Below are 144,179 nucleotides of genomic sequence, written 5' to 3'. Positions count from 1 at the left end.
CTTATCACATCAACTTGATCATTCAAAACCTTCTGATAGTTCCCAATTTATAGACTCAATGCCCCTCAACACCAGTTCTTATCAGCTCTATTAATACATTTGCTAATGGGAACGATCCCTGTCCTTCCTGGCATCAACCCTACTGCATATAGGGAATAATGCTGCATCCTATTTGCTGGTGTTTTGTATAGAATCTTCATAATATATGAAGTGGAAATTGGCCTTTGGCTTTCTGTGTGGTCTTATTTTGGTTTTGCTTTGTAGACTAGATTGGGCACTTAGCATCTTTTGTCACTCAGAGAACCTTGATAACATGGCTATCATCTGTACCTTAAATGTTTGAAAGAAATCTCTGCCTTTTAAATGTTTTTAACTTAACCTGAGTCTTAGGTTGATAAAGCAAAACAAACATAAGGTAGGGAAGGTAAGGAAGTCACAGGGTAAGTTTTTTACAAATACATGTAATTTTTTGTCATTCTCTAGAATCTTTTCCATTCTGTTTATTCACGTATTCTAGCCAACATTGAATACAAAAACAATTTGATTAATTTGCTCCTTTCCAACCCGTGTCCAGTCTTCCCTTAGCATCTAATTCCCAAGGTGCTCACAATTTAGTTTATAAGTCCCCTGCCTTGTTAACCAGAAGCTGGTCCTGTGCCTGGGAGGCTTAGACTGAGTGAGCAAGCTAAAGAGAAGGCCTACAATCTCCTTCTAGGATTCTGGATTGGCTGGGAGATATGTCACCAGTCCTTTCCATCCTAGGATTCCCTTATGTATACCTCTTACTGGGTCAGAATGAAAATGAAAATGGAATCAGCCACAATCCTCCCTAAACATGTTAGGACTAGTACTGTTGAGCCAGAAAGAAGTCATTTCCATGTTAGTCTAAGAGAAGAATCAAATTTTGCCCCTATGCACACTCTCTTTTTAATTTTAATTAAAATCTATTAACTTGAAACTTGCATAATGTTATTCTCTCCAATTTTTATCAAGTACCTCTAAAGTCCTTCAGAAACTACTCCCATGAAGAACCTGAATCCATTATAAGGTGAGTCTCATGTCAAATATATAAACATGATTTCAGAGTTAGACTGGAAACTCACTCTATATCTTAGAATAAGAGATTTTGCAACCTTAAGGATTAATAGAAGTGATTCTGGAACGCTTTAATGCCAAATAATCCTAGAGTCTTTGCTGACCAGCTAATCTACACAATTCTCTCAATGTGGGCTTTCTCTGTGTTTCAGTTGTTGCAGGATTTGAGATGTGGGTCTGATGAGTCCCCACACTCCCCCAGTATGTGCTGCAGAGCATAGCACATTCCTACGGAGGTATGAAGGAAGTATTCTGGTCCACCCTGTACTCAGCATGACAGCCTCACAGCAGATCAACTATACCAGGAAAGAAGATCAGCAGATGTCCCTAGCTGGTCACAATCGCATGGACATTCACTGCAATGACAAGTTGCACATGACTGCCCAGTTGCATAGCTCAATATTTTCCCGCTCTCTTTTAACTTCTCAAATCATTCAGAGAAGTACTACATATTATAAAGTGATAAGGCTGATTGAAAGCCACACGAGACCATTAGCTCCATTAGATTACAGTAGCAACCTGTGTAGGATATAATATGCAGCCTCAGGCGACTTACAGTGGAGTCAGACAAACAAGATGATCCACGGGAGTATTTAGCATACCACATGCCTGGCAAGAGTGTGGAATCAAAGAGCATTAGCTCCCAGTGTTATGATGGTTGCTATTGCTAATATAAGGTTATGATTAGAAACCTGAAAACGATGTTGGGAGACATCAACACCCTTACTGCTTACATCGTCGCCATCCACCTTCCTCTCAGCCCTCAGAGAAGCCCAGGAGGCCTGACAACCAAGCCTATGCTGTAAGGTAGTCTCAAGGTCTGAAGCCTGGGATAGGAATCCACTCCTATCTCCTCTGTCCAAGAGCAAAAAGTCAGAAAAGGGAAGTCATGCCAAGACCTAAAGGAGTGCCCAAAGTCAAAGCCAGACAAGTCAGATCCAAATGCTGGTGGTGAATGAAAAAGAAAGCCATAGTTAGGAGTCAGGTAGAACCCAGAAAAAAACAAAGCCAATATGGAGCACATCGAGGAGGATCCTGGGAGCTTCTCCAAACAATGCTGGAACTGTAGCCACAGTTCACCTTTACAAGTCCCTGGGCATGGCCATATTTAACAATCAGGAAGTGGAAGGGTCAGGGCTCATAAACAATGCTATAGGACAGTATAAAGACAGCAGATAAAACGCCAGCCTACATTAGCACCAAGAAACACCAAGTACTTAATTCAGCATCCACGCCAACTAACATACACAATTGCTTTTTTCATTGAGAAAAAAATGTATGTAACATAAAATTCACCATGTAAACCATTTTAAATTGTAACGATTCAGTGGTTTTAGTATCTTAAAGTTGGGTCCCTAGCTCTAGCATTATCAGTGACACCTGGAACATGTTAGAAATGCAGATAGATTGTCCTAGACCTACTGAAAATGAAACTTTAAGAATGAGCCCAGCATCTAGTGTTAAGAAATGTAGAAGGCAAACTCTATAAATCAGCATCTCTCCACGTTAGCCACATAATAAAAATCACCTAGGAAAATATAAAAATATTCATGGCTAAGACCCACCCTAGATCAATTAATCAAAACCTTTGTGGGAGAGGGTCATGCAGCATTTAGTGTATTTTAAATTCCCTAGGTGATTCTAATGGAAAACTACACCTTCTTAAGGATAAACTCCTCAATCAATTAAGGGTGTTAATATCATCTCACAGGCTGGAAACAGGGGAGAGACTATATGTTTCAATTATATTGCCTTTTCCTTTGGGTTCCATGGAGCCTTAAATGAGATGGCTTATTAGAAGGACCTTCAACAACATTATCTTACAGTAGTCAGCAAGGCTTTCTCCTTGTCCTGCTGAACAGATCATTCATTCCATACTAATCCTTTGAAGTGAGTTGGGACACACTTTCCAGAAACCTGTCAACACAACACAACCAAAGGCAACTACGTGCATCATCTCAGAATAACCTGGTAAAAATCCTGATGCTTTTTTTCAACTGAGATGAAAATTAATTCCGAAGCCAATAGAGGTTCATTGCATTCACCACTGATGGAAGATCTGTTTACTAATTTCATTAAGGGATTAAATCTTTATTGTCTGCTCAGCATTTCAATCTGGTTTTGGTTTTCTACACTGCTTTCCTGAATTCCAATCAGTAGAGGAAAGAAGGTTGTTATGCCCTTTTTCTTCCTTTTCTTCTTGATCAGTTCTTCCTGCTGTTTTCCTCCTCCTTCGCTCCCCATAAATCTGAAACATGCCATGTGCATTTGATGTGAATTACACACCCTTGGGACTGTGACTTGCTTGTGTCAAGACCACTTACAGCTACCTCCAGCCATAACTGCCATTATCATTGATGCAATTATCTACTAAGAGTGCTTACAAATTCACCAGAGTCTAGGTTAATTGCCATTCATAATATCTTAAAGCCTCCCATATGTGAATGAAGGGTCCACTCAATTCTTTCCTTCTTCTAAAATAATTAATCCAAAAGTAATATGGGCTTAATAGTCTCCAAGTAATTACAAGCTGGTCTTTGCTAAGTTTAACCCAAATGGAGCAGTCATGCAGCATCCCTAGGGTGGCAGCAGGTCCTCAGATCCCTGCATGTGGCACCACCTCTCTTGAAGTGTTCCTCTGGCCGCCTCCTTGTCTGCAGGTGAAACAAGCACCCCTGCCCACAGTAATTTTTCTGGAAGTTTATTTGCTCTTTTTGAGTGCTAAGAGATGTGGAAGCAGAAATAAACTTCTCGTTCCTCCAGTGCCACTCTTTTTGTGCAATTAGAAAAGCAGTTTCTGGGAAGACGCCTGCTGCTTCTTTCCCAGGTGATTAATCTGCACCTGCAGGTCCCCTCCTACCAGAATCCTCTCCCCTTTCCCAGGTCTTACATTTCACAGTCATTGTCCGCATCCCCCATGCATGTAAGGAAAGCACGAATTATTTGGTTCACGAAGCACCTTTTCAACTCATTTTTACTTGGGAATGAATCAGTGACTTGACTTAAGAGATAGCCTCTACATTCTACAAATAGCAGAAATGAGGCTTGGAGAATTTTAGCAACTTGCCCAAGGCAGAACTCAGACTAAAGCTTCTGACTGCATACACACAACAACTTGGGGGAAGTAAGGCCCCTCTGGAGCATTTTAAAGGTGTCTGGAATAATATTCTCCTGAGATGTGGTGCACCCTGACTCACCAGCCTCAATGATGAAAACTCCAAATTAGACACACTACATTTGTTTGGGGCTCTGGGTTGAAATGTACAGCCCTTGGGAAGGGTAGGACTTTAAGCTTCCAAAGAACATGATAATACCTTTTTAGCCTTCAAGTTCAGAATGCTGCTTACAAAGTAGAGACAGAGACTCTAAAAAAAAGAAGAGGTCAGTTTTGTTGAGGAATGGGGAGGTGGGATGAAGCAGGAAGTCTCCAGAACAGGGGCACTGGGGATACTCTGAGATCTAGGATAGGGGACAAGAAAGTAGACATAGATCAGGAAAAAAAAAGAGTTAAGCAATATGAATTCCATACCTCACAATTTAGCTTCAAGGATACCCCATCCTCTAGAACCAACAGTTGCCTCTTGACTTGAAATATTTGCTCAGATCTGAAAGGCCAAGACAAAACCCACCTTCAAAAGTGGATAGGTTAGACAAACAACCAGGACCTCCAGAGTTGTCCCACCCTCAAATTCTGCCTTCCCTTTTGTCCAACAATGACTGCAAAGTGGGGAATCTGACACCTTCTCCCCCCAACACACACCCATGCATGGCTCTAGCAACCCTGAATCTGTTAGGTGGAGGTAAGGAGTTCAGTCACAGTCATTGTTTTCAGGAAAAAATTTGGAACCCTAGAAGATTGGAATCTGACAGGCTTAGTCCATTTTCTGCCACTCTAACAGAATGCCATGGACTGGGTAATTTATAAAGAAAAAAGTTTGATTCTCACAGTTCTGGATGCTGGGAAGTCCAGTATCAAGGTATCAGCATCTGGCAAGGTCCTTCCTGCTGCATTATAACTAGCAGAACATGTCACATGGCAAGAGAGCAAGAAGATGGAAACAAGAAAAAGTGGGGGAAGCCAAACTCACCTCTATAGTAATCCATGCCCATGATAATTAAACCCATTAAACCCATTTCCATGATAACAGCCTTAACCCCATCCAGGGTGGAACCTTCAAGACCTAACTTCCTTAAAGGTTCCACTTCCCAGTACCATCACAGTGGGAATTAAATGTCAACAAACACCAATCTTAATTCTGTGGTCATGTTGTGTCTTGGCACTTTTATTCAAGAATGAATGAACTTGGAGAAACCTCAATTTCCCTTTCCCTCCTTACCACCTCCTTACCCAGCACAGATTTCCAGATTTCCACGGAAGGCTAATAAAGTCTGCCTTATGTACTTGAAAAAGAAAAAGAAAGACACTTTGTTAAATAGATGTAAGAAATGAATATGTTCCAGCTCCCTTCCCTAAGACTTTGGCCATATCTGAAGGAGATTGGGATCCTGATGCCTGATGCATAAGTCAATATTGATAGGCTATCTGGCTGGATGTTGCTGAGGCACAGTTTCTAATTGGGCATTGGTGGTTTCTCAGACTCTCTGCGGATGGTTTGTATTCTTGTGGTCACTTGTTTTGGGTCTGGAGATTCATGCTTTTCACCAGGAGCCAGCTAATATCCCCTGTGCTGCTCTATACCACTGTAACTGGATGCTCCTCTCTTTCCACTTCTTCTCATATCATGTTATTTACAGATCCCTGTTGGGAGTGGTGAATGAATGACAGTCTTTGCCTAGAGACAGAGGTGACACCCCTCTGGAGAGCTCTCAGTGCCAAGGCACCAGTAGAGATTCCCCATTTAATATGGTGATGCCTTGTTCAAAGGGAAATTCCTTGATAGCCAAGGAATTTTATCAGTTCGTAATCTTGGGTTCAAATGCCAGCTGCCCAGAGGTACAGAATTATGGGCACAAGCTGATAAGTTCTAATTGGGTTGCTTTTACCCTCAGCTTTGGTTCTATTTATCTTGAAGAAACTTTCTCACAACAAGTCCTTTCGATGTTTAAATCTATATAATACACATGCTGAACTTGCTCATCAGTCTTCTTCCATCAGAGGTTGGCTGAACAACCGGGTTCTGGCTTTTTCTCTATTTGTGTGTGTGTTTGTCTTTTCTCATCTAGTTCAGATACCCCTGAATAAACCACTGGACAGGATGTGGCAGATCCCAATGACTAAACTCCTTCCCTTAGATCCTTAGTTGCTAGATAGCAACTCATCCTCCTACCTCCACCCCTCCATGCTATCTCCTCTTCACTGCCCCCACTTGCCTAAAGCACTAAAAAAATAACAAGATCATGGCATTTGCAGGGAAATGGATGGCATTAGAGCAGATTATGCTAAGTGAAGTTAGCCAATCCCTAAAAAACAAATGCCGAATGTCTTCTCTGATATAAGGGGGGTGACTCAAAATGGGGTAGGGAGGAAGAGCATGAGAAGAAGATCACTACTAAATAGGGAAGAGAGGTGGCAAGGAAAGGGAAGGAGAAGGAGAATTGCATGGAAGATGGAAGGAGACCTTCATCGTTATACAGAATACATATATGACGATGTGAGGGGGAAAAAAAAGAAGTGTGTCACATTAGATTGGGTAGAGAGAAGTGATGGGAAAGGAGGGGAAGGGGGGATAGGAAGGGCAGCAGAAAAAAAGACATTATTATTGCTGTGTATATATACATGACTGCATGACCAATGTGATTCTGCAACCTGTACACTCAGAAAAATGAGAAATTATATCCCATCTGATTCAAATGTATATATGTCAAGATCATGGTCCTGTCATGTGTAACTAATTAAAACAAATTTAAAAATTATAATAAATAAATAAATAAATGCTTTACTAACCATTAAGGGACAGATAATGTGGGGGGGTGCCATTATCCAAATTCTTATTGTTTCTACAGCCTGAGCCATTTGGTTTAGCCCTTGAGTTGATGATCTGCTATATTACCTTTGGTTACTTATGTTTCACAGAAGCAAAGTGAATTTGTTTATCTCACACAGTGCTCCCTCAACCCATCTGCCTTCCCTGCAGTGGTGGGAACAGAAAAGATGCTCCATTAATGGTTAGCATTCATTTATTTTTGTGCACTGGGCTTACAAATAAGAAGGAAGTACAGCATCATCAAATATTCCTCAAAGGCTGGTATTCAAGTCGCCCAAATCATGTTCTCCTGGCAGGCAGTAGAAGCTCAGATTCCTGAACCTTGCCTCAAGCCCAGCAGAGACTGGGGGAGGCTCCAGGATCTGAGATTTAACAGACAACCTGGCAATTCTTAGGCACATCATTTCATGAGCTACTGGAATAATGGTTTCAAGTCTGGGTCTTGGAGACTGCTATAGTTTGGAACTCGAATGTCCCCTGAAGGTCCATATGTTAAAGGCCTTGGTTCCCACCGTGGCAGTATTGGGAGGAAGTGGAGCTGTTTTAGTCAGCTTTTCCACCACTGTGACTAAAAGGCCCAACCAGAACAACTGTAGAGGAGGAAAAGTTTATTTGAGGGCTCACGGTTTCAGATGTCTCAGTCCCTAGACAGCAGGCTCCATTCCTCAGGGCTCGAGGAGAGGCAGAACATCATGGTGAGAGAGTGTGGTGAAGGAAAGCAGCTCATATGATGATCAGAAAGCACAGAGAGACTCTGTATCAGAGAGAAACTCCACTCACCAGATACAAATATGTACCCCAAAGCCATGTCCCAATGTCCTGCCCCCTCCAACCACATCCCATCTGCCTTCAGTTACCACTCAATTAGTCCCATTAGGTGATTAAATCACTGATTGGGTTAAGACTCTCACAACCCAGTCACTTCTCTGAACCTTCTTGCACTGTCTCACATGTAAGGTTTTGTGGGACACCTCACATTCCAAACCATAATAAGAACCTTCAGGAAGTGGGTCCTAGTGGGAGGTCCTTAGGTCATGGGGTGTGTGCCTTTGAAGGGGATTGTGGGACTCTGGCCCCTTCTCCCTCCATGGCTCCGCCAGGCTGTGCTGACTTACCACAGGTTGAAAGCAATGGAGTCCAAAGAGCATAGACTGAAACCTCCAAAACTATGAGCGAAAATAAACCTTCTCTCTCCTGTAAGTTAATTAACTCAGGTGTTTTCATATAGATATAAAGCTGACTAATACAGGAACTGACTGTGTTGGAGTCATGGTTTTTGGTTTTTGGTTTTTTTACTTCTCTGTACTTCACCTTATCATCAATAAATGAAAGAGAAAACTAGCCTCCACTTCAAAGGACTGTTGTGAGGATAAGTGAAGAAAATTACCAACTGTGGGTGTTGGCATAGAGTAAGAGCTTAATAAACAACAGCTTTTGAAGAGGCAAGTGCAGCCTGGAAACCTCTGATGTTTTCTTCCCCGCAGAGGGGACTCCAGCAGCCACCATCTCTCCACCACATCACTCTGCCACAGGGAAGGTAGAAGGACAGCTCATGGATCAATTTAGGAAGAGCAAACTGGGCATGCTTGGCTCAGTGGCTTCCTTTTCCTCTTGGGAACGAAACTAACCCAGAAGAATACACATCCTCAGTGTTCCTCCAGGGCCTGAATCTGTAGGAGAATGTGAGAGTGGGGATCAGAGGAGGAAGAAGACCATCAACTCTGATCCACCCTGAATCACCCTTCCCAGGCACCTAACTCTGAATATCAGGAGTGGGAAGGTGTGGTGGCATGACCCCATTGACTGACACTCTTCAATTCTAGGCTTTTTAGTAATAAAGGTTCAGGTTCTAGGGGAGTGGAAATTCCCACCAGAGGATGTAGTAAAAAGATAAATTCTTTGAACTATAAATTATAGATGTTGCCATGGAACTTTGGCAAGAAATGGAGGCACCGTCTTGGTAGGAAAAATGGAACTGACCAACAAGTGGAGGGAGGACTGCCAACGCAATGGGGCGATGGAGAAATCTGCACCTGTTGTCACCCCACTGACTAGTTTTGATAGTAAATGGACAAGTTCAGCAACCAAGGCCTAAGTCCTGAGGAAGGCATGGGGAACCAGGGAAAGACTTATCAAGGGTGCGTGTCTGAGTTACACCAACTGACAAGTACCCTAGACCAGCAGAGGTGTTTTCTGATGAGACAGTGAGTATCAGTTGTGTCCCAAGACCAGCCACTGTGATGGGGGCTAGAGTTTAACAGGCCCTTTAACAGAGGCCTGTGAAAATGCTAGAGAAACTGCTTCCAGAAATCACACGGAGATGTAGATCCATGCAGCAGACGCTCTTGTGAACGACCAGGATCCACCCTGATGACTTCAGGATTTATTCCCCTTCTACTAGGACCACTGCTAACTGACAGCCCTCAGCCTATAGCCCTCTCTGGGAATTGCCTTTGACAGAAGATCGCTACCCACCAAGGTCACACCCGCTTTTTAGAAGCAGCCTGAACCAATGACCTGCCCCTATAGGAGTGTAGCATGCCCCTTGGAATTGGCTGAAACCCCTCCCCCTTTTATTTTTGTACCAGGGATTGAACTCAGGGGCAATCAGCCACTGAACCATATCCCCATCCCTTTTTTGTAGTTTATTTAAAGACAGTGTATCACTGAACTGCTTAGGGCCTCACTAAGTTGCTGAGGCTAGCTTTGAACTCACGATCCTCCTGCCTCAGCCTCCTAAACCCCTGCCATGACAGGTGTGTGCCATCATACCCAGCATTGACTGAAACCTTTGATAAGACTATACCACTGCTAAGCCTGCTTCCATTCCATTCCTCCTATGGTATAGAACCCAGAAGAACTCCCTCATAAACTTGTGCAAACTAATCTCCATCCCAGATTTTGCTTCCCACAAAACTGCAAGAGAACCCCACCATGCTTTCACACTAAGCAATGTTCCCCAACCTGGGTACCTAATCTGTAACTAAGATGATACTCAGCTACATCTTCCTTACTCTTTCTTTTATTTCTTGATTCAAAATCTGGACAGGGAATGGGAAAACTATTTATTGGACTGCTTCAAAAACCCACTGGCCATTACTAATTAGAAAATCCAGGGAAGGCCTGCACACAGAGACAGGCAGGCACAAGCAGGGTCACTACCGTGTGGATCATCACTGACAGTATAGGAACCCTGCCATGAGCTGGGTCTGGGGAAGCCAGGGGTAGACTCAACCACTGGAAGAGGGAATCTAATTTCAGGCATTAAGCCTCCCTAAATAGCCTCCCTGCAGAGCACCATTTAGCTGAGAATCAGACAGCAGAATCACTTGACAATAATAAAGGACAAGGTCTTAAAATGCACCTGATAACCTCTTTCTCCTGGCCACTCCTTAGCAGTAGGGTCCAGTGAAAAGAATGGGAGCTTTGGGACAAGAGTATCCAATGTTTAATCCCTAATTTCTCTATCACTGTCTGTATGACCCTGAGCAACCCACTTAACTTTGCTGAGCCTACTTTCCTCATCTGTAAAACAGAATGAGAACCTTGCAGAGTTGGCGGGAGGCTTAAATAAGATAATGTATGTAAAGCCCCTAGCACAGAACCTGGCTTTCAACAACCCATAGGCATTAGTATTTTTTACATAAAGAATTTTTAAGCTTCTCTATGTGATGAGTTATGACTGGTCTCTTCTAGCCAATTCATTTACCTCCCACTGTGCCATTTCTAAATAGGGAGACTATTTACACTTGGGCAGAACAAGATGTAGGCTTTTGGGCAGCTATATAGGGCAGGGAGCCATCTAATGAGCATGGCTTATTTTTATCCACACCTTTTGCATTGCAGACGTTGCTATTTTGATACAGGTCAGCCCTTCTGGTCTAGTGTTGTTCCTGCTCACCTGCAATGGGTGAGTTACATAATTCCACCTGATCTCACAGGGCAGAAAGCAATCAGCTCCAAATGAAGGGGGACGGCTAAGGCACAATGTAAGGCCATGTGAGAATGGGAGACCAGAAGGCCTGGGACTAGGAACTGGCAAAGATGGTGATATGCCTGGTCTGGGATCTTGGCTGGGACTTTGCAATGAGGTCTCGTTGGTTCACCTGCAATTCTTGAATCACCTGGCATTTCCTCAGAGCTCACTGCAGGAAAACAAAGTCAATAATTCAGGAAAAATGCTTCACCCCAAGAAGAGAAAATTCAAGAAAAGAGCAAGGGCATTAGATAAATAAATGGTCAAGTCTTCCATCAGGGAAAAGCCACACTCCTGCCCAGCCCTTTGGCATCATATCCTTCAGGCTTCTGCCGGGAATGGAATCTTTGGCTGAAGAATCACTGTGACCTGACATCCCTAAGGTCCAGCTTTGGAAAAACTAGGAAATGGGCCTGGCCAATGGGTGGAGCAAGACAAGAAGGGGGGCATCCCAAGGAGCCTGGACTTCCAACCCCACTGAGCTGGCTGCTTACTGCATCTTAAGGGTCTTAAGATGAGACCTGAGTGGTATCTTGGAGGACAAGCCCCCACTAAGGCACCCAGCAAGAGGCCCTGCCAGCTACTATGGCCTGTTCTCTTCCTAAACCCTCACTTGGATAAAAGGAAGCAGAAAATTTTTATTCTCTGTCCCCCAATGGCCTTTCTTCTCACTATTTTATGTTTTTTTTTTTTCAACTTTTACTACAGAAACTGCTCTGAGAAAAGAAGCCTGGAGTGGATTTTTTATTCTCTGCAAAGACATCCCTCCTGGATGTCTTAGTAGTTAATGCTCATCTGATGGAAGGCTCTGTCCTGTGTAGATAGTATTCCAACATCAAGAAGGTAGAGGAGAGGCCCTGCTGCTTCAGAGGGCTCTGGTGACCCTGACCTTCCTGAAATCACAATCTGGCCACCTATGCAGTTGAATGACCTCTGTAGCAGCCCTTGCCTTTCTAGTCACATCAGCATACACATAAGATGGGACCCTTGGGCAAAAGTATCACAACAGTAATAATACCATCAAAAGAGCACTATCAAATTAAAAGCTTCACATGCATTATTTTGTCTAATTCTCAGAACATCCCTGCAAAAGTTGGTATTATTGTTTTCCCATTTTACAGAGAAGGAAACTGTGTTAGACAGTTTCATGTTACTATAACAAAATGCCAGAGGCAGTTAACTTATAAAGAGAAAAGCTTATTTTGGCTCACAGTTCTGGAGGGTCCAGTCCAAGATCACATGGCCCTATTACTCTATGGGCCTCTGGTAAGGGAGGTACATCATGGTGGGAGCTTGTGGTAGAGCAAAACATCTTATATCACGAAACAAGAAGCAAAGAAGAAGAGACAAGAGTCCCACAATCCCCTTCAAGGTCACACTCCAAATGACCTAAAGACCTTACATAAGGCCCCACCCACTAAAGATTCCACCACCTCCCAGTAGTACCACCTGGGGAACCAAGCCTTCAACATATGGGTGATCGGGGGACATGCCCATACTAAAACCATAGTGCAAATCAAGACCTGGAGAGGACAAGCAGCTCATCTAAGTTACATGGCTAATAAGTGGCAGAGCCAAGATTCAACCTCAGTTCCTAAACTCAATTCTACTCTGGATAGACTCAGATGGCTTGGGAGTCCTCCCGTCTGTGTCCCTGATCACAGCCCAAATCTTGGTCACAGCTGTCCTGTTTCTTCTGTTTTTGGGTGTGCTTTCCTCAGAAGAACAAGAAGAGTCTCAGACTCTCTAGATCAGGAACTTCGTCATTTATTTTATGTCCTTGTTCCCCCATATAGAACCTGGCACATAGTGGTGCTGAATCTTAAGCCTTTTAGGCTCTCTCAGAGGTTGGGGCCACCACATATAGCCAGCCTTGTGTACAGTGAAAGAGGCAGGTGGCAGCTGAAATGTCACCTTTACTCAGCTGGCCTGAAGTCATATGCACCTAGGGGGCACCTTCTTCTGATGCCGTGGAATCACCCAGCCATTCTGAACTGGGAGTTAGCTATTTGAGAGCTGGAGTCTGCAAGGCACAGCACGGATTCTTCCAGTCTAGTCTACTTTAGGCAGTCTAGTTAAGTTTCATCAACTGGGATATAAACTGGGGTGCTAGTTCAGCTCAAGCCACTTAAAATGTTTTAAAGATAAATCCCTGAGCAGGCCAAACTCATTCTCCCCATCCTGTCTGGGAACTTGAAGACTCAGTATGGAAGATGTGGCTGTGAGTTTCTGAAAGCAAGCAGCTTAGGTCACAAATTGTTCTCATTCATCTGACAGCCTAAGCTTGGTTCCTTTCAATTATATGCATGAAAAATAGCACTTAAACTAATAAATGCTCATCCCCAGCAAAGTCTTAAATTATTCAAAACCAGAGTAATGATACTTTAAATAGAATCATAGAGCTGCCTTTCTTTGCCATAATAAGCTTACCTTTAAAAAATGACAATCAACATCACCACCAAGAGAGATTACTTAGGAATTTCAATAGTTTTCGATGAAATTAGCTAAATGTAAGTATTATTGGTAATTAACCAGATTGCCTATGCCAATTAGGAGAAGAGAGCATCCTTGGACACCAAGATAAAAATCTAATCCCTAACATTCATTTCTGCTGACAGTTTAACCCAGGCCCAGGGTAGCTCAGATATAGACTCAAGCTAGACTCACTCCTGGGTCCCCAGCTTATCAGAAATGTGACCTCACTTCCCTGACCTCAGTTTCCTTACCTGCAAATATAGGTAATACAGTAGTATTTGCCTATGGGATAATCATGAGGGTTTACTGAAATAATCCAGTGAAGATCTCAGCATGGTGCCAAGCAGGCAGAAACATTTAAGTGTAATTAAAACCATTTAATTAAAAGAATCGCTCCTGTTTGAGATAAAATTATTCCAAAGAGATTTGCCGCTTAAAAAGTTAGCTCTGTCAGCAGAAAGTCAGTCTTATTAACTGTCAGAAATGTGTCTGACAAGTCTTGCAGATTTGTAAATACAGTAGTCTCTTGGTACTCGAGGGAGAATTGGTTCCAGGAATCCCCCAAGCAGATAGCATAATCTTTGGATGCTCAAGTCCCTTATATAAAATGACATAGGATCCCCAGCAAAAATTAGATGGCACAGAATTTGCATATAATTTGCCTGTACACATCCTCCCATATACTTTAAATCACATTTAGATTACTTGTAATAACTAATACAATATAAATGCTATGTAAATAGATGTCACACTGTATTGTTTAGGAAATAACAATAAGGAAAAAAATTGTATGTTTTCAGTACAGATGCAATTTTTTTTTCAAATATTTTCAATCCACAGTTGGTTGAATCCACAAATGCAGAGTTCACAGATCCGAAAGGTCAACTGTAAGTTTGTGTGAAGGTGAAAAAGAGTCTGTGGACTCACCTGTCTTGCAAGGGGTGGTCTTCCCTCCCTGGGATACTGGGATTAAGAAATGACTCTTTTCCATCTTCCTGTGTCCACACCCCAGAGTTCAGACCTCTGCCCATCTCCTGCCTTTTGTTCCCATGGCACCCTCCAGGCCAGGTGCATGGCACAGTGGTTCTGGCCGTGACCAGGATTCTCTCCCAATGAACCAAGTCGCATGGTCTTGGATGGACTTTCTCCTAGCTCAACATGTCTGCCCATCTGGGGGCCATAATTCCTTTATCTGAGCCTGTTGAACCCAGGCACAGTAGGGCCAAGATGGTAAGTCCCCAGCAGTGCCATCTTGTCCCTGGTTTTCCAGGACCATCTCAGACTTGGTAATGAAAGTCTTAGGACAACCAGGAGTTGGTCATCCTCTGGAGGTCTCCTCAGATTTGGTGTCTATGCAGAAGTGGTGTGGGGTCATGCCAGGGGTGAGGAGGTGCCCACAAAGCTCACCCCAAACCTCTGTGTTGTACTGGCCCTTTTGATTTATTCAAATGCCTTCAGTGAACACAGCGCTAGTACCAGCCCCTCACCTGTAAGAGCTTTGATGTATTAAATCGTTTTTATTTCTCCAGATTGAACAATGACAGTCCTTTCAGTTTTGCTTTCACACCAAAATCCCTTTGTCTCTCTCCTCAGAGTCCTTCCCATGAGGGCCCCCGGCTCTTCAGTTTAGACTCTAAGAAAGACCAAAGACTCCAGAGCTTTGGCCCCTCCTTGGGGTCAAATTCTCATCTTTAGAATCCACAAGAGAGCCAGGATTGGTGGCACACACCTGTAATCCCAGCAGCTAGGGAGGCTGAGGCAGGAGGATCACGAGTTCAAAGCCAGCCTCAGCAACTTAGCAAAGCCCTAAACAACTTAAAGAGACCCTGACTATAAATAAATTATAAAAAAGGGCTGGGGATGTAGCTCAGTGGTTAAGTGCCTCTGGGTTCAATCCCTGGTACCAAAAACAATGGACTTCAAGACACCTGAGTAATATCCAATCTAAAAAAGCTTCTGGCCAGGAATAGTGGTGCATGCTTGTAATCCCAGTGGCTAGGGAGACTGAGAAAGGAGAATTGCGAGTTCAAAGACAGCCTCGGCAACAGCAAAGTGCTAAGCAACTCAGTGAGACCCTGTCTCTAAATAAAATACAAAATAGGGCTGGGGGTGTGGCTCAGTGGTTGACAGCCCCTGAATTCAATCCCTGGTACCAAAAAGAAAAAATCCACAAGGGAGTGCAGGCTTCAGGACTAGGGCCCATGAAGCTCTAACCAGGCCTACTCTGAGGGCTCATTTCATGCATCCAATTTATCTCTGGCCTTTCTGAAGGGATGGGAAGGTGAGACCCACAACAGGACAATGTCTGGCTCAGGATAAAACCAAGTTAGACTGATGGGGCTTTCTCCAGAGCACTCCTCTTGCTACTTACTACCCATCTCACTCTCCAGAGCCCACTGAAGCAGCCCTCCACCCCCCACAGCAGCACATAGGCATTACCAGAGCCCTGCTCCAATGACACCTTCCCTGAAAAGCCTCCCAGCTCTCCCCCACTCCTCCTCAGCCCCTTCTAAAAATCCCTGCTGCTCGCAGTGACTGTACTATAAAACTCTGCACTTATTGGCTCTCTGTTTTACTCCCTTTTCCATGTAAATTCTCTTTTCCAATGATACTTCAAGATCTTTTGGGACTGAGAAGTTTGTCATACTTATCTTAATCTGTTACTTTTGTTTTATAAGCTTTGCAACCTCCTTCGAGGTATCATGGAACTAAAAGCACTTGCTAAATACAATCAGAGGGTGGTGAATGGATTCGGAACACACCATCACCCAGCATGACATCTTGTGCACCAAAGCTCAACACGTACCTGTTGAATGAAAGAACGCTCCTGTCCTCTCCTTATCCACATTCATCTTATTCACCAGCCTGGTTTTCTGAGAAACAATAAAAATCTAAAAGCATGGTGTGAGACAAAAATATAATAGAGTGGGATGAAGCACTTGGTATTTAAATGGTATCTCTACTTTTTTATGGGGATTCCTGGCTTCTTATCCTCACATTTATTGGCAGAGGGAGCTGGATGCATATTTGAAAAACATCCACCACAGGCCCATCCTCCAAAATTTTTACTTGTATCACTTTTCAAAAGCCCCCCTGCTTCCTTGGTAGTTGTAAAGCAAGCCATGGGATGGCAAGATTTAATATGAAAAGACAGTAGCATACATTTAAACTGCTGATATTCTGAGATAAAATCTTGCATAGTTCTTTTAATGTTGTTAGCTGCTATCTGCACAACTAGGTTTCTATTTACTAATGGTGGTAATTAAGGCGAAGTCTTAGGCTTCACAAAGCAACTGCTTACTCAAGCAGATATGCTAATCAATTTGCCTGCCATGCTGAATTTTTAAATCTAGCTTTGTATGTTGTACCCAGAGTCTCAGAATGAGCATCCCCTGTTCTGTCATATTTATCTTCCTGGCCACCAGTGAAATTATGCTTCAAGAAATTTTTAATGAATAGCACAGAAACTCTAGCCAAGTAACCTTCCTGGTTTCCTCATTTATAAACTAGGCCTACGATTTTACAATTAAATGTAATCACTTGTATAATGCACTTAGCATACTACATAGACTAATAACTGTCCAACAAATGTTAGCCATTGCAAAAATGATCATTGTAAACTATATTATTGTCTAATATATACATGGTGTTGTTTGTTAATGCTAAACTAATAGTATGTGAAGTTGGAGCCTGAAGTGGCCGGGTGAGGCTGTGAACACCTGTGGAAGAAGAGAAAGGACAAGGAAATACATGAAAGAGACTAGAAGCTCTTATTTTCCCAACCTCTGGTTCCACTGATGTTTTGCTCTCAGATGTTTGGAAAACTGACTCTGGTGCCCATATGCGGATGCCCTTGGTAGTCAGCCTCAAAGATGCCCCTCTGTGTTTTCACATCCTAGTAATCATACCATGTGCAGATCCTTACACCTCTGAGGCTGGATCATAAAATGCTTTGTGATTTCTCCCTCTCCAGTCATTCTGGTGGAAGCCATGTACCATGTTGTAAAGAAACCGACATGAAAAATTGCAGCCTCCAGCTAACACGCTGTGTGGGAGCCATCTTGGAAGCAGATTCTCCAGCCCAGGCAAACACTTCAGATAGCTGCAATCCCCAGATAACATCTGGACCACAACCTCAAGAAAGAACCTGAGCCAGAACCACCCAGCTAAGCCACTCCCAGATTCTTGGTCCTCAGAAACTGTGAGATAATGAGAGTTCATTGTTTCACACAATTAAATTTTAGAATAAATTATTACACAATAGATAACTAACACATGACCTTTTGCTTAACCTTGGTTGAATACATTTCTGTACCTTGCAGTCCATGATCTCAGACCACAATGCTTTTTCTAACAACATTAGCTTAAGAAATAGAAATGCAAAAGGGCTGTCTGGCTGGGGATGTAGCTCAGTGGCTAAGCACTCCCGGCACCAAGGAAAAATAAAAGAAAGAGAAATGCAAATAGAACTATAGTTGTTAAAGTTTTCATTCCCCCCCCCGCCCCGCCCCTTAGGTATGTGAAAGTTGATTCCAGTATGCTACTTGTTTATCTACCTGTCGATCATCTATCCATGCCATGCCATAAGACTAGGGTGATAAATAATACACTACAGAAGAAGAGAAATCCTTTTCCTTTCTAAAACTCCTTTATAGGAAAGCTTTTTCAGAAAACTATTGTTTTGACAAATGACTTGGGGTAAAAATTGAGCCTCCTGGGCACAATTTATTTAGTGTGAGAAGGGAGAGGATGAGTGTATGAAGAGAGAAGTGTTGGAAGCCATGTTTGTGTATCTGGAAAAGAAACATCCAAGAAGGGCAGAGGAAAGAGGCAAAGATTGAGAGCTTCATGATATGACCCTTCCCTTTGTTCCTCCTAAACTCATAAAATAGTTGAGATACATGATTTGGAAAAGTAGGAACCACTGAAGGGATAAGCCTTTGCATCTCTACTGACATATTTGAAAAAGGACTCTCCAGGCAGTTCCAAAGAAAGGAGGCAAAGAACAGGGGGAAAAGAAATCAGAAAACACAGAGAGGACTCTGGAGTTTCACAGAGCTACAGGGGCCTCCAAGGTCCAAATTTCTGAGGGCCTCCAAGGTTCTAGTGGGTATCTTGAATGGATGGATGGATGGATGAATGGATGGATGGAGACAGAAACAGAGAAGTTGAGGGTTGAGAGCAATAGCCTCCTCTTATTGATCTGTGTACATTCAATCTTGTATGTGTCAGAGGTTTTATTTATTTTCATGGAATAAATGAATGAGCAAATAAATAATAAATGAATGAATGAATAGATGAAATAACTTGCAAACAATAATCTAATATAAGCACTCTATCTACCTATTCACTGTTATGGTCAACATAAAACGTAAGAGTTTATTTCATGAGCTTATACATATTTTATGATCACAGAAGATATTCTCTCAGCTTATGTATTCTTTCCATAAAGCAGGACTTTAATGCTTACAAAAGGCATAATCTTGCCTTCTGGCCCACCAGACAAACATTTGTGTTCTGTCTTCATGTTTCTGCCACCCATCTGGGGGCGGTGACAGGGAAGTGGATTGTGGAATGGATATAACCAGAAAATTAACCACTATGTCTCCACCTGAGCAAAGTGGCCACTACTACAAATGAGCTGGCTTGTGCATTGAGAGTTCCAAATCCCTTCAAAGGCTGCTCCAGGATTCTGGAACTGAACATGCCATTCCTCTCCGCATATCTGAACTGCTCTTGTCATTGATGAGATGTGAGAATTCCTCCACCTCTGAAGTTCTAAATCGGCCACAAAGAGTCTGCCATCTCCACACACATCAGTGCCACTGGTCTACAATGGGGCAATGTGGATCTGCTGGCTGCTGCAGATTAACTTGATTTGACTGTCTTTTTCCCTAATCACATAGAGAATTTCAATAAAAAAGGGATCATTCCAACGCCAGCTGTCAGCTCTGGTGCGGACCTGGTAATTATCACCTTGTCAGACCTTGAAATCCTCCTACATTCTATGTCATAGCTCTGAGTCCCTCTGAATTTATGAATTATTTGCAGAGATAATGAAAATTTATCAGATTACCTTTCATCTTCATTTGAGATGAAATTAACTGGCAAGGAGACCACAATGGCTTATGGGACGACTTTCTTATCCTTAAAATAGCAGACCGATTACCTCTCTCCCTCTCTCAGTCTGCCATTCCTTTACTATTCTCCCCAATTAACCTGCTACTTCCTTCTTCTTCTCCTTGGAGGCTCAGAAGGACAAGAAACTGGAAGGACCAGATCATTTTTAAAAAAATGTGTGTGTGTGTACACAAGCTGCTTATTCTAATTCAGAGGGAATGATACTCCACATCTTCCTGCTAGATTTCTCCACCTCCCAACACCCACTCCTGCTCTCAATATTCCAGAAAGCAATACTTGAATGTGAAAATTAAACAAAAGGACATTAGGGATAGGATTAGTCCCTGTCATTTTTCTTTTCTTTACTTTTTTCCTTTCATCACCTAGAAAGCCATTTATAAATGCACAGATGTAGTCCAGAACTCTCTCCTCAGACCCCTTGATCCTACTACTTCTAAGCACTTTATCTTCATTACCAAATGATATTGAAACTCAACATATCCATGGTAAGGACTGCTACACACTCACCAAAACCCACATAGATTATATTTCCAACCTGCCACGTGAGTGGGCGTAGTCATACAACTGAGTTCTAAGCAAAAGAATGAGCAGAAGTGAGATGTGCCATTTCCAAGCCTGGACCATTCAAAAACCTTTCCCATGAGAGAATTCTGAAGATCTTGAGGAGGTGGAGCTATGAGATGGAAGGAGCCTGGGTCTCTGAATGAGCTGATGGAATACTGCCTGACTGGAAACTCCTGCTCTGGTCTGTGATGTGAACCAAAAAAGAACTTTGACTGTGTTCAAGGTTTACCTGTTACCATGTTTGGTCTCCCTGGGAATTTTGAGATTGATGTTGCATCAAAGGGTACATCATCAGGTGAGGTTTTCAGGGATAATACGGTGGGTTCCCACGCAGGTCCAAAAATGGCTTGAGAGAACAAGGAATGGTAACTAACTTCTTTTATCATAGTCAGAGGTTGGGGCCAAGGTATGGGTTCCCACATTCAGGCCAGGATTTTATGTGGTTTTAATATCCAGCTAGTGTCAAGGGAGGGAGCATGCAAACTGTCTTATTGGCTTTCCTAGATGTGGGGCAAGAAGAATACGGAGACTAATAAAACTCAAAAGCCATACATAGTCAAGCACCAGGTTTGGTGGCCATACCTATAACCCCAGCCACTCAGGAGGCTGAGGCAGGAAGATCACAAATTCAAAACCAGCCTCAGCAACTTAGCCAGGCCCTAAGCAACTTAGCAAGACCCTGTCTCAAAATTTTAAATTTAAATTTAAAAATTTAAATTTAAAGGTGTGGCTTCGTGGTTAAGCACCCCTGGTTCAATCTTCGGGACGAAAGAAAAAAAAAAAGAAGTCAACCTTTTTGTTATTCCATAACTAAAATTATCCCAACTCACATAGATTATATTTCCAATCTGCCACAAGGGTGGGCATGGTCATGCAACTGAGTTCTAAGCAAGAGTGCGCAGAAGTGAGATGTGCCATTCAACATCAAAACCGAATTCATTATTTTTCTCTAAACAACTTCCCTTTCTCAAAAAATAGCCTCGTCACCTACCAGACATAAAAGCAAGAAACACATATTTTTTACCAAACCCCACAATTTCTATCTTTGCATAGTACTTCTCAAAAGCCCTCCTCTTTCCATGATCTTCTTCCTTGGATCAGAAAACTATAGAGAAGTCAAGGGTTTAGTCTTGAAACCTCTCTCCCTGGGTTTGAATCCTGAATCCAAATCCATCCCTTGTAGTTTGTAATCTTAGACAATGCATTACATCTCTATGTATTTCAGTGCCCTCATTTGTAAATTGGGAACAATATTATCTACCCCACAGAGTTATGGTGAGGATAAAATGGGGTGAAGTTTATAAAATGTTTAGAGTAATGCTTGTCACATAGTATAAGTGCATTGATAACAGCGGAAAGTGCAGAATTTGAGATGGAAAATAAAATAGAAAACATTCATCACCAAATAAAAGTTCTATTGGTAAAAGTTCTTCTTAATAACATTTGCTAATGACTACACATTAATATGAGATTTTGGGGTTGCAAAGTCTGATTTAGGAACTTTTTGACTTGGTACAATGAGTGGTTCCATATGAAATTCACAATGTCAGAAGATGTAATTTTAGAAAACTGGCTAATAAATTTAATCTTGTTCATAAATTTTGCACAGAAGATAATTGATCTCATCAAAAATAATTTTAGGAAAATGAAATGGAAAAATTTGGGACTAGTTCAGTGATGCTATATTAAAAATTGTCTGGGGAATTAAACTAGCCTAATGTGGTTCACTCTGAAAATATCTTTCTTGGTGAAAAGTTATCAACAGTGATAAAAGTTCTCGTTCAAGTATTTGTATTTTTAGGTATGGAGTAAGAAGTTGATCTAGTGGGTCAAAACTGAGATGTCAGAAATATCCTGTACTCCCTTTTTGAGGATGAGACAGTATACAAGCCAAGAACAGCCTTTTAAAGGGAAAAGCAGAATTGGGCAACAATTTATCTTCCTCTGGTCCTAAAGGCTAATTCTTTTAGCCCTTCCATCTAATAGTCCCAGATACAGTTATATTTTAAATATACCCTTAAAACAGAAGAAAAGTCAACTCCTTCTGTGATGATAGTAGTAATAATCCCTCACATCTGCATTGTATTTTTCCATATTGGAAATGGATTTCATGTAAATAATCTTACTTAATATTCACATCATCCCTGCAAAATTACGCTTTAGTGCTCCCATCTTACAGTTGAGTAAATTAAGATTCAGAAAGGTTAAGAAATTTGACCAACATCACACAACTGACAAGAGACAGGGTCAGAATTCCAGTTTAGGTCCTTCTAACTCCAAGACCAGGACTCATTCAATTAGGTAAGAGTTCATGGATCACCAGATTAGCATCACAACCCCACCTAAAAACTGAACTTGAACAAGACAGCTGATTATGAAGCCCAGGGTTCCCAATCACTCCTGAAATGGCACAGACCACAGAGTCAGCTCTGAACATGTCAGATCACCCTCCATTTTGCCTGAACCCCAACACCTCACCTCCAGCCTCTGCAGAGGACCCCCTCAAAAAATTTGAGCATGAACAAAGGGAATCCTTGGAGATAATCAGGGTTAGAGTCATCTCCCTGTCCACCAACTACCCTCACTTACTCCTACCCCCTCTGTGTCCCTATCTTGGAGAATTTCCAAGGTTTTGTGGGCAGAGTGGGAGTCACTGAGCCTGTTTCTGCCAGAAGCACAAGAGCAGAACTACCACTAACTTCAGACCCCCCAAGGCACTGGAGGAACAATTTTTAATACAGCATTATTGAACAAGTCCTGTGTCACTCTCCAGAGGATCCTGCCCCAGCCAGCAGCAAGATGCTCTTAAGCCAGTAAACAAACATCAAAAGACCTGTCCTCTCCCCTGCCCATCAAGGTTTTCTCAACTGTTCCTTGCACAAATGGTGATAATGGAGCTCAGTATTAGCTACTCTGTGTCTCTGGAGAGCCAGTCGCCTTTTCTCCTTGGGTCTTAGGCATTAGTGATCCAGAGAATAAGAAGCCCAGGGTGATTTTCACAGTAGTAAACAACCATCTTCTACATGCCTTTGCCAGTTTTCTGCTACTGAACCCAAACACATGTTTCTGCAGGAGGCTTCCATATTGCTGGAACATTCTTCCTTCCATATTTCTCCCTGGGACACTGATTTCTACTGATGACTGGAGGGTTTACTTCTGCTTTCTGCAGATTCCAAAAGCTATCCCAAACTCATTTTTATTCAACATATATTTATTGTGGGCCTAATAAAGACAAAACCCTACTCTTGAGCTACCTAAATACATACCTGTCCTCAAAGAGCTTCTAATCCATAGCATCCTGACTTCAGTCCTTTTTGTTTTCCTGCCTTTGGATTATTTAATTATAATTAGCTACTGTTCAATTTGCACCAATTGATACTTCTTCACAATGTTTCTGACGATTGGTTCCATAAGTGGAACCCATGCCATCTCATAGTGCACACTCTTCCCTCAGTCTACCTGCCACCCCAGAAAGCTCTGCCACACCCCTCTCTGCTGAGCCTCCACTGCAACCTTCTGCAGAAAGTGCCCTGCAAACAATCCCTCTCAATGCTTGTGACTAAAGGTTCCTCCTGAGACACTTTGGGAAAGCCCTAGGTGCTTAGGCCAGCGGTTCCACATGCATTCAACCGCAGACCTCTGCTTATGCTAACACCTCTTCCACTGGAAAACGAATGCTCCAAGATCCTATGAAGAGGAAGGGGAGGAGGAAGCTATCTTCACACAGTTTCTGTCCTCTGGCCTCTTGGAGCCTTGATTCTTTAAATATAGTCTTCTGGAAATTTCTCTCTCCAATCCCATGAAATGAACTCTAGGCACCCTGCTCTGGGAGGGTTCAAACTTCTCAATGTCCCTGTTAGGGCCTGTGCCTGCAAACTAAACAGTGCTCCTTATGTGAGCTGGTAAGGATCAAGGACACCAGGTCCCAGTATCACTTGATTCTAGACTTTCTATAATGGGGCTTGACTCTGCCATAGCTTTGGAGAAGGCAGATAACACTATCAACTACACGAGTCTGGAGTCTGTTAAAAACCCATCCACCACTACTTGTCACCAATTGGATCTTCTTTTACCCCCACCCCTTCTGTATTTTGCTGCTCATTTTTTCTGAGTCCAACCTTAAGACCTTCCATTTAAGTCTATTTTATCTCCTATAGTGAGGCTGGGTTTGTGGTATTTTTTCGAAACCTCCTCCCCTTAGCCTGATTTAACCCTTTTCAGCTTTGTGTCCTCCCAGAATGGACCGGTCATCTTCACGTGCAAGTTCACAGGTAATAAACAGTAAATGGGACATGGCAGTGATTCCAGATGACCATCCACTTTCCAAGCTGATGTTCATCCATGAACCTGCACCCCTGGGTTACCTCTAGAGAGCTCTCTAGGAAGTATCAGCATCAAAATGGTGCTGACATCTGCATCTGGCAGCAGCCGGGCTTCCTCAGACTGTGAGGTTGAAAACTTATGTTGGGTTTCCCAGTGACCCCAAGCCAGGAGCCATGTGTCTCAAAGGAAGAACGCCACCTGCATGCACTCTCTTCCTTTAACCCAGACATGATTATTGCCAGAACTGGTGCTGAGTCCTTATGACCCATTTTTTCCACTGCACCCATAACACAGCTGGGTAAGTGCTAGATCTTGTTTTAATACAACCATGAAACTCTACTTAACAACAAAGACCAGGGGCTGGGGTTATAGCTCAGATGTAGAGCGCTTGCCTCGCACATGTGAGGCTCAGCACCATGTAAAAATAAATAAAAATATTGTGTCCATCTTTAAAAAACAACAACAACAAAGACCAGACACCTAGGGCACAGGATTCCATGCCCTCCTCTGGACATCTCCATCTTACTGAGATGGCTCTCTGGATCTTGTACCGTCTAGAAATTCACCTTAGCATCAAGTGGCTTCTCCATTTAGCTCTGGGAAAATAAGAACAGCACCCCAAGACCTGCCTTATGGTGCCACTAATGGGCAAAAATCCCTCACAGCCTCTGGTTGCTGCCGGCTGTTTTCACTGCTGCAGGCCAGACTGGCCAGGCCTAGGGGCCCGGTTGATGTGGTTCATTATAATTTAATGCAGGGGCTGATATTTAACTGGCTTCTCATTTTCTCTACTTCCCTGGCTCAAGAATATCAGACACATACTCCTGCCAGAAATGTGGTGATGTGTTTTGGATATGTCAAGCTTTTGTGGAAAGGACAGGGTTTGTTGCTCAGACCCCGGATGGTGTTTGAAGAGAGACCCTGCAGCGGCATGTAAGTCTCTCTCCACTGGCTGTCGGGCAAACACCAGGAAACAGGGCAAGCTCCGGGAACTCTTGTGCCTCTAAACCAAAAAGCATGTGTCTGTCCCCTGTGGTACCTGGGGGTCCAGTGGGGAGACTGCCCTGCCTGGAGGACACAGTGCCCGGAGGGGAAGAGGATCCGCAAGACCAGGGAGAGAGAGGGATGCCCACATGTGGGAACAATCTGAAAAGCCAATCTGAGAAAGAGAAAAGAACAATTAGGGCAGCTTACGTGATGTGCCAAGCCTGGGACTAGGCACTTCACAAATGTGATCACCCTGTTCATTAGAACCACCTCATGAGGTAGGTGATGTAGCAGTCTGTGTCCACCGCAGCATTCAGACAAGAGACCTGGATCCCATTGTATGAGGAGCCTCCTGGGAAGGGACCCATCCTGAAGGAAGAATGAGGACCTCCAAGTCAGTTCAAGAACAGTGGGACTTGCCTGGCACCGTGGTGCACGCCGATAATCCCAGCAGCTGCGGAGGCTGAAGCAGGAGGATCGTGAGTTCAAAGCCAGCCTCAGCAAAAATGAGTGAGACTCTGTCTCTAAATAAAATACAAACTAGGACTAGGGATGTGGCACAGTGGTCAAGTGCCCCTGAGTTCAATCCCTGGTACCCCTGCCCCCCAAAAAAGAACAGTGGGACTAGGGCCAAGTATCAAAGTATTTTCATGCTTAGCAGAGTATGTTGCACTGATCCTACCTGCAACCCTAAACCCTCACATCCCACCGTCCAGAAAAATTAAAGGGTCTTTCTCTGCTATGGTTTGGATCTCCAGTGTCCTCCAAAGGTCCACATGTCAGCAGCTTCATCCTTATGGTGGCACTGTTGGGAAGAGGTTGGAACATTAGGAGGTGAGGCTTAGTGAGGTTGTGCCCATGAAGGGAACTGTGGGACCCCAGTCTCTTCTTCTCTCTCTTTTTTACTTCCTAGCTATGAGATGAGCAGTTTCACTCCATGTGCTCCCACAGTGATGTGCTCCCACAGGCCCAAAGTAATGGCGTTAACTGATCATGGACTGAAAACTTTAAAACTATGAACCAAAATAAACCTTTTCTCTTTATAAGTTGATTATGTCAAGTATTTATTACAGTACTAGGCAGCTGACTGAACCTATCATCTCTATGGAACAAAAGTGGCAAACCACTGGTTTTACTGCTAGGGTGGGTGTCAGGTCTGGTCATGAAGGCAGCAGCTTTTGATGTCCATGTTCTCAGACTCAGCAGCCACTGCTGTGGGATCAGGGGTAGGGATGCTGCCCTTGGTGGTCCTGGCTGTCCAGTGCCACTCTGGTCACTGGATCCTCTGAGGCAGTCATACTATGTGCCAGAGCTAGCGACAGTGTATATTAGTTAATGTTTGGCACATAGGGAAGGGAAGGGAGGGAGAGAGGAAGAACATGGGGCCTAACCTGGAGCATTTATCAATTTCTATGGTATAAACACTACCATCATGGCCAAGTTCAAACTACTATTGGAACATCACTGAACTTGAAGGTGAGAAGAGATGCACAGTAGCACATCATTACAGAGTGTTAATGTTTCCATCACAGATACAACAGCATTAAGAGCATAGCTAATATCAAACTATATTAAAATGATTAGAAAATAATGGTTTTGACTGTGTTTCCCCTCTTCTTCTCATACAATGTATTCGGATTTTACATAATTTTGTTTTTGTTTTTGTTTTGGTCATTTGATGGTGCTGCTGAGGATTGGACCCTGGCCCTCATGCATGCTAGGCAAGCACTCTAACACTGAGCCACATCACCAGCCTTTCATTTTTATTTCAATAATGGCTGTATTTAACTAGTGTTGAACAAAATCCCTAAAAAATTGAACAGTCAGATCTCTTAAGACTGTACAAACCAGTTCTAGCACATACCTAACTGAAAAGGAAGAAAATGTGGGCCCAGGTAGTAGCCAAGAGTCCAAGTTCACAGTACAGGAAGGTACTCCTGGGGCCACTGGAGATGTCTGGCAGAATTGAATGAGGGAAGAAAATACCAGAGAGCCGGAGGGTCCAAGCCCAGAAGATGTTATTTTGTTGTGGCTGTTTTGACCTGTTTCTATTTCTGGATTATGGGTAGCAATTGAAATCTAACCCGAGGGGTCAACACCGAGATCTTCTCCCTCTTCAAACACACCTATGCAAAATATTTCCAAGGTGCAGAAAAGGAAAGAGTGCCCCCTGGCCTTACCCTGTGACCAAACTAATCCTTGGCCCCACCTTTCTCTAGCAATGCCCGTCATGTCCTGCAGAATCAGTCCCTGGTTTGCTCCTTTCTCCTCTGCCCCGGATGAACCAGGTCATGGGGCATGTTCCGGGATGCCACCTTCCTCAAACAGCCGCAGTGACTACAGCCTTCTGCCCAAGCCTGGGAGGAGAAGCAGCCCTGAGGCGTCCAGCGTGGACCAGCAGCTCTGAGGGCTGGAGGAGGTTCTGCCCAAAGAGTCATTTACCAGAGCACAGTGAAAGCAGCAGCCCAAGTCCAAAAAAAGAAAGGGTTATGAACTAGATCTGTGTAATGACACAGCATGTGTGCGATTAATTGTTGTCAAAGCATTTTGCTTTTGCATTCATTTCTTCTGTAGGAGAACAAAACTGTCATAACGATGACAACTTTATTCAACATTTGTGCAATTACCAAGCCTAAAAATAAGAAGCTAAGGGGAGACTTTTCTTAAGAAGGGGGAGCTGAGCTCTGTTCCCCATGTCGCAAACCGAGGACAGTATGCCCCCAGGACAGAGGGAGGAAAGGAAGAAAGCTGGATTCATTGAGGGTTGCTATGTGTTACTATGAGAAGCATCTTACCCACTTCATCTGCATAATCCTCCAATGCTGTGAAGAGAGGGGCAGCAGAATAGGGCACTGAAGAGCAGAATTTGTTGGTTCAAGATTTGTGGAGACAGGTTCTCTGCTCCAAGCCCTCTGTGCACGCATGATTCATTTCATTATCACAACGTTCAAGGGAGGTACTATTACCCCATTTTACAGATGAGAAAGTTGAGTCTCAAAAAGGTTAAGAAGCTGGTACAAGAGCCAGCAACCCAAATGCTTATGATTATAATGTCGTTCATGCTGACTTGCTTGCTGTGAAACACAGGAGGTGAGCAGAGCCACAGTCTTGCAATGGCCCTCCTCCTGTTTCATCTCTATTTCCCTTCTCTTGTCTTTATCACCTCCCATCCTCCATCTCTGGGGATGTGCATCACCCTTTCAGGAATACAAGTATTTTCAAGGTCCTAAAGTCAAAAAGACCCGGATTGGAATCTGCACTACTTATTAGCAATTGTGAACTTAGCTCACGTGCTTGACCCCCATAAACCTTAGGAATTCCAAGCACACGCTGAAGACAGTCCTACTTTGAATTAGTACCATGAAGATTTAATCAAATGCTTTGCAGAGAGCCCAGTGCATGGTCAGCTGCAGTTGCTATCATTACTGGCTAGAGGACATGGCATTGAAACAGGGAGTTAGGTCCTAGCCTGACCCCTCGACTTGGGATACTATCAGGGGTCAGGAGAGCAGCCAGGTCCAGGGATCTTCCCTCCATTCCCATATGGCCAGTGGTCTCCATGATCCCCCAAAGGGTAGAATTTGCCTGGGCATGGGCATAGGGCAGAGTGTGGATGGCAGGGAAGGCTTGCCCTCTGTGGAGTTAGGGAGCAATTACCATGTGCCAGGCCCTGTTCTAAGTATTTGCAGATATCAATTCATGTACTCTTTATAACAAACCAGAATGGTGGGTGCTATTGTTTTCCTACCTAGCAAAGTGAACGTGAGCTTAAATGACTCCCCTCCCCAGGGCCTCTGGACCCAGCCATACAATGTCTATGGCTCTGCCTGTCTATAGGAACAGAATCAATTCACCAGCCGTGTCCCCTTGAGAAGCTCTCTCCTGAACTCATTCTTGGGAATGGTGAGCTCTCCCTTGCTCAAGGAAAATATTCACTTTCTGATTATTAAGATTCTGGAAAACTCTAAGGAGTTTCTCTTGGTGCCCATGTCCTCAGACCCAGCAACCAGTGCTATGGCATCAGGGATAGGGATGCTGCCCTTGGTGGTCCTGGCTGTCCAGTGCCACTCTGGTCACTGGATCCTCTGAGGCAGTCATGCAATGTGCCAGAGCTAGGGACAGTGTATACTAGTTAATGTTTGGCATGTGGGGAAGGGAAGAGGGTGGGGAGTGAGGAAGAACATGGGGCCTAATCTGGAGCATTTACCAATTTCTATGGTATAAACACTACCATCATGGCCAAGTTCAAGCTACTATTGGAACATCACTGAACTTGAAGGTGAGAAGAGATGCACAGTAGCACACCATTACATAGTGTTAATGTTTCCTAAGTTGCTGAGGCTGACTTTGAACTAGTGATCCTCCTGCCTCCCAAATTGCAGGGATCACAGGTGTGTGTCACCACACCCAGCTGAGGCTTGTTTCTCTGGATGAGGATAATTCATCTTCTCAGGAACACAGCCACGCTGAGACCAAGCAGTCCTGAAGGTAATTGCTCCCGCCAATGGTTACCCAGCCAGGAGGAAGAGTATTGGCCAAGGGAAGTCTTCTTCAAAACTCCACCTCCGATTCTCCAGTTTTTAGCCATTAGCCTCCCAGCAGAAGCCTGAATTTTGTTTTCTGTAGAATTTTTAGAAGCACAATGTCTTTTTGAAAATGTGCTTTTTCTACCTACCACTTTGCCAACCATATGGAGACGAGCCCCGCCCATGATGGGGTTGAAATGAACGAGTCAGTGAGGTGAGACACCCAAGTTGTCGCTGCATTTTAAACATAGCACACAACGCATTACACAAACACCATTCATAAACCTGACTCACAGGTTTCAGACGGGAGCTGGGTACAAGTATAAATAGCCTGTGTATGTTAAACAGTAGAAAAGCAAGGAAATTTGGGGAAGAGGGTCAAAATCATTGTGCCCAATTTAAACATCATAAAAATCTCAGCCTTGTCATTATTTACAACCCCCGCATACCTCCCACCAGGAAAAAAAAATGGAGAGAAAGCCAAGTGGAAAATTCTAAATAAGCTGATGTCCTCACGTTGAACTAAACAGTACAAATGATGCAGCATCATAAAATTAAGTTATAATTATGTTGTCTCACTTCCTGGCTGCCGGATGCCCACGGTACAGAGCAGCCACTTGACAGAATTTTCTGGGCTTGGAATTGCTTTGGGATTTTTTTTTTTTTTTTTTTTACAAAAAGGTAGCTTTAACTAGTGTTGACCAATTGATTCGCATTAAATGATTCCAATGGTTTTTGGTGGCAGCGGAAGAATCCACCTTGGGATGGTGAAGGACTAACACCTTGAACGTGTGACAAATGTTTTAAAAATCCACTTCTCCCGTATTCCCCCTCCATAGCTCAACCTGTGACCCTGGACATAACTTATTGCCAATAGACTGCCCCAAGCCCCATTCATAAAGTTACTGCTCAGACTCTCACTAAGCGTGGTATGAAAATGGCATGTCGGCAGGCTCATGGCTGGTTACTGGCCAAGGCCAACCCTGCAGACTTCCAGCCCCTGCCATTGAGGTGTGGCAACAATTGAGAAGATGTACAACAAGAGTCTTGGGCATGGCCAGGACATCCTGGAGACTTCCGATCGTTCCCCTGTCCTCGTAGACTCAGCCTTGACTCTGGGTCACTTTGTTCCTTAGCAGGCAGCCTGCAGCCTTCTGGCCTCATTCCCACCATCCGGGAACTCCATGTGAACTTGCAAGCTGCCATTCGATGAAGTAGATTCAGGAAGCAGCCACCATCTCTCAGGAGAAGTTTAGTTTTTCATCACCTATTTCCAGGTGCCCTGCTGCTCAACCTGGGCCGGGGATTTGAACGCCAAAGACGGAGACACCCAGGACAATGACAGACACGCACAGTTAGCTCAGGCCCCCACCGCTGTGTGGTTTCAGTTCCTTCCTGTTCAATCACTGCCTGCTGGGTCTCTTTCTCACGTGTCCCCACTCTGGTTTCTCCTCCAGTCACCAGCAGAAGTGGACTTCTCAGCCTTGACCTCTCCCATCTCAGTCTCTGATGATGTGCGTGGCCTTTAGGTTAAGAGCTCACTAAAGTGTAGATCATGCTGGATGCAAAAAGAAAAGGGCAAGCAGGTGTTAGCAGGAGCTTCCAAAAGACTGGTCCCCTCGGCTTCTCCATCCTTCCCGTCACTAGAGCATCTGGTCTACCCCCTACTGTGCCCCTTGGACTTCCCATAATGCTGAAATGAGCATTTGTTAGGACAACATACTGTGTCCCTTGGATAAAAGATGTGATTGCAATAAGTACCTATTATTATTCTCATCGGGAGGACTATTATGGTTCTTATTTCTTTTCCTGCAATTGCAGGGCAGGTCGCTGGGGGAGGCAGGGGGTATAGCAGATACTTTATGCCACCAGCTGCTGTCACATGTTTACATGATGGCTGTGTCCAGGGGCTCCCAGATGGTGATGCAAAATATGTTAGCACCACAGATCTCAAGTAAAGATCACCATCGCTACTGTCAGCACCAGTGTGTGAACACAGCTCCCAGCCACCGCCACCGGGCATATGAACTATATGAATTCAACACTGGGTAACTCCCCATCCCTCCTGTGTTAATGAACTCCAAACGTTATGAGCATGGTTCCTAAGGTGGTGCTCCAACAGTACCAAGAGTGGAGGGGCATGCATCTTGTGCTCTTAGAAGAAACTTCAAGTTAATTCTGCAAGGCTACTGAATGATCCACACCAAAATAAAACACTTTTTGAATATTTGGCAAAAAAGAAAATCACCTTTTCACATTACAGAAAGCAAACAGGATAGTCTAAGAAGCAAAACCCAGGCAAAGAAATGAAAATGTTCCTTTCTAAACCTTTGCAGCTGTGAGGACAAACGAGCTCTTCTGAGCAGCCCACACTCCATTTTCCACAATATGATGGGCCTGATGTTCACAAAGCACCGCTGGCCAGGGCTAGAGCTAGAGGGACTCACTCAAACCATATGGCTAGTGACACTAACTCCAAGTCTAGTCCTTTTTCCCTTATGACACTGAGCCTCCTTGTGGATGTCTTTAATTCACTTCCACTCATCCTTTTATTCAATAGTGATTGAGCGCCTACTGTATGCCAGGCCCCATTCTCAGTGCAGGGAAACAATGGTGAATGTGCAACCCTCGTCCCTGCCTCAAATAAACATGTACCCAAGTTGCAATAACAAACAACAAGGTTTTAATGAGCACCAACTATGTGCTAGACACTGATCAGGGCACTGCAGATACAGAGGTGAACGAAACAGAAAAGTTCACTGCTATCAAGGGACAAGTAAGCCATAAATAATGTAATTAGAGAGTGAGAGAAATAAACCTGAAAAGAGGCAGCCACCATCCAGAATAACTGGGCAGGAGGATGTTGCAGCTTAGGAAGATAATATGGCCCTATTATACTCTGGGTTTCAAAAGCTCTTTCTATTGAGTGTGTTGACTATTTCTATGGAGTGACACTGAACTCACCAGCCACTATTAGCATTAGCTCGTCTCCATCTCGCACAGCCACAAACATCTCCTGGCCCACAAGATAAACCGAGAAGGGATTGCCATATAGCTATATGCCATATAGCCATATTGTTAGCACCATGGAGTGGAACAAGCTTGGGCCCTGGAGCCAGATGAACTGGTAATTATGAGCAGCCTCTTTGGACATGTTTCTTCTCTGGGGGCGCTCAGGAATCTCAAACTGTAAAATGCCAACCCCACCTTCACATGGTCCTCAGGGGCACTCACATGAGATTCTAGCCCAGTGCTGAGCTCAGAGGCAGCTCTGCACACATGTGCCCTTTCGTCCCTCTGACAGCATCCCAGGCTGACAGTTCTGTGTCTTCTACCAGCTCTGGATCTGGGTTGGGAGCTCCTGAAGTGGGAGAAACAGGGTCTTCCAAGAGGCCTGAAGAGCTCCAAGAGGTCAGATTTCACAAAAAAAACATGGGCACACTCAGCCCACCACCCAGGGACCTGGTGGGGCAGGGTGGCATTATTTATAAGTTTATTTTGGAAACCAAGTAGTTAACATGAAGGAGCTGGAGTGATGGACTCAAAGACAGATCGTTAAGCAGAATGTCAGGAACATACTCAGTTACAGAATGATCACGTCTACTGAAAGGCCCGGAAGCCACCAACAGCATCCTGCGCCACCCGCTCCCGCCCCCACAGCCCAGCAGACACAGAGCAGCATTGCTTTCTGTCTGGGGATTTAGATGCTTCAGACTCCAGCCTTTACTGCGACAAAACAGAAATGAGGGCACTTGGCTTGCCTCAGTCTCGGGGACTAGGGTGGATCCCAGCTCAGGGGCAGGAGGCAGGGGAAGTAGTAGCTTTGTTCTGCTGATTTAAAAGAGGGACAAAGCTGTCTCTGGGGTCAGGCCACTCAGCCTATGACTCTGCAGAAGAGTGGTCTGCAGCCCCATGAATAAAGTAAGGTTGGGTACATTCCAGAGAAAAGACCTAAGAAGGAGGTCACCTAAGAAACCACCAAGGTATGGAGTCGCTCAGGCCATGAGAGCTTTTTCCCCATGACAGGAACCAGCCTGAGTTGCTAAAAAGCTCAAACTTGAAGCCAAAAAGACTTGGGTGAATTGCTGAGCATCTCAGAAATCACCAGAGGCATTAAAACCCCTTAGGTTCCCTTCAAGTTGAAGCAGGAAACTCCATTGGAGTGAAACCTTGAGCCTGAAGCAACTCTTAACTTCAAGAAGAAAATTCTAGAGGAACCCTGAATCCTGGAAGAAGCTGAGCCTGCAGGCAGGGGGGGTAGAGAGGGGGGAGAAGGCCAACAAAGCAGACACTCCAGGGGCAGTGCTCACCCTGAGGTGTGCATTTGACCCCCCCACACCAGGGGCACATTTAAAGTGCAGACATCTAGGCCTCTGAAAGTCTGACTTGTAAAACTAGGTCCAGAAATTTGCATTTTTAAGAAGGATGCTCTCTGCACTTCCCATCCATCATTGATAAAGACTTGTCTAGTGTTTCTCTAAAACAGGCGGTAAGTTAAGAGTTCAGGTTTGGCATCAGCCTGGGAATAGACTTCCCACTGTGACGCTATTAGCTGTAACCTTGGAGAATTATCTACCTTCTCAGAGCCATCTCCTCGTTTTTTAATACGAGGATAGTATTTATCTCATACAAAGCTCTTAGCTCAGAGCCTGGTTCATTTTTAAATGCTGGACAACACAGTCGCTTCCCAGCCTACCACAGCCCAATCCAAACCCAGAGGTGTCTATAGAGTCTAACATCCCCACTTTTCCTCTATACAACTATCACCCTGTCTGGAAACAGCACTGGGATGTCTGGGGTCCACAAGAGGTGGCAAGGTAACAGGAGAGAGGCCCCAAGATAATCACAAAGAGAAACAGGAAGGAGATGTTTCCAAAAAAGATACTCTGGGGTATCAAACCATAAGATGGTCTGTTTATAGCTACCTGCTTAGCTAGGACATTCTGAGTGAAGAGGTGAGAAGGTGAGATTCCCAACAGGGAGTTGCAAAGTCAGCAGAGTGGTGTTATATAATGTGGGAAAATTGTGAGCGTAAGCATTTAATGACCCAATGTGCCACATTGCAGAGCATGACTGCCACTGGGGGTTGCTCTTATGGTGCCCAAGAATCTTTAGACACAGGCTGGGGGAAAAGGGTCTTGGGATGAGGCTGTGCTCCTAGGGCCACAGGTAACTTGATGGGTGGAGTGACAGTGTTCTGGAAAGGCGTGGCCAATGGCAATTCACCAACTATCTCCTGAAAGATGGTGGTAAAATGTGTTTAACTGTGGCCATAGGGATGTGTACAGGACCTTCCGCCTCTTACTCCTTTATACAGAAGTCCTCGATCCTGAACTAGAGTCAGACACAACTGACCGTTACTCCCACCCTCATCAGCCAAGCCCCTGGAGGCAGCCTCCCCAAAGGAGGTAGAAATTCCCTTGGGAAAATCCCCTTCCATTTTTTGCAAGAGTCAAATCCACCTGGAGGGGCAGAAACTCACCAGTAAAGGTAGTAGAAGAACGAGAGGAGGTAGAAGGCCAGCTTACACCAGGCCTCCTTCTGACAGTAGCTCAAGGTGTCTGCATTCATGACCACTGGCGGGTCGTAGGCCAGCTCTGAACTATCTGCCGGACAGTGGAAATACCTGCAGGGAAAGAGGACATGGCATCACTGTCTCTGAGGCTCTGGGACTTCCAACATCACCTGGGTCAAGCCCTCCTGATCCAGGACTTCCCTCCTGTCATCCCTGCCAGTCTTCTTCCTTCTGCCGGGCACCACTCAAATGTGGCTCTGCCACCATCTTCTAATAGGATCAGAGTGACTTTCCCATGTACAATGATGCTCTGATGGAAAGAAAAAAAATGTGTCTCCTGGTGTCCTCTGGGAGTACTAGGAAGAGCTTCCTTTCAGAACAGACGCAACTGTGGTGAAGGTAGGCCTCTGTGCCACTGTACCTACATTCTGCCTTAAAGTTCATTACTTTGGAACTGAGGATGTAGCTCTGTGGCAGAGAGCTTGCCTGGCGTGAACAAGGTCCTGAATTTGATCCTCAGCACAGCAAATAATAGTAACTATTTTGAATTAAGTATTTCCCTCTATGCAAACCCTCAGAGGTAGAACTCTAAGAGGGACATCATATTCCCATTTAGATATAGAGTAATTTTTAGGTACTTCTTTTCTTGATAGAAAGACCCAGAAGAGCAGAAAGAACATTCTCCATCCATGGGGAAGCTGGAAGAGTAAAAGAGCTATGGGTGGAAGAGAAAGACCACAGCAGGCTGTCTGCTTCATAAGCCCCAAATCCACACAAGTGTCACATCAGTGGCCACTGCCAGGGAGGAGAGCACCCCCTGGATTGCTGCCCTCAGGACCTGACCTTTAGCCCCTACCAGGACACTGGCTGCACCTCTTCAGCCCAAGAACACAGGGCAGCTGAATTCACCCAGCAGGCTGCTTTTCATCCCTCTGGAAAAGGAATCCTGGGAGGAGGCAGGAGTGAGAATTCATGGCTCCTTCAAGGTTCTGGGACAGGCAGTGGTTCTCGATCCTGAGGAAGGACCAGGTGACCCATCCTAGTGGTTCTGAAGACCATCCCTATAACACAGCAACCTGCAGACCTGGCATCTCAGTTCCCTTTTCCTTCCCCTTCAAAGAATTGCATTGACGGGATCTGTCACCGACATTATGCAGAGAGGACATCACAAGCCAGATTCAATGATACCTGCCAGATCATAGCCCTCTGGGCCACTCACCTCTCCTCTTTCCGGGAGGAGATTTCAAAACCTATTTGCTTTCACTGTGGCTTTGTTCCCAGGTGACCTTGTTAAGTGGAGGCAGAGGGACAGGGTGACCAAATGTTTTGGTGGAAAGAACCAGGGTCTGTTTCCTGGTCACCAGAATGATCTTCCTTAGGTCAGACATTAACCTGTCTTGGCCTTAACTTCTCATCTATAAAACAGGGATGAAATTGCCCACCTCAAAGGACAGTTGTGATGATTGTGTGAAGTGATGTATGCAAATAACCTGCAAAAAGAATGGGCACCGAATCAGTGGCAGACAGCTCTACTTGTACTGAAGCAAATTGAGAGTGAGAGCAGAGGGACTTTAATGGCCTGAGAAACATCCCTGACCTGGGTCTGTTGGAAAAGGAAAACCAGGTGTTCAAAGACTCTGATGTTTTGCTCGTTTGTTTTGGTACTGAGGATTGAACCCAGGGGTGCTTTACCCCTGAGCCACATCCCTAGCCCATTTCATTTTTTATTTTGAGACAGGGTCTCACTAAGTCACTTAGGGCCTCACTAATTCCTGAGGCTGTCCTCAAACTTGCAATTCTCCTGCTTCAGCCTCCCAAGTCCCTGGGATTACAAGTATGCACCACCACATACGGCAAAGACTCTGGTTTTTAAGGAATTCTTTATTCTCATTCTTTTTTTATTTTTTTTTCTTTCATGTTTGGGCACTTACTAATTGTGTTAGTAACAGTGTATAGTATATAGGATCTCATTGCTAGATCCTATCAGGGATCCAAAAAAATAAGTCAAGGTCCCTACTGGCAAGACTACAGTTACTCTTCCTCTTTGGATGCACAGATTCTGAGCCTAGGGGCACTGGTACTTTCCATTTTCTTCCATTTAGACCAGTCCCAGCCCTAAGAATAGTACAACAATCAAAGTCTCATACATTGATCACATTTTTTTTCTCTTTGGTGGTGCTGGGGATCAAACCCAGGGCCTCAAGCATGGTAAGCACGTGATGTATGAGCTACATCCTCACCCCATGACCACACTTTTGATACCCTCCATTGACAGCTCCCAACTTAAAGGACCTCAGGATAAACTTCCTTTAGGGGGAGAAGAGACAGCCCCTTGGGCCACATGTGAGGTAGCAAGGATGAGGACTGAGATTCACACCATGGAGAGATGGAACCATGGTCCTGCCAGGCACAGGGTAAGTGACCCTGGGCAGCTGACCCACCCTGTTGAGTCTCTGTGTTCCCTTATGTGATGCAGGGAAAACTAAACCCACCTCAGTCAGCTGTTGCAGATATTGATCCAGGTAAAAGGTAGTAAAAGGTGTAATTACATTACAACACTGTAATTATTCTATTTGGCTACTCTCTGTGTTCTGTGTTCTCTCTTTAACAAATTGCTTTTACTTAACCCCAAAGAGCCATGTATTGAAGGCTTGGCCCCCAACTTGGTATTATTGGAGGTGATAGAACCATTAAGAGGTTGGGGCTGAGTGGGAGATCTTAGGTCACTGGGGTTGTGCTCTCAAAGAGAATTATGGGATACCAGTCTTCTCTCTCTCTCTCTCTCTCTCTCTCTCTCTCTCTCTCTCTCTCTCTCTCTCCCTCCCCCTCCTCTCTCTTTCTCTCTTTTCCCAGTTGCCAAAAGGTGAGCAGCTTCCCCTACTAAGTGTTCCTGCCCTGATGTATTGTCTCACCACAACCCAAAGGCAATGGGACCAATCAAGTACAAACTGAAACCCCCAAAACTATGAGACAAAATAAATCTTTTTTTCTTTCTAAGGTGATAAATACAGGTATTTTGTTACAGTAACAGAAAGCTGACCGACACAATGTACAACTTCTCTATGTAACCAAGTCACTTTCCTTTCCTCCCTAAACCTTTGATTTGTTATTCTTTGTGTTTGATCAATGGCACCATCATCCTCCCAGCCTCCCAGCCTCCCAGCTTAGAAGGTCCCTCTCACCCCACTCTTTTATTCAATTTTCGGCCAAGTTCTGCCCAGTTTACCCACAGGTGTTCTCCTGTTGTCTCATGATTTCAACTTCTACTTCCAGGGTCAGATCTTCTTCATCTGGATTTTCACTATGACCCTGAAATTAGTTTTCATCCTCAATATTTCACCTTTTAGCTCATTACTTCTTTACACTTCTTACCAGGGCTACCCTCCTAAAACTCAGATCAGGAAATACCATTTTCCTCCACCAAAGCCTCTTTTAACTTTCCCTTTCTTAGAAAATAAATTAACTCCAACTTTTCAACAAATCTTCTCAGGTACCCCACATAAGCTTCCCAGCCTGTTTGTCAATTGCATCTCTTCTTACCCCCTCGAAGAACCCTACATCCAACCACACCAAGCAAATGCTGCTCCCCAAACACACAAGTGCTCTCTTACTTCTGGACCTTTGCAAACGCTTTCCAGATTTTCCAGTGTCACTCTTCAGTCTAATTTAAGTGTTTCTTTCTCTACGCTCCTATAGATACTCATCATATGTCTGTTAAGAGTATATTTTCAGGCTAGGGATGTAGCTCAGTGGTAGAGTGCTTGCCTAGCAAACAAGAAGCATTGGGTTCTATCCTCAGCATCAAAATAAATACAAATACAAATAAATAAATTAAATAAATCATGTCCATCTACATCTTAAAAAGAAAGAAAGTCAGAAAGAGAAAGAATGTATTTTCTTCTACCCTAGGATATATAACTTGAGAGTAGGGGTTATATTTTAAACTCATCTTGGAATCCTCCACAATGCCTAACAGGTAGTATGTGTTCTGGACATTTACTAAATGAAAGAGTGAAATGCTCCTGATGTGACTAAATAAAAACTAAATGAAGATTAAGTATTTCATGGTCAAATAATGATGGTTTGGGCATCCAGAGCTCTGGGAGCAAGAGGTCCAGAGGGCAATTTATCTGCACAATTACATTCTCTTCCATCTTTTTAATTCTCTCATCCATGCTTCCTATATCCATATGGTAGCTATATTTTACAAAAAAGCCCAAATCACATGATTTGACACATGGCTTTAGCAGGGAAAAGAATATGTGAGATCAGAACTGTCCCAGAAAATTCAGCCCATCTGGTAGGTGCTTTTTGTATTAAGATATGACTTACATACCATAAAATTCACCCTTTTAAAGTGCACAAGTCAGTGGGTTACAGTGTGTTAGAGAGTTGTGTACCATTACCACTAATTTCAGAGCATTTTCATCATCCTAAAAAGAAAATTCTAAACCCATTAGTGATCACTCCCCATTCCTGCTCCCATCCAGCCCTGGGAAGCCACTAATTTGCTTTCTGTCTCCATAGATTTGAGTATTCTGGACCTTTCATATAAATGGAATCATAATATGTGCCCATTTGTACCTGGCTTTTTTCCATTTATATTTTCTTTAAGGTTCATCCATGTTGTAGCATTTATCAATACTTCATTTCTTTCTATTGTCAAATTATATTCCATTGCATGGATATATCACAGTTTGTTTATCCATTTACCAGCCAACGAGCACGTGGGTTGTTTCCTTTTTTTTTTTTTTTTTTTTTTTACTATTGTGAAGAACACTGAAGCCATTTTTAATACTGACCTATAAGAGCTTGGGTTGTGATCAATGGAGCCAATATAAAGGACCTTCCCTTATATGGTCTTGCTGCCTAAGAGCAGTTTGGGAAAGGGGATTTGGAGAGAAAGTCCCCCAAAGGAAGGGATGAAGGGATGGCACTAAGTGGCTGATCCATTCGTGGGACACTGTCATTTTGAGAGCAGGCTATTTGGGCAGAAAAGAGGAGGATGGGCCAGCCTCTGACAGACTTACCTCCAGAAGTGATAGAACAGTAGAGGGACATTCAGCCCCAGGGTAAGCCACTCCTGGGCACACAGGAACATGATGCAGAAGAGGCTGTGGATGGAGTACTCTGGCAGCACCAGCTGAAGAGGAAGCAGAGACACAGGCCTGGGTCAGAGAGAGGAAAAGCTGATCCAATTCCTCCAGCAAGTGATTCTGCCTCGACACTGCCCCCTAAGCTCTGGTAACACCAGACCCTTCCTGTAGCAGCCTGGAGTCAGGGCCCCAGGATGGTCACCATTTTTATGGGAAGTCTCCATGTTTTACATTCAATTGCAAATGGACTCAGGCCCTCTACACTTGCTCCTGTGAGTCGCTGACCCCTTTGCAGAATGGCGCTGGCGATCCAGCACTGTGATATCTGAAGCAAGGCAGGACCACAAGGACAAAAGTCCTAGGGCTCCTACTGATCCTCTAACTGCCTTGTTCTTGTTTTTCTAGTCTCTGTGCATCCTTTTCTAGTATCTCTTTCAAATACAGGAGGGCCCAGAAAAAAGAATTGAAAAATAGCATTTGGCTTGATGATAAATAAGAACCCAAGAGAAAAATCAAGGAACAGTGATAAACAGGTATAGTGCAACCTTGGGGACAAGGGAAGAGAAACCAGCCCAGACCAAGAAGGGCCAGATGGAGGGAGCCACCAGCAGGAAGATGAAGCTCCCCCACTCCCAATCCAGCCACACAGGGTAAAAAGAGCTTAAAATAATTATGAACCCTCTGAAGAGTGTTCACATTTTAGCAGAAATGAAAGCTATAAGCTAAAGGGTGATTGCAAGGGAGAAATTTGGTGTCTAGGACAGTATTAAGGGGAAGTCTACAGCTATGCAAAATACATCATCTTACCCAGACATGTGGGGAGAATTTATATATATGTATGTGTGTGTGTGTGTGTGTATATATATATATATATTCACATTTAATATAAACATACATTTTATATAAATAAATATATACATTTTATATAAATAATTTTTATATTTTATAAAATATAAAATGTTATATTTATAAAATTTTTTATAAAAATTTTTATTAAAAATTTATATATTACAATTTGTTTTGTTTACATATGTAATTTATTTATATAATACAAATCATAATATAAATTATGTTTATGTTATATAATACAGAGACTATAAATTACATGATATTATATCTAATATATAAATTGTTATTTATATTATATATTACACAGTTGGTCCTCCATATCCATGGATTCAGCCAACCAAGACTGAAAATATTTGAAAAAAAATGTTGCCTCCGTATTAAACACGTAAATTTTTCTTGTCACTATTCCCTAATAACTATTTACTTAGCATTTACATTATATTCAATATTACAAATATCTAATACAGACAAATCTAGAGATGATTTAAAGTCTATGGGAGGATGTCATAGGTTATGTACAAATACTATGCCATTTTCTATAAGGGACTTGAGCATCTGTGGATTTTGGTCTTCACAGGGGATCGTATATCCAACCCCCCACAGATATCAAGGAAAAACTGTACCATATTATGTGTGTTGGGGGGTCCTCAGCATCTTATATTTAGTCCATTATGAATGTTTTGGTCTTCCTATCAATATCTTTCTGTCCTTCAAGGCCCAACTCAAATTCCACTTTCAAAACAAAGTTCTGCTCACCCTATCCTGTACCTCTAAGCCCCTCCACATGCTTTCTGACCCTCTCTTAGGGGAACCTTCCACAGTCTATCCATATAGAGCCATTATCCTCCTCTTTCTAATGCGCATGGATATACTACAGTTCTCTGTAAGCTGACTGGGTCAAAGTCTATACTTTTCTTATCTCCTTTTGCAAAGTGCTTTGCACAATGCCTGACACTTAGAGACTTTACAAATATTTGATAAAATGAACTGAACTAACTAAATGTGTGCATTTGCCAAAGGTTAGCTGGCAGTGGAAATGCAGCTTGTGTTCACAAACCAAGACTTCTGGGGCCAGGGGACTGTCCATTGTAGGTACAGAACATGGCTTTGGCCTCTCATTTTAGGCAGATGAGCTAACTGCCCCATATGGCAGATACAGAGGGAGAAACACATATGCACACATTAAAAATAAACACATGCACGGGCACACGTGTAAGAAATGCATTTTGTAACTAAAGGCATCTTCTTTATTTTCAAAGTCTGATATAGAATGAATTGCATTTGCTTAGATTTGCATCTTCCTTAGATTTGCCAGACAGTAATCTTGGAATCAAAGCATAAGAGCCATCATTCCAGAGGTTGGTTACCCTTGGTGGGTAAACCAGGCATAGTCTGCCCCTATGAGTCTCAGCCACCTAGAGGGAGGTCTCTGTCATTTCTCCTGGAGGACCTCAAAGCTGGGCTTACCAACTCCATCTGCACTGGGCCAGGGCACCACCCTGCCGCTGGATTTCTCCTTTGAATGTATCAGCACAGGGCAGAAGGGGTGGATAGTGGCCGTGAGTTCTGCTATGCCTACCTCTACATTTTTTAATCATCACTTTCAACCACTTATACCAAGGTAATTAACACATTTAGAGACAGCCACCCTGGGTCCAAATCATCCATTATAGCTCCATCTCCAACTCAATGCCAATGACAAATCTCTGACTGATTACAGTTTGGATTTCAGGCTCCACTATTAATCACCGCCGTTGCTTCTCTCTCCAGGGCTTGATTTATAGTGCAAGTAGCAACCTTCAAAGCAGGGAGGATTCGTCACTGTCCCTATGGAGAGGAAAACTACTTAATAGAGGCCAGCTGGTCTCAGAGTTCTCCAGTCTTTTGAGGGCTGGGGAGGGGGGGGGAAATGCGTAAAAATTATCCTATTCTGCATGGCCTCTCCCAATTGCCTTCCACCATCTGGAACTCTGTACAGGATCCTCACAAGTGGGACAGGTACCTCTCATTAATCTAGGGACACTTCTAGGAGTGACTATGTCCTTAACATACACATACTTTGTCTTTCCTATGTCCCTAGGCATTCCTTGTCATAATCAAGTGAACAATGTAGGGAACTTATTCCTTCTAGACCAAATGGAAATCAGCCAGGCCACTCGCACAAGACTTGAATCATGGCTGTCGCTGTACCTGCCACTCACTCCCAGCATTCAGAGCATAGAAAGAAGGCAATTCCTGCAATCTGTATTTGGGGTAAAATTGGGAGTTCAAAACCCACTTGAATCAAATGTATGAAATATGATATGTCAAGAGCTTTGTAATGTTTTGAACAACCAATAAAAAAAAAGAATGAGAATTGTACTGCTTTGAGGTGAAGGAAGGCTTCACAGAAGATAATACATTCCTTTATTTTGAAACTGTGTCCTTATATAAATGATTTTGTCAAATGAGTGGTGGGGAAATGGTGAGTTTGTGTCATAAATTAGTGTCACAAGTACATAAATTAATGTTTTATTAGCCATAAAAATAAAGCTAGAAAATTAAAAAAAAACTGTTAGCTAGATCAATGGAATCCACATTGATTGTCTTCAAAATTAATATTTCATTTTAAAAGTTAAAATTGAGTTTGTCAAGTTTTAAGGAGAAAAAAATTGCTTCTTTGATAAATCAATAGCTTGTAAATGCCACAATAGTTATTAGATTTAAGAATTAAATGCTGCTTGAATAAAACAGTACATGTTTCTGTAAAAAAAAAAAAAAAAAAAAGAAGGCAATTCCCAGCCCCTGGTTGTTAGGTGGGGCCTCTGGACTTTGAGCAGAAGTGATGAGAAGGCTAGAGGATTTAATGACCCCTACAAAATGCTCCAGAGCCTCTTTCTTTCCACTCTGACATAGTCAAAAGCATTTAGCATGGTGGACACTTCATCATCTTGAAACCATTAAGTAGGAGAAAGGCCCCCAGGCAACTTGTGATAGACTTGGAACATGAGAGAGAAACTTGTTGTTTTAAGCTATTGAGTTGAGTATTGTTTCTTACCATGGCATAATTGAGTCTATCTTGTCTGATACACTCAGTAAGCTCCAGAAGGAGGAATCAATGGGGAAAGCAGTTGTGTTCTTCTTTCTTTGTCCTCCTCCTGACCGTCCATCCAGCCTTTTCTTTAACAAGCATCAAGGCTGGTGTGACACACTTCCCTGTCACTGCCACCAGGCAGACACAATGCTTATTCATTTGTGTGGGCAGTTAGACTGGGCAGCCCCTCTCAAGTCTAAGAGTTGCCTACCTAAATCTACCAGGCAACAGAGAGAGGTTGATTGAATCACTGACCACAGCCCCATGACCCTGCATCATTCCTCAGCACTGGAATACATTGTTTTTTTCATAAGAGAAATGGTTGAATGGTGCCAATCTCTCTCTTTCATTTACCAAATGGTAAAGGAGAAAACGTTTCATGCAGGCCATGGAATCCCTGTGTCATGCTATGCCCTGCTTTCTGTAGTCAAAAATACTAAATAAGTGGCCTCCATATAGGTATTGTGGGATTGCTGAAAAGACTGCGATTCATTCCAAGGGGATCATGGAAGATGTTTTATAATCAAGGCAGAATCAAGGGACGTTGGAAAGGATGAGTAGAACCTAATTGTGTGTGAAAACTGGAGGTCAGCTGTCTAGAAGAGAAACAATGGGAATGAGAAACAGACAGAAGTCACTGGCCTGAGGAGCTCCTTCAGATGCCACCTAAAGGGCCACTTATTTTACGGCTTGTGGGCCAGGCCTGATACCAGGTAAGAATTGGATCAATGCAAATTCTGTTCCACTGTTCCAGGCCACCCGCCCAGATTCTAGTAGTCAATTTCCATTTGCCAGCCAACATTTCCACAGGGAAACTCCCCACCAGCTTTGTGCTGGATTCTCGCACTCCTCCCAGGAGCTGCAAACGTCATGGCCTAAATTTCCAATTTCATTAAAAACCATCTTTCCTATTAGTCTCCACCTGAGTCCATTTTCAAATCTGGTCATTGCTTCTTCACAGCCACTGGCATTGTTCCTCCCTTTTTCTTTCTTCCTTTTTTTTTAAATATATGACAGCAGAATGTGTTACAATTCTTATTACACTTTTTCATATCTCTGGTTGTATACAAAGTATATTCACACCAGTTTGTGTCTTCATACATGTACTTTGGATAGTAATGATCATCACATTCCACCATCATTAATCACCCCATGCTCCCTCCTTTCCCCTCTAACCCCTCTGCCCTATCTAGAGTTCATCTATTCCTCCCATGCTCCTGCTCCCTATCCCACTATGAATCAGCCTCCTTATATCAAAGAAAATATTCAACATTTGGTTATTTGGGATGGCTAACTTCATTTAGCATTATCTTCTCTAACTCCATCCATTTACCTAAAAATGCCATGATTTTAATTCTCTTTTATTGCTGAAAAATATTCCATTGTGTATATATGCCACATTTTTTTAATCTGTTCATCTATTGAAGGGCATCTAGATTGGTTCCACAGTTTAGTTATTGTGAATTGCACTGCTATAAACATTGATGTGGCTGTGTCTCTGTAGCATGCTGTTTTTAATCTGGTGAGGTGAATAGAGAGCCTATGTCTTGGGAGCAAATTTTTACCCCTCACACATCAGATAGAGCACTAATCTCTAGGGTATATCAAGAACTCAAAAAGTTAAACATCAAAAAAAATAAAAAACAAATAACCCAATCAATAAATGGGCCAAGGACCTGAACAGACACTTCTCAGCTGATAATATACAATCAATCAACAAATATATGAAAAAATGTTCATCATCTCTAGCAATTAGAGAAATGCAGATCAAAATCACTCTAAGATTTCATCTCACTCCAGTCAGAATGGCAGCTATTATGAAGAAAAACAACGATAAGTGTTGGTGAGGATGTGGGGGAAAAGGTACACTCATACACTGCTGGTGGGACTGCAAATTGGTGCAGCCAATATGGAGAAGCAGTATGGAGATTTCTTGGAAAATTAGGAATGGAACCACCATTTGACCCAACTATCCCTCTCCTCGGTCTATACTCCCTTTTGTTTTTTCTATTGCCCCCTGCTGCCCACTTCTAGCAGGTGCCTATCCCTATACCCCTGCTACCTCTGTTCAACTTAGCAGCCACCTCCTTTCCCTTGTATCTGCCATGCTAGCTCAGCTCTGAGCCTTCATCCACAACCTTGATTTTCCAAGAACTTTTAAAATTCATTTTTAACAAGGAATTCAAACTGATTTTATTTATGTTCAAAATATTTTTATTTCTGGTTATGAACTTCTCATTCATTCATGTATCTGTTACCAAGGAAAAACCTAAATAAACACTCTAGCTTAGCTGGCTCTTAATTGACTTTTTCATAAGACTTTTTCATAATTAGAGATTTTTCAAAATCACTAATTTTGGAGGTCACACAGCTGAATGATACATTATTAGTTTCTCACTAGCGTTGCTGTAGATAAGACCTCTGATGTGTAGGATATGATGATAACGGTTGCCTAGGTTACTCTTCAGGGACCTGAAGGCTGCTTCTGCTGAAATACTGACTCTTCTCTTGGGCCTATAGATGTCCAATGGGTACAGATGAAAATACTTAGCATCTCTGTCTTCATCTTGTGTCTGTCCCCTATGTTGCCTTGACCTTAGGGTCATATTCTACTAAGTTCTGCTTATAGACCTGTCCAACACTTGAGAAATGTTTTGTCTAAAACTATAATATAAGGTTAACTTGCCCTAGACTTCCCTAATCTCTTTCTCCCTTTGCCCTTTCAAAACTAACAACACCCATCAGCTTCCAGGACCAGAAACACTAGACCACAAAAGGAGTGAAAAGAGATGGCACCCAAGTTCCTGGAAGATACACACCTATTTCTAAAATAGACACAAATATTCCTCACATTTATTAAGCTGCTTCTCTCCCTCATTATTCCCATCCTATACCGGAGTTAAGAAGTTGATTGTGAGTGAAGCTAATTCTCCTCCATTCTTTGGCCACAGAATAAGGCCTTTCTTTCTCCCCAGCACTTGTCTCTGGGACATTGTTTTTCCAATGGAATGAAGCCCCAAACCTGGGTCTGGTAACCTATCCAATCATTTACTCCCCACCCCACTTTTGGTACTGGGGATAGAACCCAGGGTTGCTTAACCACTGCTTCACACCCTGAGCCCTTTTTAAAATATTTTATTTAGAGATGGGGTCTCCATAAGTTGCTTAGGGCCTTGCTAAGTTGCTGAGGCTGGCTTTGAACTTGTGACCCTTCCTGCCTCAGCCTCCTGAGCTGCTGGGATTACAGGCATGCACCACTGCGCCCGGCTCCTCCTTTATCCCATGAATAATTTGCAACTGATGGGCAACCTTTATATACTGTGGGAGAATAATATAATGATATGATAACTTCAGTCTTATTTTCAGTGCTATGGGATAGAGGGGCATCAATAATAGGAAGAGATTCTTCTTAGTGAAATTGAAGCAAAGGAATGATGCATCCTGGGAGAGAAAGGGGACTCCTTCGGGAGGAGGCCAGCATCCCTAGGAAGACAGGATTTCTGAGGACCTAAGCATATCTCGTACCAAATACAATAAACACCACAGCCACAGGCTGCACAGGGAAGATCCTGGGGCTGAGGTTAGCTTGGAGAGAGTGGAAGCTCTGAGGCTGGGTCTCCGCCCATCTCTGAATGGACCCTTTCAACTCAGACAACAAGCTTTTCAGCTGTAATCACACTGGGCTGAAATGATGAGCACAATTTCTCAAAGCATTATGTAAATCCCTGCCAGTTACATAAGGAGGGACTGTGTGATATTGAGATCAGTTACCCACGCTGAGCCATATTGTCCTCATCTGTAAAATGCCACACCTACCAGTGAGGGACACAGGCTCTACTATGAATGACGTTGTTCTCAAAGGTGAGAGCATGGAGCACAGAAGAAACCACTCCTGTGACAAGTGTTACTATTGTGAATAATCATATGCCAGTGAATTGTCATTCCCAGGGAGATAGACAGCTCGTCCTTCTTACCCTGAAAGTCAGTGGAATGGCCCTGAGCCAAACTTGCCTGCCCAGTTCTTTTTTTTTTTCTTCCAATATCTTTATTTTTTTTTCTTTTTTTTTAAATTTTTTATTGTTGGCTGTTCAAAACATTACATAGTTCTTGATATATCATATTTCACACTTTGATCCAATATCTTTATTTTATTTTTATGTGGTGCTGAGGATCAAACCCAGTGCCTCACGCATGGTAGGCGAGCGCTCTACCTCTGAGCCACAGCCCCAGCCCCTGGCTTCCTAGTTCTTGATCTAGTCTCCTCTGTTCCTCTTGGACTGACACAACTTTCAGCATCCCCACTGGAAAGAGAAACCAGGGCTGCTCAGCAGACTTCCTGCCAGCCCACAACACCCCAATCCTTGCCTACTTTCAACAACAGTAATCCAGTCCCCTGTGTGTCACCAGCGAGCATGAAGAAAAAGGGAAGGATAATGTTTCTTTTATTGGACTCCCAAGCCCACACACTAAGCTGACCTTAAAACAGAGGCTCCCTCCTGGGACCAGCAAGATGAAGGGGATGAAGACAATTTTCTCATAAATGTGCAGCCAGCAGATGTAGTCTCTGTTTGTTCTCCAATGCACAGTAATGTCCACCGGCATACAGTCAGCCCCTGGTCAATTTGCCTCAGAGTGAGGGGACAGCAGGAAGAAGGGTGCTGTAGTTTGGATCTTGAATGTCCCCTAGAGGCCCATGTCTTAAAAGGCTTGGTCCCCAGGTGCTATACTGGGAGGGGGTGGGACCTTTAAGAGGTGGGGCCTAGTGGGAGGTCTTTAGGTCACTGAGGGTGAGCCCTTGAAGGGAATTGTGGGACTTCCAGCCACTTCTTCAATCTTGTTTTTGCTTCCTGGAGATGAGGTGAGCCATTTTTCTCTGTCACGTACTCCTTCCATGATGTCCTGTCTTGTCACAGGTACAAAGCAATAGGGCCAATCAAGCATGGACTGGAACCTCCAAAACTGTGGGCCAAAATAAACCTTTCCTCTCTATCAGCTGATTATCTCAGGTGTTGTAGTATAGTGACAGAAAGCTGACTAACACAGAGAGGAAAAGGAAGGCCTGGGAAACTATGATTTTACTAAACAATAAGACTACAAAAAAGTATATCTGAACATGTCAGGAAACCTCAGTCTGAGGCCTTCTGAGTTACTCCAAGGAGGCTACTTTCTGTTGAATTACTCCAGGTGAAGACTGCCACAGGATGCTTTACTATGGGCTTCTGGCCCTTCAGGAAGGACAGCCCAGCCCCTTTGGCCCTACCACATAAGAGACCAGCATGCCAATCTCATGGGACACAAAGGGCACAAAGCAGGAAAACCTCAGCCAGAACCCAGGCTTGGGGTGACTTGAATGTTCCCTATTTCAACGTGCTGGCATGCTAAATTTTTTGACCTCCTGGAATTTTGCACCAACATTTATCAAATATTGTAAGTGGTAAGCCAATGACTCTGATACATAAGCAATTTAGCACAGAATCACTCAATCTAGAATTATCATTTTTAAAGTCTCCATAAAACTAATATGACACCTGCCAATTTTATGTACAACCAAAACTTAGATGTGGCTCAGAGTCAGCAGCTCTCTTAAATGTCTGAACCAAATATTGCTTTGACCTTGACCATCCATGGTTATAAGGACACCAACGTAGCTGATTCTAGGGGATCAGGCCAGTCTTCAAGAGAAGCCAATAATCTTCCAGGTGATTTGGTTAAAAAAAAAATTGAAACAGAGATTATAGACCAAAGGTTTGAGAAATAAACCAATCAAACACGTCCTTTTTGAAGACGTTGGGTCCCAGGTCTCATCCCCAACTCTCCAGCAGGGTTATGTGCCAACTCCTGCATTGTGACAGACCTGTGCACTTGGAGCCCTGCATATCACTGCTTGGGGGGACTTGAGTCTAGGTGGAGAGCATTTACAATCAATGGTCATTGAAGCCGTTTCCATATTCTCCCCACCATCATTATGTGGGAGGACACCCAGGAGGCTCCTTGGGGCCAGGGGTCTTTAGTCTTGGAAGGTTAGCTTTGGCGTCTTCCAGGGTTAAAGGTAAAGCTCTGTGGCATCTTCTACCTCCAGAATTCCCCCCCCCTTCAGTTTATTCTGCCAATTCTCCACAGGCCACCTCTCCCTTCACCCTCCTCAAGCTCCCTCCACTGACTTTGGTCTTCCTGGTGTCTCAATGAACACTGTCTAGATCTGACAGGTGACTGGTTCCTTTTAGGACCAAACCTTTGGGTGCTGGCCTCACCCTGCCTACTCCTCTCAGCCTGCCTTTTATAATTATTTTCATGCACCAACAAAAGTCACTTGAATTTCAAAAGCCTCTCTGCCAGTTTCCTCACACACTTGTTAAATCACTGAACTACCTAAAAGCCCACTCAGGGAGGAGAAGAGAATTAAAGCACTCTCTCAAATAATGCCACATTTTTAAAGGGACAAAATTCTCCTACAACTTGCTGGCAATTGAGAGACAGCTGAAGTTAACACTTGTAGCTACCCACTCCTTTTCTTCTTTTCTTTAAGCCAGGGATAATGGGAGTAGGAATCATGTTCAGAATAGAGGGGTTGATGAGGCAAGGGTTCAGACTATTGGAGAGACCTAACCAGAGAGGAAATGTTCCAGAACGCAGAGGGCAACGGGGTTAAGGGCTTAACAAGCCTCGTTCCAGTGGTAAAGAGCCCCACTTATGAACCCATTCAGGAAATATTTATGATAAGCACTTACCAGGTAGTGAATTCAAAGGAGTCCAGCTAGGGAGGATTGCAGTGTGGATAAAGCATGTGCCAACAGGGTCTATAAACAACAACAGAGAGCCAAGGACAAACAGGTGGCCCTTCAGCAACACTGTGCAAGAGGAAAGGAGAGTAGAAACCTCTGACCGGGACTGAGGCAAGGGAGGAGGGCTCCTTGGAGGAGCAGGCCTCTCTGAGTGAGGCTCTCAGGACGAGTTGTCTTACGGAAGGCAAGATGTGTACACAAAGGGGCACTCCCAATGGCCACTCCGTGTCGTCCTTTCATTGAGGGTATGAGACAGTCACTTTTTTCTTAATGTCCTGAAGAAACTCGTCTTTCCATCCCTTGGTCTGTCCCTTACTAATCTTCCACAGAAATGACATGGAGACTGGAAACCTCTCAACACCAGGCTCTTTTAAAACCAGGGTGACTTCCAGAGAACATCCTGATGATGTCACCTAACCAGGATGACCCTGGTGACAGGAAGGAAGCCAAGGGCAGAAACAAGTCCTCCTCTGCCTTTGGTTACTTAGCACGGAGTCGAGGACAATGTCTAGATATTGGGCTCCCCCCACCCACAGATCACTAGGGAATTGAAGAACAGCTGCTAGTGCTACCCTCCCCCAACTATCCCACCCATGGTGGCCCGAGGCCACACCTTCTTAATTTGTTGCCCTCCTAGTCTTGTGTTTTCCATGTGAGCCTTCTGTTGCCAGCCTCTTATGTAAGAAGAACCTGCTGTTTACCCCTTCCTTCCTTCCTTCCTTCTTTCCTTCCTTCCTTCCTTCCTTCCTTCCTTCCTTTTATTGGTACTGGAGATGGAACCCAGGGGCACTTTACCACTGAACCATGTGAGAACTAGAAAGTTCAGTGGTCCATTTTCAGAATATAGTATTTAGCCTTAATTGGGACGTTAGATCCAATTGTAGCCATTTTAACTAAAATTAGCTAATTGCATAGATTGTAAGCCTGAGCTCCTCCTATCAGGGCCAGGGGAGCACTGCATTCAGGATAAAAGTAGGACAACTGCCCACCCAGGCACCCTTGCTGGGCAGGTTCTAGAGCACGCCCTTCTAGCAGAAATCAAGTCTGCCTTGCCCACCCACTTCTGAGCACATTGTTCAATTTCTTGCAGCACCCCGGGATTTCCAACAACTACATCCTCAGCATTTTTTATTTTTTATTTTGAGGCAGGGTCTCCCTAGGTTGCTGAGGGTCTCACTAAATTGCTGAGGTTGACCTTGAACTTGGGATCCTACTGCTTCAGCCTCCAGAGTGCTGCTGGGATTATAGGCCTGCACCACCACCTTTACTGAACTGCTGTTTTCTGAGAACCGGTTTTATCTCACTGCTCCACACAATACTCCTTAATAGAGGGATCCAAGTATCAGCCTGGGTCTTCAGCAGCACCATTAGCTTCCAAAGGAGAGCCTTTTCCAGGATAAAAACAGATGATCATCCCACTTAACAGCTATTAAGTGGTGTTAATTACCTGTTACATTCAGCAGGTTGGGAAAAAAATTTTTGCTCAAAACAAATAAGAGGATGAACTGAATGAGCCAAGAAGTGCAAACTGTCACCATCATCATCAATTAGTACCTATTGTGTACTCACTGGTACATAGACAGGGAAGTGGACGATTTGTTGACCTCCCTGATCCACAGCCCTAAATGCAGAGACAAGACAGATAAGTATGGCCCTCTCCTATGACCCAGGTAGAGCAAGTTCTCTGAATCTGAGCATACTCGAATGTGTTTGTCCAAGTCCATCTAAAGGTTTGTATTAGCTGGTGCGCCCCAAGCTTTACCAGGAGTTGAATGAGCAAATTAACATTTTGAGGAAACCACAAAATAGTATTATATTTTTTTCTGCTGCCAGCAAGGGCTTGAGTGGCAGTATCTTAGTGAAGAAAGTAGTTAAGGAACAAGAGATTTGGGCTCTATCCCTGGCTCCTAAGATACAGAACCCTGAGTAAATTATTTAATGTCAGTGGGCTCAGTTTCTCCAACTATAAAATGGGAACAATAGTATCTATTTCATAGGAGTGTTAGGAGTATTGGATCCCTTAGCCTGTGTGAAGCACTTAAAATAGTATCTGACACATAGCAATACTTCATGAATAATGACTGTTATCTGTAAGAAGAGGTATTTAACCCACACAATCTCCACAACGTTTTTTAGCTCAAAGATTCCACACACTATGCAAAATGTAGCAATTGAGCTCCTTGAAAATCAACCAATGTATCTTCCCTTTCCTTCTCCAATCTCTTTCCAGTTCTTGCAAATTTTTAAAATCCTCTTTCCCTCCCACTCCAGACTAAATTCTATTCCCAGAAATGCCAGATGTTTAGGGGAACTTGGTCATTTTGAGTATCAGCAATAACTACCCCTGTTATGGTTTGAAGATGATTTGTCCTCCTGAGCTCATGCAAGAGTTTAGTCCCCCAAAATCTTATGCTCATGGTATTAAGAGGGTAGAAACTTAATCCGACTATGGTGGTTAGAGATGGAATCTTTGGAAGTGATTAGATTAGATCATTATGTGGCTTTCCCATGTTTGAACCCTGGTGGCTTTAGAAGGAGAGAGACCACACTGACAGAGACACTTGCTCCCTTCCACCATTATGTAACTTAGATGAGGGGCGCTCACCAGAACCTTGCATCATGCTATTTAGAACTTGTGCCTCCAGAAACAATCTGTAGCAAAAATAAACCTGTTTTCTTTATAAAGTAGCTTGCCTCGGATATTTTGTTAAAGTAATGAAAAGTGAACTAATACAACTCCTAACTTAAAAAGCTCTTGGATCACTACTATGTACCAGTGTGTGCCTGCTCCATTTGTCTATTGTGTCTTTATGGGTGGGCCTCTTCCATAAAATTGTCCTATCTACATAGGGACTGACATCATGTTCATTTATTCATTCAACAAAATGTGTTAAATGCCTTCAATGAAGTGTGAAACACTATGGCAGGCACTAGAGGTGCCAGGGTGAATTAGGTGATCACCTTGATGTGTTCCAGGCATTCCCAGGCTGGTGGGGGGACTGACCACTGAACAACGGAACATGCTGCAGGCTACACTCACATAATGACAAGCAAAGGGTCAAAAGCAATAGCTAAACTGTGGGTAGGAAAAAACCAGAGGCAAGCGCACAGCTGGTAGGCAGCCATGGGAAAATTTATCTCCCCCAGCAGAATCACAGAAGTCTCTGAGTCTGGAGAATCACTATGGCAAATCACTAGAGGCTTAACAAAAACCCTCTGCCCCCAAATTTAAGAACAGGTTTTCCATGTGAGGAGGGAACTGTCACTTTGTCATAAAGTGTCACCTCTTTCTCCTTCTCCTGTACCCAGTTCCAGATTCTATCACTTCGCGGTGGAACCAGCACAATCTCCTTCTATTGCTGTATCCACCCCTGATCTATTTTCACCCAGTAACCAAAGTGATCTTTTTGAAAGATAAATGGATCATGTCACTTTTCTGTTCAACCCTGCAATATCTTCCCATTGCTCCTAGAATAAAAGCCAACTCCTTTTAATGCCCTTTAAGGATATTCATGATCTGGCCTCTGGGCCATTCTGACCCCACACCTCACTCCACTCCAGACACACATTCGCTCCTCAGATCGAGTAGGTTTGTTCCCACCTCAGGACCTTAGCTCATGCTATTGCCTCTGACTAAGAACCCATCTCCATACATTTACATGGCCAGTACCTTAACATTCAAAAATCCACTCAAGGTCACCTCCAAAGATGAGCCTTCTCTGTCCATCTAATAGTGTCTCCCTCCTTACTTGCTTTAATTTTCACACAGTACTTGTCATTATCTGAAGTATACTAAGCATGTATTTGTTTACTTATTTATTGCCTATTTTCCACACCAGAATGTTCCACAAGGGCAGCTTTTCTGTTCATGACTTTACCCTCAATGCCTAGAACAGCAGCTGACATATAGTGCAAGTTTTTTGTTGAGTCATCAAATAAACGGGTCATTCCCCACACAAAAATAGCTACCAATATCTCAAGAATCATTCTATGAAAAACCATAATAGTCATCTCAGTAGACTGAAAAATGGCACTAATTCAACATGAAGTTAGCAAGGTTTGGGTTCAGTTAGAATCAATATGTCCCATATACACAAACAGTAGCCCCAGCCCTGGTTGATCCCTTAGAGGTATGTACTATTGGTCATGAAGGGCTTGGGCAAAGAGCAATCAGTGCAAATTCAGTTGAATTTGACTCAATTTTCCAAGCTCTGAGCACTCAACACGCTGGTTTAAATATGGCAGGAGGCCCAGCATGACCTAAAGACCTTACAACAGATCAGGGGAGGTAGGTTGAACATCCAAGTGGCTATATACCAAGGCAAAATGCGGGCAGACGTGAAATAAAAGTATATGCATAGTAGGTTCAAAGGAGGTAGATTTGCCAGTCCAGACCCTTACAAGGATACAGAGTACAGTGGAATAAATGTCTCCCTTAAAATTCACATGTTAACTTCCTAATTCCAAGGTGAGGGTGTTAGGAAGTGGGGCCTACCAGAGGTGACTAGATCCTGAGAGTGGAATCCTCGTGAATGGGATTAGTGCCATAGAAGTCTCCCATCACGTGGTAAATGAAAACCCTGGGCTTTACTCAGATTTCCTGGTAGGAGAGTGAAGAGTGAGACAAGATGAAGAACAAGTCCAGGGTTGAGCCTTTGGTTTCACCAACAGCCAAGCAATAAGTAGAGAAAGAAATGCAGACTGTGAAGGCTAAAAAGACCATCTAAGCACATAAAAGGAAAACCAGAGGGCACAGCATCAAGAAAGCCAGGGGGACCTGTGTTTAAGTCAAAAGAGATGCAGAGGGCTGGGATTGTGGCTCAGCAGTAGAGCGCTCGCCTAGCATGTGTGAGGCCCTGGGTTTGATCCTCAGCACCACGTAAAAATAAAAGATATTGTGTCTAACTACAATTAAAAATAATAAATATTTTTTTTTTAAAAAAGAGAGAGACGCAGACATCTAGACACTGCTGAGGGAGATGAATGTCATGTGGAATGAAAAACGCCCACAGATTCAGTGACACTGATGTCACTACCTTTTCACATACTGTATTGAGAAATACAACAGAGAAAAGGAGGGGTGCACAGGGAGCTCCTGGGAAATAAGGGGCTTTGTTCTTGTTGGTTACTTGTTTTCAAGAAAGTATATGGGATGAGCACACCTGTGGAGGTGTGCGGGTGGACAGTCCTGCAGGAATCTTGATCCCATCCATCACTACAGAAGGTGGTACCAACTCCAGGTTGACCTGAAGACTGAAGATAAGGTTTTCATTTCAAAAAACAGTCAACTTACAGGAGATATTGTACAAGGCAAACAAGCTGTTTGTAAATTGGAGACAGTCCATGAATCTCCTATAGCCCCGCAGCTCTCGGAGATAATATTGCCATGTCTTAGAGTAGGCGTCCAATAATAACTCAACCAACAAGTGGATGAGTGGAACATCCTAGGGTCTGATTAATCACTTCTCCCTGGAATTTCAATCATGGCCATCTCATACACTCCACACAAAGAAGTTCTCAGGGCCCCACAGATACCTGGATACTGTCAACAGTATTCAGGGCTGAATGAGTACCAGAGGCCTGAACTGGGCAGAATTTATACCACCTCAAACTACAGCCCAGCAGACGTGTGCAAAGACACAGAAAAGTCCTTTAGAACATATCCTATGTGCACCCCGGGATGTGCAGAGGAGGCGGAGGCAGCTCCCCACGTTCCCTGCAAAGTGAGGTTCCATGCATATTAACTCCCTTGAAAAGAAAAAGGGAAAGGAGTCCACACACATTTCCTCTCTTTTCTTGCCACTGGCTATTGATTCTCCATTCTCTCTCACTTCTGAAATAATTCAGTAGAAGTGTGATAAATGGATTAGCCAAAGTTGGCATCTGGTTTGAGAGAAACCAATAAGGAAACCTCTGGATCTTAAAGAGTACAAAGATTAAAAAACTTATGCGGGCTGTAGCAGGGATGAAAAAGGAAGAGATGAAGAAACATTATTTAAAATTTTCAAATACTGCTGTGTTTCAGAATGGATTGTAGGTGGCTCACCTAATAAGCTGATTCTCAGTGAGTTTAAGGGGTGTGTATGGTAGAGCGGGGATGTACAAAAGTACATGTTTTTGTGACACCATTCTGATAGAAAATTCCAGAAACATTAGAATCAAAGATAGGAACTACTAGTACCATCTTGTATGTGACTTCCAAGTTTCTAAAGACTGCTTTAATTTCAGATTAATTTCAGAGAGGCCAGACCTTATGAAGACTTCTTAGAAGATATATAACATATTCTATGTATTATAGGTCAATTAAAAATTGCATTTATACTAGAAGAACAAAACTCAGTGAGGCCAAAGTACTAAAATATATTTCATTCTGGTTAAAAAATAGCTCATGTTTTTTTCCTCATTTCTTCCAATAAAACTGGACTATGTGCATATAAGCTGGTTGATAATAAAAAATAATGGCTAATGTTTATTCAGCCCTAACCATGGCTTTAAGTGCTTTACTGCCTTATCTCATTTATTTCTTGAAACAGTATAGGAAGTACATGCTTTTATGATCCCCACTTTATGATGTATGAAACTGAAGCTCAGAAAAGTCAAAGTAAGTTTCCCAAGGTCCATTAGTGACTAACCAGGACTGAAGCTCTGACCACTCTGACCACTGGTACCCATGCCTGGACCGGCACATACCACACACACACGGGAGAAACTCACGGAGCAAATCAAGAGATGTGGGGTCAGCAATAATCCTAGCAACTGTGCACCTGTGGCTGTGACAATCAAAACACACTTCTCAGCAGATAAATGTTGTTTTCCCTGTTTGGCTTTCCAATAAAACCAGAGATACTTCCTGGAAGTTGAAGGAGCAGTGATTATGGTTTAAACGATTTGCAGTGGGGAGGTCTCCCAGGCAGTGTGTCATTTGATAACATGCTGCAGAAGATCATATTTCCCTGAATCTAGAGTGTAAAACCAGTACAGTCAAGAAAGACATATGCACCAGGGTACTAAACATGCTGGGATTTTTAAAAAATAGTTTTAGATGATTTGGCTAACTAATTAAGATTATTTAATGGCAACCTTTCAATCAAGGCACTGTAGAAAATGCTGTGCCAGCCAGAAGACCTGAGAAGTTTGGAAACTTAGGATAAAGCTCTTCAGAGTTTTCAAGGTGGTTGCCAGAGCAACCTCAGGGACCAGTTTCTGCAAGAGCTGAAATGTTCTATTTTAAAAACACCCAGTTGATCATCAGAGAGCCAGAATGAAACAACCAAATAATCAGGTACATATTGAAAATTCTTATAAAGATGAGCATTTTCCCAAACTGGAAATAATTCAATCTGGGAGGAATATTTTGACCCTGAAAGTAAAAACTCTCAAAGTGACTCCCCAGAGGTCTGATTATCACCTGCATTTTGCACAAAATATTGAAATTAAAAGCTTCGCTTCCTATGTGCATTTACTCTCAACTCCTGGCTTCATTATAAGTCCCTTCTACATTCATTCATTCATTCATTCATTCTATAAACACCTACTCACTAACTTATCATATTACCACGAGTGAGATATCCTGCCAGGTAATCCAAAAGAGAGATGAGTTAATGACACAGTCCCGCTTTTAGGAAGAATACAGCCCAGAAGGAGAGATGGGGAAGATCCACACACAGCAGCAGCATGAGATCACATCTTGTGATTATAGGGTCCCAAGATTCACTGGTTCCCCAAACTCTTTCACATCAGAATTCTTTGGTAGATCATCATAAAATGCAGACTTCCAAGTTTCACTAGATCTCAAGAGGGTGGTGTGTGAGGATCTGTATTTTATTTATTTTTTATTTTTTTGATACTGGGATTGAACCCAGGAGTGCTTCATCACTGAGCTATATCTCCAGCCCATTTTATTTTTATTTTGAGACAGGGTCTCACTCCTTTGCTTAAGGTCTTATTGCCAAGACTGGCCTCGAACTTATGATCCTCCTGCTTTTGCCTCCCAAGTCGCTGGGATTACAGGTGTGCACCACCACAGATAGCAAGGATCTGTATTTTAAATGTTGTACACATGCATCCAGGTTTTTTAAATGAAGGACTTACTCCTCCCTGAAATGGTCACTGAAGATGTTGTGCAAGTTGGAGCGAAGCTTTAGCAAGACTTTATCATATAGAGAAAGTAGAGCCCCCAAATGGAGGGGCTGTTGCCTGGCTGGCCCAGTTTCTAGCAGGGGAGGAGCAGGACTACAACCTGGGAGAGGTCCCAGGGGAGGGTCATGAAGATCAACTGGGAGAATTGAGGCAGTGAGGAGTCATCACAGGCCTCTACGCATGGGAGAAACACACACACCGCAGTCTTAGCAGAAATAATTCAGTAGAAGTGTGATAAATGGATTAACCAAAGTTGGCATCTGGTTTTAGAGAAACCAATGAGGAAACCTCTGGATCTTAAGAGTACAAAGATTAAAAAACTTATGCGGGCTATAGCAGGGATGAAAAAGGAAGAGATGAAGAAACATTATTTAAAATTTTCAAATACTGCTGTGTTTCAGAATGGATTGTAGGTGGCTCACAAATGTGTTGCTAATTAATCATGACATATTTGTCTCTGTACAGCTATATTTAGTAATACCTAGGATCGTGCTTAATTTATTTGTGTTCTAAAGCATTTTTTCCCTGGGTTGGTTCCATTTTCTACTTCAGAGAAGATGCAGATTCATAGACACTCACCTCTAGAGTGCCTCGTGCGTGCAAGGTTTGCACAAGCACTCAAGGGTGAAGGAGACGTAGCCAGATAAGGCAGCTCAGATGGGAAAAACAAGGCATTGTCACACAAGGAGGTGGAAGGGAAAGGGAAGGCAGAGGTTATTTCTTGTTTAGTGGAATAGAGAAGGTTTTGTGAAGAGGAGGCAATTGAGTTAAACTGAAAGATAGCATTTTAGCCAAGAGAACACATTCCAGGTGATAAAATAGAACAAGAAATCACAAAGCAGAGTCTGTGTCTTATGTATCTCTATGGTGCTCTTGGCATAATCTGTGACATAGTAGGTACTCAGTAAACGTTGGGTAAGCAAATGAGTGTTCAAAAGGAAGCAGATGTCAGTAAGGCTAAAAGATAGATTCAGAGGACACCACAGAAGGCTTTAGAAGCAATGCTTTAGCCTTTATTGGTCATTCATTCTCTAAAACTGGGATCCAGAGACTTCAGGGTAAGGAAATCATAATTCCAACAGCAATGGGCAGGGTGAATGGGAAAGAGGACTAAGGAATGGACCCAAGACCCCACCCCAAAAAAAAAAAAAACAAGCCAATAAACACAAAGAGACAAAGAAAGAGAGGGAAAGAGAAACTAGGAATCCATTGTGATAGTCCCAGCAAAAGAAATGAGAGTCAGAGCTATTCCACCAGTGGCCTCAAGAGAAGGATTGATTCATGGAGAACTAGGGGGAGATGGAATCCACCGAGCAGCAACACATGTGGTGTTGGGAAGGTGGTGTCGCAATTCACCACACTGCGTGAAAAAGCAGCTTTAAAGCAATGATGAGTTTATGGAAGGTTGAATTCAGGGAGAACCCAGGACCCTCTTTTCCTCTCTCATTATCCCTACTTCAACCCACAATACAGGAATATCCACTGACGTGTTGGGGGAGTAATAGGGAGGAACCCTGTTGCCTGGGACCTGAATGCTCATGGCCACATGGATTCTCTTTCTGATTCCTACAAGCAGGCAACAGGCTCCTGTGCCCAGGGTCCAGAACCTGCCTCCTCGGTAAAACCAGCTTGGAGCCCACACCTTTCTGATATTCACTCTTTCTCTCTCCTGTACCTGAAGGTGCAGGGTGCCACCATCCCTTTCACGTAGCAGGCTGGATGTGACATTGTATTTTAAACCTCATCTGGACTCTACTGTCTATCCTAGATTGGTTTAAAACTCAGACTGATGGAGAAGTGTAATTCATTAGCCCTCCTTACCCCCAAAAGTGAGTTTGAGGCGTAAGGAGTAGACAGAGGAAGATTCCCAATCAATGGTTAAAAACCTTCTCTCTCTTTATGATTCCAAAGTCATTTTAAAATGACATTGAACTTTTTGAGGAGTCCCTGACTGTGGATAGATTTCAAAAGTTCCCCCCAATATTTCCAGTGTGCAATAGGGTTGATTCTGTTGCCTGGAATCATAAAGAGATCGAAAGATATGAAGAAGGGTCTGGGGGCTACAGAAAGGGAATGATGACTCAGTCTCCTGTGTTAGAGGAGACACACTCTGGAGAGAGCAGAGTCTTACTTACAAACCCACATGGCGCTAGACAGACCAAGAGTGGAAGGAGAGGAGGTGATCTGAGGGACAAACGTCCCATCCAATGGGTCATCAACTACCCAGCTTCAGCTAATTGCTGTCTTGAAGAATATGAATTCACTATTGCCAGATCCTGTGCATTTTTTTCTCAAAAGAATCTTGAAATCCAGATTTTGTGTGTGTGTGTGTGTGTGTGTGTGTGTGTAGGTTTTTCAGATTCTTAAAATACTAAATAGGTCAAACAAAACAAATTTGAAGAGTGTATCTGACCCACAGGCCATCACTTGAAACTCTTCGTATAAAAAAAGAAGAAAACAAGGTCAAGGGTAAAACTGACTCCTACACCTACCTGCATTTGGGGTGTAAAGGAAGAGAAGGAGATGAAAAAGTGACAGAGATGAATGTGCACAAATCACAGGAAAACTATGATACTGTCACACCCAGGAAACCAAAAAGAAGTAGGTGCTAGTGTCATATTACAGAGAGGTCAGAGAGGAATCCAACAAAGAAGTGGGTCTATTGGATATGGTAATTGGGATGTCATTGGTGACCTTCAAAATATCAGTTTCAACAGAATGAAAGGAACATCTGCTAGATTGCAAGAGATTCTGAGATGAGTAGGAGTGAGGAAGAGCAGGCAAGAAGTGCAAATGACTCTTTCCAGAATTTGGCAATCTATGAAAGGAGTGTGTGGGTTGGTAGCGTGAAGGGTTACCAAGGTCAATGAAATGTTTTTAGAACAAGGAAAATAAGATGTATTTGAAGATAGGAGAAAAAGAGCTGAGAGAGAAAAGGTCCTGGAAGAGAGGGCGTGGGTTTAGATATGCTCCAGTGTAAGTTAGGACACTGAATCACGGATTAGCATAAGAATGGGCTCAGAAGTGCCCTGAGAAAGGAAAGAAGATTTAGAGAGATGCGGGTGTAAAAAGTTTAAGTGGATGAGAAAGAAGGGATTGGAGGGAAATAGAATTGTTGGGAAATTTAAGGAAGGTAAAGGAAGTCAGGGGTAGCTCATGGAGGCAGGATGATCCGGAATAGGTGAGTCAGGGGACAGTTGAATGGGGAAGGATCCTGTAGTTAGAGGATGGGAATTCTTGAGGACAGGGATGGTCTCTGGCAGTGCCTGGGGTTCCACAATAGAGAGGAAAAACAGGTCAATAAAGACAGGATAACAATAAGGGCAGGACATTCCCTTCTGTGCCTTCCTACACTACTGTATACAATAGGTGGTCCTGAGGAGCAGGTACAGTTCACCGGCTCTGTATTTGGCAGCCAGGGTTCTTGCTGGCCATGATGCTCAAAATAATGGGCATATAAAGATCTTGTTAAAATGCAGATATATGATCCCATAGATTTGGGTGGGACAGGAGATTCTGCATTTATAAAAGCTCTCAGGTGATGCCAAAGTTGCTGGTCCATGGATCACTGGAACAGCAATATTCTAGGTGATGTCCAGAACCCCCATTGCTCATTGGCCATGATGTTCAAAATAATGTGCATCTGAAGATCTTGTTAAAATGCAGACGATGTTATGGGAACTGCCATGGTTTGAATATGGATAGTGTCCCCAAAGGTCCATGTGGTAAAGGCTAACTTGTCAGGTTTTTGCTTCTGGGAGGTGGGGGAACCTTTAGGAGGTGGAGCTTAATGGGAGGTACTTAGGCTATTGGGGGAAGGCCCTCAAAGGGGATTTTGGAGCCCTGGTCTCTTCCTCTTCCTCTTTCTCTTTTTGCTTCCTGGGTCATGAGGCAAATGGTTTGCTCTACCATGTGCTGCCTTGTCAGAGACCTAAGGGAATGGAGTCTCCAGGAAAAGTAGGGATCAGAGTGGCTTGTGACTCTGGATAATTAATAACAAATATAATGGGGGGCCAGGGCCATGCATGGAAGTCACATGCAAAGTGGGGCTCTTCCAAAGAGTGGAAGCATCAGGGAAGCTGGGAGAGGCAGCCCCCAGGCCAGCATCCTGTATGCTCATTTTCACATATAAATATTTATATGGGGTAAACAAAATACACAGTCCTCTATTGAAATGCTTCTCAACCCTACTGCACCCTGGAAATATCTGGGGAACTTTTGAAATCTATCCACATTCAGGGACTCTTCAAAAAGGTCAATGTCATTTTAAAATATTGGACAGACTGTTCTAGATTAAAGGAGACTCTGGGAAACATGACATCTACATGCAATGTATGATCCTTGATTAGGCCCTGAATTTTAAAAAAAAAAAAAAACTATAAGAAATATTATTGGAAAAAATAAGAAAAATGTGAATATGAAGTACAATTAGTTATCATCATTATAACCAGTTCTTGGGTGTAATAATGGTATTGTGGTTGAGTGAGTATGTATTTAAGGATGAAGATCCATGACGTGTACAATTATATATGGTCCAACATATATTGGGCTGGGAAGCTGATAAAGCAAACATCGTGCTGATAAAAGTGATGAATTTTAGTAAAGCTCTATCGGTGTTCATTATTCTATTCTTTCAACATTCCCTTGCACTTGATATTTTTCAAAAGAAAAAGTTGAGAGAGACTCTGTGGGGGTGGGACCTTGCATCTGGATCCCTGAGTTATAAAGCATCCCCAGGGGATACAAATGTGAATAATCCTGCATCATATTATCTACTGCTGACTTTAACCCTTGCAGAAAGTCCCCTGCTGGCTGTGAGAGCCTTTAGGATCCTGCAGAGCCACACACCCTTGATAAACACCTTCTGACTCAGCTGCTGCTTTCAAGAGAGAAGGGACTAGGTATGCATTCTTCTTTGAAGACCAGGACTCACTTGCGAGTCTCAGCAGTGTCCTGCTGTGTAGGGGATACCAGTTTCCTCACCGCATAAGGACACACACCAGCCACTCTTTCACCTGCCACCCTGCCCCTTGGCACCCACAGTGGGCACTGTAGGTGTAATCCATGTGGCTGCCTTCTGAGTAGCCATCTAAGCCCTCATTTTACTTCAGGTTCACCCTGAGAAGCACACAGACCGTGGACACAGTGCAGCTCATTAAGCTGGCCTCATCGATGGCCTGGGCAGCACTGCTTTCACTGCCATCCTTCACTCACCCTGACTTAGAATGCACCAGAGACCAATGAGGAAAGCCTACTGGGCAGCAGCGACTTGGTGCACTATGGGGAAGGGCATGCAGGGGCTTCCCTTGTTCTGCCTAAATATCCACTCTGTGCTGATCCAGCTGGTGGCTGGTGATAGGTATACTAGACCCCTACAGAACCCGGAAATAGTCCCTCTGCTTAAAAATACTAGGAATATTTTTGCCTTGTGAAAAAGGATGAACTTCCATCTTTCAAGAAACAAATTGTTTCAGAAACTCTTAGTTCAAGAACCAGGTGGGGATACTTAAAAGAGTCAACCATGGGGGCTGGGGATGTGGCTCAAGCGGTAGCGCGCTCGCCTGGCGTGCGTGCGGCCCAGGTTCGATCCTCAGCACCACATGCAAGAATGGAGGTGTTGTGTCTGCCGATAACTAGAAAATAAATATTTAAAAAAGTTCTCTCTCTTTCTCTCTCTCTCTCTCTCTTTAAAAAAAAAAAAAAGAGTCAACCATGCAGGTCAAGGAACTTGTGCTAATAGGAAATCAGTAACTGGCCATTGTCATTGCCAGGTCCACAGAACTATTAAGTGCAGTTCTAACTAACATTTGTAAAGTGCTCTTTGGGGCACTGTCTTTCTAATTTGGCTGCACACTGTGATCGCTTGGGAAGTTTTAAAAAATACTAATGCTGGGTCCCATGCCCAGATATTCTGACTTAATCTGTTAGGGATAAATTCTAGGCATCAGGATTTTTAAAACTTCCTCTAGGTGAGTCTATAAAAGGCTTGAGGCCGTCTGCGAAGCTGGCTTCATCATTCGAATTCGTTAGCACATGCAAGCTGCCCTTGGTGGCTTGGTGGCTGATCTGGAGGCTGGCTTTCACCTCTCCTCTTCAGTGCACAAAGCCATATGGATCATTGGCTCCTCAAAAGTCTCAAAAGTCTCCTGACCCTCCCACAGTGGAAACAAGGCTTTGACCAGTTGTAATCAGGGGGCCTTAGGAAGTCAGAGGTGTCTCCAGCTGTGGAAAGAAACAGGGCAGTGCTCTGCCCCTGCCTGTTCTTGGTGCCATGCATAAAATGCTGAGGCCCAGGCCTCATCTCCTGAGTTTCCAATTAGGTAATGAGATTTAAGCATGGAAATTAAAAGTAAATCCTTGCAACCGGTGTGTTTCTGTAAGCCCAGAAGGAGAAGGAGAGGCTGTTGGCTGACGGAGAATTCCTGAAGCTTCCAACTCAGGAAAGTTTCCACTGACCCATAGGAGATGCTCAAGGATGGAGGGGGCAGGACAATGAGGGAAGAGAAAGGAGTGGGAAGTCAGGCCCTGGTGTCTGCATGGGCTCCAACAGCAGTCTCCACCTCACGGGGCCATTCAAAATCCACCCCTAGGGAGCTTTTGAAAACACATGCTTCTTTGACTAACTAGGTGAGACTGGGGATGGGATCCCTGGGTTTTAGAAGCCACCCTCCCTAGCCCCCAAAGATTTGAATGTGGTGCTGAGATTTGAAGAATGCAATCTGTGAGAACAAATTTCTGACAGCTCAATTCTGTGTCTAGCTGGGGAGCCTAGGATGTCCCCCTCTGCAACAAACCAGGCTGCAGGGGCCCCCAAGACCATCTAGTCATTGATGATGCTGGATAGGGAAACAGACACCATTTTACAGTGCTGATTGGAATACAAATTGCTTCAAACTTATTGGGAAAGTAATTGGCAATTTTTTAAAAAGTACAAATTCTAGCCTTACAATCTTACTTCTTGGGAAGGAGAACACACACACACAAAAAAGTGGTTTTGCAAGTTTGCTGGTAGGGGCCAACTAAACAAAACTGAAAACACATAATGTCTATAAATATGGAAATTACTGAAAATTTTGTGTGTACTATGGAATACTATGTAAGTTTGTGCAATCATTTTTAGGAGATATCTATAGTTTTTGACCTATTGGAGTATCCATGATGTAATGGCACAGGGAGAAAGAAACCAGTTACAGCATTCCCCGACCCTTATCCTCAGGAGGTATGTTCCAAGACCCTCTATGGATGCCTGAAACCTCACATGGTACCCAGCCCTATTATTCAGTGCCTTTTCCATCTTAACTAAGCACTGATTATGCACTGTGGCTATAACTTTTATAGCTTGCAGTACATCCGTAAAACTAGCAGGAGTTTATTTTCCTTCCTTCACAATTTCACTCAACTACCTTTATAAATTTTAAAAATTAATAAAGGAAAGCCAAAGAGAAAGCTCTGGAATAAGACCTGGATTCAAATTCTGGCTTTGAGTGTACTCACTTATATTACTTAATCTCTCTGCCACTCCTTTTCCTCGTACTCTGCACCTAGCAAGGCCAAAGTCAAAGGACTGCCCAATCCCTTTAGAGAACTCATCTCACCTCTGTGTATTCTAGATGTTATAGATGGATTTATGGTGCTTGTTTGCCCAGTGAGGTTTTGATCTTGTTTTGTTTCCATCCCTTCTTTCTATGACCCTATTTCTCCCTTTTGAAAGGGAGTGCTTGCTCTGCAACATTGTATATTGTACATATGTATCTAGTTTTCGATTTTTGCAGGATCATAGTTAAGAGTTGGCTGTGAGTCTCAGATGAGACTTAGGTCTTGATTTTGAGGCCATGCTGGACTGTTATGACTGTAAATGCTCTTGACTATAAACTAAATGCATTTTACATTGTGAGATGCTTTGGGGGGTCAAGGATGAAATGCCATGGCTTGAATATGAGATGTCCCCCAAAAGTTTCTATGCTAATGTGGATAAGTTAAGAGGTGAACTAATAGATTATGAGACTGTAACCTAATCAGTGCATCCTAGTTTGAATGGACTGAGTGATAATCATAGAAAGGTGGGATGGCTAAAGGGGGTCGGTTGCTGGGACATGCTCTTGGGGATTGTGTCTTGTCCCCTTGCTCCTCTCTCCCTGTATTTCTGTTTCCCGGCCACCATGAAGTATGCTGCCTTCCTTCACCCTATCCTTTAGCTATGACGTTCTGTCTCACCTCAGGCTCAGAGCAATGGAGTTGGCTGACCATAGACTCTTTGGGTATTTTAATCACAGTGATGAAAAACTGATATATATGTATATATACATATATATACACATATGTGTATCACATATGTTATATGAAAGTATATGTATATATGCATACACACATCACATATACTTTCATGCTGAAAGCTAAATGGGACCCTAATGATAATTTTCCCATCTATCAATATGTATAAGAGTATGGAAAAGGTATTCCTTATTTCCTACATTTACTCAGATTATATAAAAAAGATACAGAGTAAATTTCCATATTAAAAACTATCTGTAAGTACCATGTATTCTGAGAATTATGGAATTCTTGGCTAGACTGTCTCACTTAATAGAGGTCCTTCTGGTGTCCTGTTCTCAGACTTCCACCTTCAGAACGGTGAGAACTAAATGTTTGTTATTTAAGCCATCCAGTGTTTTGTTACAGCAGCACAGATGGATTAAGACTGCATTGAAGACCTATCTTCCAGGTCTAGGTAACTGCTTCCTCCGGCAAAGGAAAAGAATCTAAGTCCCCTTTTCACCTTCTACATACAATAGTGACCCCCTCACTGGCCTCCCAGAAGCTTCTGCAGGAATGACTTATTTGGCTTATCCTACAGAATACTCTGGGTGGTCAGTATTCTTTACGATTTCCTTCAGCTCCAGAATGGCTCATGCTGTCCTGCTACCAAGTGACAACTTCTGGGCAGCATCATGCCTGGGATCTCCTGGGAAGGGATGCCCTATAAACAAAAATAGTTACATAATTATATAACTTCAGCCCCTCTCAGCAATTGGCACTTCTGTGGAAGCTCATATCTGTGTACATGGGTTTGGTCCTGACCCTGTGCCTCCTGGGGAGACAGGAACTGGAGCTAATTAAGATGATGAATGACCCATGCTTTGTCCAATGTGCTAAGTTAACCATCTAGGCATGGGTGACTGGCTCTGCGTGCTGCTCCCTGAAAGCGGTGCGATTGCAAGAAGCAGAGCCCAGTTCCTTTTGTTTGTGCTGCCTCCCCTAGATAATGATGGGGGAAATTCTTCACAGACTTTGCTCACAATAAGCTTGCTTTTTATTCTGACAAACGGCTCCCTCTTCTCTGAATGACACCTGTGATGATGGGGAAATGCAAGATAAATCCAAACCCAAGAGCTCACTATTCACCCTATTTGCCAAGGAGCAGAATTAGCATTCAAGGATAGACCAATGTGTCTCCTTTCATCCGAGAATTGCCTTTTTATTTTTTTCCTTTAGTACCAGGGGTTGAACCCAGGGCCTCACACATGCTAGGCAACACTACATCCCCAGTCCTTTTTAGTGATCCTCCTGCCTCAGCCTCCCCAGTAGCTGGGATTACAGGCATGCACCACTGAGTCCACCTCCCTTTAGCCAAGGGGATGTTGTTTCCAAGAAAAGTCCTCTCTGGAGCATGCATCCTCCTATGGGTTGTCCCATGCCCCCTCCCCCCAAATTCATCTTGAGGTGTTTGGAGTCAATGTCTTTCATTCATGTATTTAACAGAAGAAGGAAAATCTTCTGATTAAACATACTTTTATTTTTTCCATTATTTGCAATTTCTTCCTGATATCCAAATGAGATAGGAATTTGAGATACTAGGCTCAAAGGATGTGCCCAGGAACCATTGAAATACAGAAAACATCAATGAACAATTGCAACTCCTCAGCGACCGGCCCTTGGCTGGTGCCCTTGACTTATGCCTTTGTAACATGCAGGCAATGTGCAGAGGCAGGAAAAACCAGTACAAAACTGTGAGGTTCCACACTGACTCCACCTCTAGTCCAGACCCCAGTAGCTGGCCCTCTATAAATACATCCCACACCAATGGGTGGCTCTCTCTCCTTATGGAGATAGCCTGCATTCTCCCTAAATATGTATCTACAAAATAAACTTCTGTCTATACCTTTGGAGCATGCTGAAATTCTTTTCCATCATGTAAGCCAAGAACTCTGCTGATGCTGAGTCAAATTTCCCCTTGTCCCCAAGAGCTCCTTCTCCAGAGACATGTCTTCCTCCATGACACTAATATCCCATCTTTTGTCATTTACCTCCTGTTTTGAGGACCTCCTTTTGAGAATTTCCTTTGCTAATCATGGATTCTCTTGGCTTTCCTTCATCTGGGAATAACTTTGAGCCAAGTATTAATAGGTAATTAAGGTTAAGTGAAGTCATTATGGAGGATCTTAATCCAATATGACTGGTGTCCTTATAAGAAGAGGAAATAATGACACAAAAGAAAGACAAGACAAGTCATGACAAGCTACAATGAAAAGACACCATCAGAAATCCAATGAGGGGAGCCTCAGAAGAGACCAACTCTGCAGATACCTGGGTCTGGTACTTCCAGCCTTCCAAACTGAGAGACAATAAATGTCTGATGTCTAAGAGTCCTCCCCGCCCTGCAGTCTAGGGAATGGAATCAGGGTGGCCATGTGTGACTAAAACAGCTCCTCAGAGGGGCAGCCTAAGGGGCATCGTGTCCTCACAAGGCTCTTTCTCCCAAGACAGTTTCCCCAGTCTCTTAAAATTGAGAAGATGCTTTTGTTCAAAACCTTTTATCTCGTTTCTGACTTGGAGGGTGAAACTCAGTTAACTAAGGGATGGTAGGTAGTCTGATTAGAGAAGGGACTTCTCTGTGTGTACCTGGCAGAGGACTGTGGGACTGGATAAAAACTGCTATGTCCAGGGTGGCACTGAGTGTCTTCTGAAAACCCTGAAGGTGTTGAAATGTCTGGAGAAAGTAGGAGAATATGTCTTTACCCCTTGCATGGAGGCTCAGAGACTACTAGAAAGGGCAGGCATTTGGGTGGCAGAAGCAAATTTGAATCCAGAATTAGTAAACTGTAATGAATAACTATTGTTGGGGACCAAGGCAAGAGTGTACCCCTCAGAGCCCCAGCTTCCCCATCTCAAAGGGCATTGTAAGAATATTTGGGAAAAGTGCCCGGTGCAGCCACTATGGAGTTTGTTCTACTCACTCACTCCCTCGTTCACTCTCTCTGTCCATAAAGCCTTAACCAGCTGTGTGCTGCTTTCTCGGCAAAGCACTGAGCAGTGAACAAGACCCACAGTCAATGCCCCCACTGACTCTGCAGTCTGCTGAGGAAAGCAAACATTTCACAAAGTAGTCTACCTTCTGACTTTTCCCTTCCACACCTGACTTCCTTTTAGAGTTGGGAATATTTGTGCATTGAATTACTTTATCAGTAACCAAAACAACCCAACATCCACCATTCTTAGTTTCTATCACCAGGTGACATCATCCCTATCAAAAACACTGGAAGTGGTACCTATTCAAGTCTAGTACATGCAGAGGATTTTACTGGCCCTCTCAGAAGATGTATCATTGATCACATCCTTAACACCTCCTGCTCATGTAATCTGGACCACATCTTCCCCCCTCCAACAAATTCCTATGTTGAAGTCCTAAGCCCCAGAGTGTGATGGTATGCAGAGACAGAGTCTTTAAAAAAGTAATTGAGGTTAAATGAGGTCAGGAACTTGCCCAAGTGGCTTCTTGATTTGGTTCCCACCAGGACACCAGCAACATTGGCACTACCTTTTGCTGATGTGCTGAGTGGTAATGGTAACAGCGGTGATGTCACCACCGAAGGGCCACAATGGCAGAGCTGTTCTGGTGAGGCGTGTTCCCCGCCCACCTCCCTGTGCTATAACCGATGATCATTGTCCAGGATTTCATCACTGCTCTGACCATTTGGCAGACACAGAAAGGGAACAGTATGGTTTTTCTGTCCCCTTATAATAATGGCACTTTGCATTTGTATAGCACATTTAAGTTATTCAGTGCGTTTTCTTGTCTATTGCTGGGTCTTACCCTAATGAAACAAAACTCCATGTGTTGTATAATTGTCTGTGCCACAGAGACAGTTTAGGAATCGGAGCCAATGGAAGCTGGTGCTGGAAGAGGACCAATGCCCTAAATTGCTTAAAGAATAACAAGTCCCATACAAGTTGCAAATAGAGCCAGCATGATAACTTGGAGATGCAGCTTTTCCTTGGGGAGAAGATACATCTAGAGCAAGCAAATCAATTTAGCACAAGTTGGGGCCCAAAGGAATTCTCATCCACGTTCCAGGGCTCTCTCTGCAGCCTCTTTCTCACTACAGGCTGGTGCCTGGTTTTAGCTTTAGGGAGGGGCAGAGGAGTTGGAGATGGTGAGAGGCAAAGACTGAGTAAAGCAGTCAAGAATAAGAGGTTATTAGGATTTGGTAAGATGGGCTCATTTTGTGGCCCAGAAACATACCTTACAAATGTTTCCTGCTTCTTCAGCAATTTGAAAAAAGGGCAAGAATGAGGATCTGGAAAGGTAAACATCTGGGGGCTTGATAAACAGAATTTGGGGGCTCATCTAGAAGCAAAGTTTGCTCCAAGAAAAACAAGTTGTCCCTGTGTTGTCTGAGATGAGTCATCCTGCTGGGCCGACCATCCCCCTGGAAGTGAGGCTCTGACTTCTGCAGTCCACTCTGGCCCCTGTTGGCAAATTATTGCTTTTACTCCAGTTCCATTTAGAAAATGATGGCTCTCTAAATCATACCCTGGGGACAGACAAAGTGAAAATGCCTCCCCACCTGCGTGGCTGAAGCCTGCCTACCCTTCAACTCTGTGATTCGCAGTCTGGCTGCACATTAGAATCACCCAGGGAGTTGTTAAAATCCCAGGACTCGGGCTGGGCTCCAGACCAATTAAATCAGAAACCACAGGGGTGGGACCCAGGCAACCATATTTTTTAAGCTCTCCGGGTATTTTTAATGTACAGCCAAGGATGGAAACCAGAACTCTAACTACATCCATTACAATGCTCACCCACAGGGATTGAGGGATGCTCTGTGTGACAAAGTATATCACACCTGCCACTGACCTTTCTTCGGTCTCTTCCATGTGTCCTAATTGCATGCTCAGCAGTGAAAATTCTGCCTCGTGCATTATGGAAATGATAGTCAGTGGGATTATGTGGTTGCTGGTCTCATGTTCATTAATCCATTTATTGAATTAACATACATCAGAATCTGCTAGGCAATGCAGCAGGTACAGAAACAAAGAGGACATTATCCCTGCCTTTGAGATTACAAGTGTGTGATGCATGGGTACAGGCAATCACAATGTACGGCTTCATGTGATCAGGGCTTTGAGGGACTCTCAGGCATGCTGAGAAAAAGCAAACTCTCTTTTAACTGGCCTGAGCATGCCTTCACAACCAACCTATCACACACACACACACACACACCCTCAGCACATAATACAGGACTGTATAGATGGTAGGTGCTAAATGGATTCCAGTTGAATGAATGAAAGGATTCAGAAGGGTACTCAAGGCCAACTCCAGGACTTCTTATCTCCCTCCTACCCTCACCATGTCTAGCTTCCTCTAGGTTTCATCTAATAGAACTCAAAACTTGTGTTTTTTCCCTCTAACTGCCCTTGAAGTTCCAGGGAACACGTCAGTACCTGTGTGCCCTGCACTGGCTGCTCTGCTGGCTGAATTCTTCCCTAAGACAGAAAGACACAGAGAGAGGTTGATTGTAAGGAATTGGATCACATGATTGTAAAGACTTGGGAAGTCCAGAATCTGCATGGTGGACAGGCTGGAAACCTCAGCAAGAACTGGTGTTACAGTTGATATCTGCTGCAGAATTCCCTCTTGCTCAGGAGAAGTCAGTGTTTTTGTTCTACTAAGGCCTTCAACAGATTGGATGAGGCCCACCCACACTACAGAGGGTGTTGTCAATCAGATATAATCATCCCTGCCAAAACAAGCTGAAATTTAATTGCCCAAAGTAATGGTATTAAGAGGTGGTGGGGCCTTTCAGAGGTGTTTAGGTCAAGAAGGAATTATTGTAGTTTACCCAGAAGGACAAGAATCATGACTGCACCAGTGGGCTATTATATGGCAGAGTTACCCTTTATGTTTTCTGTATTCTGCCAAATACTCATCTGCCCTTCTTCTTTCTACCTTGAATTGAAACAGCATGAGACCCTTACCAGAAAGCTGAATGTATGCCAATGCATGCTTTTGGTATTTCTAGCCTCCAAAACCATGAGCCAAAAGAAACCTATTTTCTTTACCAATTATCCAGCCTCAAGTGTTCTGTTATAGCAGAAGAAAATGAACTGAACAGGATGATCTGTTTTATTCAAAATCCACCAATTTAATTGTCAATCTCATCCAAATACCACCACAAAAACATCCAGAATAATGTTTGACCACATATCTGGGCTCCATGGCCTGGCCAAGTTGATACATAAAATTAACCATCATGAGTGGGGAGGAATCTATATTTCAGGAATCTGTACATTTAATAGTCTACCCAAATGTGTAGAGACCACTCTCAATACTCCATCCTACATTCATGGATAGTTTCAGGGTTTCTCCTCCCACTGCCTCCAGGGCTGATGGACTTCTTCCCTTTCTGAGGCTGGGGGGTCCCAGTTGCACGTTGATCTCAAAGCCAACTTTCTATCAAGCTTGGGGTGGGAAGTTGTTCTCTCCACCCAGGGCCACAGCACAGCAGGATGTGAAGATGTCCCTGGAGCCCAGGGCTCTGCTTCTCCTGGGCTGCCTCCAAAGGAGTTGGCAGCTGGCCACAGTGCCTACTTCCTGTCAGCTTCTCTTGGTTGAAGCTCTTCTTTTCCTTTCTCCCTCAACAGATCTAACTCTCCAGGCCACAGGGAGCTTTTCTGGGAGCTGCTTATGAATCACCAGAACATCCACCAGACATTCCAATCATCCATCATGGTCTCCCTACCCTGGCTACCCATGGGACTTTTTCAAAATACCGATACCTAGATCCTTCCAAGACTTCCTGGAACAGAACTTGCTGGATGTGGGTCTTCAGCAGATGTGTGTTGAAAATGCTCCACAAGGGACTCTAATGTACAAAAGACTAGACACTACCAGGTCCACTAAGGACACATAGAAAAGAATGGCAGGCTCTGTTGGTTGCCTCCTGGTGCTATGCTAGAAGGTGAATTTCCACAATAAGGACACCAATGTTTCCCTCAAGACTCTTTATATGATTTGCCCTGTAACTGTGTAGCCCCTCCCACTCAGACCCTGGGCACGGTCACATGACTTGCTTCAGCCAACAGAACACTAGTAGATTTGATGCAGACTGAAGCTTGAAAAAAAAATCTCTTGTGCTTTTCCACTTCTCCTCTATGAAGTAGAAACAAGCCTGGGGTGGCCACAGGAGGTTGAGATGTGTAGCAGAGGCCAATATCCCAGCAGAGGCCAAACTAGATTAGCTAATTTATATATCTGACCACCAGATATACAAATGAGCCCCAGCAGAGACCCGAAGAATGCTCCTCTACCCCTGGCCCAAGCCAAGGCCCACAGAACCAACCAGATGACCCTGGACTCATGAGAAACACAACATGGCATTTGTGGTGAGCTGATTTGATGCCTTACAGTGGTGGCAACAGAAGGAGAGGACCCAGCAGCTATCTAGATAGCCGTGAAAAGCCAGTGCCCTCTTACTTGTTAGGGACTTGTTCGACAAGCCCTTCATGTCCCCTGCTGCAGCCCTGGGAGAGAAGTGAAGTGAGGACAGGCCCAGTCTCTGGCCCCCGCCAGCTTCCGGTTCAGCAACCCCATGACAGCACTGCTATTTACTCAGAGAGGAAAATGTTCCACCTTTCCCTCTGACTAACAAGGAGTCTGCCTCAGAAAGCATCTGAAAATAAATTATACATGAGACATGGTGTCTGAACCAGTTGCAAGTTTTGTTCCAGGATATTTTTACTTTTCTTAAACATTCCCTTCAGGGGTGAACTATCCTACCAAGAAGTTAAAGAGAATTAGAAAGGAGGCTTAAAGGAATCCACTTGGTCCCATCAGTGGTGAGTAAAGAATAAGATATGGTCCCTGAGGCCATAGGTGGCTTTCAGGATTTGTATCTTCCCTTTAAAATAGCTGAGCCGTATTCCTGTAGTGGTGGTCCCTAGGGAGTGTGTTTCAAAGAGAACCAATAATTTCCTCCATAATGTGGAGATTTAAAATGTGGGCTGTTGGGCTGGGGTTGTAGCTCGGTGGTACAGCCCTTGTCTAGAACATGTAAGGCACTGGTTCAATCCTCAGCACCACATAAAAATAAATAAAATAAAAAAATGTGGAGTCTTATCAGATCATCTCTCCTTCAGATCCCAGATCTACCACTTTGAACTGTGAGACCCTGGGACACATACTAACCTCTATACCTCAATTTCCTTAACTGTTCAGTGGGGCCATTAATAGAGACTACTTTTAGGATATTTCTGGGGATTAAAAGAGTTACTACTTTTTTTTTATAAGATTAGCTCTTTTTATTTTTTTAAAGAGAGAGAGAGAGAATTTTAATATTTATTTTTTAGTTATCGGCAGACACAACATCTTTGTTTGTATGTGGTGCTGAGGATCGAACCTGGGCCACACTCATGCCAGGTGAGAGCGCTACCGCTTGAGCCACATCTTGTATTTGGGGCAAAAATGGGAGTTCATAACCCACTTGAATCAAATGTATGAAAGATGATATGTCATGAGCTTTGTAATGTTTTGAACAACCAATAAAAAAAAAACATGACAAAGCCAAAAGTGTTAAATCTCACTACTAATAAAAAACTGCATGTTTTTATTTAAAAAAAAAAAGAGTTACTACTTTTAAAGATTACAGTAGTCACTCAAGAAATGTAAACAGCTATTATTATTGTCACGGTGTAGAAATACCCCAAGGAAAGAGAATTCTAATCTGGAAGACTTCTCTGCATCAGGGATGGTCTCTCTAGGCATTCCACACAACTGCCTCTGAATTTATGTGTCCCTTTTTACTGAATTATGTCTTGCCTTTAAAATACTCCCTTCCCTCCAGAGCCCTGCAGGAAGACTGTACCAACAGCTTTGAAACCAAGACAATCGCAATAACTTTTGTGGCAAGGAATGCTGTAGCTAGAGAGAAGGTGCCATCTTCCCCATTCTTACATAGTTAATGCATGACAAATATTATGCACCAAAGCAACATGGTTCGTTTGTTCTTTCTTTTGTTCTTTCTTTATTTTTCTCAATGAATGCCTACTATCATGCAAGCAGTCTGTTAACTAGGCATTAATTAATTGCATGCTCAAAATGTTACTTTGATTGAAGCAAAATTCACATAATATAAAACTATCCATTTTTTGCTTATAGATTTTTTACTTTATAGCACTTTCTTTTTTTATTTGTTCTAATTAATTATACATGACAGTAGAATGCACTTTGACACATCATACCTAAATGGAGTATAGTTTCTCATTCTTCTGCCTTGAAATTATGGCATTTGCCAGTAAATGGATGGAGCTGGAGAATATACCGTGCTAAGTGAAATAAGCCAATCCCAAAAAACCAAAGTCCAGATATTTTCTCTGTTATGAAGATACTAATTCACAATAAGGGGGGATAGGGCTAGGGAAGAATACAGTTACTTTGCACTAGGTAGAGAGAAGTAAAGGCAGGGGAGGGTATGGAAATAGGAAGGGCAGTAGAATGAATCAGACATTATTACCCCATGTACATATATGACTACACAACTGGTGTGATTTTACATCATGTACAACCAGAAGAACATGGATCTTTCTTGAGGTTCTGGTTCTGGTATAGAAATGCATTTAGTAGCTCCTACTTAGGTCAAAGAAATTGGGATGGAATTTAAACCCATCTATTTATAAATTTATAGAATCAACAAATGACTGAACTTTGTCATAACATAACATAACATTGCTTTAAAAATAAAGATGTTCCCCCTTATAAAAGTGGCACATGCTAATGATACCAAGTTTACCATTGCTATAGTTTGGACCTTGACAGTTCCCCGAAGGCCCAAGTGTTAAAGGTTTGGTCCCAGGGTGGTGCTATTCAGAGGTGGTGGAACATTTAGAAGATGGGGCCTAACGGGAAGTCCTCAGGTCATGGGGGTGTGCCCTTGAAGGGGATTTCAGGACCCTGTCTCTTCTCTGTCTCTTGTTTCCTGGCTCATGAGATGAGTGGTTCACCCCTCCACGTGATCCTGCCAGGACATGCTGCCCTTGCTGGAAGCCCAAAGATATGGAGCCACTCAATCTTGAACTCCAGAACCATGAGTCAAAATAACCCTTTTCTCTTTAGATGTTAACTACCTCAGGTCTTCTCCAGTGACAGAAAGCTGACTAATATAGCTATTGCCACAATAATGTTATATAATAACTCACTACAAAATCCAGTGCCTTAAAACACCAGTCCCTTATACTTGCGCACGTCTAAAGGATCCATGGGCTCACCAGAGCTAGTGGGCATGGCTCTGAGCCCTGGATCTGCTCAGGGGAGCTCCCCATGCCTCTTATCCTCCTCACATCAATGGGTTAGCCATGCGATCATCTCACTGAACAGAACTGACTTTTCACTGTGAAAGTGTCAACATCTCTTTCCCGTCGTCCCCTCTGACGGCTGCTTTTAGAACCACACTATGGAATTTTTGCAGTGGATGCAGGCAGCTCCTCACAGCTTCACTATATGACCCCTTTCTACCACAGGGGCATGGCTCAAAAGGGCGACAGGCATAGGTGGCCATTAGTGGGAGCACCTGAGGACTTATCACCACTGTGTCCTTTCCAGCATCAAACCTGGAGCACCTGCCCCCTGCTTCTATCCTTCCCAGTGATCTCAACTCCTGATTCTCACTGGCTCCTCCTCCTCTTCCCCCTCCACGTCTCCATAAGAACGTTTAATGGGAGAATGAAAAATATCCTCCACGAGACCTTCTTCTACCCATGAATGCCAGAAAAATCTGCAGTGAGACCAGATACATTCTTGGAGAAATTGGGACACGTTGTAGAGAACCCCAGAATTGTCAAGCAAAAAGGGACATCCCCAACTAGACAATAAGGCTGTCCCCCACTTGGGCATGCTCAGTCTAGCTCAAATCATCTCAGAGCCATGAGCTCATCTGACTTGGTCTAAGGAGTGTGCGCATTTCCTAGCCACCCCCCTTCCCTCAGGGCAACCAATGCCAAGGTTTGATCATCACAGCTTAAAGCAAGTTTCTCCTGCCCCTCATTTGGACTTGCACTTCAGCTCCTTCCCTGGAACCATTCCCTCAACTTGCAAATGCAACAGGAGGCCCCTTGGCAGTCTCGCCCCGCAAGAACCCCTTATGTGCCTAAAAACATCCATCAAACCTTCCACGATGCGTCCCGCTCCCAAACCCGTACTTTATAGCAGCCCACAGACCTTACGACAGGCCCTGGTGGGGACAGCTTTGCACGAAGCAAGTGGCTGTTGCTACAGAAAAAATGAATCATAAGCACAAGTCGACACCAGCATCCTGCAGTTCAGACAATTACCCAAGGAACACATTTTCTGATAATTATAGAGCTAAAAATGGATCCACTTTGAAAATCCCTTCCTTTCTCCAGAGAAAGCTGAGGAGGTGGTTTAACAACAATCAGCTGCTGAGATGCATCACATTCTGGGGTGTTTGGGAGACTAGTTCCAAGAAATTTCTTGGAAGGTACAGTTCCCAGAAGGTGGTGATGCTAACTAGACCCATGAAACCTCCCCACCATCCCCAATTCGTGCCCATAGCTTGGGGTTCTCAACTCAGGAGAGACAGGAGGAGACATTTAAAACAAGAGAGACAGAAGGAGGAGGCCCAGGCCATCCCACCTTTGGGATGCTGCTGGAACATCACATGACACTCATCTATGGAAATGAGTGGCGCTGCGGGGAACACCACCAGCCACAGATAATCTCAACCCCCTTCAGCAACAAATGTGGGCATGGGAATATTAAAAAGTGTTTCAGGCAGGAATAAAGGATCAGGACATTAACATTAACATTTAGTATGTATTGAGCACCTATGTGCTGTGCATATATTTTATCTTATTTAGTTTTCCCAACAACTCCTTAAGGGGGTACTGGGATTGCTATCCCCACTGAGAGTCACACTGAGGCACACACCATACATTGCACAGATAATAAGGGCACAGACAGGATGTGTGAGCAGCCAAAGTTTGCAGGCTTTACCCCCACCCTTTGGGTCTGAAGGCTGAGAGAAGATATTAGGAAGATTAAACACAGACTAAAGAAAGGGTTCAGGGCATACACATCGAGGAAAGGAAAGGGCCAGGAGGATCTGTAGGTTGGAGCTCTTCCATGTCAAAACTGAACACAATCTTGAGTTAAATTTGATTTTAAAATTCAGACTGTATGCAGCTAGTAAACATAGTAAAATACGTAAATTTTACTATGTCATGGACACCCCAGAAATGAAGAAATGAAAAGACTACTGACTATCCCAGTGTTCCCAAGAAGAAGGATTTATTTAGATTGCACAAGTGCTTGAAGCAGCACTGATTTGATTCACTTAATAAATATTTATTGGGCATCTTCAATAGGCTACATACTGTTCTACATTCTATGTCACTAGATGTGACAGTGAGCTAAACAAAATCACTGACCTTCCAGAATTGGCATTCTGGTGGAAGGAGACAGAGGACAGGCCCTGTACCTAAATGCATTTGTGAGAACACAGTACAAGAAGTTACCAAATTAAGCTAAAGAGCATGTGAGCTATAGCAAGATGCCAATGGCCAGACGATCAGTAGCACCAACAAGTTGAAATTACATTTAGAGGGGCTGGGGATGTGGCTCAAGCGGTAGCACACTCGCCTGGCATGCGTGCGGCCTGGGTTCGATCCTCAGCACCACATACAAAGATGTTGTGTCCGCCAAAAACTAAAAAATAAACATTAAAATTCTCTCTCTCTCTCTCTCTCTCTCTCTCTCTCTCTCTCTATCTATCTATCTTTTAAAAAAAAGAAAGAAAGAAATTACATTTAGAAAGGAAAATGGTCAGTGAAAATGGTCTCAGGTATCCAGGGCACAGAGACACAGAGGTGAAGAACTAACAATCGAACTGTAAGAAAACAGACATGCTTCTGACAAGAAAATAAGTAGGAGAAAGATTCCTTGAAGGAATAAAGCTGTAGGCATGTGGCTTGTTTCTGCTTCAAGTTAGAAAACCATGAAGCACTAGAAGGAGTGATTATCACCTGCATTCCTGAAGTCAGGGCTTCATGCCCTCTGATGTCTACCCTGAACTACTCTCTCTGGTATTCTCCACTATGATGAGCAGCGATTGTGTTAAATCTCACAGAACCAGTGGTAGTAGCATAGGAGAGGAAGGGCAAAAAAAAAAAAAAAAAAATGGGAAAAGGTTCTTGGAGTACCATGTTTCCTGGAGTAAAATGCCTAGAAACTTATGCAAACTGTATGCAAACGAGCAAAAGGCAATGCTAATTCTTGCATAATTTGCTTGCTCTTGTATCCTTGGCACTGACCTTAGAGAAGTCCAGGACTCTAAGGCTGTGGACAACAGAACCTTGGCAAAGACAGCCACAGGCCACTGTCTGCTGTCTGGCCAGAGCCCAAGACCAGCAATATAGAAGTATGAACAAGGCTACTTAGCATGGATACAGATTGTCACTCTGCCAGAAAATACAGGGAGGAAACAAAAGGAAGCATGGGAGTCTGAGAAACAAACCTTTGATTTTATCTTGATCCAGTCCATGCCACTTACAGGTCAGTCTTAAAGAGCAAACTAGAGACGATGGAAGTGATGGCTGGAACAGGTTATAAGTTGACTACAGCATTATCTAGGAAAGTGATTTACATATTCATGATTCAAATTATATGTTATTTTCTTAATCATTCTTTTTTCCTTGGATCACTAATATTTTCAAATGCATGTCTTATCTGAGCACACTTTCCCACTGTGACATACAAGATATGGAATTCTAACATGCTGAGCTTCTTAGAAAACATTAAAGGACAAGTAATTAGCTAGAAAAATAATCGGCTTCTTGATTATGTTCTCTCTCCCAATGAAAGGTATCATTACTGAAATCCAAAAAAAAAAAAAAAAAACCCTTCAATACCTTGCAAAAAAAATTTTCCCTTCTGTCAGTGTTGGCCTAGCACTTGGTTTTTTTCTTCTATCCACATAAGTCTCAAAAAACTCCATTTGGGTAGACAGGTGGTTTCCTAGGGCCTATGGTTGTCCACTCAGTACAGAGGTCAGGGAGGTTCTTTGGCTCAAGGACATGGACACTGCTTATTTCACCTGCAAGTTCCTGTTCTCTAAATTTTGCTGACACACTTCCCTAACTAGAGAATGACAGGGTCTGCAGATGGAGTGTGCTAAACACCCAGCTTGAGCTGTGCATACACACGCACACTTGCAGAATGAGTTTAGGGCAGCTGAGGTCTACTGCCCATCCATTCAGAGCAACTCTTTGAATGGCGTGGTTCCCCGTTTAATAATACCTCCCCATTCCACCCCTCCAACACTCCCAATGATCCTGTCAATCAAATTGCAAAGCTGAAAGCTGAATGACAAGCTGAAACCTCAAAAGCAACCCAACATCCCAGTTAAAGACATCCCTAAGTCAGGAGGGAGTGTTCGTGAGCCCAGCACCAGACTGGAACAAAGGCTAGGAGGCAACAGCTGCTGTAAATGCCATCCATCATCATTCAAAAATAAAGACCTTCTAAATCCAACCAGAGGGCACTTGCAAATATCCAGTGTCTTCCTGACACTTTGATTGATGGCCACCCCTTTTAATTAGCTCCTCTTGGTTCTGGTGGTTTCCAAGAACTGATGGCTAGCTCCCACCTCCTCCTCCCAGGCTGCCATTGGCCTTCTCGGGTAGACAGCACGGGGGCAGACACTGAGTCTCACCAGCCTCTTTCATTGAGGATCCCACCCACCACTCTGTAATCCTCCATCCTCCCACATGGAGCACCACACTGACCTTTCGCAGAAGGAAGCAGATGCGCTCGATGTTCCTCAGCCGTTCCCTCTATCAGGATGCACAGGAGAGAAAGGAGATAGTAGGTTAGAGGTCCTGCTGAAAACACTTGAGAAGCCCATACAATCCAACCCAGTGGAGGAAGCAGAACCCACCAGAGATCCTTCCTGGGCACACGGCCCACGGGTTCCCACCCAGTGGCTTTTTCTAACAGAATTTCCATCTCCTTGTCATAGTCATTTGCTCTAACAGCAAACGGCATGGGCTCAGCATCCCTCCCAGCCCAGCATATTTTTTCCTGCATGTACTCATCAGATGGTCCAACTGCAGAGTGGACGTCACATGCTCACCGAGCATCCTAAAGCCCAGGAAGGATGCCCCGCTTAGGTCACCAAGAGCATAGGTGCACCCATTAATGTTTAAGGCAAATAAGTTCTACCCCCATTGCTTTTTTTTTCTAAAGTGAGTGTACTCGGAGGGAGCAACCTGGCAATGATTAGACATCCACAGTGCCCCCGGACTAAGACTTTTCCAGAAGTCAAGTCCATATTGGAAGCCTGGCTCAAAGCCAAGAGAAGATGTCCTGAGGCTGGGCAGGTGATGCTGCCCACAGCACGTGCTAAGTGCTTCCTTTTCCTGCAGTGACTTTCCTGTTTCTGAAGCCACGCTGAACACAGCTGCGGCATCTCCCGGCGCTTCATTACCAAGGCAATTTGGTTGCTGTAGATGTAATGGTAATGAGAGCCTCGTGGATCTGCAGAGGACAGGTGGCTGGGACACTTCAATTTCCCTAATTGAATCATAAATATAGTGATTCCTGTGCAGCCTGTACGCCCAGAGGAAGGAGCCCACATCAGGACAGATTAGTGTCCATGCGTCTAGGAAGATAGGTCACATCCTTCTCAACACACACGTGGGCAAGAGTGCACACACGTGTCCAAAAGAGGCTGCTACAGGGCACACACTAGCTCCTGGATACACTCTCAAGTCAGAGACCCTAAAGGATGACATTTCTCATTACTTCAAAATGACAGGAAAGGAAACCTTGAAAAACAAGGAGCCAAACAGAACACACCTCTTCTGTTCCACCCCCTCTAAGAGGGGGCAGGTCCAACAGAAGCCCAACAATATATGGATCTTTTGGGCATCTAAAATCCAAATGGGAGTTGGGGGTGTGGCTCAGTAGTAGTGTGCTTGCTCAGCATGAGCAAGGCGCTGGGTTCCAGCCCCAGGACTGCAAAAAAGAAAAAGAAAGAGAAGGAGGAGGAGTAAACATCAAATGGGCTGCTTGTCCTCATTGAGAAATGAGATCATCATAGAGATCAGAAAGTATTTGCCACTCAAGTCCTTCCAGGGCTGGAGTCACCAACCAGTGAAGTGCTTTTTCAAACTCTGAGACAGAAAGGCTTCTATGAGGGTTCTTTAGTGTGCGATGAGTTCAATGAGATCTACCAAGCATTTCATTTCCTGCCAGGGAGTAACATTGCAAGAACTGGGAAACATGTCTAATGCTTTTCCATTTAGGGTTTTTATGTTATTTTGTTGTTTTTAATCCTAGATAAGAGTATCTTCCCCTGTGAGATGCTTGGGCTTTGAAAAGCCCTGGCGCCTTAATTAATTTGTTAACCAACTTGAAGTATAGCTATACTAGGAATTTAAAAATTAAAATTAATTAACTAATTTTCAAATTAAAAAATAGGGTCGGGGGTGGAACGCAGCGGCAGAGCATTTGCCTAGCATGCAACAGGCTCAGTGCTATTCCTAGAACCACACACAAAAAAAAAAAAAAAAGAAAAAGCAGATCAAATAAATAATGAGCTGAGATCCAGCTATTATGCCACACAACTTCATCTTTCAATATTCATCCCTTTTTATCAACAAATAGTTACTGAAGCCTACTGTGTGCAAGTTCTATTCTCACATTGGCCTTTCATGGAAGCCCCTGGAGCTTAGACCAGTCCTGATTTTCTTTCTTCTGTCTAAACTATGGAACTTGCCATGGTGGACTGGACAAGGGCTCTGCAGAAACACCTCAAGGTTTCACCAACCACCTGAAACCCAGCATGCAATCTCCATGATGGAAGAGTGGAAAGGTCAGGTTTCTTCTTGAAGTAAGCATTGACTCATTCATAAATAAAGCTGTAAGTAAGCTGCTTGCTCTGTGTGTGTGTGTGTGTGTGTTAGGGATAAAACCCGGGGCTTCACAGACGCTAAGCAAGCGTCTACCACTGATCCCAAGCCCCCATAAACTCCTTTTTGAGTCCAAATGAGAGGTAGGAAAGCAAACTCTCCACTCCCCTGGCATCCCGACATGGAGGTGCCCTCTCTATTAAATTAGAGCTGCTCTGTGCACCTGGTAGATATTGACAAGCCAGGTGTGTGATGTTGGTGCCAAACCCACAACATCCAAAAAAGACATGAGACCCCGGGTGAAACAGTTCCAGGCCCGACCGACCCAAGTTCTCATGGGAGGATGGAGGGTAAGGCCAGCAGATTAAAAACAAAATGGATTTTAATGATTATGACTTTTACGAAAGACACTAAATTTTCAAGTGAATCTTAAAGATACTGTCATGTTTACTTTACACAGTCGACTTCGAAAGGGTTTGGCTCTATTTCGTAGAATCAAAGACTGTGGTGCCAAAGGAGGCCTCAGAGACGACAAAACCAAGCTTCTTAAAGGGACAGCATGGAGTAGTGGTCAGAACACCTAGGGTCAAGACCTGGCTCCTCCACCCATGAGCTGAGTCCTTGGATAAGAAACTCAGCCTTATGAACTAGAGATTGGGGAAATGGGATCCGTCTGGCAGAGCTGCTGCCAGGATTACAGTGATGTATATAAAGCTCCTGGCACAGCAAAGACTCAAAGCAAAATTACAATTCCAGAAGTGACCCTTAACTTGACAGAGGGAGATCTGAAGCTGGGTCCCACCACATGTCATTTGGGACCTTCTCAAGAGCAAAACCTTCTTTAGGAGTCCTAAAGCTGAGAAGAGACTTTTTTGTCCCTGTTACTAAAGAATGACACCATAACCTTCCCAGGTTAAAATGGAATCACACTGGTAGAGACCCTGGTTCTCTCTACAGTTTCTGACTGAAAACTCAGCAGAGCTACTCAGACACACGAAAACTCATCCTCACACTAGAAACCATGGCTGGAAGGATCTTCAAACACAGAGCCAGTGAATCTGGATTAAGAGATACAGTGCATGCTCCCTTCTTTGAAGGCAGCAGTGCTGGTCTGGAATACATTTGGAAAAGGTTCTGGCCACATGCTCTTGATCCTTGGCCTCTGGGACATGGGCTTCACTGACCAGAGAAGCAAACAGCCAAGACCCATGGCCACCTGACAGAAATGACATCTCCCCTTCTCCCTGCCCCAGGCCTCTTTTTCCATATTCATGCAGATGCTCCCAATTGAAGGCGCAGCCAGGGCACAGGGAGGGGAGGCATGCAGGGCCTGGCAAGCAAATCAAGCAGGAAGACTCTGGAAGCTCTCTGTGCTTTGGCAGGGTGTCTTCCCAGCCCTGAACGAAACCAGACTGCGTCTGATTCCCCAGTGGGAGGTGAGCTGACCTCAGGCCACAGAATCACCTGACGTGAATTCCCTCCTGGTGATGGGGGTGGGGCTAGGAGCTCCATGTATTAGCCCACCCTCCATAAGAAACTGGCACCCACCTCCATCAGGGGACACTCATTCATGGCGTCACATAAACTGCAGACATGCTAGCCGACATGGAGCCTCTTTCTTGGGTCAAAGATGAGGAACCAAAAAAGACTAACGCCAGCAGCCACAACACAGCAGACCCTCCCCCTGAGTTATGGGGACAGTCACACTCAGTTAACATGATATCTCAGCAACCTCAAGAGCAAGAAGGCTCCTCAACAGCCTGAAGCCAGGCACAGAGGCAGAGTCAGAGCAAGTGGGTTCTTTACTTATTCTGCCATCAAAACCCTCAGCCTCCTGCACAAGTCCTGGGTGGCCTATGGTGACACCACCTTCTGGTCAGCAGAACCTGCAACTTACCGCATGAACAGGGTTGCACTGATCGATGGGGCTTTTAAAGTCCGTCCTTAACTCATCAAAGGCAATGATCTGGAACAGAACAGAGAACCAAGATGTTAGCACACAGGGAAGTCGATGCACCACCCCAAAAGCTTCCTGGAGTTGTGTTTCCACATAACACCGAAGGCAGGAAGTGGGCCCAGGCAACCAACTCAAGACTGGCCAGGAGTTGGTCACTGTTGAAGCTGGGAATGTGCACGTGAGGGTGATTATCTTCTTTCATCTACTGTATATGTTTAAAATATTCCCAAATAAACTTTTTTTTTTTTTGGTTTCCTGTTCTTTGCAAAGATGTAGAGCAACTCTACCCTGGTGGGGTCACCTTAGGATTTTAATAAAGGCACAAAAATTCAAGACTTCAAACAAATACTTTCAGCTCTTCCCAGGAAGGGATGTTTATGTTATTTTATTTTTTATTTTTGTGTATTTGGCCAGAGATGCTAATTAGAAGTAAAAGGGAAAGAGGGGGCACAACGGAGCAGAGATGATAAGAAGAAAAAGAACCGTGTCTCCAGATAACCGTTCACAGAGGGACAGTCAGCTCCTGGGTAGTCCACGCTTCACAGCTTAGTCCTTCAGACTTTGACCCTGAAGTTCATTCTGAACAGAAACCTCAGAACTCCCCTGAGAGAGCAATGGTTTCTCCATGTGTCTGGAGGGGAAATGATGGAGGGAAGCTTCTCCAGTCATAGAATAAGGCATGACCCATCCAGGTACTAGGCTCTCAAACCCACATCCTCACCCCACCCTCCTTGTCTGCAGCACAAATGACAGAAAAAAAAGTGGTACTTGGCCAGGGCAGTGTCCTCTCAGAGAGTGGAGGACTTAACTATGCTCAGCAAAGTCTCTCCATTGCTATCGTTTGGATCTGAAGTGTCCCCCGAAGGCCTACACCATAAAGGCTTGGTCTCCAGCTTGTGGTGCTATTGGGAGGTGGTAGGACCTCCTGGGAGAAGTCAGATCCTTGAAGGGAATATTAGACCCCAGACCCTTCTGGTCTGGGTTTTGTTTTTGTTTGTCTTTTGCTTTCTTTCTTCCTGGCCACCATGAAATAAACAAGCCTCCTCCACCACATGCTGCTACCATGATATACTGTGTTGCTACAGGCCCCCAAGCAATAGACCAACCAACATGAACTGAAACTCCTGAAATCAGAAGCTCAAATAAAACTTTCCTCCTTAAAAGTTGTTTATCTCAGATATTTTGTCACAATGACAGAAAGCTAACTAACAAGCCAGGCTCGGTGGCACATGCCTGAAATCCCAGCAGCTCGGGAGTCTGAGACAGGAGGATTGCAGGTTTAAAGCCAGCCTCAGCAACTTAGCAAGGCCCTGTCTCTAAATAAAATATTAAAAGAGATGGGGAGGTAGCTCAGTGGTGAAGCGCCCCTGGGTTCAATCCTTGGTATGGGGGGAAAAAAAAGCAAGCTGACTAACATACCTACTGAACATAAATGGGCAAAACCAACTAAGGCACATCCTGGGGGGATTTCTGAACACATGGCAGAGCTGCTGAAGCCAGGAAGCCGGCTGGACACCCCCGAGTATCACCAACCCAGCCACATGAGGCTGAGAGTAGCAAGTAACGGAAAGCAATTTCCCTCTTCAAAGCAAGTATAATTTTAAAGCAGTCATAGGTCATCCTGATTTCAATGTGTCCACAGAAAGAGGAAAATGCCAGTGCGAATTGTATTCAAGACCCATTTCTATAGCATCCCTTGTCAGGTAGTTAATTGCCCATCCTAGACTTCGGCTCTTTGGTAACAAGAAACTCACCTCTTCCTGAGGATGCTCATTTCATGTCTTGCTCCCTCAACTGGACATAGGACCCCCTAACACTTCCAACCACAGTCAGAGGCAGGGGTCAGCCAATTACAGTCTGCAGGCCAAACCCAGCTCACAACCTGCTTCTGTATGAATCTGAGCTAAGAATGGTTTCACATTTTTAAGAGTCGAAAAAAGAAATCAAAAGAAGATTTTGTGATGTGAAAATTACATTAAATTCAAACCTCAGAGTCCGTAGAAAGTTTGATTGGAACTCAGCCACATTTATTCTTTAATCTCTATTGCTTTTGCTCTGCAGTGACAGAGTTCAGGCTCTATGGCCTGTCTTGCTTTTTATAGGAAAACACTTGCCGGCCCCTGGTCTATTCTTTCATTTGCCCTCTAAAGTTTTTGCCCAGTCTAATACAGTAGCCACAAGCCACATTTTTACTGATTAAAATTAAATTAAAAATTCAGTTTGTCATCATGTTTTAGGCATAATAGCTATTCAGTGTCACAGGTATAAGACATTTCAGTCCCTGCAGAAAACGCCATTGGACAGAGGCACACAGAATGGGTCAAATGCTCTTTCACATAGAACCCCTTCAAGTATTGTCAGCTAACTGTGGTCCAAGCACAATTTTCTTTCCCAAGATAAATCTCTCTAACCGTTATTTACACAAATTAGTGCTAAATTGCCTTCCACTGACATGACAGTTTTCAAATGTCCCTACTAAAATGTGACTATCAGAACCATATCCAAGGTGAGGTTGGCTGGCACAGAAGAGTAACAGCATCACTCACCTCCTCTGCTTTGAAACCTAGGTCTCTGTTAATGCAGCCTCACCATATTAGCTGTGTGTGTGTGTGTGTGTGTGTGTGTGTGTGTTTATATCCCATCCCTAGCTTTATACTAAATTTACAATGCCTAAAAACTCTGAGTCTTTTTTCATGTGCATGAGTTAAACTCAGTTTCCCTTGTTTTGTAGGATTCAGGATTCAGGAGCCTAAGAAAAGGAACTGATCTGTATCCAGACTCACCCCTCCCTACTCAGTTCAGTCCAGAAGACCAATCTTTTGAGACACAATCTGTCTCCCAACCACCATCCTAATAGCCATGAGGTCCTCAATATCCACATCCTCATTCCCCCTGGTGTCAATGTAAACCAAGCAGGACCAAGGACAGAGCCCCAAGCATGTCATCCCAATTCCTGCAAGACTGCCATCCGCACTCCTTGGGCTATTACTCATCCAGTTATAAGACAGTCCACCATATTTTCATCCAGTCACTGAAAGCAAGTCTCTGAACAGCTGTCGAACCCTATAACTGTTAGTGCACCAGAGGTAAGCTCCCCCAGAGAGGCTGGGGGCCGCACGGTGGCTGTGACTGAAGACACACCCACACGACTCCTATCCCAGTCCTGTGCCTGTGCCCGGGTCCCTGTGTGAGTGCATACAGGTGGGTCTGGACTAAATAGAAAAAGGTAGCTGGTGCTTAAAGCAGAGAGAGAGGAGGTACTGAGGATTCTGGGCCACTTGTACATGCTGGGAGCAAACAGCCATTCGGTTCCTTACCTGACCAGGAGGAGCAGAGAAAGAAAGGCCAGAAATGTCTCTCTCCCTGTGGACTCCAATCGGGTAAGGGCCCTTCCTGGGTGCTTTCTGATGGTGGTGAGGACAATGGCAGGACACAGTCTCAGCATCGCATCCCAGCATCTATCCCTAATGCACCCCCTGTCACTTGATGAGCATCGTCTATACCCAATCCCTAGGCTGGTGAGTCACTGGAGACATGAAAATCCACAAGACATGGCTCCAACCCTCATCGAGTTCCTGATACAGAGTGGGAGAGGAGTGTGTCAACAGGTAGTCCTATGACAATGTGATTAGGGATAGAATCAAGATGACTATAATCACAGCTGCCATTTATCACATGCTCACCACGTCAGGTGTGGGGCTACACGTGATTTATATCATTTAATCCTTTGGCCACGTCATGGGTTGTGTGTGTGTGTGTGTGTTTGGGACTATTGTCCCCATCTTAGAAAAGAAGAAATGGAGGAGGCTGAACGTGGTTAAATGATTTGACCACGATCCCAGCTCTGGTGCCAGGATTCAAAGCAAGGCCTCATTGACACGAAAGCCCAAGCAGTTGTTGTCCTGCCTCCCAATGCATACAGCAAGGAGAAGAGAAGCCCTCTAAGCACACAGAGAATGAGCAGCCAACCCCATGTTATGGTTTGGATGTGGTGAGGTGCCCCCCAAAAGCTCATGTGTGAGACAATGCAAGGAGGGTCAGAGGATAAAGGATTGGGTTGTCAGAGTCTCAACCTAATCAATGAATTGATCCCTGATGGGATTAATTGGGTGGTGGCTGGAGGCAGGTGGGTATGGCCGGAGGAAGCTGTTCATTAGGGGGATGGCTGAGAGTGGATATTCTGTATCTGGAGAGTGGAGTCTTTCTCTGCTCTCTGATCACCATGTGAGCTGCTTCCCTCTGTCACACTCTTCCACCATGATGTTCTGCCTCACCTTGAGCCCCAAGAAATGGAGCCGGCCTTCTATGGACTAAGACCTCTGAAACTGTGAGCCCTCAAATAAACTTTTCCTTCTCTACAATTGTTCTGGTGGGTCTTTTAGTCATGGCGGTGAGAAAGCTGATGAAAACACCCCATAATCCAAGAGCAAGCTGAAGAAGTAAGATGGAAGGTACCCTCTGCTTGGTCCTGTTTCATAGTAGATTCTCTATCCCAACCTCCTGACCTGAGTCTGAGAACAGCAGCCACAGGCAGCACAAGCAGTATCGTCCTTTGGGTGCTGCACACTTCTACCTGGAGCCAAGCCGCCTGCATCAGGGACAGACTGTGAGCAAGATCCAAGTGTGGGCAAGGACTGGTCAGCATGGTTTAATCCAGCTGCACACACAGATTCTCAGTGTGTCCTCTGAGACTCCACTGCACAGTGCAGCCCAGTGATTTTTCGACGACAGTCATAGGCGAATTCTAACTGCTGATGATCAGACCACTTCAAATCTCACTCTTGTTTTTAAATTTATTTTAAATTTTATTACAGTGAAATTTACTCTTTTTGGTGGAAATTCCCACAAATCTTAACAAATACATAAAACAAATCATATGAACATCTGCATAATCAAGATATAGAGTGGTTCTATCACCCCCTCAAAAAAAAATGCCCTCCTGTTGCCCTTGGAATCAACTCCTCTCCTGTCCCTAACCCCCAAACCCTTTCAGGGGAACTGCTAATCTGTTCTCTACCTCTATAGTTTTATCTTTTCCAGAAAGTCACATAAATGGAATCATGTAGTGTGTAGGCTTTTGAGGTTGCTCTCTTTCACTTAATGTATTCAAGATTCTGCCACATTGTTGTTTATATCAATAGTAATATTCACTGCTGAGTAATTCCATTCTATAGATGAACTACAGGTTGACTATTCATTCACCTGTTAGAGGATGTTTGCATTGTTTCTAGATTTTGACAATTATAAATAAAGCTTCTGGAAACACGTGTATAAAGGTTTTTGTCTAAATGTCAGGGTTGTTTTTTTTTTTTTTTAATTTCCTTGAGTAAATCGGAAGGGAATTACCAGCTCATGAAGTAAGGGGCTGTTCAAGATTCTAAGAAACTAACAAGCTGTCTTGTAAAGTGGCTGTACCATTTTGCATTTCCACAAGCAAGAGATGAGAGTTTCAGTTCCCCAGCATCCTAGCCAAAATTTTTTATCATCAGTGTTTTTTTTTTGGTTGGTTTTGGGTTTTTTGGTTGTTTAACATTCCACTAGATATTTAGAGGTATCTCTTTGTAGTTTTCATTTGCATTCTCTGGTGAAAAATGATGCTGAGAATCTTTTCATGGGTTTAGTTGCCATCTGGGCATCTTCTTTGATGAAGTGTATTCAAATCATTTGACATTTCTTAAAAAAATTTATCAGTGTTCTCATTAATGATTTTTTTAGAGTTCTTCATATATTTTAGATACAAGTTTCTTGTAAGATATTTAATTTGCAAATATTTTCTTCTCCTCTATGGCTTGTCTTTCATTCTAAAAAATGCATTTCTCAGAACAAAATATTTTCATTTTAACAATCATTGGTTTTACCAGTTTTTCTTTTATGGACCATACTTTTGGTACTGGACCTAAGAATTCATTTAGATCTAAGAACTTCAAAGACCACAAAGACTTTCTTCTGTACTTTTTTCTAGAAGAGTTTTCCCTGTGGGAAGATTTAAACTACAAGTTTAATTTCTTTAATAAATTTAGGACTGCCCTGGTTGTATGTTTTCTATGACATGAGCTTTGATTGTTTGTGGCTTCAAGGAACCAGCCATCACATCCAAGTTGTCCAATTCATGTATTGCTCTCAGGGCTTCCCTCTCTGTTTATCTCACTCTCCCTCCGAGGACGTCTTTCCTGCTTTATTTTCTCACCAGACTCTTGAGATGGAGGTTTGAGTGAGCGCAGAAAGGGCTGGAAACACCAGCAGCAGAGAAGTAGAAACAAAGCAAGAGACGGGTCTTCAAGGTCCTAGCCAGGTCACCCAGGACCCACCTGGGGCTCAGCCCAGCCTGAGAAAATGGGACCAAAGTGAGGCTCTGGGTGGGAATTCAGGAGCCACAGTAAGATGGAGGGAGGAGAAAGACAGACACCAGCACCTGATGGAGGGCCACACAGGACCCTCTAGAAGAGGCACAGCCAGGAGTCCAGGGAAAATCACAGAGAAGTATAGAGAGGGAGCCACCACAGGAACCGCTGGGCTTCAGCTAGGCTCAGACTAACTCCTCCCCAAAGACACTGCCCCAACCTTTCAGCCTGTTCTGCACACACACACACACACACACACACACACACACAGGTCATGACGCATAATTCCCCTATAGCCCAATCAAGGACTAGAAGGATGCCAGTCACTGCTGGAGTCAGCCCTTAATCCAGACTACCTCCATGCCAAACACTAACTGGGGAGGCAGCCTGGACCCACCTCAAGAGGCAGGGAATTTTAGAAACCCGCTAGAAAGCACCCCAGGATGCTTAGTTCTCTAGGTCCAAATCATTTATAATTAGGAGATGCAAAGTCACCTCGCTTGTCTGAACTAGTTAATTTGCTACAAACAGTCATGCTGTACTATGGCAAAAGCCCTCCTGGAAGATGAGGAAATGAAGTTGCAACTTCAACCTCCATTAGCTAATGATTCCCCAGGGATACCACAGCAGAGAGTGTAGCATTAGGAGAACTGATTTTCCCTGGGACCTTCTCCTCCAGTGTTTCCTCCACAGCATCCTCCTACTTTGGAAAGATCTTATGTGGTTGAAATACCACTACCTTGCATTCATGTTGCATTACCTTAGTGAAGTAGTTTGAGCTACACAAGAACTCTGGGGACTGAATGGGATTTCCCTCAGCATACAATTCAAGAAACACCGAGACACAGCGTTTGAATGACACTCTCCACATTGCCTGATAAGTGAAGTACAACCCACACAGACCCAGATCTCTGAGTCCTGAATCAGTTACTGCTCCATCCAGCTCACGGTGCCACCCCTCTTTGACGTACAGAAGCAAGAAAGGAAGTACTGAACCACTAAAGATGCCCCCCAAAATGTTGACTAGATGCCCATAATGTATCTGGCACTGTTCTTGGCTCTAGAATACAGCAATGAGGAAGATAAGGTCCCTGTTATCATAGTGGTTGTAATCAGGGGCAAGGATGGAGGAGCTAATTAACAAACAGATGAGAAAAGTATCAGGAAAGGGTAACATATGTGACAAAAATAAAATAGGTGATATGAAGACGTTAGAATGGGGTAGGTGATTGTATTAGCTGTGACAAAATACCTGAGAAAACCAACTTAAAGAAGAGAATATTTCTTTTGGCTCATAGTTTCAGTGGGTTCAGTCCTTGTTCAGATGGTTTCATTGCTATGGACCTGTGATAAGACAGAACATCATGGCTGAAAGGCATGTAAGAGGAAAACCATTCACTTCATGGTGGCCAGAAGCAAAAGAGAAAGAGGAAGGACTAGGGACAAAATATACCCTTCCAGGTCATGCCTCCAGTGACCTGCTTCTCCCAGCTAGGCTCCACCTCCTACAGTTCCTATCACCTCCCAACAGGTCATTCAATCATATACCCATCATTGGATGAGCCAGAGCCCCTCGGATCCAGTCATTACCCCAAAGCCCCACCTCTGAACACTGATGCATTGGGAACCAAGCCTTCAACCCATGAGCCTCTGGGGGACAGTCAAGATCCAAACCATAACAGGGATCAAGAATGGCCGCTCTGGGTAGGTGTCATTGAAGCTAAGAGACCTGAACATGGAAGTCAGATGTGGAAAGGTCGGGGTAAGAAAGCTCCTGGTCAGGAAGTTCTCCTGCAGAAGCTCCAGGTGGGGAACAAGCTTGGAAGATGTAAAGCCCAGAAAAGCCAGTTCACTGACAGCAGCAAGGGTGGGCCAGACAGTCAGGGGTGAGAGATCAGGGCAAGGGCGAGGACTGGCTTGGAATCCCCCTCCAGGGTGGGATGTATCCCACTGCAGCTCTCAAAACTGGGCCAGTGTGGCAAGAAGCTATTAAGTCCCCTCTCTTCCACTGGGAATGTGGCCTTTACCTGACTTGTGGGACTAAGTACAGTTGCAGCTTGAGGTCCCTCCTTCGAATAAAAAGAGATGCATGGTCATGACCAAGGGGGATATTGATGACACAGGTCAGGAAGCATGAAACCAGTACTGATTGTGCAGACTTAGAAACAGATGGTGGGTGACAGCTTTCAGGTCCTTACACCTAAATGAAAACTCAGTGTTCAGAGGCCATGTGAAAAGAGGTCACGAATCCCAGCAAGTCAGACTCGGGAAGCCAGAGCATGAACTTGGGCTGATCTACCTCAGAGAACAGTTGGGCCTTGAGAAAAGCAACCAAAGTTTTCTAATAGGTGGGATCGTGCCCCAAGTCCCCTAGAAACTCTGCCTGGAGGACTTCGCTCTACCAATAAGGATTTAGCTCTGTGTTCAGACTCAGCCAGTTCTGTGTTCAACCCCGAGCCTCCTAGAGCAGACCCTTTTCTTGGTTTCTCCATGCCAGGGACTCAAAATTCACATCCACCTGGCACCTCAGAATGTGACCTGACTGAGCCATAGAGTCTTTGCAGATGTAATTCAGAAAGATGAGGTCATACTACAGTGGGGCCCTAAATCCACTGGCAGTGTCCTTATAAAAGTCAGAAAAAGACACACAGAGAGGAAAGCCATGTGACCAGGGACGTGGCCAGGGAGTGGTGCAGCTCTAAGCCAAGAAACAGCAGGATGGTCAGGAGTCGTTAGGCAGGAAGAGGCTGGGGAAGGACTCCCCTGTGGCTGTGGCCCTGCCATCAGGCAGATTTCAGACATCCAGCTCCAGAACTCTGAGGGCAAAAAAATTCCCATTGCCATAGCCACCTAGTTCGTGTTACTGGGTTACATCAGCCCAAAGGAAACAGATGAGCTCCTTTTGCAAAATATCTGAAACTGTTGCTGCCGTAATCTAAGATGTTCTCTAGAGGGAATAGCTTCCAGTGCCCCCCTGAGAATGTCAAGTGTGAAAGGAGAGAATGAAGCAACCAAGCTGTCCCCTCCCCAGGGAAGCAGCTTCTGTACTCACCCTGAGCCTCCCTGGGAGTCCCACATCCCATACTCAGAAAGGTCTGCTTTTCACTTCTGCTCCATGTCTCGTCCCAATAGGAGCTGTGCCTTCAAACCACAGCCCACGCTGGAGTTCCCACAGACAGGGGGAAGATGGGGGACGGGAGCCATTGTGTTGGGTGTAACACACACGTGACTTATGTTCAGTCCTAGTTTTCATCTGAAACCAGACAGACATGAGACCTACAACCCCCTTGTTCACTAATTCTAACCTGACAGAGGCAAGTGCTTTATCGCTTCCACATCCCCAGAAGGATCTCAGCATTGCTTTCAAACTCCAAAGGCCCCTCTGGGGCTCTACATAGTTACCAACCACTTCTCCAGGTCTTTGCTCAGCCACCAAGGATTTTCATGATATATAAAAATGTTCATCATTAATTTCTATCCCTTCACCCACTGCCTACCCCCTTTCCTAAAAAGTGCAATACTGGAAGTCATAGGTGGTTGAAACTCTCCCGGGTCTCTCCATGTGGTGGATTTTATATTCATTTTACTTAATATCCCAAACAGATATGACCCCCACTTTCTAAATGAAACATCAAGGAGAAGAAGAGGCCACTATGAATGTCCAAGGCCACCTAGCTGATGGGGGCAGAGCTGGAACCAGAACTTACCTCTCCTCCTCTCTATCTTGACAATTTTTTGGTTGGGGAAGGCATATAGTTTCACCGTCTTTATAAGGTAGGATGAGGAGCAATTATTAGTGTACCTATTAATTTGAGTGACAGACTGGACATGATACAGCAGGCCTACCACCAAAGCCTGCTTTATAAAGGTTCCCAATAAAATACATTTTCTGCTTAACCCTATATGCTCAAGAGCCTAGAAAAGGAAAGAAAACTTCCAACCAGCAAAAGGGCTCTGAGTCTTGTCCTAAACGCATCCCATTTTGCCTCTGTGTTAATCAGGTGCTCCAGAAAAACAAAGTCAATAGGATATATCTATCTATCTACCTTCTATAGATAGACATATAGATATAGACATAGATATATAAAGAGATTTGTTTCAAGGAATTGCCTCCAGTGATTATGAAGGCTGAGAATTCCAAAATCTGTAGTTCATGTGCAAAGGCCATCTGCTGGTAGAGTTCTTTCTTGCTCAAGGGAGATTGGTCTTTTCTTCTATTAGGCCTTCAACTGAGTGGACAAGGCCCACCTCCATTGGGGAGGGTGATTTGCTTTACTCAAAGTCGACTATTTAATTTGTTAATCTTTTCTAAAAACACTTCAGAGACACATTCAGAATCATGTTTGAACACATATCCAGGCACCATAGCCAGGCCAAGTTAAAACATAAAACCAACCATCACAACCCTCTAATACCAGGGACACTCAAGGGCTCTGAGATGTGCTGGACCCTTGTCAGTGGAGCCTGGTTGGAGGAACATGACTGAGTGATAGTCCCAGTGGGTTCCTCTGTCACATGAGAAACCGTCATACATTTTGGTATCCATCAGTGAGCTCATCTTAGGAAGAGAGCTACCTTAAAATAAGCTGGAGATAGCGAGTGACCAGCCTCCTCATCACCAGGGATGAGGTGCCTATGGGGCCAGAGAAGAAACAGACCTGTCCTGACACCATCTGCCCCACAGCACACACAGGGCAGCTTGTCACTGTCACAAGAACAGGGTCCCCTCTCATAAGCAAGGACTCCCTGTTCTGTGGGTTGCCCAGAAGCAGCTCCACAAAAAGATGAGGCTCGGCCAATTAATTCCAAAGCCAGTACCTGTAGGACCAGAGCCCCTGGGACTCAGTACAGGAGGGCCACTGATCAGGGAGACAGCGAAACCTTCCCACCCTTCTAAGAGCCAGGCTTGGCCTGTCCACCAATACCCCAATATCTGGCCCCATGGTTACCTGATCTAATGCCACCAAAAGGCAACCCAAGCCTTCTCATATCTGCTCCAACACAGGGCCCTCCTCCCACCGTCACAAGGTGAACTACCCTGTTCCTGTGCCCCCCACCCCAATCCTGACAGGTGCTGCCTCTGCAGAATGAAGAGTCCTGCCCCAGGAGGACGTTTCAGCCACCTCTCAACCTGCCATCTCCTAGCTGTGTGACCCTGAGCATGGCACTTCCCTTCTCCAGGCTGTCCTCACCTGTAACAAGGCAATAATAACCATCAGCTGGTTGCAGTTAGTACAAAATGAGGAGACCTAGACTGTGCCTCAGAGCAGAGAGAAACAAAGTCTCCTTAGGATGAGGAGGAGTTGAACTACAGTATGTCAAAGGCTCAACACAGGGTAACAGTTAGCCAAGGACCTGAGTCTGCAGGTTTCCACTGGAACCCAATCGCTGCCTCATGGATGTGTGTGACTGTGGGCAAGCTGTTCAACCCCTCCCAGCCTTGATTTCTCCAAGTACAAAAGGGGGAAAATCAGCATATTAGAGGGATGCGGCCACATCAATGTTTATAGCAGCTCAACTCACAATAGCTAAACTATGAACTAGATGCCCTTCAACAGATGAGTATATAAAGAAACTGTGGTATATATACACAATGACTTTTACTCAGTCTTTAAAAAGAATGAAATTATGGCATTTGCTGCTAAATGGATGGAGCTGGAGAATATCATGCTAAGTGAAATAAGCCAATCCCCCCAAAAACCAAAGGCCAAATGTTTTCTCTGATATGTAGATACTAACTCACTATAAGGGCAGGGGAGCTAAGGAAGAATAGTTACTTTAGGTAGAGGGGAGTGAAGACACAGGAGAGGGTATGGGGATAGAAAGGATAGTAGAATGAATCAGGCATTATTGCCCTATACAAATATGACTGCATAACCACTGGGATTCTACATCATGTACAACTAGGAAAATGAGAAATTATACTCCATTTATGTATAATGTGTCATGGTGCCTTCTGCTGTCATGTATAACTAATTAAAACTAATAATAAAATAGGGGTAGTAATGGTTCCTGCTTCATATCGTTGCTATGATGATTAAAATAATGTCCATAAAGTACTGGGCACAAAGTCTAGCACATAGTAAGTAATAATATATGTTAATTGCTACTTTTATAACCATAATTTATTTATAACTATGATTAACATGATGACCCCATCCTTCTTTTTCCATAACTCTCCTCCCCTTCCTGGTCTTGGGCACAGTCCTTAGCATCAGACAGTCTGAATCCAGAACCATATCATCGTAGGGGACAAGGGTGGAGGAGCCAAGGACAGAGCTGCTCTGAGGATGCAGGGGGTGAGAAAGCCGGCCGCGCTCGCCCTATTGCAGGTGGAAGACTGAGTGTGGGACCCTGGGAAGGAGGTTGGGGATCAGTCTGCAAGCTGAGAAGGGGGTCATCGGCTGCCCAGTCCCTAGACCTGGATGATAATACAAATTGGAAAACACAGAGCACGTCGGCTTTTTTTTGCCACTGTCTGAGCCAGAATCTGTAGACACAGCTGGTTCTGACATTGTTTTCCTGGTCCCCATCTAGTTAACAGAAAACAAAGGCAACCCAGGGCCAGGCACTTCTGGGACTGAAGCCAAAGGAGCAGGAGAGGAGATGGGATGGGGCTCGCCCCAGCTGACTTGCTCCTGCCAACACTCAACAGAGCCATCCCTGACTCTGGCCAACAGCCACCCAGGTTGGGGTAAAATCCAGACAGGAAAGGATAATGAGAAGCCTTGTGCTCTGCAGCCTTGTCATAGGCATAGGTAAGGTGGCCATTCTGAATAGCACAACCAGTGAGGGAGGGGACACAAGGAGGGTGGCAGCCTGCAGAGTTCTGGGGCCTTCCTGGTCATGCCCAGTGGGGCCAGAGGTCCCCCCACTCCTCACAGACCTCAGCACTGGAGCAGCCCAGCACATAAGCAGGTTGGGAACCACAGAGCCTGCCCTGGTAACCATTCCCAGCCCCAGTGTCCCCCTTCCTCCCACCAAGCTTGCCCTTGCCCTTCCATCCTTGACTCTTTGGGGGGTAACAGGTACTGGGGATCAAACTCAGGGGCACTCAACCACTGAGCCACATCCCCAGCCCTATTCTGCATTTTATTTAGAGACAGGTCTCACTGAGTTGCTTAGTGCCTCGCTGTTGCTGAGGCTGGCTTTGAATTCACGATCCTTCTGTCTCAGCCTCCTGAGCCACTGGGATTACAGGTGTGAGCCAATGCACCAGGCCATCCTTGACTCTTAAAAGAGACTGCAGGGCCAATTTCTGGCTCAAATGGCTTGCTGACCTTCCAGACACCTTTTCAGGTCTTAGATTTCAGCTTCCCCCCCCCTTTTTTTTTTATTCCAGGGACTTCTATTCCTTTGCGTAAGCAAGGGCTTCCTGCAACATCCAAGCCCGAAGTGGCCCATGGCCATGCCAGCTCAAGATCTGGGGGACCTTGCATCCAAGAGGGAGTGGAGACATGCCACCACCCAAGGGCTCTTCCATGAAAAGCTACCATCAGTCGTTCCTATAAGTACTGAGCATCTACCAGTGGCCAGGCCCCGAAGCAGGAGCTAGAGTGACTACAGAAAGCAAGGGCTGATGGGAGCTGGCCTTTGCCAACCTCTTCATTCTGTTAACTAAAACACAACAGCTTCTGGGAGTGGGAGCCTATATCAATTGCTCACCTGAATATGGATTCTTTCAATCAAACTGAAGATAATGTGCACAAAGGAGAATTATCATGCCAGCTCTGGGCTACAGTTCCAGAAAAGCAATTGGTGATAGGTTGCTTTTGGTTTGTTTTGAGATCCTCAGAGGCAGAGGGTGGAATTAAGCATGCTCCTTGGTTCATGACACATTATGAGCTGAGCAAGACTCTTTCTTACTTTATTCATTCATTACATTTTATTCCAGTAGCCCCTTTTGGCCATCCAAGGTAACTACTGGTGTTTGTTTAATGTGCATCTTTCTGGTTTTTATGTTCTTACAAAATGTATACTGTCGTTTGTGTGTGTGCATATTTTTTAGTTTGCCTAGCTCGCGGCTCAATCTCTTTCTTACCTTCTGCACTGGGCAGTGTAACCGCGAGGCTCCATAGCAGTGACCACTACACTTTGTCTATTCCCAGCAGGAAACAGAGACTTGACACTTATCACTTCGAATAAGGTAATGAATGCTACCTGAGGAATGAGCGTGGCAATTTCTTTGGGATTTATACCCAGGAATGGAATTGGTGGGTCATGAGGTTGGGGGGGTGGAGGAAGGGGGGGTTTGAACTGGACTAGAGCTTGCCAGCTGCCCTGCTAGGTGACTACACTCCCCAGAGGTGGCTGTGAACTTGGCATTCCCACATCTCCACCCACATCTGGCAGCAGCCAGCTTTTTAGTTTTTGAAGTCTAACAGGCAGAATGGAATCTCTTTGTTGTCGGAATTTGCATTTCTCTAGGGACAAATCACTTGTGGGAGGGTTAGCCTTTAGGGATTCCTATTCTGTAAACTGCTTAGATCCTCTGCCTTCTCTTTTCTTTTCTTTTTTGGCTTGCACTTGTTGCTGATGTAGTAGATATGAATCCTCTTTCAGACTTAGACATTTTAAATACCTTCTCTCATCTGTCACCCATTAATTAACTATCTCTGGCTATGCACAGTGTTCATTGAATAAAAGTCATCTGTATTTGCCTTATGTTGGATTCTTTTTGAAGTTTTGTTTAAGAGGTGCTTCCTTGGCCATGAAAAGATGGACTTTTACACTATGTTGTATTTTCTTTTTAAAATTTCCGGGCATTCATTAGTCCTCCCCTGTCCTCAGATACCAGCATCTGGGGCTCTGCTGGGTCAATTCACTGATCAGTTATTTTCTTCACTGACTATTTAATGAGCTCTTCCTAGGTGTTGACACTGTACAGAGAGAAGACAAGACATGATTCCTGGACTCTGTGACAGGAGTGGGGTAAGAACTGCATGTGGCAGGAAATGACAGGAGTGAGGAAAGGGCCACCTCAAAGAGAAGGAATGAAATTTCAACTTTCAAACTGCCTGGAAGAAAGAGACCACAGTCCCTGCAGACATATGTACACCACACCCAAGCAAGGTGGAAATGACCCCATGAACATCTGAGAAGCTCAAGAAGGAACTTCCTGAACTTCTTGTCCAGTCTAGAAGAAATTTGTACTAGACCTTGAATTTTAGGCTTTAACATTCAAGTTCTCAAAACAAAATGTGGCTTCAAGGACTAAAAAAAAAATCATAAAATGCCACCAATTTAGCCCCCGTGGTGCACAGGCAGACTCCTCCATTTAAAGCTATTTGGTTTCCTCCCAACCTGCACAAACCCATCAATTGACAATTGGAGGCCAAGCTGTAGCTCTCTGTGGAAACCCACAGAGGCTCCTAAGATACGTGCACACTCTAATGATCTCCTGCAGATAGGACCCCCCACGCACACATACACAGGATACCTATACACTTTAAGATTTTTCTAAATAGCACCATTTGCTTTGAGAAGTTTTAGGAGTCAGGTATTACAAACGTATTAATGCTTTGATGAAGGAATAGCAACCGAAGGCCACATTAGGATGCGACAGAGTACACAGGGTGGGACCCTTCTATGACCCTTCGAAAGCAGGGACACCTTCTTTCACTGCACATTTCACAGCCCCATCTCACCACCATAGCCATCTACGTGTGCAGAAAATGATACATAGTCTGGGCTCATGGAAAGGGAATTGTGTGTGCGAGCCTAGAATTTGAATTTGGATCCTGGTTTTGCCCTTGTGTGTGTGTGATTTTCAGCAATCCCTTGGCTTCCTCATCTCAGTTTCTTCACGTGCAAAATAAACACATGGGATTGTATCAGCACTTCTGAACATAGGACAGAGATGGTGTGTCAGTTTTTCACGGCTGGGACCAAAATATAGGAGGAAAGATGTATTTTCACAGTTTCAGAGGTTCAGTCCATGGTTGGACAGCTCCAAGGCAGAACATTATAGTGGGAAGACATGGCAGAGAAACGCTGCTCAGCTCGTGGTAGCCAGAAAGCAGAGAGAGAAGGCAGAAGATGGAGCAGGGGAGAAGATGAACCCTTCCAGGGCATGCTCCCAGGGACCTACCTCCTCCAGCTAGGTCCCACCTCTCAGGAGTTCATTCAGCTATCAGTGAACTGACTTAGGAAACATTATCACATCCCCAAAGCATCTCTCAGCATACCAGCTTCCTTGGGTGCCCACAGCATCCTTGGGTTTATCACTAACTGTATTGACTCGTACCTTTAGATGTCATTCCATGGTATTGGGGAAATGGGGAGGGGGTGGTCAAGTGCAAATATCTTTGCAATTACAAATATCTTTCATATAATAATTTAGATCCGTAAGCCCTAAATCTAAAACAGTTTTCATCTCAAAAGGGAGTCCTACCACAAACACACATATGAAAAGAATGCAACAAGAATACAAAGAGTCCCACGAGACTGAGTGCCACGCATGTGATGCTCCATGAGAGGAGCATTACTGCATCTTTAGCTTCAGCTTCAGGATCAGGACCAGGCTCATAGCAGTTACTCAATAAATATCTATTGGAAGAATGAATGAATGAGTTTACCCATCTTTGCATTCTAGACCCAGTGCTTGCAATGAATATCAAATGAACACATGAGCAGATATGAGATTTTTTAAACTTTTCAAAATTCTTTCATGAGATTAGTTGATCACAACCACCCACTCAGTTCTTCAAACAGATAACACGGAGCAGCTCCTTGTCTACCCTACACTGCCTTCCTAGGTGGGTGTGCATGTGCTTAGGGACGGATGATCCCTGTGCTAAAGATGGTACGCGGGGGTGTCTAATATGTGTGGGCAGTTTCCTGAGATACTATCACATGTTAATCCCTCATGCACCAGGACCAGGGTTTGGCCACTCTTAAAACCTACAAATTAACTCACTGAACTGACCTGAACTCAGAAGACTCTAACACTCTGCCTTATAAAAAATCATTTTAGATGGTGCTCTAGTTTGCATCTTGAGTGTCCTCCAAGGGCCCCTGTGTTAACGGCTTGGTTCCCAGCTTCATGCTACGGGGAGGTGGTAGAAACTCTAAGAGATGGTCAAGCCTATTGAAAGTGGGACCACAGCCCTTCTCTTCCTCTGTGGGAAGCCACCCATGAGCTATGTGAGGGGTCTTTACTTAGTATCGAGCCATGAAGACTTAGGTTTTTCCTTGGGAATTATCCTGGCTTTCCTGTGCATATCAGACCACCCAAGGCCTGAGATCTCTGTCTTTACTCTACTAGGGAGACAACTCTCACAGCTCCAGGGTTGGGCGTAACCCCCTGGGAACTGGACAGCCCACCCTCTACCTTATTTGGCAAAGAACATTCCATGGAAAACCTTTGATGTCCCCCGATATAAATAAAGCAAGTGCGGGTTCCAGCTCTCTCTCTCTTTCCATTGTGGAAGCTCAGTCCCTAAGATCGAAGAGCTGTCCTGCCCCCACTTTTCAAAATTACTTCCCATGTACTGTAGGTTTTTTCGCTGTTTTCTCTTTATTAGCTTTTATTCCACAGCCAGCCTACTCCACGAGGAGGGACCCCAATTCTGCCACCTGCGTAGGACGAGAGTGGGATTCCTCTTTTTTTCCCTTTGCTTCCCCAGACATGTGGTGAGTAGCCTTGCTCCCCCGCACACAGGCCCAAAAGCAAGGGGATCAACCAAAAATCATGGACTGAAACCTCCAAAACTATGAGACAAATTAAATCTTCCTTCTTCATAAGTTGATTGTCTCAGGTATTTTTATTTTAGAAATTGAAAACTGATTAACATACATGGTTTACTAAAAATACAGAAATTATCAAAAAATAATTGAGAATAAAAATTAGACCAAGAAAGAAACATATATGATACACACACACACACACACACACACAGAAAGAATCAAACTCAATGGCTCAAAATTTTGGATCTACTCTTCCTCTTCTGGTCTCAATGGCTCTGGGAGCAGCGGCTTGCAGAGCAGACTCGGCCAAGTCCAAGATCCACACCACATACAACTAATCCTGAAAATGGCACAGAAATGGCATCAAGAAACCCTGATCGCAAAGATATGAATCTGTTAAGGAGGCAGACCCCAAGTTCCTGAGAAACATGCATTTTGCCAAAGAAGCACAACGAGAAGTGCCTAAAAAAAAAAATGCAGGCAAACAACGCCAAGGCCGTGAGTCCACATGCTGAGGCCATGAGGACCCTGGTAAAGCCTAAGGAGGTCAAGACCAAGATGCCAAAGGGTGCCAGCCACGAGCTTGACCGCCTTGCCTTGCTTGCTCATCCCAAGCACGGGAAGCATGCTTGTGCCCACATGGCCAGGAATTGCAGGCTCAGCTGGCCAAAGGCCAAAGGCCAAGCCCAAGCCAAAACCCAGGTGCAACTCCAGCTCCAAATCAGCTCCAGCTCTGGCTGCAGCTCCTGCTCCCAAAGGTGCCCAGGCCCGCAAGGGTGCCCAGGTTCTATGAAGGCTCCGTAGTAAAAGGCTCTGAATGTGAGGACAGAAGGACCAGTGTGACCCCTGAGCCCCTGTCTACGGGAACTGGTGTCCTCCTGTGCTGTTTGTACAAATAAAATCAGAGGCAAAAAAAAAAAAAAAACCTTTTTGGGGGGATATAAGTTTCTCAGAAGCCCAAGTGGAAAGAGAAACAAATTAGTTACAGAGGTCTCCAAGTCCATAAGGAAAACGGGTACCACCCATTCCTTAGAGGAAACAAATTTTTCCAAATATTCATATCTGAAACACATGGGGCTGGGGTGTCGCTCAGTGGCAGGTGCTTGCCTAGCATGTGCAAGGCCATGGGTTCAACCCCAGCACTGCACACACACGCAAAACACAGCCAATTGTTTTTCTGTGCTAGGTGCAGAACCCAGGACCTCACATTATCTTAACTACCACAGAGAACAATGCAGTAAATACAGCAACAGGCATTAGACTAATGTAACAATGGAAGCACAGCAACCACTGTATCAGTAATTGTTTAGACTCTACACAAAATGCAACCCCATGAAAACATCCTGTGGAGAAGGAGGCAACACCCAAAAATGTAGTCTAAATCGTTTTTATTTTTTTGAGAATTGCTTTACTTTATTTTAACGTGAGTGCTAACCTTCTAAACATTGCTTAATTTGTATATATACATAATTAATATATATATATAATTATTTGTTCTAATTAGTTATATGTGACAGTAGAATGCACTTTAACACGTCGTACATAAATGGAGTTTAACTTCTCATCCATCCGGTTGTACATGATGTAGAGTTACACAGGTCATTAATCATATATGCACTTAGGGTAATAATGTCAATTCATTCTACTATCTTTCCTATCCATTTTCCCCTCCCCTCCTTTCACTGTCCTCTGTCTAATCCAAAGTACCTCTATTCTTCTCTATCCCTCCACCCCTTATAGTAAATTAGCATCTGCATATTAGAGAGAACATTCTGCCTTTGGTTCTTTGGGACTGGCTTATTTCACTTAGCATGATATTCTCCAGCTCCATCCATTTACCCGCAAATGCCATAATCTCATTCTTATTTAAGGCTGAGTAATATTCCATTGTGTATATATACCACATTTGTAGTCTAAATCTTGCTTATAGTCTAAATATGTTTCAAATCATCTTCCATTAACCTACCTCACCTAGGCATTAGGGATGCTGGAGAACACAGAGGTGAAGGCAAGACTCTCTGGCAAAGGCCTAGGCAGCAAGGGGTCTGTGTTGCTCATTAGAAATGACTCCCCATGTCTTGCAAGCCCAGTGTGCCCTCAGTGACATTGATCATTAGTGGTGAAAATCCTGCCTGGATGTTCATTCGCCTTCAACCCAAAGGTGAGTTGTGCTGAAAAGTCTCCACTTCCCTCTTCACCCTTTTCTACCTTTCCATCAGCACAGGAAGGCTGACCTCTGAAGGATGCACCAACTAGCCTTTTTTGCCCTCTTGCTCCTATATGTTAGGCTAACACAAGGCATCAGCAGAAGGTAGAAGGGTCTCAGGAAGTTACTTATTCCCCTGCTCCTTTCCAACTGGACTATGGATTGGACGTTTCTCTGCTCCTCATATGAAGCTACAGCTTCTTCAGGAGAGACACCCACCCACTCCAGCTCCCATGAAGTTCTGGTAACAGCTCTCCCCCCCTTTGCTCCTTCATACCTAGTGGTGCCTATGGTTTAGATCTGGAATGTCCCCCCGACACAAATCTCATGTTTCCCCATATAGCAATGTCCAGACGTGGGGCCTTTGAGAAGAGATCATGAGGGCTCTGACCTCATCCGTGGATTAATATATGAATGGCTGCCAACTGACTGCTGAGACTTAGGACCTAGTTGGAGAAGCAGGTCACTAGAGATGTGACCTCCCAGTTCTGTGTCTGTCTGTCTGTCTCCCCCCTCTTCTTCCAGGCTGCCATGAGCTTTCCTCCACGATGCCCTTCTGCCATGTTTCTGCCTGGGAGCCAGCTGATCGTGGATGGAATCCTCTGAAACCAAGATCCAAAGACCTCTTTCCTCCTCTGCGTTGCTCTTGACAGCTATTTTGTTTGCAGTGATGAAAACCTAACACAGGGTGGTAATCCGCCCCTCTCCCAAGTCTCTAGATTCTGGAGCTTCACCTTCACTGTTGGTTCCTTAACCCTGCCCCTCCTCTCAAATTCATTACACTGCCCTCAATTACCCTCTCCCTTACCTGAGCCCACAAGAGACCTGAAAGTTAGGTTCAAGTCACATTTCCCTAAATGTTCTGGAGAGAGTCTAGCACATCAAGAGATGGTTAATGAAGCCTCGGCTCCCTACAACACTTCTCTGGAATCAGTTTGGCCTAGAAAAATAACAAAGGAAGTTCTACTAGTTTCTGCCTAGCTGTTCAGCAGAGGTATTAAAAGAAAATTATCTCAGTAATGCTCCTGTGAAATGTTGGGCTTTAAGCAATGCAACTTGCTCATGACTTCTCCAGAATGAATATTTGCAAAGTGTGTCCCTAAATATAACTACAGGAAGTGACCTGCTGTATGGAGTTACTGGATATAACCAATTAAATTTTGCAGGACATTTGCTGATTCTTGTTTTAGAACTAGGTTTCAGACGGTGGCTAAAATAATTGTCTATTGAGGCCGCTCTTAGTTTATGACCAAAGAAGTAAAAGAATGAAGGGGGGGGGTAGGAAAAAAACCTGGATCATCAGCATCCAGAAAATCTAGTTTATTTAAAACAAACAAACCAACAAAAATAAACTCTGTAACAAGGAGGTGTGCACCTGGATGATCCAGAAGCAATTTAGAATCTTTAAGCTTAGATTTAAAAAGGAACGCAGCTGCCTTCATGTTTTAGTCAGCTTTGAGTCCGTGTAACCAAAAGATCCAACAAGAACAACTTAGAGGAGGAAAAGTTTATTTTGGCTTACAGATTCAGAGGTTCAATCCATGACCATCCGACTCCATGGCCCTGGGCCAAGGTGAGGCAGAACATCATGGTAGAAGCTGCTCAGTACATGACAGCCAGGAAACAGAGAGAGATCCACTTTCCAGGGACAAAACATAAATCCCAAATGCACAGCCCTAATGACCTACTTCTTCCAGCCATGCCCTACCTATCTACAGTTATTACCCAGTTAACCCATTTAAGTGGATTAATCCACTGATAAAGTTACTACTCTCATAATCGGTTTACCCTCTGAATGCCCTTGCATTGTCTCACATACAAGTTTTTTGGGGGCACCACATACCCAAACCATAACAGTTCAAAATGGAGAGCGGACCTTTTAGGAAGTCAGACTGATTCTTGAGGTAAATTGAAAAGAAACAATAAGGGGCTGGGGACATGGCTCTCGGTGGTAGGATGTTTGCCTAGCATTTGTGAGGTCCTGCAAAAAGAAAAAAGAAAAAGAAAAGAAAATACAACAGGAAGGGCTGGGGTGAGCTCAGTGGGCGAGCACTTGCCTAGGATGCACAAGGCCCTTGATTCCATCCCCAGCATAGCACAAAAATAAAACAAAAAGCCCCAATAACTGAGAGTTCACCCCTCTTCACAGAGTGAAAACTAGAGAGACTACAAATGTGTTATATATTGTCTTTAACAGACTTGTTCATGAGAGAAGTGTGTAAGAGTGATCAATAACAATGGAGAAATACCTAAAACTCAATTGCACCCCACATACGATACTGGCCCGCAAAACACAGATTCCTCGAAATTTAAGAGAGAACACATGAAATTGAGACACAATGTCTCATAAACTAAAGTCACTTTTAATGGTGCAGTCCTCCCAGTTTGAAGTATAATTAGCGAAAACGTGATGAAGAAGGAAAATGTAGCCTAATCCATCATTTATTTTAGCTATCAGAACTTGGCTGGCCACTCAACTAGGCTGGCACAAAATGTTCCTTCCTCGAGTTGGCCTTCACCATGAAGGGAATATGGAAATTTCCAGTGAGTTCTGCTTCTGCTTCTTTCTACAGCCAATGTCCTCTCAGCACCTGCAAGAGTGGCTGAGGCCTTCACCTGCAGGCCTAGCAGAGCACAGGAGACCAAGTGTGCTCACTGGGGTCAGGAAGCACATTAGCAGCCCAGACCCACCAGCTGACACAACCTGGATTGAGCTTTGCCTCTCCTGGCTTGGTCTCTAGAAGTCCACAGGTAAGTCCTGGGCATCTTTGAGGCCCTGTGCCGTCTTTCCAACTCCTTCTAGGTCGATGTGGTTCATACAGCCAGGCTCCTTCCTCAGCCACCAGCCCAATATAGGTCTTGCTTGCTGTAACTGGAACCTACGTGTTGGGGACCCCATTCTCTGCTTAACTTTCACCTGTGCCTCCCTAGGGTCTTGAGCCCCTTACCCTTAAACCATCTCTTTTCTTACTGCATGAACAACTGGCTGGAATCAAACTGACTGCAATTGTTTGACTACCTGAAACGGACACTTCCACCAATCACTCCCCACTGATGGGTCCTGCCTGCTAAAGGCATCAGACCTGTTGGTTCTTGTGCAAAGACCACGCAGCAGATCCTCTGAGTCTGTAGCCAGATTAATTTCCCCCACCTTATGCCTAGTCTCAATCCAGGAATGTTAGAGTGACCCCAACCCCTCTTGTTGATCAGCCTCCCGTATGGACACCAGGTGCTTGCTCCCATCTGGTCCTGCCTCTGGCCAGAAGCGGCACACCAGGGAGAAGGGACTGCAAGAGGGCACATGTCAATTGTCTGCTATGGCCCCCAAACCCAGAAATCATAGTTTGAACTTCTTAAGCCAATACTCCTGCTCCTCCAGAATATCCAACCATTCAATAACATCATGGAAGTTTCTCAAACTCACTGACAGGTTAAGGAATGTAAATGAAGGTAATAATAAGATAGTATTTTACATCAAACCCATTTTATTATACTAAATTACTATGGGAGAATCAGAGAAAAGAATTTCTACCCATTGCTGATAACAATGTAAAATGATACGGTCTTGGAAAGCAATCTGATAATACCTATTTTTAATGAAAAAAATTAAATATATATTGTCTTATATATAATGTATATGTGTGTATGCATTATGTATATATACATATGTGTATATGGATATTATAATATTATGATGTATGTATATGTATACATATATGTATTATATAAGAATTACATATGTATATATAAAATCTCCTTCACCCAGCAGTCTCTTCTTGAAGCACCTAACCCACTAAAATAAAAGCATCAGTAGGTAAGGATATATGTTCAAACACTGTTTGAGATGGAAAAAAAAAAAACTGGAAATACACAAATATCCATGAATAAGCACATAATTGAATAAACACTGATAAATCCAAATTGTAGAATATTATGCAGCCCTAAGTTGGATCTGTGCCAATTAACTTGGTCAGTGAGAAAGGTTAAGATGCAGGGAAATGTAATGCCATAACCAAGACATGCTCCAAAAAGGTATTTGTGCTTGCATCTGACTATTTGAACAGGAAGAAACACAGGAAGGCTGTACACCAGGCCACTAACACCAGTGACTCTGAGGCTGAAGGGGACGGTGGTGGGAAGGGAAGGCAAGTGCCCATGGCTGGAGGGAATACGTAAGCAATTAAAATCACTTCTTAAAAGTGATGGCAAGGGGCTGGGGATGTGGCTCAAGCGGTAGCGCGCTCGCCTGGCATGCGTGCAGCCCCGGTTCGATCCTCAGCACCACATACAAACAAAGATGTTGTGTCTGCCGAAAACGAAAAGATACATATTAAAAAAAAAAAGTGATAGCAAAAAAGAACACCCGATGTAATCCCATATAATTTCATTTGTGTAAAATCATACATACGTGTGGCTGCAGAACACACATGAAGTCACCAGAAGGTTACTGGAGGTGAGCCCTAGGGAGTTTCCTTAACCTGTCCTGTATTATTTGCAATTTTACAATGCAAATTATTCATATAATCAGGAAAACACTCCCCAAAGCTATTTTACTGATTTTCCCCCTGATTTTCTAACTCTACTGTCACTCACTGCTTCCAACCAGACTAGTCACCTTATAGACGCAGCTGCCCCCTGCACCAGCTCCATGTTCACTAATTTTGAAGATGTGCACAAGCTCTCGCTCTCTCCCTCTCTGCCTCTTCCACCTCTGTCCTCCATCCTCTCTTCTCTCCTCAACTCTCTCCTCTCTCCTCCCTCTCCTCTCTTCTCCTCCCTCTCCTCTCCTCTCCTCTCACCTCCCCTCCCCTCTCTTCTCCTCTCCCCTCTCCTCTCCTCTCCTCTCCTCTCTCTCCTCTCCTCTCCCCTCTCCTCTCCTCTCCTCTCCTCTCTCTCGTCTCCTCTCTTCTCCTCTCCTCTCACCTCCCCTCCCCTCTCCTCTCTCTCCTCTCCTCTCCCCTCTCCTCTCCTCTCCTCTCTCTCCTCTCCTCTCTCTGCCTCTCACTTCCATTCCTGCCCATGTCCACTGGGACACTGAGCCTCCCTCTCTGAACATCCACATAGAAAGCCGAGGTCTTGCTCCAGAAGACCGCATCAAGCCTGGACACTTGGGCTCTGAGCCTGGGCTTGGGAGCCACCTGCCTGAATTCCATCAGCAACAATGGGGGTGCCACAAGAGAGGGAGGAGTCTGCTCAATCATCATCTCAGGAGATGGGTTCTAAAAAATCTCTGCTAACTTCTTCCTTCCAACGAGTTAATAGAGCCTCTAAGTCCTCATGTGAACAGAAAGCTGTTTATGAACAGCATGCCAATTTGCTAAAAGAACCTTTGTTGTTGTGACTGTTTAAATTGGAACTGTCCTTCCTTCCACTGCCCATAGCACCCCCCCCAACCTCCGCCAAGTTGTGCCAACACAACAGCCCCAGAGTCCCAGAGCCAAAAACAGAACTCAATACAAGGGCAGGAGGGGCAGGGACAGCTATCCTGTGTAAGGGAACAGAGCCAGGCTATTTGGCTCTGGTACTTATTTGCATATTCTTTTCCATAAATTTACATGTTGGCCTCAAGAGCCCTAACTCTGAGTATTTAAAATCAAATTTTGTTCAACCTCCTGGAAGTGTGTACCCAGTTGGCCTCCCTTCTTGGTCTGAGCCCAGGGAAACTTCTACCCTGTTGAAAAGTGCTTCTTAGGCAGAGCACCCTGGCCCCACACTCCTGAAAGTGCTTCCCAGGGAAGTTTCTGCTTTAGCCTGCAGTAGCTCATCCAGTCACCGGAAGCGGCTTCCCAGACTCAGAAGCTACAGTGAGGGTATGGTTTGGGTGGTAGGACACAGAGCTTCAGCTGTTGTCCCCAACACATAACACTGGGTGCCCAAGGGAGGGCACCTCAGTAGATAACCGTACATAATACCCACCAATCCACGTGAACCCCTCGAAAACCACACCTTGCTTGCTCATGGTTTCTGCTATTTCAGAGACCATTTAGATTCTGTTAGAGACAACAATTATGTGCAGTTGTCATTCCACCTGGCTCTTTAAATTTGCAAGAATTCTCCTCAATTTGGATTCTGCAACAGGAAGCATAAAAAAGCAGCAGAGAACAAGCTGTTGTCAATGCAGTAGATTCGGTCTTCACTGAGCAAATAACTGCCCAGGCAGACAGCATATCTGATGAACTGCACCAGAGCATTGGTTGTTTTGCAATCGACAGAGAAGGAGCCTCTGGGTATTTCTTTTTTATGTTTTTATTAGTCATTATAATTATATATAATAGCCAGGTTCATTGCAATATATTCATACATGCACATAACATAATTTGCTCCATTTCATTCCCCAGTACTCCCCCTTTCCCTTCCCTCTTCTCTCCCACTAATCCTCTTCCTCTTCTACTGAGCACCCCTGTATCTATTTTTTTAATTGGTGCATTATAATTATATAGCAAAGTGGAGAACATCATGCTACATGAAATAAGTCAAGGGTCAAATGTTTTCTTGCCTATGTGGATGCTAGAGAAACAAAGAAGATTTTAAAAGGGGGATCTCACAAAATATATAGGGGAGAAGAGTACACACTGAATTGCTCTGCATGGTGTATTTGAGATAACTGGTGCAAGGAGCTTGTCTTTTTTAATATTTGGAAACACCAAATAAAAATGGAAGCAAATGGAAAAAATATAAGGGAAAACAAGAGTAGAGAAGGGATAGAGGGGGTGGGAGGAGGCAAGAGAAAGCGGGAGGCGGAATGGGGAATGAAGTCCACCAAATTGTGCTGTGTGCATGTATGAATATAGCTACAATGAGACCCATGGGGATTTCTTGGGGCAAAGTTTCCTCCAAGTTTCTAGCTATCCAAATTAAGCTAAATAAATTTCAAAAATCACTGCAGAGAACCCCACCTTGGGGGTTATGGTTGAGTATGGGAGTCATCATTCATGTTATAAATTAAATTCAGCACCTATTATGCAACAGACTCTGTGTTACAAAGTAAGTATACACTGCGGTATTAGTGTCCTATTGCTGCTATAATGGATTATTACAAATTCAGTGGCTTAAAGCTACACAAATTTATTATCCCACAGTTCTGGAGGCCAGAAGTCTAAAATGGGTCTCATAGAGCTAAAATCAAGATGTCAGGGCTACATTCCTTCTAGAAGCATCAAAGGAAAATCTGTTTCCTTTCCTTTCCCAGCTCTCAGAGGCTGCCTGCATTCCTTGACCTGTGTGTTTCCAGACAAGCAATCACATCGCTCCAACCTCCGCCTCAGTAGTCGAACCTCCTCTGGATCTTCTGCCTCCATCTTTCACTAATAAAGACCCTTATGATTACATTGTTCATCCAGATAATCCAGAATAAAGTCCCCATCTCAGGATCCTTGACTTGCCATTCACATTCACAGGTTCCAGGGATTAGGACACCGATTCTTTAAAGGGCCACTACTCGTCCTTGCACAATTGGTGAGCACCATAAACAGGGAAAGAACCACCAGCTATGGGCTGGCTGCAGAGCCCAGGGGTTCAGAAAGGAAAGAATTCTAGGTACAAAGGATGGTAGATTGCCAGGCGAGGTGGCACACATCTGTAATCCCAGCAGCTCGGGAGGCTGAGGCAGGAGGATCACAAGTTCAAAGCCAGCCTCAGCAAGAGTGAGGTGCTAAGCAACTCAGTGAGACGCTGTCTCTAAATAAAATACAAAATAGGGCTGGGGATGTGGCTCAGTGGTTGAGTGCCACTGAATTTAATCCTCAGTACCCCTCAAAAATAGGATAGCAGATCATTCACAACTTGTGATAAGTCACAACTTTTGTGTCTTCTATTTGTGTCCCCACTAAGGGCACTTTGTAGAGGTAGTTGAAGCTTGTGCTTGCAGAATTCAGAGTAGCCTTACTCCTCCCCCACCAAAAAGAAAGAATTACTAATCAGACTGCAAAACCTCAGCCAGTCTTACTTCCTGGTGGGCTGGGTACCTCTGCACTAAAAGGTTAATAACGCCTTATTAATCTTTGATCTTTATTATCCAGATGTCCTTTAGAAGCAGGAGAAGTGACTGGGCCAAGGTCAACTGCAAACTCTGTTCCTCCATCTCTAGCTTCAACATCATCTCAACATGCAAACTTCTCCCCAAGCCCTAACAAGCCTTTGGCTCCTAAACAACTGAAGAACAATGACATATTACCATACAAGGTGCAAAATAGACATTTGATGAATCAGTAAATGAATGGATAATATCCGCGACACCCCACCCACCCACCCCATTCCCGCCAAAGCTATACAATTTTCTTTGGTGAACTTGTCCTTTCCCACCAGTTCCACTGCTATGTCATGACTCCTATCTGGACATCACTAGCTCTTCACTGTTACTTGAGCTTCAGACTCCCAGGTTCCTCCCCTGCTTCCTCCAGAATTTCAAATTCAACATGCCCAGAACTAAATTCATCAACAGAACTGTCCAAAAATCAGCACCCCTTAGGTAAAAAGCTTTCAAACCCCAAAAGAGTTCACCTTTTAACTCTTTTCATCTATCTGCCACTGATTTGTCAAACTACCTGGCCCATCCAGCCCCTGGACCTGCAGACTGGGATATGCTGACCTGGGACCACCAGCGGATGCTCTGTCCCTCTCCTGGGACACTCTTTTTCCCCTCCCCCTACCCCCATTGGCTTCCAACCTGCTTGTTCATTCACTTCTGTGTCACTCAGAAACAAATTCTTGGCTCTAGGGGCCTCTCCCTTTTTCCCAGCCTCTGTCCCTTTCAAAAGTGGAGTTAACACATATTCTCCCAAGTTTTTGAGTTTCACATTTTCCTCGGGGCTCTGACCCAATTCACTGCTTGGTTTTCTTCATAACCTTTGGTGTTGGGTAAGAATTTCCCACCACAGCCTTAGACACCCAGATCCCAGTCCCTGCCAGAGACTGTTTACCCAACTTCTATCCGTCCCGAATCCTACTCAAGCTCCCCAGGCCCAAGTAAGGGGTCGGTCAGTTATTCTTGTACCACCTCAACATTCCCTACTCCAAGTTCACACTCCATGGACAATACCACCTCAACATTCCCTACTCCAAGTTCACACTCCATGGACAATACCACCTCAACATTCCCTACTCCAAGTTCACACTCCATGGACAATACCACCTCAACATTCCCTACTCCAAGTTCACACTCCATGGACAATACCACCTCAACATTCCCTACTCCAAGTTCACACTCCATGGACAAGCCCAGCCAGGCTACCTAAGAGTCCTGCCCAGCACATCCTGACAGTTTGGATCAATCCATCTTTGTCCCTGGTCTCAATGTGTCAACATGCTCATATAAATGCATTTCTTTATCATGCTCCCAATCATATGTGACCTCAGGATGGGATTGTAGCTCAATGGCACAGCACTTGCCTCACATGCATGAGGTGCCTGGGTTCAATGCTCAGTACCATAGAGAAAACATATGACCTTGATTTAAACCTCCACTGTAGATCTTTGCTGTCTTATATTAAAGTTATTATCTTAAACTGTGAGATCTCTGAAGAACAGACCTTTATCTTATTCTCTACCAGGTAGTAGTATACAGTATACAGTAGCTGACACATGAGTGCTCAATAAACATGAATATAACTAAGCACAACTGTTTTCCCTAAAGGGCTACCTAGCACAGGCCAAAAATATCTTGCACACGGCCAAAGGCAAGAGATTATCTGATTCATGAATTAAACATGGTTTGTGATTCTCTTTTGCATCTCCCTGTGGCTTCTTGCCCTTTGGCCACTTCAGTCCTTATTAACTCCTTCAGGAAAGGATGACGGAGAAAGAACAAGCTATGACAGAAATTCCTCCACTGGCAGGAGGGGCATGGCATGGGGAGTGGTAGAAATGACTGGATTTAGGAGGTGCTTCTCTCTAGTTTTCTAGATTACAATACATTTACACATTTGCTGGCCATGCTGCCATCATGCGCCCTCCAGAATGAGATCTTAAGTGTCCCCCAAAGGCCTATGGGTTGGATTGGTTGCCAGCCTGTGGCACTATTGGGAGATAATGGAACCTTTAAGAGATGAAGCCAGTGGGAGGAAGTGAGGTCATTGGGGGCATGTTCTTCAAGGGAATGTTGGGACCCCAACCCCTTCCTGTCTCTCTCTCTCTCTCTGCTTCCTGGCCACCACGAAGTGAGCAGCCTCTTCTACCACATGCTCCCTCCATGATGGGCTACCACAGGGCCAAAGAGGATGGCATCAAGAGATCATAGACTGGAATCTCTAAAAACAATTGCCAAAATAAACCTTTCCTCCTTTCAGTTGTTTATCTTGGGTACTTTGTTACAGCAACAAAAGGCTGACTAACACATGCCCTAAACTGAATCAGGGCCTAAACCTCACTAACTTCCTTACTTTGGAAATAGGCACATTTGGGAGCATTATGGGGGAGCAGTGCAGCCCCACCTTGACAGCAGTTGAACATGCTGGGCATTGTTGGCTTTGCATCTTCCACAGCAGACTCTGCCACAAGTGTACAATCCAGAAAAGTGCTGAACAGAGAGCAAGGGCAGTGGTGGGCCAAACCAAGTCTCTCTATCACCTCTTTCTGAATTTTCCTTCTAGAACTGAGTCAGTTACTTTTGGGGGAACCAAACAATGATCAGATGTCAAAACAAGCAAGATCTCCCAAAGTAACCCAGGAGGGGTGACAGAGCAAGGAGAGGCAAGGTAAAGAGGAAAGCAGAGAGAAGAGAGAAAAGGGGCAGATCAAACATGGTAAGGAGATTGAACGTCGACATACAGTTTTTCTTGGAAAAGATTTCACTCCTTCCTGTGTATTTCTCTGCCTTTCTTGGTGGTCACTGCTCCAGTGATGGGGCAGCCCCCACCACCACTCACAGACATTCTCACCAGGACCCAGTGTTTCCATCAGCCCTATGCCATCCCACAAAGACCTCAGCCACTGTCTACCAAAGGTGCATTGGAAGTGCGGAAGCCATCGTCCTCCCATGAGCTAGCTCAGATGAGTGTGTGAGCAGCTGTTCACACACTGGCTGTTTGAGCAAGATTTCAGGATCAGCTTTTGCCTGGGCCTCTCCAGATTTCTTCAGACTTCTGAATTTGGAGATGTCTCATCATTGTGCAAAACCTTGGCCCTCTAGTGGCGGTGGCTGAGCATTACAGAGCAATAGAGGAGGGGAAAAAAAATGAGATTTATCAAATAGAGACAAGACTGCCCAGAAGAGCCACATACCTGAAGGATGAAGGACAGTCATCACTTACTGCAGCCAGGAGATACTGAAATAAGAATGGAGGAGGACAAAGCTCAATGGGCAAGTGTTACTGGGATTCTTTTCTTCTTCCTTAAAATTGTAGAATTTGTTTCAGTTCAACAAATACATCTGCTGTACACCAGGCCGACTGTGAGAGCTGAAAGGCCCCTCAGACATCAAACAGTCCTACTCCGTTCTCTCTGATATTCTGTAGTCCATCTCCATAGCGACCACTTTGCATGTGAAATTAACCACAAGAGATACTTAATTTCTTCCACAGGTTCAGTGGCCACTGGCATATTGAGCCTGCAGGGCCTGGCTAGGGGCCAGAGCCTGGCTGAAAACAAAGCAGATTCTGGCCCTGCCTTCATGAAGCTTTCTGTCTAAGAGATCCCAAATGTCACTCAGCCTCCACAACAATTCAAACGCCCCACTAGATTCACGAGGGTTGCTTCCAACATCCACCTCCCAGTTTTGGAGACCCCAGGATTGCCTGGCCTAGTCTGGGTTCTCTCCCAGGTGCCCAGTCCAGGCCACAGGGAGGGGACTGCCTGGCCTTCACCAAGGCAAGTTCTCCACTCACTCACCAAACCCACGCCCCAGGACTTGCCTCCACAACTCACTTCTGTCCTGCCCGTGTCACTCCAGCCAAGCTGACTGGCCTTCAGGACCCAACACAGGAACAGCGTGGTTATATTTAATCTCTCACTGCATTTTCCCCAACTTCCTTAAATGTAAATACACCTCCACATAGAAGTGGCTAGAACCAGTAGCCAGAAGATCCTGCAATTTAAATACACTACGGACACCAAAGCCACTCTATGGGACTGTAATTATTCACACTGCCTTTGGTTTCTCTGTTAGGTGACTTTCTCTTTCAGGGAATAGCTTGTTTTGTTCCTTCCAGGGCCCAGGATCCTTGGTGGGCACTGGATAATCGTAGAACAAGTAGAACCTTGAGGATAGGAATATAAGAGCTAAAACCAAAGTATATACCCACATTCTTCAGCCACCAAGGTCACAGAAGACCTGTGGAGGTATCTAAGCTGCCTGGTTTAGTTAGCTGACACAGGTAGAAAGGACAGACCCTTTGGAACCTCAGAGGAGGGCCATACTTTGACTTGTATGTTCAGCCACAATACATTTTGTATTTTTAGATGTTGGTAGGATGGAACCCAGGGCCTCACACATGCCAGACAAGCACTCTACCCCTGGCTACACCCCAGCCCCACAATAACTTCCCTGCAGAGCTCTCTTACAACACTTCACAGCTCAGAGCACCGTCAGTTCACAATGTCCTGGCTTTTCCTTCTGCCCAGTTCACTAACCTCTTACCCTCATAGGGTCAGGCTTTCTATCTCAAGATGGAAGACCCAGTCATCTTTAGGTTTTCTGTCATCAAAGTTACTCTGATATTTGTGTGTGGTTCTAAGATGATGAGACACCAAAACTACCCGCCATATCCTTAAAAATATATCTCTTGAAATAATCACAGAAAGGTGCAGTGGCAACCCATGCTTTTGGGTCACCTGCCTGGAACCAGTTCTGGTTCAGCCATCTTGCTGTCTGTACCTACATTTTTCCATCTGAAGTATGGGTGTAATGGTAGTACCTGAATAACAAGACACAGTAAGTATTCAACAAATTGCTACAGTTAGAATAGTACCCAATAAAGTAAGTGTTCAAGCAATACCAGCCCTTATTTGGGGATGTCTATCCAACAGCCTGGAACAGAACAGTACTGTGTGTGAAACAGTGCTACCTAGCAAATCTCTCTGTATTCAACCCACACATAACCAGCTCTCCCAAACCAGAATCCCAGGACAGGAGTGAACATCTGAATGTAGATGTTTCCTGGTGGTTCACAAGCACACCAAAGTGAGCAGACCTCTGGATAAAGAGTGCCCCGAACAGAAATACAAGATGCAGGAGGAAGAGACCTTCGGCTTTCGCTAGTTTCACAGAGACAATTCAGTTGCTTTTCCCTCATCAATTATGCATCTTCAGTGGAGACAGAAGGAGAGGAGAGACACAACAGAAAGAAGGAACAGCAGGAAGAGCTCATCATCCTAATCACATGTGATGTACAGATGACACCTCTCCTTTACCTTCCTTGACAAAGAGTACCACCCCAGGATTCTCATAATAAAAACACATTTATTTTTCTTTTAACTACCAATGGGAACCTGCAAGCTTTAGGGAATCTGGGGATGTGGTCATAATCCCCATCATATGACAGAGATGCTAAGGAGTTAGAACATAACAAAGAACACAAGAGGGAAAAAAGGAAATGTGTCATGGGGACAGGTGGCATCTCTGAGTGCTGGCCATCCTTCTTTTGCAAGATGCACCAGTGCTCAACATAGACCCTGGAATCCAGCTGCCTGCGCAGAGGACATGCCTGTGGAATTTGTGCTCTTAGCAACATTTTCCACTCACACATCATCCCTGAGTTAGTTATGGGGCTGGTGGTTTCTGGCTTCCTTTGGGGCCTGGGCTGGGTTGGTGGCTGGACTAGAAGCAAAGGCTGGAAAAATACAGACAAGATCTTGATTCTTCACTAGAAGAGTTCTCCAGAGGTGCCTCAGGGCATTGCACCTGGGTGCACAGGACAAGGAAAGCACAAGGAATAAAAGCAGAGAATCCAGAGAGGCCAGCAGGGGAAGGACGAAGGGGACAGTTCCCAGCTTGATCACACACGGTGGAGTGCAGGCACTATCCAGGGAAATGACTGATGGGCAAGGAGAGTTGCTTTCCCTCACAAGGGAACCTCCTGCCCTCCCTGCAGGTCTGCCCTGCGGTGGGGCTGGACCACTTGCCATCCAGCAAGTGCCACAGCTACTCAGGCACCTCCCTAGGCACCTCCCTTCAGGGACTCTGCCACCATGCACAGCCTCGAAGACAAATCGCAGCATCTTCACATCCCAATTACACTGAAAACAAGCCTCAGAGGCCCTGGGGAATTGCACTTGCCCGATCAGGGAAGTAAATATAGCACATGCAAAGGAAAAGAATTCAGTGTCATCTTGGCTGAATGTCAACTCTTTCACGGAGACGTATCACCTCCACTCTTGCTCACAATCAAGTGCTCCTTCTTCCCTTGCTTTCACATCTGTTGCTTAGAAAAAGACCAGCAGTCAGCTTGCAGCCTGCTTCAAACAGCTCCTGCCCCTTGACATCTGGCCACTCGGCCATCTCTAGGGTGGTGACACACACGAAAGGAATCTCAGCAGATGGTGACAGAACTTCCCTGTCATCACCCTAATTTCTTGTCCCTGGGTTTAAAACCACCCCCTGCCACCAACATACAAGTCTGAGGACAGCGATTTTTCATTTCTCTTGCTCCTCCACCCTTGCCCACTCTGGGTACAGACACTAATGAGCAGAGAATAGCTAGAACAGGAAGTGGGGATGCTGAGGGGTAAATAAATTATTCAGTGATCATAGGAACCAAAGAGACACAAAGGGCTAGGAGAGTCTGGTAAGCTCTGAATCACCCAAAAGCATGCATGGCTTCTCCAGACGAACTTGACACCAACATTCTTTGCAAAGAAAGGGCTTTTCTAAGCAGCGCTCTTCAAATTGACTCTCAGGGTAACTGTTGCTGAAGGGCTCGGAGCAGTGAGGAGTTCTGAGGCTGTCAGGGCTTCTCCACAGCACCAGAGCTAGAAGGGGCTTCTGCTGTCACAAGGCCCATCACCTTGTTTTACAGATGAGAAAAGCACAGCTCAAACAGAGGAGCACACGCCTGTGTCACAGGTGAGGGCATCCATCCAAGCATGTTTACACACATAGGAACAGCAAGAGGAAACAGAGGGTCCCAAGATAAGCACCAGGTATCACTTCAGTGGGATTTGAAGGAGGAAGGGGACACGGGGGCCCCATCCAGGTCTCAATCTCATCATCATCAGAGAGCAGGGTTCTTATATTTGAAAACCTGCTTACAGGGGAGCACCAGGCATCACCTGTCAGTTCCCCATGGAAGACAGAGCTTGAAGGTCAACAGCACTTATGGTCCCTTTCAGTCCCCTGGACGTCTTGCTGGGAAGGGAGAAGCTATTCATGAATCCATCTTCTTATTGGGGAAAGAAAATTCATAGCTCTAACAAGTAGGAGAGTTCATTTTCTGTGCAACACAGTCAGGATCGCCCCACCATAGTGAGAGATATATATCATCTTGAGGATGTCAGGAAGCCCCAAGTCAAAAGGGAACCTGGTATGTAAGAAGCAAATTATGAAAAACTTCCTGAAAGAGGAGGGAAATTAGAAATAATGGATTGTTGGAAAACAGAAATGCAAATGAAGGAAATAATGACATGCTAAAGGTACAGACGTGGGACCAAATTATACAAGGTGATGAACTTTATTTAATGTGGGATCTGGGAAAAGGATAATGAGAGACGAAGACAGGAAAAACCTATGGAATGTGAAAGATCCCCTGGCCGATGCTTCCTGAAGCTTCCAAATGCTGCTGTATGTTCAAATCACTTGGGAGCTAACGATTCAGAGTCCTTGACCCACTCAAGGCCTAAGTAATGATGTCTAGGGACCAGTCGGCTATGAGGACCACTAACCATGACACCCCTCCTTTACAGAGCAGGAAACTGAGGCCCAGTAAGTTAGAGCAGGGCTGGTCAAATCAGGATAAAACAAAACAGAGGGAGGTTCTGCAGCCTAAATTCAGAATGTCATGCCTAAACACAACATGGAAAATAAAAGAAGTCACTGGACTGACAGGACGTGTATCCTGGTGAGCTGGGCTTAGAGGTGGTCTTCATTTTGCAGAGTTTCCTGGAGGTCCCTGAAAAGGGTTGACCCTGTTCAGCCTGACAGCCAGCTGCATCAACCTTCTGTCCACGTCCTTTGCACCTCGGGAACCTCGTCCCCATCTCAACTCCTCACCAGCATCTTCTGCCGACACTGCCTTTCATCCATAACATCTCTCAGATGTTCTCAGAGAACCCGGCATCCCCTGGACAGACTGTGAAGCCTTCGAAAGGTAGATCAGATGCTCAGGAGCTCGGAGTCTAAGGTGCACTAGGCAGGCTAGCACTGCCCAGGCCCCAGTGTGTTGGCACCTTCCCACCAGCACGGCTGTTCTTCCAGATCTCATGACGTGGGCCTTTTCTTTCCTTTATTGTGAGGGCAGGAAATCTTTAGTTATGCTCAAAAGCAGGGTTTCTATCTTGGAGACTGTATAAACAGGAAATGATACTTGCTTAATTTTTCTTTCTTCTTCATCCATTTGAGAAACATTGAAGCCACAAGCAAATCTGACTGTCCTCCACAAGGCGAGGGTCACAGGTGCCGCTGGCAAAGAGGGGGAGTCAGAGGAAATAGGGGTGCAGATGGAGAATGTCAACGGACCACAGGGATCACAGATAGGCTAGAAAGGGCCTCTGAGGGACCACCAGAGAACACAGCACCCCAGCTCTATTGGCTGAGAGGTTGGTGATGACACAATGGCAATATGAGCAACAAGACCCCAACTGACCACTTGGTGACAAGCCAACCATGACCTCACACATGATCTCATGTCCTTTAACACTGTACTGAGTCAGATGACACTATGACACAGGGGGAAAGGGTGTGGCTTCCTTGATGATTTATAAAGACCTTCTAAAAGGGTGGGTGGCAGATTAAGCCAGTCCTGCAAATGCATGACCTTCAGATCCTACATGAAAACTGTCAAGGCAAGAGAGAAGGTGACACCCAACTCAGAACACTGGGAGAGGGAAGCAACTGTTTCGCCCCTTGCTTGAGAGTTATAGTCATTTCAGGGAAAGGCGAACAGGCTTGTCATGTCCGGTGATTTGGAGCCACACATCCAGGTGTAGCATGTTCTCTGTCTCAAACTCTGAATGAAGACTACAAGTATGAATGAGCCCTTTTAGATGAAACCTGTTCAGAGAGAAAGCATCTCTCAGAAGTAATTAGATGAGATAGATAGATAGATAATAAATAGATAGAATAAATAAATATAGCATTTAGAACAACCCTGTAATTAACATCTTCCCTGAAGCTGTGCGCTACCTTCAGCATAGAGATTGGCCAAATATTCTATGCCTATCTGATTTTGTCATTCAATTTTCTCGTTCTCTTTAGCCCACATACAAAACAAACCAATGTCACAAAATCCAATTATGAGTTGTGGAGAAAGGAGGAATACTTGGTACACCCAGCTGTCAAGATCAAGTAGACACATTGGGACTCTTAATTTATGTTGCTATAAAACACAATAGGTTGGGTTGTCTGATGGAAACACCTAATACTGGAAGAACACTGATCTTGGAATTAAGGGAACTGAGAGTTCCCTTCTGGGTTCTGCCCTAAATGGGCTGTAACCTTAGTCAAGTCACTTTACCCCTGAGGTTAAAGTACCTACATTTCCAAATGAGAAGATAGAGCCAGATGATCGTAGGGGTCAAGATTCTGGGACTATAAGACTGTATTACTCTATTCCCTTTCTTCAGTGTCAAATTATAACAAAACAGCAAATAGTAAACCAACCATGCTCCATTACTGGAAGGATGCTGGAAGCTGGACCTGGTGGGCCAATGGGGAGCAATCTACACGTGCCTGGCCAGGGGGCAGCCATAGCTGCTCCTGGTGGAGCCCTTGATCCCAAACTTTTTACTGTCTTGTGTTTTGGTGCATTGCACTGATTTATTTATTTTTTTTTATTGCACAAAATGTTCCACTTGGTGTTCTGACTTAAAAAAGGGAAAACTGAAGGAGTAAGTGGACTAAGAAATGGTTGTTTATGTTGTGGGAAGTGGGCAGCGGGCAGCTGGCTATGCTAGGTGATCTGGGTCAGCATTCCCATCCCAGACCCAGGCACTTTATCGTTCACCCTGTAGCTCAGCCGAACGCACTTCCTGAAAAGGCCAGGCTGTTTCTAGAGTCATTTCTCTCTTGGCTGTAATCATCTTGCCACACCAAACTTCCTCTGGCTCCTTCATACCCCTCCTAGATTGGCAAGGAAGAACTGATTTTAATGAAGGTGCCAGGGAGCAAACAGCAGAGCTCTGAGCCATAACATCACCTCTCCCCTCGGGACACAACTGACGCTGCCTTCCATTTACAGAGCAAAATAACTTCCTCCATACGGTGGCGAAGTTGCCAACTTTGCTAATTAGAAGAGAGTAGCCCCTGTGGGAATGCAGGAAAACATACCATGTGGTACAGACAGTGCTCCTTGTCCCTGGCTCTGTGTGAAGTAGGGAATTGAAACTGAACACATCTACATGGGGGGCGATGGTGGGGTCAGAGGCAAGGGTTTATGGTCCAAAGAGGAAGCTAACAAGAAGGGGAAAAGGAAGAGCTGGGTTTCATTTTACCATTTGTCTTCCAGAACTTGGGGCTGAATGGGCTGGGGGACACCAAACTGGTAAGAAAACTTTTTTTCTTATTTTTTTTTAGTTGTTGATGGACCCTCATTTTATTCATTTATTTATATGTGATGCTGAAAATCGAACCCAATGCCTCACACATATAAGGCAAGCCCTCTACCACTGAGCCATGATCCCAGCCCCCTTTCTTATTCTTGACTCACGCGATGGTTGTTGTTTTCATCTAAGTGACCAGGTGTTTTGCTTAAGTCCTGCGAAGCCCTCAATCCAAGTGGACTCCAAAACCTGAAGGCTCAGAAGGAAAGACGTGTACTGCTAGGGTTTGGATAGGAGGTGTCCCCCAAAGCTCCTGTTACTGCAGGAATTTTCAGAGGCGAAATGATTGGATTGACAGCTGAACCTAATCAGTCCATCCTAGTTTGAATGAATGGATTGAGTGGTAGCTGAAGGGAAGTGGGACATGGCTGGAGGAGGTGGGTCACAGGGGTCATTCCGTAGAAAGGTTCATCTTCCCATAGTCCCTTCTCTTCATTTCTCTCTCCTCCCCCCCACCTCTCTCTCTCTCTCCACCCCCCCCCATTGCGCTCTCTTTCCCTATCCACCCCCACCTCTCTTTTCCTGCTTCCTGTCCCTGCCTGCCTTGATTGAAGCAGCTTTCCTGCACTGGGCCCTTCTGCCATGATGTGCCGCCTCACCTTGGGACCAGAGCAATGGACTAAGACCTCTGAAACCGTGAACCCCAAATAAACCTTTTCTCTCCTAAGTTATTTTGTCAGGTATTTAGTCACAGCAACACAAAAGCAGACTACAGAACATGCAAAAGTGTGCCTCACTGCCTCCACAGCCAGGAAGTTATTAAAACTCATTAAGATGAGAAGTTGGACACTGTACACTGAGGGGCAGAGGGCAATCGTTGCCCTATGGGGAAGCATAGTCAGGGCCATCAGTCCTCCTGACCAGATCATAGCTGTCCCTTATCAAGTGAAGAATGAAGATATTAAATAAGTTGGGTTTTTTTTCTGCCACTCATGTGAATGTAACAAATCAAAGGGCATCGAGATGTTAACCTTGGCTTTTCTCTACATATAGATGAGGTAACAGGCTAAAAAGGTTAAACAAAAGAGCCCAGGGAGTGACCATCTGGCACTTCCTGGTCACCACCTCTATGCCTCATTCCAACACCAGCCTGATTTCCTCTGAAGAATTCTCTCTTCTTCTCTAAATGCTGCCCTGCTAGGAGGGTAACCCAGTGGCCTCTCCTTCCACTGGGGATGCCACAGGGGGGCCTGCAGATCCTGCCATACTTAGCCACTGGGTGGCACCAACCCATGCTCAACCTGTAAGACTCTCTCCTTCAGGGGTGATGCAAGGGCAGAGACTAAATCTAGTTATTCCGTTGTTTTTGAGTGTAATTTCTAGACTTTCGTCCATTCTGTAAGCACTCTGCTTCCCTTTCTGGAAATCTTTTTCCTTTTTTTTAATTAAGGAGGCTGGGCTGACTTGATTTCTAAGAACCCTAATTGATACATTCCCTACAGAGAATCTTGATCTTAAATACCCAGAGAGGAAAAGAAAAAACACAATAGGAGGAAGAGAAGCAGGAGATGCAGGTAGCAAGCACTGGAAGAACCAGAGGATTCCAGAACTGGATAGGATCATAGAGACCACTCTATCCAGCTCCTTTATCTCACACATAAGAAAACAAAAGACCCAGGAGGGCTGGCATTGTGCCTCAGTGGTAGAGTGCTCCCCTCATGTGTGGAAGGCACTGGGTTTGATTCTCAGCACCACATAAAAATAAAATGTCCATCTATAACTAAAAATATACATTTAAAAAAAAAAGACCCAGGAGATGCAGACTTGGCTAAAGCCATGAGGAGCTTTGCTGAGAGTGCCCCATTAGCCACCAGTCCCTTTCCAGGGCACGACTTTTGGTTCTAAAACTGCCAATCAATGAGAGAAAAGGATGTCAAGATGGAATACATTTTCCGCCAGTCAGCACATATGCTTTGTTGGCCTCAGCTCAATTCCCTATCACTCTCCAGAAATGCCAAGAAAAATTATCCCAGGCTAAGTCACGGTCCAGAAATGACTGAGTGGCTTTAAGTTCTACCGCATCTGGTTCATATCCAAACTCCAGATAATGATTCTGCTTGCTCTAAGAGACCATCTCTCCCCACCCACCGCCATTTACACATGCCATCTCTGTGGCTTTTACAATCCGTCCCCCGCCTTACCTCCCACTCCATCATCATGAAACGGCCAACGCCAGCTTGATGGCACCACAATTCAAAACCCTCATCGAATAAGGACTTCCACTCCCCACCCAATGGCCTGCTGATGACATGGGACAATGAGAACAAGGAAGGCCTGCTCAAGATTTCAGGCAGCCCATGGACTCACTGTAGCAGAATGTAACCTGTACCATGTCCCAGTGTCCAGAGAGAAAGGAAAGAAATAGGAAACAGGATCATCCAGAGATGGATTCAGCATGGAATCTGGAAACTGTTGGCACAAAAGGATTCTCTTGGGTCTGGTCACTGTGCAGGTTTATAGTCTGTAGCACCTCTGGGTAGATAGAGGCACCAACATCCACATGCACCCACATTCAAACTGGATCCCTGTTTGTGACACTCTCAAGGACAGGTCATTTGGAGGTCTTCTGCGGTGCAAAGTAGTACCCCCAGAGTCCAACTCCCCACACAGAAATCCCCTAAAATCCTGGCCCTAGACTTCTCAATCCCTATTTCCCAATCTTGGCATTCCAAGTGACTAGCTAACTATTTTAACTATTTCCATACCCACAACCTTTAAAAGCAGTTGCTAATTTCTTTTCTGAATAAGGTTCACAGAACTAATTTAAATAATTTTTTTAATCCAAGATACAAATGTCTCTATTATATAGGGGGCCATCTGGGCTGCCACCACTAGCTGGCTATGTTGCTCTCAACTCTTTTTTTAGAGTTCATGAATCAGTTGCCAATAAGAAAAAAAAAAGAAGAAGAAGAAGAAATTAGTGCCAAGACTCTGCTTCCTCCCCTGCATTTTTCCCCAGCAGGAGAACTGGATCCTATAGTCAAAATGGACCATGTGAACACAAAAACAGAAAAGATACCTACGACTGATGCTCTGGAAATGTCAGCCCACGGTTCTAGACGCCATGGAGGTGGGAGGTGGTAGCAACTTACTTCGCAGCCCGGGAGCCCACCAGCTGGGCTAAGTAACACTGTGCAGCCTCCGACAGATCTAAGACACATACACAGGAGAAGGAATAAAAGGAGGTCAAGGCAAGGGAGAAAAAAAAATAAGACAGAAAGGGAGAAAGAGATTGAAATAGAAAGCCAAGGCCTGGAGTCCCTAATTCCAGGACTCACCAATAACCACAGACTTCTCCTGAGCCAGCCACAGCCCAGAGGACCTGGGGGCCACCGTGGGGAGCTGAACTCTGGGCATTACATTGCTGGATAGAGAAGGGCAACAATACAAACAGGAAGCCGTTTACACACTCCATCTCTGTGGGTCTTCTCTCACTGGGAGGAAAGGGGTCAAAGAAAGGGGATCAGGGGTTCATTCAGTCATACCCACATCCTGAGCAAGAACACTTTTATGTACGCTGCAAAGGATCAGCTCCATTACAGCTGAACAGCCGCCTAAAAGGGCAGTTTTAGGTGCTGGTCACACTCAGGGACAGACACCATGCAAATAGAGGCCAGAGCTCTTGACTGCAAGCCTCTGGGTGCTGAGAGGCAAACGCTGGTTGAGCGATTACTGTGGTGACAGCAATGAGTCCATAAGGTTTCCCTACCTTCCATCCCCGCAACCCACCTTTATCCCAGGAGAGGGGAGGAAAACAGGGTAAGCGTGGGATTTGCATGGCTATGAATTTTTTTTGTGGTGGTAGTATTCGTGTGTGTGTGTGTGTGTGTGTGTCTCTGAGAAAAAAATTACCTTTTACAAATCTGCATTTTATTTTTAAAAGCTACTTTTGTGACTTAAGACAGCTTAAAGAAACTAGAAATGAAGTCATCCTCTAAACTGTCTCCCAGCAAGCTGACAACCTGCTTCGTTCCCGTTCCCAACAGTCCTCAGTTCAGGGGAAAAAAATGGAAATGTGAACCTTTGGCTTCTCTGCAGCCCACATAAGAATGCCTGGCCCACCCCTGACAGCCAAGGACATACTAGATCTCTGCACTGATTTGAGATCCAAAATGCAAATTAGGCTTTAATAAGTAATAAAACAAATTATTTGGCAAGATATGCTTTTTTTTTCCTAACCAGGGATTAAACCCAGGTGCACTTAACCACTGAGCCACCTCCTCAGCCTAAGTTGCTGAAGCTGGCTTTGAACTTGTGATCCTCCTGCCTCAGCCTTCTGAGCTGCTGAGATTATAGGTGTGCACCACCATGCTCTGCACCCTTTATTCTTAATAGCAGGTACATGTCTCACTTCTTACACACCCCGAATGCTCTCAGCCCTAAAATTATGGAAAACTGCTAAATCTCTGCCTGATGAAATTCCCTGGCAAAGCCCAAGAGTTATCTCTGGTAAAATCTCCCTTTAAGGACCATTTATAACTTCTGACAACTAGAGTGTAATGCTAAGACTTAAAGATTCTGTTTTATTCACTTAAAAGATTTCATGATTCCAAGCAATGTAACAAAACAGACCCAATACAAGCAAATGTCTAAATCTGAAATGTCTGAGGCGTCCTAGAGAGGAAGGCTAACGAGGTAGCATCTGCCAAGGGCCAGAGGGTCGAGAAAAAGGAGAGTGGGTGAAACAGAGACTGAGGACCAAGAGAGCGTCTGCTTGTATAATTAGAGGAGCCACAAAAAAAAGTTAAACATAGAATTACCATTTGATCTTGCACTTCTACCTCTGGGTATTACACAAAAGAAGTGCTAGCAGGAGCTCAACAGGTGTGTGTCTATCATGTTTGTAACACCATCATTCACAGTGGCCAAAAGATGAAAGTAACTCAAGTGTATTTAGTCAGGGTTCTCCAGAGAAACAGAACCAATAGAATACTATAATTATTGTGCTCTGTGCGTGTAAACTTATATTTATATATAATTATGAGGGGAGTTATTGGATTGAGCTACATGATCAGAGGCTGAATAGTCCCACAACAACCATCTGCAGCCTGGAGAGCCAAGGAAACCAGTAGCTGCTCGGTCCAAGAGCTTGGAAGCCCTAGGAAAACAGGGAAAGATGATGCAGCCCCAGTCTGAAGATATGGCTTGGAAGCCTCCTGGAAAGTCACTGGTGCAAGTTCACATTCAAAGGCTGAAGAATCTAGAGTTTGAGATCCACGGCCAATGGCAGCAGCAAAAAGAAAGAAAATGCACCTGTTCAACAAGAGTTGAGCATACACATGTGCAAGCTTCTCCCTTTTTCCAGTTTTGGTTCCATTTGAGCCCCCAGGCTATAGAATGGTGCTATCCCTATTCAGGGCAGGTCTTCCACTCACTGACCTAAATGCCAGTCATCTCTGGGAACACTCTTAAAGACCCATCCATAGGAGTTATTTACCAATTTTCCAGGCATCTCTACAGACACACCCATAAGCATGAAATAAACCATACATAGAAGGAAAAATACTGTGCAATTCCGTTTATATACGGTATCTAGTGTAGTCAAATTCACAGAAAGTAAAATGGCAGTTGCCAGTGCTGAAGGGAAATGGGAAATTATTGTTTCATGGGGACAGAGCTTCAGTCTGGGAAGATGAAAACATTTTGGAAATTGGTGGTGGTTAATGGCTGCACAACACATCAAAGTACCTAATGTCGCTGAAGCTTGATAATTGTGAAGACAGGGGTAGTGGTAGAGCACTCGCCTCACACGTGTGAGGCATTGGGTTCAATCCTCAGCACCACATAAAATAAAATAAAGGTATAGTGTCCATCTACCTAGAAAAATATTTTTTTAATTGTGAAGACAGTTAATTAATGTCATGTTATGCACATTTTGCCACAATAAAATCAATCAATTAAAAATTAATGGAGGGAGAGAGAGCTCAATGTAGAAACCTCAGGACTAGGTAAGATCCCTTTCTCTTGCCACAGGAACTCAGAAAAAAAATTGAGCAAAGGATAGCAGTACAACAGAATGCCAGAAAACGGGTGACAAGATAGCCTGAGTCTAGACCTGGACTAGATTAATTAAATGATGGGGGCTGAGTGGAATTACATACTGAATTAGTGGCTGTCCAGGTTCTAGAGACAAAGGTAAAATAGCCAGTCCCTGTCCTTTAATATGCCTGCATGTGACTGAGGCCCTTACCAACCCTTCAGCCACTGTAATTTAATTTTTAAGACACTGGCCTCAGAGAGTCATTGGTGATGGAAGGTTCTGGTCTCAAAGCCCCCATTACAGGCAGGAGTGCCAAGGCCTGAAGTGACAGCCACAGCCCACAGAGAGCCCTGGAAGGAGAAGTCGCTATCTCTGACAATGGCATCCTGGGCCTCTGAGCCTCACATCAGACTGACACATGGGTTGACTCTCCTTCCGTAGTCACAGGGAGGATGGCAAAAGCAGCTCTCCGCTGCCAAGAGTCACGGTGTACACAGTACACTGCCAGACAGCCTGCCCCAGCAGGGCCAATTGCCAGACACTGCTCCTGCAAGGGGCCACCACTGTCCCCAAAGCTACAGCCTCCCTCTTTTCTTTGGAGGAATGAGACCCATAGCTTGTGGGTTCACAAACCAAATGAAGCTGCCAAAGAGGTGACTTTCACTCCTTTCATGGGCAATCTGAGAGCAGCCAGTCATCAGTCAGCCAAGTGCTCAGCATGCAGTCACTGTGTCCCCTAAATTCCATCAATGCATAAATTGGACCATATGGACCCTGCTTTCCATCAGCTTCCACTTTACTTAGAGAGCTCAGGGGCATGCTTAGGAATGTGCATGGGGATGCAGGTTCAATGTGTAGAAGTGCAGGTGAGCTGCACAGGCTTGTCATGTCATAGGAGCTTGCGACAGGCTAAAATGAGCAGTTGCTAATAATGTGATTAGAGCTATCCAGTGAAAGACTGTGGAAGATTTAGGTCCAAGGTGAAGACGATTTTCCTTTTGGCAAGAGGAATAAACCAACACATTCAAAGGGGCAATAAAGTTTACCTGTGATACTGGGACCAGAGATAGAGAATAACAGAAGATTGACTGCAAGAGTAGGTTGATACTGCAATGCAATTGGCCTCCAACCCCCAACTGAGGTTTTGGACATTATTCTACAGGCAATTTCATCAACCCCATGAGACCCAAGCTTAGTCCCCAATCCCCATGCACGGTAGCAGCCTCATCCTTATCAAGTTCTCAAGGCTTTTAATGCCTTCAACACCGGCAGTGCACACAGAAATATTGGTGGCCTCATTACAGTCTGTCAACCTGCTCTTGATTCAGATATCTTTTTTTAGTTGTTTAACATTTTGGCTGTATTTTAGCATATGCAAGAAAGTCTCATGTTTGCCTCTCTTTCTATGCCAAATTAAAAATATTTGCCAGCCTCCTCATTAAGTTTTGCATTGGTATCAGAGAACTATTCAGGATTGTTGTGACCAGGTAAGTCTGGTTAAGTATTCATTTGGGTTAGTTACAGTATATTAGCCAGAGCCTGAATTTATTTATTCTATAACTCTCCAACCATCACACCACCCCTGTGGCTACACACGAGGGCAGAAGTTCCTGTCCTCTGCAAGCATATGGTCTAAACACAGACACAAACACAATTATATGTGACCAGTGCAACTATGGGATGCAAACTAGGGGACAGGAGACATGGACAGGGGCTCAGATATCAAAGGAGGGTGGAGCTTCCTAAGTGACATGAGACTAGAGCAGAATCAGTCCAGTAAAAAATAAAATTAAAAAGGGCTGGGCAGATAGCACTCCTGGGAAAGAGAAGAGCCCACTTGGGAATTACCTGGAATACAGAAGAGGTATCTTGAGCCTCAATTTGAGGCTCAAGAACTAACTGGGACTTGGTCCTGCCACCCTATAACCTTAGTAGGAAGTTAGAAATTTCAGTCTGGGAATGATGTGCAGAGATTCTTTCAGTAAAATCTCTCTCCATGGTTATAGGGGTGGTGAGATGATAACCAAAGAGCCCAATTTATAAAGGACCATAATCTGAGAAAGAACAAACGGGAGCCTGAACCAAGGCATGGCCATGAGGCATGGGAGACAGATAGGACTAGTGCTCTAGTCTGGATGTTGAACATCTCCCAAAGGTCCAAGTGTTAAAGGCTTGGTCCCCAGCTTGGTACTGTAGGGAGGTGGTGGTGCCTTCAGAAGGGAAGTCATTAGGTCACTATGGCATGCCCTCAAAGAAAACTGTACAATCCCAGTCTCTCATTCTTCCTCCTTTTTGCTTCCTGGCTGGTGAGGTTTTGCTCCATCACATGGTCCCACCACGGTGTGCTGCCTAGAGAGAGGCCCAAGGCCATATGGGGCCACTGGACCATGGACTGGTACCTTCAGAACTATAAACCAAAATAAACCTTTTCTCTTCATAAGTTCAGTATCTCAGATGTTTTGTTATAACAACAGAAATTGACTAATGCTACTGCTAACTAGGGAAAAATTTGGACAGACAGAACAGAGAGAGTCTCTTGGTGAGAACTGATTCACAGAGACTACAAGCAAAGATAACACATAGACAAGTTCAGTGTGGAACCAACTGTGGGGGTTGGGGTACATCTATGTTGGAGACTGTTCTCCAGGAGGCAGAAGAAAAAAAAAAAACATCAAAGCAAAATGCTCAGAAATGGGCAAGGAACACAGGGGCAGGGTCCCAGGAACAACAGGGAGACACAGGAGGACCTGGACAACAGGGTCAAAGCCACAAACAGATCAATTCAAGATGAGCACTAACTGATACCTGAAGTTTGCCCAGCAGAAGGATGCTGGTGCCCTTGTCAAGCACAGGAGTCAGAAATGAAAGGTACCTTAGAAAAATAGATAAATACATGTGGAAAATACTGGTATTTGACCAGTTCTAGGTGGTGGATGCAGAAGGCTTGGTTACATGATTATTCCCCACAGTCGTCCACGTGTCTCCTGGAAGAATATAAAGAGGGAATAGGAGGCAGGATGTGGCAAAACCTAAGGGACTGAGCAGCATCAGGAAGCCTGGGGGACAAAGGGCTTGTCTTTAAGCTCAGAGACACTGGCTGATGGGGGAGGAGGACCGATGAAGGGCAGGAGCTAAAGACACAAGGAGGCAGGGAAAAATGATGGAGCATTGTCCCAAGAGGACTTAGCCTCAGACAGGGAGACACCACTGCCTCTAAGTCTGGAAAAGAAAGAGAAATGATTTGGAACATAATTGGAGAAGTTCAGGGAAGGGCAAGTACTGTGGTTTGACTATTGTCCCCAAAACTCTTGTTGACATTTAAGCCATCATGATGGGAGTAAGAAGTATTAAGAGGAAAGACCTTTAGGAGGTGATTAGGCAGTGGGGCACCACCCTCATGAATTGATTAAGTCTGTTATCATGGGACGAAATTAGTTATCGTGGGAATGGTTATAAAAAGGAGTAGTTTGGGCCCCTTTTGCTCTCCCACACACGATCTCTCATCATGCAATGCCCTCCTCCATGTTGTGAAGCAGCAACAAAGTCCTTAACCAGATGCAGCCCCTCAATCTTGGACTTCTAAGCCTCTAGAACTGTGAGCCAAATAAACTTCTTTTGTTTGTAAATTACCCAGCCCATGGGATTCTGTTATAGCAGCAGAAAACAGACTAAAACAGCAGGGTAGTGAAGTGTCCCTGTCTGATAACCTATCTTCTCCAAGAGTTGGAGGTGGAGTCATCTGCTCAGAGGAGGATAGGGGAGGGGGTCTTGGGGAGCTTCTGGGGCTCTAAGAAAGATCCAGAAGGAAATAATGGAAGCTGGAGAAACTGATCTAGATCATGCTGATGTGTTATGAAGCAGTGCCAAGGACCAGCTGAGGTTGAACCATGCTGTCACCTGGGCGCCAGATGCTCTCAGGCAGCTGGGGTGAGAGCAGAGGGGGAAAGGAGTGAATTTCTGTGATTGATGGCTTCTAGGGTGGGAGCAACAGGGGATAGGGGGCAGAGCAGTTGAGAGCAGCAGTAAGAGCCTAGTGGACGATGAGCTCTGACAGCATCAGGGAAGAACAAAACAGAATCCTCAAGAAGAGAGGAAAAGGTGCAGTCAAAACAAGGGCAAAGGGCAGAGGCAGCGAAGCATGGGAGTGAGTGACTGGGGCTCACCGTGGAAAGGCAGGGCCAGGCTGTGATGAGGGGCTGCAGGACTGCAGGAGAGCCAGTAGTCACTGATTTGGGTCAGGTCACCAACAGCACCTAGGACGATGCCCAAGAACCAGGGTGTGACTGTGAACAGGTGCAGAGTCCCTGGTGGATTCCCACAGAGGCAGATGATGGTGACAAGGAAGAGTGATAAGAGATAAGTATCCAGAGTGATAAGTATCCAGAGAACACACTACAGGAGATTGAAGCCACAGAGGGATTTGTTTGCAGACTGGCTGGGAAGAAAATCAGGAGCAGAAAACAAGTTCAGAGAAAAAAATCACAGAACCATGTGAATACACAGAGCAGAAAGGTGGTGGCAGACCAATAGGGTGGACAGGACAGCGGTGATGTCAGGCCCAGCTTTAGGGTTGGCATAGGTGGAAGTTCTAATTACCTGGCCACGGCTCACAACACTCACTGCCTTTTGGCTGTGTTCAGAGACTCTAAAGTCAAAGAGAAGTTGCTTTGGTGCCTCTGCAACATCCCACGTTAATAAGGCCTGGAAACCTCACCAAATGGTTGGGATGGGGCCCAGTGCTGGCTTTTTTCACATGAACTCTGAATCCTACAGTCCTCTCTTCTCTTTCAACATGACTGTGATGGAAACATAATGGTGTTTCCCAGGGTCAGTTACAGAAAATGGCCAGCCAATATCTCAATGCAAGTGAGGGTAAGGTGACTTTATCAATACAGACATTACACCTTAAAGGAGGTGCTGTGCAGGTACGGCCAGTACCTCTCCCCAAACTGTCCCCCTGAGGGAAAACTCACTCCACTGCCATCAAGGAGAACCCTGTACCCACTGGTATTGGCCATTCTTCTTTGCAGCAATTATAGCTTCCAAAGTTTCAAAGTGTCAGGGGACAGAGGAAAATGCTTGTGCCCAGGGGCTGGGGTTATGGCTCAGTGGCAGAGCACCTGCCTAGCATGTGTGAGGCACTGGGTTCGATCCTCAGCACCACATATAAATAAATAAAGAATAAAGGGACATCAAAAAGTAAAAAATATTTTAAAAATTAAAAAAAAATGTTTGTGCCCAAACTTCTTAGGAAGTAGTCCCTGAGAACTGGCCAGAAGCCAAATCAGATGTGAGTTACTATTTTTGCCATAAAAGTACCCATCAGGAAGGGCTCAAAAATTTGTTCTACAAGTATTTACCAAGCATCCTGTACATGTCAGGCACTGTTCTGGGCTCTGAAGAAACATGGATGAAGCAGCAAAGGTCCCTACTCTCCTGGAGCTTCCTCCCCTCCCTAGCTAAGAGGAGATAAAGAAGGATGGGGCTGGGAGTGGCAGGAGAGGGGGGCAGGACAGGCTGGAGTAGCAGACATCACTTCTGAAGGTGGGATGGCAGTGGTGCAAACAGAACAAAAAGAGGAGGCCTGGCAAAGAGCTGAGTACCCTAACTGAGTAGGTCCAAGTAGTGTTTTTAAAAAGAAGGCTATTGAGCGACCTTTATTGGGTACCCTCTCACCTACAGGACTTCTGTTGCTATTCACACTTGAATAAATCTTACTCTTACATTCATGGAAGGAAGGAAGGAAGGAAGGAAGGAAGGAAGGAAGGAAAGAGGGAGGCTACAGTCAACCCCAAGCATCCTACTATTACACATAAACCCATTTTTATTTCCAGATGGGTAATTTTGAGATACTGAGCCATTTACTTTGTTACCAGAAGCTACATCTGTGACAGGCCAGAAATGACCAAAAAGTTATGCCATAAGACATTCTGTCTAGCAAAACGGCCTTTCCATAAATATGTATGTGTTATCATCTTTCAGGATCCATCTTTAATGGATCTGATCTGTCCAAGGGCAGATCAGATGCTGCTGTGAATCCACAGAAACTTCAAGATGACATAATGCATCAAATCTTTCTAGGGAATATTATTGGGAATTTTATTTGTAAATAGTCAAAACTCAGACAATTTATATCAGAGTGCCTCCAGATACTAAAAAAAAAAAAAAAATCTTTTAAAAACTAAAAACCTAAAATAAATAGTAATGAATCTTTGATCTTTTAAAGAATGGCTTCATCTATGTTTATGTAATGAGACACTCTGCAAACGGGCTCCACCAAGCTGGAGCTAAGAAGATTCCTGTGAGTAAACACTGTTCATTTCATTTTGGCTGAAAACAGACAACACTTCACATCTGAAACCCTTTAGAACACTTTTTTTCGTTCTAAACATTCACATGCAATTTTTTAAATTACACAAAAGATGCTTAGTCCTTTCTGGATGGTAGGAGTAACAGTGATTTTGTTTCACTATATATCATTGTATTTTCAAAATTTGAGGCAATGAACCTGTATAATTTTATAGGCAAAAGCCTAATTTTCCTAAAAAAAGAAAGAAATAGAATATCTGATTTTTTTTTAAAAAAAGGAATATATAGTGCTTAGTCTTGTTATAATTCCAATCAGAAATTCCAACTCTAAAATTTAATTAATTCAGGGGAAAAAAAGTAAGCCTTTAATCCAAAAAAAAAGTGACTACAGTTGGAAAAAGGACGTGGACCTAAGAGTCTCACAGACTCCGTTTAAATCCCAGCTCCAATACTTAGCAACTGTGCCACCTTGGGCAAGTGTCATTTCTCTGATCCATCATCCTTCATTTATAAAATGTCAATTGTGAGGACTAAGGATTGCCTGGGAGGTAGGCAAAACCATGCGGGGGGAAAAAAGATTATTCTGCTTCTTCCAAATAAAACAGATGTACTCAAAGATGGTGGCAGATTTGAAATAATTTCATTTGAAAACAAACACAGATAAATTTTCAAGAAAAAAATAGGTCTTAAATGTACTTAAGGCTGGCTACATCCATCCTTGCTTCTAGATTTCCAGTGGGAAGAAGGGAGAGGTAGACAATTGTAGATACATCTAAGAGGGCCTCTATAAAGTGTAGGGCAGAGGTTGGATAAACAACATCCATTATTGCTCCTAAGTAGGTACATGCAAATAAGCAAGAAAATTCTTTCACCTTCCTATTGTACAATTCAAGTATGGGAGTGGGGCAAGCTTTCCAAATGTTGTATATTACGTGTCCAACTCTACTTGGGGTGTTAGTAGGCTGAACAATTGATAGAGCTCATCACATTTATTCTTTACACAAGAGATGTGTAAAGAATATAAGAAGCAGGGCATGGTGAGGCACGCCTGTAATACCAGCAGCTCGGGAGGTTGAGACAAGAGGATCTCAAGTTCAAAGCCAGCCTCAGCAACAGTGAGGCACTAAGCAACTCAGTGAGACCCTGTCTCTAAATAAAACACAAAATAGGGCTGGGGATGTGACTCAGTGGTCAAGTGCCCCTGAGTTCAATCCTTGGTACCAAAAAAAAAAAAAAAAGAATATAAGAAGCTGGAGAGAAGATAAACACACAGTCCAACATAAAATCAACTCTCCTAAATTTTGGTTGAAATCACCACTGTATAACCAACATCCACAAACATGTAATGTGTGCCCTAAAATCAACATGTTCAAGAACCAAATCAGCGTAGTAAGGTTTGAGTTGTTTTATTTACAGAGAAGGGAGCCTAGAAAAGGAAGACGTGAACCTCAGGAATTTTGTAGTCTAAATTCAAAGTGTACAAATGCTTTTTAAAAAACAGAAATCTTGGGCTGGGGCTGTAACTCAGTAGCAGAGTGCTTGCCTAGGTACTAGGTTCGATCCTCGGCACCACCTAAAAATAAATAAATAAATAAAGGCATGCTGTCCATCTACAACTATAAAAAAAATTAAAAATAAAAAAACAGAAATCTTGTCACTTCCATGAAAAATCTGGACAGGACCTGACTTGAGATTTGACTGCATCCAGCCATCCCTAGATTAGGGGTGCATGTTGGGAACTTTGAGAGTAGAGCCCAACCCAGGGTCACTGATACACCATCATTCAAATGTCTCTTAGTCAACAGCTGCACAAACCACCCACTTCATTAACCTGTTCTTGAATTATTTAGTGTTTCCCCAAGGGAGAAAAAATTATTCTTCCTCTTCTGCTTCAGGAGCTAGCTTAGAGAACTCCAAGCCTGAGAGAGTTGAGAGAGCTTCTAGTAACTGCCACCCTCAGGACACAACCAAACTAGAAACAGCAAGTGAAATATTAGCCTCCAAGAATGCAACTAATTCCCCAAATCCAAAGAAGCTGATTTTTTTTTTCTTTAGAATACATGAGCAGAGGTTTGCTGCACCATTTAGGCATGGTCTATTCCATATCCTATTCTATTCTAAATTAGGTAAAGTTTCATTTTTCCTTAAAACAATCAACAACTTCAAGGCTTAATGTCCTGCCAGAGAGTAAACCCAGCATTTCAGGGCAGAAAAAGAAAGGGTTCAAAATTCCACCACTTCTGACTAGCAGGATTTTTTTTTTTATCAGTCCCTCAATTGCTGTGTGTGAATCCGTCTGTCATCCCTAGATTGTCAAATCAACTAAATGGATTCACACAATTTGAGAAATGGGGGAAAGCTTAGCGATTATCCAGGTCAACTTTCTCACTTTACAGATATGGCAGGAAGCCAGCAAGCATCTCTCCAAAGGTTACATGGTTAGAAGACTTCCTCCACCCCAGGTTTCCCTCTGCACCCTGTCACAGTGCCTTGTAGCAGGAGCTGCAGGAGCTGTTGCGTTCTATTTTTAAGATAAACCCTCTCATACTAAAAACCACTCATACAAAACACCAGCATCTCACCACCCCACAATTTCCTTCAGGTCTTCATTTTGGGTCATCTTCCATTGCATGCAATCTCTTAGAGGCTCACCAGCTGGTGCCTCCAGGAACTGGTTGGTCTCAGAATCCATCCCTGTCATCTGGGCTTGCTGGTAGAACCAGGCTATTAATGGTGAGTGCTCCTTCTAAAGCACCTGACCTTGGCCTTTTTTCTTACCAACCTTCCCACAAAGAGAATGGGCAGTTTAACCAACCTTTGAGAAGGAAACTCTGAGAGTTCAGTGGACTTGCAAAACGTCCCACAGTCTATAAGACCAGATTCCTCAGTCCTGCTCACTCACCTCTTTACTTTTTCTCTTTGGGGGCTTCTGGTTCTCAACCCACATCTCACCACCACCCTAGACCTGAAGACCCATGACTCAGAACTGCCTTCAACCAGCTTAGTCCCTAAAAAGATGTCTGCTGGGGAGTCCTGGGGTAAATCCTGCACCACTTAGGCATGACAGAACTTGCCAGGTGTGTCACCTGTGGGAAATCTCTGGGATCTTCAATGGTTGGGAACCCCAGCAGGACAGACCTCCCAGGCCTTATTCATCCTTTTCCTTCCCCAGTCTCCCTTGCCTCCTCTTGGTCCTCTTCATTGCCTTCCCGCCGCCTTCCACAGTCACTTTGTTTCCCTCCCCTCCCCAGGCCGGCCTCTCCCTACTTCCTCTTACAAGGAGCTCCCATTGTATTTTCACTTTGTCTCCAATTATGTCTAAATGCAACCCACCACAGATGCTGACATTTTAAATGTTTAGTTGTTATAGTTACTTGACTAATTGCCAGGTCCGACGGAGGCACTTCTTCCTCTCCCGCGGGCACGAGAGGAGGAGAGGAGGAAGGAGTAGGCTGGATGGGGTGGTAGCCACTTCTCCCCTGCCCCGGACTCTCCACTAGGTCCTGGGGAGGGTGCGCTATCCTGGGCACCAAGGATCCCTCCGCCTCCAGTTAGGGTACCGAGGGCGCGCCCCGCGTTGCTGCGCCTCCTAGCCTCAGAATTCGGCGAACGGTCTCCTGCCCCGGGACATGGGATCTGCAGAGAGTAACACGCAGGTACGCCTGGCTTGCTTCCCAGACCACCCACGCCGCTATGTGAAGAAAGTGAGGTGCAATCAGAAAAGGAGGTGGACAGGAGCGTGTTCGGGGCAAATGAAAAGAGTTAGAAACCGCTGCGGGTTACTCACGTGCCAGATGGCGAAGAAGATGAGCGCAGCGCAGAGCACCAGGGACAGCATGTAGCAGAAAGCGGCGAAAGTGAAGGCCATGGCCAAAGGACCCCAATCTCCCAAACACAAAGAAGCCCTAAAAGACGAATGCCCCCAGAGGGCCACACTCTCTCAAACGGAGGAAGAACAGAGTCCCGTCTGCACACTCCCCTGGAGGCCAGTGGCTAAGGGTTGGCACCGCTAGCGGAGAGAGGCTTTAGGGTCAGCGAACAGGGATAGAATTCCCGCAGGCTCTGGAGACCTAAGACCCAGCCCACCCGCGGAGACAGGGAAAGGTGCCGTGAGAGTCCTTGGTGACAAGTGTCCCCAAATCGAAGAAGAAACCAAATCGGTAGAGAACACCTGCAGATTAGTGCCAACTAGAGAGGCCCTGGAGACCAACAAGAGGAGAGATGCTAGGGTTCCACGGAGTACCAAATGAGGAGGTCCCGTTCCCCTGGAAAGAGCTCCCGGCTTTCCGCGCCTAAGCTGAAGAGGAAAGGCAAGCGCGTTGCTCAGGACCCTCCCGCGCCAGCCGGGCGCAAATGGAGAGCGTCCAGCGAGGTGTCCAGGAGGACTCCAAGCTTCTCCCAAATCCCACAGTCAACAGTGGCTCTTTCCCGGGAGAACACGTCTTTGGATAGCCCAGAAAAGCCAGGTCCCGTTAATCCTGCGTCCCGGACGTGGGCTTCCAGAACAGCGCAGCTGTGCGCTCCGAGGCGCTCCCGGCCCCGGCCCCGGCCCCGGCCCCAACCGCAGCCCAGGGATACCGGCTTCGGTAACCCCAGTGCCTGGGAAACTGGGGGTCGGACCGGGGCGGGTCTGGACTCCAGCCCAGCGGACAAGCTCCCTCCCGGGCGGTAGTAGCGGCGGGTTTCTGGCCAAGTGCTGCTTGAGGCGGAGCTCGCTCCACCTGCTGCTGCCGCCGCTGCCTCTGCCTCTGCCACTGGGAGAAATGTAGCGGCGCGGCCCGGGATCCCCTTCCTCTCCGCGCCCCACCCTCCCTCCGGCTCCGCCGAGCACGCCTTCCCCGGCGGGCGGAGACTGCGGCGGCGGGGGCTGGGAAAGGTGGGTGGCAAAACGCTGCTGGGCGCTTGGTCGCCGCCGCCACTGCAGTCGTGCGCACCAGCCTTTCCGATGAACTTGAGGCCAGTAGTGCAGGCGGGGCCCGCGACCCAGCAGAGGTGGAGCGGGCCGGGCGAGCCAGGGACTCTTTTTAAACACGTGCGTCTGAAGGAGGTGGGTAGCTGCGGAAGAGTATGATGCGTGCTTCGCGCCTAAACCCTACAGCCGCCCTCTAGTTCTAGCAGTTTCGCCTTTCAGAGCGAAAAGTGTGGGGACTGGGTTTGGGGGGAGCGTTGCCTCGTCTTGGTTGGAGATAGAAGACGACTGTTGTACCCCGTGGCTGCTTAGATGGATTGTCCCAAACTCTACCGCACTCAGTACACTGTACTGCGTTTATAGCCCTGCTCCCAGACTGTAAAATTCTCCATTAACGTCCTTCTCTGACATTCTCCACATCCCCTCACCACCACCGTTTGACCTTGGGATTGGGGAAACGTAGATTTTGAGGACTTTGCTGGGTAGAAGAGGCAACAACAGTGTTTCATTATTATTGGTATTGGCCTAGTGGCACTGTGAAGAGAACATGTGCTTTTTGGACACAGACCCTTTTCTAGCTTAAGTTTCTTAATCTCTCAAAACGTCGGTTTCTTATCTGAGAAAACAGGGATAAAAGTAGTACCAGCTACACGGGAGGATGCAGAAGCAAGATCACAAGTTGGAGGCCAGCCCTCAGCAATTTAGAAAATAAAAGTAGCGGGGGTGTGGCTTAGGAGTAAAGCACCCTAGGTTCAACCCCCAGTACCAAAAAAAAAAAAAAAAAGTGTCAAACCAATGAAAAGGATTAAATAAGAAATAGAGGGAATAAGAACCTAGCACAGAGCCTGGCCTTTCTACACACATTCCATAAACGTTAGGGATTATTATCTCCCAGTGGCCCAGTATCTTGGAAATTCACATGCTTGCTTTGTAAGGAATCAATGAAAGGGGTTCCAGTCATTCCAAATAGAACCTGGGTTTCAGCTTCACATCATGTACAATCACAAAAATGGGATCCTAATTAGAATAAGTTATACTCCATGTGTGTGTATATGTCAAAATACACTCTACTGTCAGGTATATCTAAAAAGAACAAACAAAAATTTTTTTAAGAAGAACTTGGGTTTCAGATAAGTCAATCCAGGAAAAAAGGAGCAATGCCCTAAAAGATGATTGATGAATTGGGGTGGAACTACGTCACGATTTGGAATAGTACCTTCCACAGAAAGGCACTAGATAAAACACTTGTTGCTTGATTCTAATGCTGGCATGTTAATTGCCCTGTGAATCCAATGACTTTAGTATTGGAAGGGAAGTTATAGAGCTAGCCTTACAACTAACCAGTGGCAAAACTAGAATTAGATATGAACATTCCTAATTCAGGGCTCTTTCTATTAAATCTCAGAGTTGATGCCTGTC

The 144,179-nt window shown here is 44.5% G+C and overlaps 1 protein-coding gene across 2 annotated transcripts; it reads right to left on the bottom strand.

Moving 5' to 3' along the window:
* Positions 1–30,247: 30,247 nt before the first annotated feature.
* On the bottom strand, positions 30,248–142,485 carry Cnih3 (cornichon family AMPA receptor auxiliary protein 3). 2 transcript variants are annotated; one of them, XM_058571786.1, is made up of 6 exons: positions 141,639–142,485; positions 86,584–86,652; positions 82,560–82,607; positions 40,578–40,690; positions 35,515–35,658; positions 30,248–31,590 (listed from the first exon to the last, which is right to left on the bottom strand). In XM_058571786.1, the coding sequence occupies exons 1-6, from the start codon at positions 141,717–141,719 to the stop codon at positions 31,563–31,565; spliced, it is 483 nt and encodes a 160-aa protein (XP_058427769.1). In that variant the 5' UTR covers positions 141,720–142,485; the 3' UTR covers positions 30,248–31,562. The 2 variants fall into 2 exon arrangements, with proteins under 2 accessions (XP_058427769.1, XP_058427761.1); XM_058571778.1 differs by lacking the exon at positions 141,639–142,485 and adding an exon at positions 128,586–128,738.
* Between the last annotated feature and the right edge of the window lie 1,694 nt (positions 142,486–144,179).

Source organism: Marmota monax, unplaced genomic scaffold, assembly GCF_021218885.2.
Source record: "Marmota monax isolate L192 unplaced genomic scaffold, Marmota_monax_Labrador192_F-V1.1 WCK01_AAM20220418_F8-fsc00153, whole genome shotgun sequence".
Classification (NCBI taxonomy): domain Eukaryota; kingdom Metazoa; phylum Chordata; class Mammalia; order Rodentia; family Sciuridae; genus Marmota; species Marmota monax.
The sequence above is the reverse complement of the archived record's forward strand: the minus strand, read 5'-3'. Positions and strand labels throughout refer to the sequence as shown.

Bases quoted from the DNA above. Each gene is read 5' to 3' on its own strand.
- Cnih3 (XM_058571778.1), bottom strand. From the start codon at position 128,723: ATGTGTCTTAGATCTGTCGGAGGCTGCACAGTGTTACTTAGCCCAGCT. The intron at 40,691-82,559 runs GTCAGTGTGGTG...CTTCCTCTTCAG, and splicing joins TCTGCTTCCTTCTGCGAAAG to CTGGTGCTGCCAGAGTACTC. The intron at 35,659-40,577 runs GTAAGTCTGTCA...CTTTCCCTGCAG, and splicing joins CTGTTCTATCACTTCTGGAG to GTATTTCCACTGTCCGGCAG.